At 38.0% G+C, this 122,624-nt stretch overlaps 4 protein-coding genes across 10 annotated transcripts; 3 read left to right on the forward strand and 1 right to left on the reverse strand.

Moving 5' to 3' along the window:
* Nucleotides 1-11,116: 11,116 nt before the first annotated feature.
* Nucleotides 11,117-29,493, reverse strand: ZNF790 (zinc finger protein 790). Of its 7 annotated transcripts, XM_032390245.1 has the most exons (6): nucleotides 28,808-28,888; nucleotides 27,014-27,104; nucleotides 21,994-22,075; nucleotides 20,906-21,032; nucleotides 20,514-20,609; nucleotides 11,117-16,127 (listed from the first exon to the last, which is right to left on the reverse strand). In XM_032390245.1, the coding sequence occupies exons 3-6, from the start codon at nucleotides 22,000-22,002 to the stop codon at nucleotides 14,458-14,460; spliced, it is 1,902 nt and encodes a 633-aa protein (XP_032246136.1). In that variant the 5' UTR covers nucleotides 22,003-22,075; nucleotides 27,014-27,104; nucleotides 28,808-28,888; the 3' UTR covers nucleotides 11,117-14,457. The 7 variants fall into 7 exon arrangements, with proteins under 7 accessions (XP_032246136.1, XP_032246134.1, XP_032246137.1 ...); XM_032390243.1 differs by lacking the exon at nucleotides 27,014-27,104 and having other exon boundaries at nucleotides 28,808-29,493; XM_032390246.1 differs by lacking the exon at nucleotides 27,014-27,104 and having other exon boundaries at nucleotides 20,906-21,029; nucleotides 28,808-28,896.
* A 3,334-nt stretch (nucleotides 29,494-32,827) lies between these two features.
* Nucleotides 32,828-59,636, forward strand: LOC116623271 (zinc finger protein 345). Its single transcript, XM_032390308.1, has 3 exons — nucleotides 32,828-33,171; nucleotides 34,590-34,664; nucleotides 57,905-59,636. Exon 3 carries the CDS (start codon nucleotides 57,984-57,986, stop codon nucleotides 59,421-59,423), a length of 1,440 nt encoding a protein of 479 aa, XP_032246199.1. The 5' UTR covers nucleotides 32,828-33,171; nucleotides 34,590-34,664; nucleotides 57,905-57,983; the 3' UTR covers nucleotides 59,424-59,636.
* LOC116623261 (zinc finger protein 383-like) lies at nucleotides 33,641-96,331 on the forward strand. Its single transcript, XM_032390273.1, has 5 exons — nucleotides 33,641-33,744; nucleotides 34,590-34,664; nucleotides 90,438-90,564; nucleotides 90,854-90,952; nucleotides 94,266-96,331. The coding sequence occupies exons 2-5, from the start codon at nucleotides 34,632-34,634 to the stop codon at nucleotides 95,750-95,752; spliced, it is 1,746 nt and encodes a 581-aa protein (XP_032246164.1). The 5' UTR covers nucleotides 33,641-33,744; nucleotides 34,590-34,631; the 3' UTR covers nucleotides 95,753-96,331.
* A 13,094-nt stretch (nucleotides 96,332-109,425) lies between these two features.
* Nucleotides 109,426-110,983, forward strand: LOC116623292 (zinc finger protein 345-like). The gene is given in 2 exon segments (XM_032390363.1): nucleotides 109,426-110,013; nucleotides 110,015-110,983. Coding segments are annotated over 2 exon segments (960 nt in total). The 5' UTR covers nucleotides 109,426-109,725; the 3' UTR covers nucleotides 110,687-110,983.
* The last annotated feature ends 11,641 nt before the right edge of the window (nucleotides 110,984-122,624 follow it).

Here is a 122,624-nt window from a genome sequence, read left to right on the forward strand (position 1 = left end):
AACTCAGGGATATATGGGATCCTTCCCATCAGAGTCCTGGTATATGGTGCAACACCATATGATCAGTGAGGGACACTCTGGCTACCAGCTTCATGCAGGGGAGGGAAGGGGATGGTTTACCTATCCTGTACCTCAAATTTCCTGAAGAAGCTCAAACACTGATTTTGGTCTTGCCAGCTGTGGAGTTTTGACAGGTTCAGTAAAATCTAGTCACTGGGTAGAAATGGAGATGGTGGGTTGGCTGGTAGACCTTAACTCTATTCAGCACAGAGCAAACAGATGAAAAATCCCAGCCCTCAGCATCCCCATGGGGAAGAAAAGAGTTGATCTGTGTGTCCAACAACCCAATGCTGCCATGGTTGCCCAACAAACTGGGATTTACTTAATTTTAATGGGTCTAGCACAGTCTATCCACCTGTGGGAGAACGGAGACAATGGTTTCAACTGATAAATGCCACAACCCTCCATTTGTAGGTCAGCACAGAGGGAGTGGGCAAAAATAATAGCTGCTTACTTTTTCCTGGGGAAAGAAAGAGTACATACAGGTTCCCAGATAAAGATGGAGATTGGCAGAGAATTTAAAAATATGATTCAACTATATATTGGATACAAGAGATACATTTTAGGTTCAAATATCAAATTTCCATTATGACTGGAGAATATTCTTTGTATGACATAAATCCTCTTATATTTACTAAGACTGTTTTCTAACCTAAAATATGCTTTGTCCTGGAGAAGATTCCATTTACACTTGAGAAAAATGTGTATTTTGCTGTTGCTGGTTGGAGTTTTCTATATATGTCTGTTAAGCCTGCTTGGTTTATGGTGGTGTTTAAATCTTCTGTTTCCTTCTTTGAAGATCTTCTGTTATTCTCCAGTCATAATGGAATTATATTAGAAATGAATAATAGAAGGAAATTTGGGAAATTAACAAATATGTGGAACCTAAACAACCTGCTTTTTAACCAATGGGTCAAAGGAGAATTCAAAGAATTCACAATGAAAATTCAAAAATGAAGAGGGAGATAAGATGGTGGCATAGTAGGAGGACTCTAGACTCATCTCATCCTTCGAACACAACTAGATAACTATCAAATCATTCTGAATACTGACGAAATCAACCTGAGGACTGACAGAATAAACTCCAAACGGGAGAGAAGAGGCGACATTGAGGAAGTAGGAAGTGCGGAGATCGTGGTTTGGGGGAGAAATGGATCATGGGTGCTGCAGAGGGGAGGGAGCCCTGGTCAGAGAGAAAGGTGAAAGAGAGAGGAGCACACAGGGCAATGCACAAGGAGAACACTTCCCCAAAGCCATTGGCTGGGAAAATGAGAGGAGCTGATTTTTGTGAGTTTTGAAGTGGACTTCAAACCAGCGGGGCTTGAAGACTGGAGTTTTAAAGGTCAGCGGGCTTGTCTGGGTTAGAGACCTGAGGGCGCAGCCCTACTCCTGGAGAAAAGGCAGGCAAACAACGTGGGTGCAGATGACATGATCTGAGGCATGTGTAAGGCGCCCTGGAGGGAGGAAAGGGAATTGTTTGCTCTTAGACTGCATCTGTGAGAGGTGGCATTCACAGAGACACCTCTCTGGGGACTAAAGAGCTGGAAGGTGACATTTCCTTCCCTTGCTCCTCAGCAAAAACACAGAGCCACCTGACCAGGGCAGCTTGGCCCTGTCACTGGCTGCCTAGTCTGTTTGCTCCAAGTCCCATGCCCCTGCACTCTGGTGCAACTGCCCTTCTTGGTCAAACCTGTGTCTGACCCAGTGCAGTGAGACCCTCCCCCTGAAGACCAGCACAACCCCTGCCTACACCACGTTCCTAAAGTTTGGAGTTTTAAAAGTCAGCAGGCTTGGCTGGGATAGACCCAAGGGGCACTGCTCTGCTTCTGGAGAGAAGGCAGGCAAACAACCCTGAGAGACAGTGCGATCTGAAAAATGCCTGGGATGCACAGTGGGGAGATTATTCACCCTTCTGGGAGTGCTTCTCTGAGAACAGCAAGCATGGAGACCCCTCTCCAGGGACAAAGAAGCTGCCTACCACCATTTCTCTTCCCCACTGCTCAGCATAAGCACAGAACCGCTTGTAGTAAACAGCACAGTGCCAACACTGGCTGACTAACCTGCTTACACCAAGTCCCCTCCCCCCCCACCTCCCATACTTGGCCAGTACTGCCATTCTTGGGCAAGTGTGCCTCCGTCCCAGTGCAACAGGCCCGTTCCCCAGACCACCACCCGGCCCCCCCCCCCCCCCACACACACACACACCATGTCTCCTGACCAGAGAGTTCTGCAAGGCTTCAGTTCTAGTGGAAGTAGCATCAGGTCTCATTTAACAGGTAGACCAGAGCACACCTAGGTAAAACTCGCCACAGTTTGGCCAAGGTCCAAACACTGCTCACTGCAGGCAAGCAGAGCCTCTGCAGATGGCTGGCCTGAAGAATAGAGCAGCCAAAACACAGCAGCAGAGTGCATGCAGCACATGCCAGAGACACTCCGTGAAGCACCCCACTTAACACCCCACTTACAGCAATGGACAGATCATCCAAGCAGAAAATCAACAAGGAAACAATGTTTTTGAATGACACACTAGGCCAGATGGACTTATCAGATATATTCAGAACATTTCATCCTAAAGCAACAGAATGCTCATTCTTTTTGAGTGCACATGGGACATTCTCCAGAATAGATCACATACTAGATCACAAATAAGGCCTCAACAAATACAAAAAGGTTGAGATCATACCATGCATATTTTCTGATCACATTGCTATGAAACCTGAAGTAAACCACAAGAAAAAATTAGGAAAGACCACAAATACATGGAAGTTAAAGAACATGCTACCAAACAATGAATGGGTCAACCAGGAAATCAAAGAAGAAATAAAAAATACATGGAAATAAATGAAAATGAAACACAATGGCCCAAAACCTCTGGGATACAACAAAAGCGGTCTTAAGAAGGAAGTATATAGTAATACAGGCCTGCCTCAAGAAGCAAGAAAAAAAAAATCTCAAATAAATGACCTCACCTAACACCTCAAGGAGCTAGACAAAGAACAAATAAAGCCTAAAGCCAGCAGAAGAAGGAAAATAAAGATTAGAGCAGAAATAAATGATATAGAAACTAAAAAAAAAATTTCGATAAAACCAGGAGATGACTCTGAAAAAATTAATAAAATTGATAACCCCCTACCCAGACTTTTCAAAAAAAACCAGAAAGGACCCAAATAAATAAAATCATAAATGAGAGAGGAGAAATAACAACAAACACCACAGAAATACAAACAATTCTAAGAGAATATTATGAAAAATTATAAGCCAACAAATAGGACAACCTGGAAGAAATGGATAAATTCCTAGAAACACATAAACCACCAAAACTGAAACAGGAAGAAATAGGAAACTCAAACAGACTGATAGCTAGCAAATAAATTGAATCAGTGGGGCGCCTGGGTGGCTCAGTCATTAAGCGTCTGCCTTCGGCTCAGGTCATGATCCCAGAGTCCTGGGATCGAGCCCCACATCGGGCTCCCTGCTCAGCAGGAAGCCTGCTTCTCCCTCTCCTACTCCCCCTGCTTGTGTTCCCTCTCTCACTGTGTCTCTCTCTGTCAAATAAATAAATAAAATCTTTAAAAAAAAAAATTGAATCAGTAATCAAAAAACTCCCAACAAAGTCCAGGGCCAGATGGCTTCACAGGTGAATTCTACCAAACATTTATTTATTTATTTATTTTTAGGATTTTATTTATTTATTTGAGAGAGAGAGAGCATGAGCAGGGGGGAGGAGCAGAGGGAGAGGGAGAAGCAGACTCTCCCCTGAGCAGGGAGCCTGATGCAGGACTCAATCCCAGGACCCTGGGATCATGACCTGAGCTAAAGGCAGATGCTTAACTGATTGAGCCACCCAAGTGCCCCTGATTTCAATTCTTTTAAACTCGTTAAGGTTTGACGAGAAGGTCTAGGATGTATTCTATCTTGCTGTATGTTCTGTGGGCACTTAGAATGTGTATTCTGCTGTTGTTGGGTGAAGTGTCCTAAATCAACTATAATTGTGGATTTGCCTATTTAATCCTTCTGTTCTATCAGTTTTTGCTTTACATATTTTGTAGCCGTGCTGTTTGGTATATATAAGTTTAGGATTGCTGTCTTCTGGGATTGACCCATTTATCATTATGTAATGTGCTTTTTTGGTCCATAATTTTCTTTGCTCTGAATTCTACTTTGGTATCAATATAGTCACTCTAGTTTTCTTGATTATTATTTGAATGGTATACCATTTTCCATCCCTTTACTTCAACCTATTTCTATCACATTTGAAGTGATTTTTTTTTTTTTGTCAACAGTATATAGTTGGGATATGTTATCCATTTTGCCAAACTCTTTTTAACTGATGTTTAGGTCATTTATATTTAATGTAATTAATGATGTGTTGGAATTTAAGTCTGCCATTTTATCATCTGTTTTCTGCTTATACTTTTTGGGTTTTGTGCCTTGGTTTCCCTTTCTTGCCTGCCTGTGGATTACTTGAACATTTCTGGTATCTTTTTTAGTATGTCTGTGTAATCATTTTATTGGATATATATCTGCACAGATATTATATTAGTAATATTATATTACTGTCAACATTTACCACTTCAAGTGGAATATAGAAACAGTACTACCTGTTAGATTACTTTACACTTTCCCCTTTATGATATACTTCTTTTAAACATTATCTTTACAAACTTTGAAAACTGTATCAGACCACATTTTCAGCCAACAAATATGATTTTAAAATGTTAAAAGAGGATAATCTAATATATGTACCCATATGTTTATAATTTTTGTTGCTTTTTCTTCATTCTTGAGGTACCAAGTTTTCTTGTAATCATTTTCTTTCTGAATAAAGAAATTTCTTTATGAATTCTGTTAGAGCAGAACTGCTACTGACGAATTCTTGTTTTTCCTTCATCTGAGAATGTCTTCATTTTACCTTCCTTCCTGAATGATACTTTCACTGGTCAGAATTCTGGGTTGAAAGTTCTTTTCTTTTAGCAAAAAAAAAAAAAAGTTGTATTACTTCTCTCTGACCTCCACAGTTTCTAATGAGAAATCCACTGACAATCAAATCACTGTTGTGCTATAGCAGTGGTTCTCAATTGAAAATTGTTTTGCACCTGGGGGAACATTTGTCAATGTCTGGAGACATTTTTGGCTGTCACAACTAGGAGTTGCTATTGGCTTCTATTGGGTAGAGGCTAGGGATGTTGAGAAACATCGTAGAAGACACAGCAAAGCCCCCTCCCTCCCCAATGAATTATTTGACACAAAATGTTACTAATGCCAAAGTTGGAAAGCCTTGTTATATAGGTTTCTTTTGTGTCTGGATGCTTGCAAGATTTTTTTTGTCTTTAGTTTTCAGAAATTTGAATATGATGTGTCTAGATATGGATTTTGTTAGATTTATCCTATATTTACACATCTTCTTGAATCTAGGTTTATATCTTTTGCCATATTTGAGTTTTCAGACACTTTCTTCAAATATATTTTTAGCTCTGCTTTTTCTCCTCTCCTGGGACTGATATGAATGTTAGATTTTTGTTGTCACTAAGGTCCAAGAACTTCCATTAATTTTTTTTCCTGGTTTATTTTTCTCTGTTTATTCAGAATGGATAATTTCTGTTGCTCTATCTTCAAGTTAACTATTTTCTCGGTCATCTCCATTCTGCTCTTGTGTTCATCCAGTGATTTAAAAAAAAATCAGTTATATTTTTCAGTTCTAATGTTTATATTTGGTTCTTCCTTATATCTTTTATTTCTTTACTGATATTCTCTCTCTCATTTGATATAAAAGCATTTTCCATTGCTTGTTGCATTTTTTATTATGGCTGTTTTAAACTTACTATAAGATAATTACAACATCTGTGTCATCTTGGTCTTGGCATGTATTGACTGTCTTTTCTGATTTAAGTTTTGATTTTCCTGGTTCTTTGTTTAATGAGCATTAAAACTTTTAGTTTTTGACATTTTGAGTATTAGGTTATGAGACTCTTGTTCCAACTTATATGTGTAACTTTTTTTTTAAAGATTTTTATTTATTTATTGAGAGAGAGAGAGAATGATAGAGAGAGAGCATGAGTAGGGAAGAGGGTCAGAGGGAAAAGCAGACTCCCTGCTGAGCAGGGAGCCTGATGTGGGACTCAATCCCGGGACTCCAGGATCATGACCTGAGCCGAAGGCAGTCGCTTAACCAACTGAGCCACCCAGGCGCCCCAACTTTTTTTTTTTTTTTAACATTTATTTATTTGAGAGAGAGAGCACCAGCGGGAGGGGAAGAGGGAGAAGGAGAATCTCAAGTAGACTCCGTGCTGAAGACAGAGCCTGATGCTACGCTTGATCCCGTGACCCTGAGGTCATGACCTGAACTGAAACCAAGAATAGGATGCTTAACCAACTGCACCACCCAGGTACCCCTGTAATTTTTTTTTTTTTAATGCATGTAACTTAAAAAAATAAACCTGCCAAAGTGTTTTCCAAAGCTGTTTTACCATTTAAATTCCCACTAGCAGGGTATGAAATTCAGCTCCTCCTCATCCTTGCCGACATGTGGGGTAGTCAGCTTTTTAAATGCTAACTATACTAATAGGTGTATACTATTAGCTTATTTTGCTTTAATTTGCATTTCTATAATAACTAATGATGTTGAATATCTTTTCATGTGCTTATTTGACATCTGCATATGTTCTTTAGTTATATATCTGCTCAATCTTTCGCTCATTTTAAAATTGGGGTATTTGTTTTATTATTGAGTTAAAAAATTTTTTTATATTCAAATCCTTTATCAGAGATGATTGGAAAATATTTCCCCCAGTTGGTGGTTAATCTTTTCATTTTAATGGTGTCTGTGAAGAGTTTTCAATTTTCATGAATTATTATCAACTTGTTATTTAAGTATCACACTTTCAGTAGAACATCAAAAAAAAAAAAAGTTCTGCCTAACCCTACATTCTGGAAGTTTTGTGGTTTTAGGCTTTACATTTAGGCCTATGATATATTTTTACTTATTTTTTTATATGGTGTGACATATAAATCAAAGTTATTTTTTTGCATATGCATAGCTAATTCATCCAAGCACTATTTGTTGAAAAGACTATCTTTAACCCATTAAACTGCCTTTCATCTTGGTCACAGATCAGTTGTCCATATATGTATATGTCTATTTCTGGACTGTATTCTGTTCCATTCACCTATTTGTCTATCTTGATGGCAATAACACACAGTCTTGATTACTTTTGCTTTATAATAACTCTTCAACTTAGGTAGTCCATGTCTTTCAACTTTGTTCTTTTTCAAGTTTGTTTTGTCTATTCTAGGTCCTTTGCATGTCTACATATGTTTTAGAATCAGTTTCCACAAAAAAGAAAAAAAGCTTCTTGATATTCTGATTGGTACTTTATCAAATCTACAGGTCAGTTTGGAAAGAATTGACATCATAACAATATTGACTATTCCAAACTCTAAACATGGTTTATCTCTGTTTATTTAAGTCTTTAAGTTCTCTCAGCAGTGCTTTTTAGTTTTTATGGCATAATTCTTTGCACTTCTTTTTCTAGATTTATCACTCAGTGTTTCATGCTCGTTGTGGTGTTATAAGTGGCATTTTTAAAGTTCAAGTTTCAGATTGTTCATTGCTAGGACAAAGAAAATTTGATTTGTGTATATTGATCTTTATCCTGCAACCTCACTAAACTCACTTAGTAGTACTGGTAGCTTATTAGTAGATGCCATAGACATTCATTTGTTAATAAAGATAGTTTTAGGTCTTCCTTTCCAATCTGGATTACCGCCCCCCCCCCATCCTTTCCCCCACTTTATTGCCCTGGCTAGAGCCTCCAGTACAATACTTAGTGGAAGTGTTGAGACAAAGACATCTTTTTCTTGCTACTGATCTTAGGTCTTTCACCATTAAGTATGATGTTAGCTGTAGATTTTTCAGATACTCTTTATTGGTTGAGGAAATCCTTCTCTTTTTCTTAGCTGATGTCTTCTCATTAATGGATGTTAGATACTCAATACTTCTTTACTGGATGCCAGACATAAACTTTGCCATTAGGTGCTGCATATTTTTGTATTCCTAAAAATATTCTTGGTCTTTGTTTGGAATACTGTTATTTGGAAAGTTTGATTCTTTTGGAGTTTGCTTTTAAGCTTTGTTATGTGGGATCAGAGTAGTGGTTAGTCTGTGGCAAATTTTCCCCAACTAAGGTAAAACCCTCTGAGTACTCTACTCTGTGAATTAAGGTTGTCCACTTTGGCTGTTGGGAGCAGGAATTATACCTGGACCTCTGTGAGCTCTCAGGACTTTTCCCTCCAGTTCTTTCAGGTGGTGATTTCCCCCTGGCTTCAGGAAGTTTCCTCACATAAATGTATCGATGAGTATTTAGCTGAACTTAAGGGAAATCCTCTGCTGATCTCTGGACATCTTTGGTGTTCTGTTCTGTAAACTCAGACCACATTGGCCTCATCATCTCATCTCAACAGTAAGAAACAACTGGGCTCTGCCTGGTTACCCTCCTATTCATAAGCTGGGCAATCATAGGGCTCACCTCGTTTCTTATCTCAGGGATCACTGTCCTTCATTGGAATTGGACATTTCAAGATGTTCAATGTTTTGAAAACCATGGTTTCACCTATTTTGCTCATTTTTTTAGTTATTTGGCCAATTTCTCCATCTTGGCCAGAAGCAATCAACTGTTCACTCTTTTAAAGTTGACTGTTGATTAACAGAATTAATGAAGTTAATGCAAATAGATGACACTTTTCCTTTTTAGTTAAATTTAAAATACTTTCTCTAGAAAATATACTGTACCCTGAGGTTATGAAATACTCTTAGCTGTGTTCTAAAAATATTATTCTGTCTTTTGTTGTAAAGTCATCAATCCACCTGGAACACATTTTCATGTATTATTTCATGGTTGCCCAATTGCATTCTTATATGGGTACTCAATTGTTCTAGAGCAATTTATTGAAGAGGTGTTTATTCCCCAGGGCTCTGCATAGCTACCTTTGTAATTAATCAACTTGGTTATTTGTCCTGTAGAATTTTCCACATTCTGATTTGGCCAATTGTGATCTTCACTATACCACTTAGAGGTTTTAAAATTCATTTTATTTCCTATCAACTGGTGATTAGATCAAGTGGCTAAAGTAATTAAGGTTCAATGATGGGAAATATATCTTAAGTAGTACTTTCTACTTCCTATGGCATCATATTAGGAGGCATATTAATTTCATATTGTTCCAATTTAATGTTGCTAAGATTGGCCAACTAGTTCAGGTGTCACCAACCTGATTGTTACCCTTTGAAATTCCCAATCACCCATTTATTATGGATTGTTGCTAAATCTAAGTCTGTCATTCTTTCTGAATATATTAGCTAATTCTTTTATAATAAGATCTCCTCTCACTATTTAATTACAGCTTGTACAGAAAAATCATGATAAATACTTGGCTCTGTTCCTTTACTTATTGAAATTTCAGAATGAGCTAGTATTCTGGCAAACTCCATAAAGGGCTCTATCATTTTTTTTTTTTTCATTTTGAATTTAAGAAGTTTTACCTACAATCACGGTTTCAACACTGCAATAGTTTTTGATGCTTAAATTATTCTATTTTTGGTCAGTTCCTTTTGGTTGGTGATCCTATGATCTTTTTTTTTTTTAAAGATTTTATTTATTTGACAGAGAGAGACACAGCGAGAGAGGGAACACAAGCAGGGGGAGAGGGAGAGGGAGAAGCAGGCTTCCTGCGGAGCAGGGAGCCCGATGCAGGGCTCGATCCCAGGACCCTGGGATCATGACCTGAGCTGAAGGCAGACGCTTAACAACTGAGCCACCTAGGTGCCCCGATCCTATGATCTTTGATAGCTTTATTGCTTTTAGGTACAATAAGATGTTTTATGATAATCATATATATATTTCCTACCCTTGACCTGTCTTATGTCATTTCTTCAAGGAGCCCTTGCTTCTTTTTTATAGAAAAGAATTTGAAAACTACAGTCTGGATACTTGAGGAGCTCACTGCTTCTGTGTCATGAATGCTTTTAAATCCTTTGGTAGACAGAGGTAGGAAATACATACTTTCAATTCAAATGAAAGACTATATGGTATTTTACTTCTTTATGATTTTCTTTTGAAAAAATTTAATTCCTCATGAAATTAAGTTATGTAATTAATTTTGGACTCACCTAATACCAATATTACCATTAACAATACTAGTAAAGGCAGTTTAGATTTCTATTTCTCTTTGTCCTTGAGATACAGAATATTCTTGAGATATTCTCCTAATAGTAAGTCAAAATATATATATATATATATTTTAAAAGATTTTATTTATTTATTTGACAGAGAAAGACACAGCGACAAAGGGAACACAAGCAGGGGGAGTGGGGGAGGGAGAAGCAGGCTTCCTGCGGAGCAGGGAGCCCGATGCGGGGCTCGATCCCAGGACCCCGGGATCATGACCTGAGCCGAAGGCAGACACTTAACGACTGAGCCACCCAGGCGCCCCAGTCAAAATATTTTTTAAAAAGATTTTATTTATTTACTTGAGAGAGAGAGAGAGAGAACATGAGCATGAGCGGGGGAGGAGCAGAGGGAGAGGGATAAGAAGACTCTGCTGAGCGCAGAGCCCAACATGGGGCTTGATCACACAACCCTGAGATCATGACCTTAGCTGAAATCAAGACTTGGACCCTTAACCAACTGAGCCACCCAGGCACCCCAGTAAGTCAAAATATTTTAACACCACTTGAACTTATTGTTCTTTATGTTGTCATGTTATAACATGATGTAGAGTCAAATTCATTGGTTTTGATATATAGGTTTGCTATTTTCCTTTGACTTAATTTTTTAAAAAAGATTTATTTTAGAGAGAGAGCGTGTGAATGGGGGGGAGGGGCAGAGAGAAAGAGAGAGAGAATCTCAAGCAGACTCCCCACTGAGCATGGAGCCTGACACGGGGTTTGATCTCACGACCCTGAAATTATGACCTGAGCCGAAATCGAGTCAGATGCTTAACCCAACTGAGCCAACTGCCCCTGACTTAATTTTTAAAATAAAAGATGATATGTAAAGTATCTATATGGATCCAAAGTCAAAATAGAAATCAAAGTATAACCAAAAATAACTCTTTCATCCTTGCCCTCTCCTGTTGTTTCATCTTGAGATTTCTTGTTGAAAATACAGGCATATACTATATTCTTTTCTTCTTCCACAAATATTAGCATAATATACATATCATTCTGAACTTACCTACTTTTCATTTAACATATCCTGAAGGTCACTCCCTAGGAGAACACAGGTACACAATATTCCACTGTACATTCATATAATTAATTCAGCCAGTCTATTGCTGGGCATCTGTGTTATTTCCAGTTTGCTGCATTTACAAATAGTGTTTTTAAAAAATTCCTTTGTGTATACCACATTTTGTATCTTTAGGATAGAAGGGTGCTGGTCTTATGGTAAATGCATGAGACTACACATGGACATTACCTGATTCCCCCCTACATGAACTATTTTGCATTTTCATCAGCAATTTGAGAGTCCTTGTTTTTCCAGTCTTGCCAATGGAGTTTATTAATACACTTTTTGAATTTTGCCCATTTAATTGGGATGAAGTGGCATCTCAGTGTGTGTAACTTGCATTCTCATCTCAATTTTTAGACTCTTTAAGGATATTAGTCTGTGATATAGTTGCAAATATCTCCTCCTGTCATTCTCCTTTAACATTTAGTCCTATAAAATTATTTATTTTTTCTTCTTTATTTCTCCTGGATTTTTGAGTCATGCTTATTGATATCTCCATTCCAGGGCTATAAAGGAATTTACCCATGTAGTACTTGTAAAGTTTCTTTCTTTTTATTTTTTTACATTTAGATATCTTGATTTGTTGGGAGTTCATCTTATGTTACACTGCCAGGGATGAATCTAATTTTCTTTCCTATAAATTTTATCCAACTGTGCTAACAGTAATTAAAAATTCTTTCTCAAAATGATTCTAGCAGAATGGTTCCTGCCAAGAAAGGTGGTTAGGGAAAAACTAAGGAATGTTCTGTCATCTCTAAGGTAGACTAGAGAAGACATTATCAAAATTCACAAACATACCAATGGAAAGGGGTTCAAGAAACATGTACCGTAGGCATTCAAGGAGATCCAGGAATTCACAATGAGGGAGAAAGGAGTACCTGATATGCACACTGATACTAAACTCAACACAGAAGTCAAGGCAAAAGGAAAAAGGAATGCCCCATATTTATCTGTATATGGATGTCCAGAAAGTTATTTTTCTCAGTGGATTCATCACCTTAAAAGAAATAGTCAGCATGAATGAAAATGGCTGGTTTATTACAACAAAGTAATATAACAAAAAAAATTCATTTTTCCCATGTGAGTTGAGAAATTCCACAGAAGACAGTAATTTGGGAGGGAACTACTGTTCCCTAATACTGTTTAGCTACTGTTAAAGAACCGAATTATAACTGTGCTAAATACATGTATATAAGCTCAGCATTCTTTAACTTACATAATACTAAAAGGTACCAAGAAAATACTCTTAGAATAAATTAAGTACTGAACTGATAAGGTACATCTTCATCATTGATATCTTGCAGTTATGTGTAAACTACAGAATTATCACCCATCCAGATCAGAGTTTAAACATTCTGGGTAAATATCATTTGACTACTGTGTTAGTTTTTTCTATGTATGTTCATGAGTGAAATTATTCTGGAATTTGTTGTTCAAGGGCTACTTAACATCTCATTTTATTAATCAGAATTATGTTAGTCTTTAGCATCTGCTCGCAATTTTTCCATAGGATTTTCTGTTCCTTTAGGGGGTAGCCTGTACAATTATCTGCTCCTACATGATTTTTAAAGATTATTTCTTCCAATTGTTAAATTTTTTTGGCCCCTTTCAGTTACTCTTGAAATTTAATCATTTAAAATGTTTTCCTAGAAAACAAACCATACTCTATTTAAAAAGTTGGATCTAATAAGGCTTACATCTATTTATATTACCATTAAAAATATCCTCTAAAACATATATCAGAATTCTTTCTTATAATGTGAAAGCATTGCCAAAGTTTAGTAATAATAGTTTTCTTCAAAGAAACATTTTGACCTAAAATAAAAAAAACCTTTTGTATTGTTCTTTATTCCATGATTTTTGCTTTATTTTCATTAAAACTCTCCATTAATTCAAACACCCATTGGGGCATTAGCTTGTTTAGTTCAGTAATCATTATTTAATTTGACAAATATTTGGACTCCACAACATAACAGGCACTTTCATAAGTGTGGAGATACAATGGTGACAAGAGGTAAACTGCCCTCAATTGTTTTAGTTATCTACATAGAGTAATTTCCATTGAGAACTGCCATGGTCATGTTCATAGGATTTGATATACAGGAGTTTCATTATCATTCACAACTAAATAGCCTGTAATTTTTTTGATTTGCTTATTACTTTGATAATTATTGATAAATTTCCAAGAGGTCAGGATTCATTTGGCCATTTTCTAATTTCTAAATTTTAACTGTGGTGATAAAATGGATAGGACATTTGGCCTTAGAAATTTGTTAGAGACAAATCACTTCCAAATGCCTTCAAAAACAAAACAAAAAACATTGCTGAGCACTCAACTACCCCATTTTCATTAAAACCGTAAGGCTTTCTTTCTAGTACGGATTTTCTGGTGCAGCAAATGAATACTGATTCAAAGCTTTCTTCCCTTCATTCTGTTTTACTGGTTTTTCTTCAGAATTATCCTACTGTTCAATAAGATACATATACAGATGGCATATTTGTCTATATTCATTATATTGTCAAGGTCTTTATCTCATAGAAATGATCTAATACTAATATTAATGATGGTCATGACATCATTTAAGTTGTCAAGCTCATTTAACCCTTATATTCAAATAAGTAAGGAAACAGACACAGATTTGAGTTACTTTCCAAAAAATACAGATATGTTGGAACTAAGGCATACCAAATAAGTTGTATGACATAGCTCAAGGCTTTCCAAGATTAATTACGTAACAGAAATTCACCTTTAGTGTAATTTTGTGAAAGTGTAACAAGATTTAAAAAGTGATGGAAGGTTGCCCTACACGAGTTAGATTTAAATTCTATGCAGAATAATATCAATGATGTGGAGAATGCTTTAAGAGTGATTCAAAAGAGAATCACAGTGTCATCTTATTCATAGGGTTTTACTCTGGTATTCCAAATGGAAAATTATTCAGTAAATGCTTTCCTGTATTAATACAGATTGCATTATGAATTCTCTGCTGTTGAGTGTGTTATGTGCTCTGACAGTCTTCCAATATTACTTACACTTGTGGGGTTTCTCAAAAGAAGAAATTAACAGACATCAATTAATGAGTCATGAATATTTTTATATCATAAGATTTTATAAGAGTGAAATAAAGTGAGAGCTTGGAGAAAATGTCTCAAAATTTTTATATTCATAGGATTTCTCTAAAGTGTAAATACCCTGGTGTTGAGCAAAGTCTGAGTCCTGACTAAAGGTGTTCCCATAGTCTTTCCATTGATAGAGATTCTTACCATTGTGAATTTTCTGTTCAGTAAAATATGGATGGTGACCAAAGATCTGGCTACTTTCCTTACATTCATAGGAATCTGTATCAGTATGAATTTTCTTATGTCGTGTAAGTTGTGAACCCCAGATAAAAGATTTCCCACATTCCTTACATACATAAGGTTCCTCACCAGTATGTATTCTCTGATGTCGAGTAAGTTGTGAACCCCAGAGAAAGGCTTTTCCACATTCTTCACATTCATATGGTCTCTTTCCAGTATGGATTTTCTGATGTCGATTAAGTTCTGAACCACGAAAAAAGGTCTTTCCACATTCCTTACATTCATAGTTTCTCTCACCAGTATGAATTTTTTGATGTCGATTAAACTCCGAGCCATGAAGAAAGGTCTTTCTACATTCCTTACATTCATAGACTTTCCTCTCATTATGAATTTTCTCATGTTGAGCAAGATATGAGGCCCAAATAAATGTCTTCCCACATTGCTTACATTCATAAGGTTTCCTACCAGTATGAATTCGTTGATGTCGAGCAAGGTGTGAACTCCAGATATAGGCTTTTCCGCATTTCTCACATTCATAGGGTTTCCTACCAACATGAACATTCTGATGTTGAGCAAGATTTGAACCACGAATAAAGGCTTTTCCACATTCCTTACATTCATGAGATTTCTCAGTAGTGTGAGTTCTCTGATGTTGAGTTAGGTGTGAGCCACGAGTAAAAGCTTTTCCACACTCCTTACATTCATAAGGTTTTTCACCAGTGTGAATTCTCTGATGTTTAGTAAGATGTGATCGCTGACTAAAGGCCTTCCTACATTCATTACATTCATAGGGTTTCTCACCAGTATGAATTCTCTGATGTCGTGTAAGATCTGAGCCACAACTAAAGGCCTTCCCACATTCCTTACATTCATAAGACTTCTCACCAGTATGAATACGCTTATGGACACTAAGTTGTGAATGAAATCTAAAGGCCTTCCCACATTCCTTACATTTAAAAGGTTTTTCACCAGTATGAATCCTCCTATGACCAGTAAGACTTGAACGCAAACTAAACGCCTTCCCACATTCTTTACATTCATAAGTTTTCTTAGCAGTGTGAACTGTCTGATATTGAGTAAGTTCTGAATCAGAAAGAAAGGTCTTCTCATATTCCTTATCTTCGCAAAATTTCTCCCTCGTGTGAATTACTTGATGTTGAGTACAGTCTGAGCCAGAAGGAAAGGCTTTCCCACATTCTTTAAATTCATTCAGTTTCTTTCCTGTATTCTGTTTGTGATGTACATTAAAAGCTGTGTGATGTTTAGAAGTGGACATTTTTTCACCAGCGAGTATAACCTGCTTAAAACATTCTTCCTGATTTTCATGTTGTGTTTCAAACTGACCTTTGCTTTCCCAATCACCCCTAAAACACAAATATTCAAGGCTGTGTTTTTTACAAATTTCCAATTGAGTCAATTCTCTCTCAAAAGTGACATTTTTTTGTGATAACTTCTTGCTCTGACATCTGGACTGCATGTCTGAAAGATAAGAAGATAAATTCATACTGTTTTACTGTTCAAAAAGAATCAAAATGTCCAATGTAGATATAAAAAGCAAATCCTAAATTACGTAAGGCACACAAGAAGTGAATGACTTAAAAAATTCTCAAATTCCGGGCAATATGAAAAAGGGGCAAAAAATAACTAGAAATTAAAGAGAACTAATAAAAGTTGAGGTGAGTGATTAGATATATAAAAGCTTTGTTTTCGTCAAATTCATCTGAGCAGTTCAATTTAAAAAAAAAAAAAAGGTTATTCAGGTACCACCCAGTCATGGAATGCCAATGTAAAGATAAGACTGTTTCACTCAGTATGGTAAATCAACCCTTAGCATATGTTAGGCATTAAAAACATAATTCTGTAAAAAATACATTACAAGACAAAAAAAAAAAAAAAAGGAAGAAATGGGGGGAATTTAGGGTAGAGTAAAGGATCTTACAAAAACCAAGTACCAGGAAGCACAATTGGGATCATTTAATCATATAATAAGGTAATACACCTCACTGTCTAGTTGCTTCCATCTTTACTGAAATGAGTACATAAACTGCTTCCATATTACTTTCTGTACAGATAGGAGGAAACAAAAGCATATCTAAACTAACTCAAAGACAAATATGCAGAAATGTAATCATGCCTACTTAATCATTTTCAATTTGCCTTTGCAAAGACTTCACCCTGTTCATTTCCTCCACGGTGCGTAGCCAAGCCATCTTTTTGTCACATGACTCCAACCAAGGTGCTTTTGTTTTCTTTATTCTTGAGTTTATAGTATTGCTCATCCATTCTGCTTTATGCTTTCAAGCCCTTCCCTAGGTCTCCTCTTCCTTTCCCTTCTATGCAAGGCCACTGAAAATATTACAGAAAGTATCTACAAATTTTCAAGTACTATGGAAGATACTATGATGAATGTCTTATATAATTCTGAGCTTAAAAACAGTAATGTTGGGAAATAGAGTATCAGTCTAATATGTGGGAAGTAATCTAGTCTAGAGTTAATAGACAGTAGGAACTCAGTCACACAGGTGTGTTGCACTTAGGTTAAAGGACATAATTATGGGTGATTGGGTGATAGTTCAAAAAGGAAAATAGTTTGAGAAGTTGCCAAGGGCAAAGAGCCTGGCATGAGCTAGGAATAAGTAGGACCACTCTGTGACTCATTTTTGATATGTGCCAGATTTGATGAAACTGTCATGTGGTTATGTTATAAATTTTTCTTGGGAGTAGAGCCGGGAACGGAGCAAGTACTCTAGCAGTGACAGAGTAAGTTGAAAGGCAGTTCAGTTACATGTGTAAGTAATAGTGTATTGTAGCAGAAAAAGGACAGAATACAGTTTCAGGCTCAGTTCTGTTTACTAACACCATCTTTAGGTTATGAGAAAATTACTGAGCTTGACTGAGCGCTTATTTTTCTGTATGACATTAGAGATATTAATATGTTTTTTAAAGAGATTTATCAAGAGGATTGGGAAAACATACTATGTTATAAAAACTTTTATTTTGAAATACAGTTGACCCTGGAACAACACAGGTTTAAACCGCACAGGTCCACTTAACACATGGATTTTTTTCCAGTATTGTAAATTTATGGTTTCTTTCTTATGATTTTCTTTTTTTTTTTAAGATTTTATTTATTTATTTGACAGAGAGAGAGACAGCGAGAGAGGGAACACAAGCAGGGGGAGTGGGAGACGGAGAAGCAGGCTTCCTGCGGAGTAGGGAGCCTGATGCGGGGCTCAATCCCAGGACCCCGGGATCATGACCTGAGCCGAAGGCAGATGCTTAACGACTGAGCCACCCAGGTGCCCCTCTTATGATTTTCTTAATAACATTTTCTTTTCTCTAGCTTACTTTAAGAATCCATTATATAACACATATAACATATAAAGTATATGTTAATTTATGTTATCAGTAAGGTTTCCAGTCAACAGTAAGCTACTAGTAGTTAAGTTTTTGGGAAGTTAAAATTTATACATTAATTTTTTAAACGATTTATTTATTTTACAGAGAGAGAGAGCTTTCAAGCAAGTGGGGGAGGGGCAGAGGGAGAGGGAGAGAATCTTAAGCAGACTCCCTACTGAGCACGGAGCCTGAAGCGGTGCTCGATCTCATGACCCTGAGATCATGTCCTGAGCCAAAACCGAGTCAGACACTTAACCAACTGAGCCACCCAGGTGCCCCTACATGAATTTTTGACTGTGCAAAGGTTGGCATCCCTAAACCCCTCAAGTTGTTCAAGGGTCAACTGTAATTATAGATTCACAATAAGTTGCAAAGAGTACCCTTTACCCAGTTTTGCCTGATGAACACATCTTACATAATTAAAGCACACTATCAAAATCATGTAACTGACATTGGCACAATGAATATGTATAGTTATGTCATTTATCACATATGTGGATTCTTGTAACCACCACCAACCACAATCAAGATATAGACCTAAACCATTATTACATAGATTCTACCTCTTGTGCTACATCTTTATAGCCATAACTATGACCACCACTCCCCTTTCCATCCCTAACCCCTGGCAACCACTAATATATTTTCAATCTTTATAATTTAGTGATTTCCAAAATGTTCTATAATTGGATTCATTTGGCATGTGACCTTTGGCATTTTTCATTCAGCACAATATCCTGGAGATTCATTTAAGTTGTTTTAGCTATCAATAGTTCAGAAAAAGAACGATTTTATTTTATTTTATTTTTTTAAAATATTTTATTTATTTATTTATTTGACAGAGAGAGACACAGTGAGAGAGGGAACATGAGCAGGGGGAGTGGGAGAGGGAGAAGCAGGCTTCCCGCTGAGCAGGGAGTCCGATGTGGGGCTCGATCCCAGGACTCTGGGATCATGACCTGAGCCGAAGGCAGACGCTTAACGACTTGAGCCACCCAGGCGCCCAAAAGAACGATTTTAGAACACAAATATAACCTCTGGAGTTCAAAACCATAATTCCAATAAGGAAATAAAATTTATTTTCTTTCCTTGATATTTCTTTTTTTTTTTTTTAAGATTTTATTTATTTATTTGACAGAGAGAGAGACAATGAGAGAGGGAACACAAGCAGGGGGAGTGGGAGAGCGAGAAGCAGGCTTCCTGAGGAGCAGGGAGCCTGATGAGGGGCTCAATCCCAGGACCCTGGGATCATGACCTGAGCCGAAGGCAGACGCTTAACGACTGAGCCACCCAGGCACCCTTTTTCCTTGATATTTCAAAAAAAACACACAACTCCTAAATAAACAACTAACAAATACTGTGGGGGAAAAAAAAAGCTCCAAGAATACGTTACTTCAATCTGAGTTCTGCCCATAATAGAAAATTCATCAATTAGCCTCAACTTACCAAATATGCACCTTGTTTCCTCTTGACAGCCTGGACTTGTCTTTTATGACATTGCAGTCTCTTTGTTGTCCTCCATTAGCCTTTTTTTTTTTTAAGATTTTATTTGTTTATTTGACAGAGAGAGACACAGCCAGAGAGGGAACACAAGCAGGAGGAGTGGGAGAGGGAGAAGCAGGCTTCCCGCGGAGCAGGGAGCCCTATGCGGGGCTCGATCCCAGGATCCTGGGATCATGACCTGAGCCGAAGGCAGACGCTTAATGACTGAGCCACCCAGACGCCCCTGTTGTCCTTCACTAGCCTTAAACTCTCTTCTGCCGCTTACTATTCACTGTAACCAGAAGCCATTTTCACCTATTATCCTGATTTTCAACTAAGCAGCCTATCAGGCCTTCTCTTAATGTAGAGCTTATTTTGCCAAAATTTATGGACATGTTCCAGTCACAGAAAAGAATACAAGTTTCTTAATAGGTTATATACTCTTTGTTAATCTTCTTATCCCAAAATGAAACTGGAAAATCAATAAATGTTGGTTAAAAGAACGAATTAGTGCAGGAAATGCAGAAGCAAGGAGAAATTTAGGCAAAATAAGAAAAATTCAAGATACAGTAGGCAAAATAAAAACGGGGTCAAAAGTTTTTCTAGGGAGAAATTTACAAATATCTAAATGAAGACATTTACAAATATCTAAATGAAAAAAAAGAGAGATAGAAAGAAATTGAGTCAAAGCATTGATAAACTGACTACTGGAGAAAAAGAATGACACTTACCTTTTTATAACATGAGGGAAAGAATTTGAAGAGTACTGAATTAGAGTGGTATTTGGAGGTGAAGAGAAGGGTCATTTGGAAATTCATGGTGAAAGGTTACTTTTGACTCTAGGTCTCAGACCTTTATCCATAGGTTTTTATCCCTTGAGGAGGAGACTCGAGGCCAATATTTCAGAGAGGCCGCTGCCTCACTAAACATCTGGGCTCTTATCTACAATGATGGCGTCCCTGTGCTGGCTCAGCCCTCACTCACCTGGGCAAGGTCCTCTTGTCTCATCCCGTAAAACCATCCAGGGCTCTTTCCCCTTCTCCAGTAAAGAGAACACATCTGGCTGATAAATGCAAAGTCCTGATCAGAGATAAGAAACAGGAAATGACCATGTGGTAAAGATTTCAAAATTTGCAACTAGTCCCTCGGTTATGACGGAAGAGAGACAATTATAGGAAGAGCAAGAAAAAGACATGAAGTATTTCTAAAGGATGGAGAAGATAGAGGTTCCCACTGATGATGACTATTACCAAATTTATAAAGCATAAACCATTTTCCCAGAAAGAAGTCAGGAATTCCCCTAGGCACTTAAAAGACAATTCAAAAATTCACAATGTAGAAATCAGAAACTTCTGGGGTTAGATTCTGAATCTTACCCAGTGAGATCATGTTGCTGTAGTTCTCCAACATCACATCTCTGTACAAATGTCTCTGTTCCAAGCCTAGGCATTCCCACTCCTCCTGAGAGAAGTCTACAGCCACATCCCTGAACATCATCAACTGCTGAAACAAACAACCCAAGCATCGACAGTGAAATTAAATAATCTTTTAGATAGAAGGGAGAAGAAATGAAAACGCGCATCATAGGAAGCAGTATTCTCACTGAGCAAAAAACGGAAGTTGGCTGCCTGTAGTATAGGGGGAAATGACATGGAAATTAGTGTGACTGAAGCTGAGTGCCTATATGCTCTTAAAATCTTCTGTTGTTCAGTCACAACATCCTTATGACCTTCCAGGGACAAACACCAGACAACAGGATGGCAGCCCAGAATTAAGAGTTCTTTGTTGATACCACGGGGATGCCACGCCAGGCTTACAGGACTAACTCCAGTTTTATTATGTGACAAACACTTTTTTCCCCCTTAGGCTACTTTTAGTTGAATTTTCTGTTAGCTGAAGTTGAAAGGATTCTTAGAAGACACACTTCCTAACTGAATACCATTTTCTGTGGGAGTGTATAAAATCTCTGGGCTCTCAGATAAGTAGCTGACAATCAACACATGTCTTGTTAATAATATTAATCTCTCACTGATTTCCTGGCAAGATCCCAGATCTCTCTGAACTTTGCCAACTAATAAAACGGAACACCAACCAACACCAACTCTCACCTTTACTAATTGAAACACCCCATTCTACAGAGTAAATAAAAGCTTTCATGTAGAGTATCCCTTTGACCCACTCAGTTCCAACTTGTTAAGCCACAGATTTGAAAAGAAAGTCTCTACTATTTCCTCTAAGGAAAAATATTTCTCCTCCTTCAGTGCTCTGCCAAAGTATTAGGACATGGGAGGTGCTGAATGCCGTGTTGGAGAGAAGAGGGACACCTAGGAAGGCAGTGGACTGTTTCATGGCTATCACTTACCACAATGAATAGTGACTCAAGTAAGCAGCTTAAGGATAAAAAAGTATTCATATGATGTGATATAAATGATTATAATTTTGGAGAGAGGCAATTCCAACTCACATGGGCCATGACTTAAAATTCCAAGAATCAATCAGTCTTCTAGACTCCTCTCCTGGTGAAGCAGAGTCCTGAGAAAGCAGAGCTAGAAGGAAGGAATCAGGAGAGGTCAGGTTTACCTCAGAGCTTTCAGATGGACTAAGAATTCCATTTTCTTCCCTGAAGAAAGATCAGAGGGAGTCTACAGAAATCCTGGCCCAAACCAAACCCCAAGTGACTCATTCTCCCTCCCTTTTTCCCAGTCCTAAGTAACCACTAATTCACTTTCTGTCTCTATAGATTTCCCTATTCTGGACTTTCATATGAATGGAATCATACAATATGTAAACTTACTGTGACTAGTCTATCTCATTTAGCATAATGCTTTCGAGGTTCATCCAAGTTGTAGCATGTATCAGTATTTCATTCCTTTCTATAGCCGAATAATATTCCATTGTATGACTAGACCACATTTTTGTTTACCCATTTATCCATTAATGGACATTTGGGTTGTTTCTACCTTTTGACTGTTATAAATATGCTGCTATGAACCTTTGTGTACAAGTTTTTATGTTCGAATACTTGTTTTTGGTTTTCAGAGTACAAGTTTTACACTTCACTTATTAAATTTATTCCTAAATATTTTATGCTTTTTGATGCTATTGTGAATGGAATTGTTTTCTAAATGTCATTTTTGGATTCTTCATTGCAAATGTATAAATACACATTTGATTGGGGGGGGAGGGGCAGAGGGAGAGGCAGAGAGCGAATCTTCAGCAGGCTCCATGCCCAGTGCAGAGCCTAATGCGGGGCTTGGTCTCACAACCCTGAGGTTATGACCTGAGCCAAAATCAAGAGTTGGACGCTTAACTGAGTTACCCAGGTGCCCCTACGCTTGATTTTTATCTATTCATCTTATGCCCTAAAACTTTTTTTTTTTTTAAGATTTCATTTATTTGTCAGAGAGTGAGATGAGAGTGAGAGAGAGCACACACAAGCAAGGGGAGTTGCAGGCAGAGAGAGAAGCAGGCTCCCCACTGAGCAAGGAGCCTGTTGCGGGTGGGACTCGATCCCATCAGGGCCCTAGCTGAAGGCAGATGCTTAACTGACTGAGCCACCCAGGTGTCCTCTTAAAACTTCTCTAAACTTCTTTATTAGTTCTAATAGGTTTTTTTTGTGTGTGGATTCCTTAGGATTTTCTATATTAAAAAAAATCATGTCATGTGTAGATAGAGACGGTTTAACTTCTTTTCCTAGATGTTTTTTATTTCTTCTTTCTTGCCTAACTGCTCTGTAAAATCTCCAGTACAATACTGAATAGAAGTGGCAAAAGCAGTCATTCTTGTCTTATTCCTGATCTTAGGGGGAAAACATTCAGAGATTCACTATCAAATATGTTAGCTATAGGATTTCTGTAGGTGCCCTATACCAAGTTAAAGAAATTCCCTTTCATTCCTAGTTTATAGAGTATTTTTTAAATGAAAAGGTATTGGCTTTTGTCAAATGCTTTTTCTGTATCTATGAAAATGACTATGTGATTTTTGTTTTTTATTCTATTGATATGATGTATCACATCAATTGATTTTTGGATGTTCAGACAACCTTGCATTCCTGGGATATATTCCACTTCATCATGTTGTATAATTCATTTTATACATTGCTGGACTTGGTCTGCTAATATTTTGTTGAGGATTATTGTGCTCAAATTCTTATGAGATAAGCTTTGTCTGGTTTTGGTATCTGGGTAATACCGGCTTCATCAAATAAGTTGGGATCTTAGCTGTATCCTCTCTTTTTTTTAAATTTTTTAAAAAGTGAACTCTATACCCAATGTGGGGCTCAAACTCACAACCCCAAGATCAAGAGTCACATGCTCTTCCAATTGTGCCAGCCAGGCACCCCTGGCTATATTCTTTAATTGCAGCAGAGAAGACACTGGGGAACTCAGAACTGATAGTAGGAGGCCTTCTGAACCAGGTTATGTTCTGAACAACAAAGAAAACCTGGCTGTTCAAAGGAACCATATTTTATTTTATTTACTTATTTTTAATTTAAATTTTAGGTAGTTAACATACAGTACAATATTGGTTTCTGGAATAGAATTCAATGATTCATCATTTACATACAACACCCAGTGCTCATCATAACAAGTGCCTTCCTTAATACCCATCACCCATCTAGCCTGTCCCTCCCCCACCTCCCGCTATCAACCCTTAGTTTGTTCTCTATTGTTAAGAGTCTCTTATAGCTTGTTTCACTCTCCTTTTTTTCATTTCCCCTTCCCATATATTCATCTGTTTTCTTTCTTAAATTCCACCCATGAGTGAAATCATACAGTATTTGTCTTTCTCTGACTTATTTCACATAGCATAATACACTCTAGCTCCATCCATGTTGTTGCAAAGGGCAAGATTTCATGCTTTATGATGGCTGAGTAATATTCCATTGTGTGTGTGTGTGTGTGTGTGTGTGTGTGTGTGTATAAACCACGTCTTCTTTATCCATTCATCAGTTCATGGACATTTGGGCTCCCTCCATAGTTTGGCTATTGTTGATACTGCTGCTAAAAACATCAGGGTGTGTGTATCCCTTTGAATCTGTATTTTTGTATCCTTTGGGTAAATAACTAATATTGCAATTGCTGGGTCACAGGATAGTTCTATTTTAAATTTTTTGAGGAACCTCCATACTGTTTTCCACAAAGGCTGCGCCAGTTTACATTCTCACCAACAGTGCAAGAGGGTTCATTCCCCTTTCTCCGCAGAGGAACTGTATTTTAAAGAAAATGTCTCCCATTGTAGTAACAGAGGAGAGAGAACTCCTGGGCAGAAGAACCTAAAAACTACTTTTTCACAGGAAAGCACCAGTGACAGCTATTCTGAGATAATCTATCACCTTCAAAAAAAATAAAATTAGAACCATTGTGTCCCAAGATATTGTTAGATATGTTTGAAAAGAGTGCCAAAATTCCCTATGTATAAAGAAAACTGCCTAAAAGACACTGGAGAAGATTAAAATTATTATCCAACATTCCAGTATGAGTAAAGTAATTATTTTTATTTTTATTTATTTTTAAAAAATAATTTCTGATATAATCACAGCTCTGAGGCAAGACTACGTGCACAAATATTACAATGATTTCAGGAATGGGAAGGAAGTGATGAGCAGACTACATGTGAGAGTTGAATTCAAAAGTGAAAGAGAACATAGGCAAAATCACTTTAGAAATGAAGAACAAACAAGCACAAGCTATGACAAATACCACAGAAAGTGCATGGACAAAGAATACAGAAATTAGTGAGTAGAGCAAAATAAAACAAAGAAAGAGATGACAATTATTGGAAGAAAACAGTGCAAGTCAGAGATAATCCAACTTGCAAATAAGCAGACCCCTACAGATGAAATCCAAATCAAGGAAGAGAACAAATATTAAAAACTACATTTTTAACATTAAAAATAATTTCCTGAAATAAAGCATGAATATACATAATGAAAAGACACACACCATATTGCAGGGAGAAATGATTCAGAATTGTCAGTACCAAAACATTTCCTAATAAAATTATTAACCTAAAACCCCTGGGAAATCAAGATAAAAATATCAAGTTACCTATGAGAAAAAGGAAATTCCGTTGTTAGACTTCTCCACTGCTAAATTCAGAGCCCCAAATAGTGAGTAGTCTCTCCAATATACTTGTGGGAAAATAAATGACAGAACCGAAGATTTTATATGCAGCCAAGCTGTCCTTCAAATATAAAGGATATAAAAAGTTCTATGCTCCAAGAGCTTAGGGAATATTACTCACATGGGTGCTTTCTAAACTACTAGAAGACATATTTCTGCCTTTAAAGAGAGAATAGAGAAAATTTCAGGAAATTTTTTATTGTATTATCATTTATACACTTGACTATATATATGATAAATTTCAATAAAAAGTTCATTTTACAAATTGTGGAGAAATATATACAAGGCAAATGAAAACAAACAAAAAAATAAGCAGGGGCGCCTGGGTGGTAGAGTTGGTTAAGCGTCCAACTCTTGATCTCAGCTCAGGTCTTGACCTTAGGGTTATGAGCTCAAGACCCCCATTGGGCTCTATGCTGGGTGTGGAGCCTACTTAAAAAATTAAAAAATAAATTAAAAAAAGAAAAGCAATTTGTTTATTAAAAAAATAAGCAGGGGCTATGATCTTGAGCATGCTAAAATACCAAAGCCTCCAATTCACAATAAAAATAATTATGAATATCTAGGTTCACCTGGGTGGCTCAGTTGGTTAAGCATCCAACTCTTGATTTGGGCTCAGGTCATGATCTCAGGGTCGTGAGATAGAGTCCCGCATCAGGCTCTGTACTGGGCATGGAGCTTGCTTAAGATTTTCTCTCTGTCTCTCCCCCTACCCCTCTCTCTAAAAATAATAATAATAATAATGATGATGATGATGAACATATATCAACTACCTCAGCAACTTCAATAAAGCAGAAGCTACAGGTTATGTAAGATAAAACTTCATTCACAGAGTATTTTAATACATTTTTGTCAATCAAAGACAAATCAAGTGGAAAACAAGCACTATAGACTGGCCATATATTAGATCACTAAGAAAAATTCATTAAATTCCAACGTTAAAAAATATCATAATGCAGAGTGCCTGGGTGGCTCAGATGGTTAAGCGACTGCCTTCAGCTAAGGTCATGATCCCAGGGTCCTGGGATCGAGTCCTACATCAGGCTCCCTGCTAGGCGGGGAGCCTGCTTCTCCCTCTGCCTCTCTCTCTCTCTCTGACTCTCATGAATAAATAAATAAAACATTTAAAAAATATATCATAATGCAGCAAAACTGGAAATTACAAGCAAAGAGGGGGCCTATTGTGCCTTACCTGAATTCCTCAATTTTATCAATAGGGATTGAGTTCCCTTCATTTCACAGGGCTCAAGACCCTTCCATAGCACTAAGGCTAAGACACTATACCACTATATTGGTTTTCTACTACTGAGCAACAAATTAGCATAAACACAGTGGCTTAAAATAATACAAATTTATTACCTTACACTTAGGCAGTTAGGTAAAAGTCTGAGATGGTTCTCATTGGGCTAAGATCAAGGTGTCAGCAGGGCTGTGTTCCTTTCTGTAGGCTCTAAGGGAGAATTATTTATTTCCTTATGTTTTCCAGAGTCTAGAGGCCACCAACATTGGCTCCCTTCCTTCAGCCAGCAATTTTGCATATCTCTGACCATTCTTCTTTGATTCTATCTCCCTCTGACTCTAAACCCTTGGGAAAGGTTTACTGACTTTGAGAATCCATTGGGCCTAGTTGGATAATCTAGGATAATTTCTCCATTTCAAGGTCCTTAACTTAATCTTGTTTGCAAAGTCCCCTTTGCCCTGTAAAGCAAAATATTCACAGGTTCCAGGGATTAGGACCTGGACATCTTTGCAGGGGCATTATTCTGCCTACCCCAACCACCTTTAAAGCTTCTATCCTTGGCTCCTCTCTTTCTGATGGATACTCAAAAATCCACCTCCTTCTATCCCATCACTTCCTCTCCAACAGTCTTGAATCCAACCAGGATAAGCATCAATATCCCCTGTATCCATGTTTATGTCCATCATAAGAAGCCTTAGATTCCTGATAATCTCTCCATTCAGACACTGTACTCCCAATCAGTTGAATGTACCCCCTTTCATCCCTCCCCAAATCTTGACACTTTCTAGTATGCCCTCTGGAATTCATAATTCATTAATAACAAACCCCTCTTCTATCCCCAACCACTTTTTGAATATTCCCTTCACCTTTGGGTCTAAGGGAAACCTGGCTCTCCCCAGAGGACTCTGCAGCCTTTTCAATATCTCCCTCTCCTACCCGCCACAGCTTCTTGCCACTGGGTCTGGAAGCAGGGCAGGTATCCTCCTTGCTTTTACTGCTTTCAGACTTTTCTCTCTTCCTCCTCCAAAAAAGCTCTAGCTTGGAATTTCATGCCATGAGATTATTTATAATTCACCACACCTCACTGTTGCTGACATCTACCAAATACAGGATATTTCCCCTTGTTTTTTGAAAACCTGAGCTCATGGCTCATTCTCTGCAACACTACTACCCTCTTTTATTCTTGGAGTTGCACTGCATACACACAGATGAGCCTTGCTTACTCATTCTCACCTGTATTTCTACTTTTCCCTCTCTTGTGGCTCATTATCACCAATATACTGCAACGTTGTTATTTCCCCTATTTCTCTATTTCTATTTCTCTGCTCATATTTACAGAGAAATTCTTGGGATATGTTCTCTACACTGTCTCCTATTCCTCTCCCCACATTCTACATGACCCAACTCAACCCAACTAACAGCCACCACACCACAGAAACTGCTCTCCACACATTTACGAATAACTATGATTGTTACTAAATGCAATATTCTTTGTTTCTGGCTCCACAGCTGCTGCTACCACATTTACACAAACGGTCAGGCACACAGTGGTGCAGTCACAATCATATACATGTACAGTCACACCTAAATGGTCATTACAATCACGTACAGCTCCCCTCACCATCGTGCGCATGCAAACACACACACACACACACCCCCAACCCTACAGCTCCTGAGCGATTACCCCCACATCCCGCTCCCGTAACAATTTCACACAAGCACCCACAGATCCCATCCGTGATCGCGCGGGAGCGGACACACACATACACAGCTCCCTACCACCTTCCCTCCCACACCCACCTGCTGGCAAAGCCTGAGACTCCGAAAACATCAGTCCCTCACTGCCCACTGCCCTCCCCAGTGGCCTTGGCCCCTCAGGGGTCATTCCGCTTCTGGGTCTAAGACTCTCTTACCTGACCCTGCGGTCTCTACAAGAATGTTCCGCTGGGATTCGGGCGCGATGCTTCCTACGGTCCTGGAAGCGTCAGCGCGCGGACAGGAAGCGGCTTCGGCTATGGTGGGCATCGGAAAACGCAGTCAGAGCCTGGACAGCCTTTCAGAGCCCAGAGCCGACAATCTCAATTCACAGGCCTTGGCCTCGGCCCCCATCCTTTCCCGCGACAAAGACCATTGCCCTCATAACTGCTCACATGCGTGGCAGAGGGCTTCTATTAGTTCCATTAGTTCCAGGCCGCGTTTAGAACGCAAGACTCCACTAAGGCCTCCACGCTGCTCCTCCACAAACGTGTGCCCCAGTCTGGGAACCTGGACAAATGAACAAATGCTGCCTTTACCGGAAGTAGCCTTGGACGCGATGGCCCTTGGGAAATGTAGTTCAGGGCCGTAGGCCAAAGTCCCTCAGAGGAAGGGTGTAATTCTTCGCGGCTTGAGTTCGCTGTCTGGGCATCTGACAGATATGGTGTGACAGAAAGGTCCCGTTAGGCAGTGCCTAGCATCGACCTGGGGGTAGGATGAAGGGGCCCGGCGCCAGGAGTGTCCCTTCTCTGCGAAGCCATGGGAGCTCCTTCTTTAACGGAAGTGTGGTATCTCTCACATCCTCAAATACTTACCGTAGTCTCATCTTCCAATTACCCTTAAAGAGTTTGATTTAAATTAATATTCAAGCTTACATTAGTGTTTTGTAAATGTTATTCATATCTTGGCCATTTTTTTTTTTGTGCTGAAGTTAATATTTGCCAGTTTTTAAAATTTGCTTCCTTTTCTCCGAGTTCATCATTTAGATGGACAGTATGTCTAAGTTTTCTGACAGAGTAGTTTCTTTCAGTACTTTCAAATTCAGCCTTTAAAAAGAATTTCTTTTAAAATATTTTTATTGTAAAATAGGAAATACCTGACGAAAAGTGCATAGAATGTGTACATTCAGTTTTACTCAATACTAATGAAGAGTACATTGTTGGTATTTCAAGAAGAAACGACCTATGCATGTGATATTTCTGATCCCCAGTCCCTAGCTGACCACTATCCCGCCTGACTGTTAAGGTAATAATATTGTAGAGGCCGCTTTTAGGCAATCAACCTGAACAGTGGAAACCTCAGTAAGGTTGAAGGGCCCACAGAAACCCCCTGGCTGAATACGAACAGGCCCTTTAGGAGACCCACCTCAAAAGAATCATAAGCCCTAGCTGACCAGTGGGTAGACACAGGTACCAAAAAAGAAAAATTCCATACTTCCCATACCTTCTCACCTTCCCGCCTTAACCACAGCCCCCCACCCCTGCCTCGCAGCAGTCTCTGCTTTGCTGTCAATAAACTTCTATCACCCTTGTTCTGCCTTGGGTGAATTCTTTCACTGCCTGTGTAGTAGGCTTCCACCAGCTCAGGTTACCCCACATTTGGTGGCTCCCATCGGTTTGGGGGACCCCACAAATATCTTGGTTGTCAGTTATCTATCTTTCTTTTTTTTTTTTTTTTTTAAAGATTTTATTTATTTATTTGAGAGAGAGAGAATGAGAGAGAGCGAGTACATGAGAGGGGGGAGGGTCAGAGGGAGAAGCAGACTCCCTGCCGAGCAGGGAGCCCGATGCGGGACTCGATCCAGGGACTCCAGGATCATGACCTGAGCCGAAGGCAGTCACTTAACCAACTGAGCCACCCAGGCGCCCAGTTATCTATCTTTCAAATTTATATAAATGCAAATCAAATTGCATGAATTTATCTTGCTTAGTTGTTAAAACTCCTAATTGAATTAACTTAAAACTCCACAGGAAAAGTATGCCCATTCAGGCATGAAAATTATTTTCCTCAGTTAGTACTGTGTTGTGGGACCCCAAGATCAATACTCCCTCTAAGGTTGAATGATTCTCTAGAAGAACTCACAGTGAAACAATACAAAGCAAAATTAGCAAAGAGGAAAAGTGCATGGAGTAAAGTCCAGGAAAAACCAGGTGCATAGTTCCAAGCATCCTTTCCAAGTAGAGTCACACAGGATATTAATTTCCCCTGCAATGAGTTGTGACAACACACTTGAAATGTTGCCAACCAGGGAAGAAGCTCATTAGAGACTCAGTACCTAGAGATTTTATTGTGGGCTGGCCACAAAGGCAGCTTCTGCCAGGTGCATACCAGAATTTCAGAAGGAAAGCAGGTGTTTAACATAAACTATTGATTTGTACAAACAAGCATAGTGAGCCACTCTTATTAGGATAGCAGGACCCCCCCTCAGGAAAACTAAGTTCTAGATGCAAGCCAAGCACCAACTGTGCAAGCAGGCCTTCCAAAGATAAGAATTCTCAGGTCGGCTACGTTAAGGCTTTTCTGCACACTCCTGTCCTAAACAAAATGTCTGGCTTTCAACAACAACAACAAAAATTTAAGGCATATGAAAAGGCAAGGGAAAAAAAAAAAAATCAAGATGCTCCCAAGAGACCAAAAAACCCAAACCAAAACAAAACAGAAGTAAACGCAGGTGTCCTTAGCTTGTTGCTGCATAACTTCACTCTCTACCTCTGTCTTTACATGGCCTTCTTTTGTATGTCTTTCCATCTTCTATTATAAAGACACTTGTCATTGGATTTAGGTCACACACAGATAATCCAGGATGAACTCGCTTAGAGATCCTTAACTTAATTGCATCTGCAAAGATCCTTTTACCAAGTAAGGTTGATGAGGGAGCAAAAGGCAAGCTGAGGACAAAGCACAAGCTGACACCGTCCCACCCCCAAGTCCCGGTAGGATATGTTGACATTCCTCAGGCACTTCTGGCTGTTGTCAGCTCTCTCACTGAACATCTGTATTCTGCCTTACCCCAAGCACATCTGCCTGGTTCTCACTCACTCACTTGGAGAGAACCTACTTTACATTTCCTCTCTTCACCACCCATGGCCTCTCTTCTTGTTCCAACTTAAAGATTTTATCCAGTTTGGTGATGTGATAGCCTATATATAGGAAAATGATATAAGACTGAATTTTAATTCAAGCACCATCCCCTAAATCAGACCGAGCCTGGGCCTTTAAGGAAGTTAACACATAAAGAGGAACAAAGTAAATAACCTTTTACCTTAAAGGTTGAGCATATGCAATCATATGGCAGAGGGTTTGAGAATACCTGAAACTTGTTATCTCAAAGCTGAATCTATTATGCCATGTAAAGTTTCTAAATATTTCAGAAATGGAAAAGAGACAGCACTTTATTTTCAAAAATTGGATTATACAGAGAGCTATCCATGTCTAATATGACTGTGTTGCTCTAGTTCTCCAGCATCACATCCCTTACAGCTTCCTCTGAACATCTTTTGTGGTTGATACTTCTGCTTCAATTGAACAATTACATCTCCGAACATTTACCCTACCATTGACCCCAATTTGCCCTACCAATTACTACAAAGAGTAAATGTCTGGGGGTAAGACTGTAGACAAAACAGGTACCCCTATAGCAAAATATACCCTGTTTAATATGTCATACTGATTTGTTATTCTATTCCAGAACAAATGGTTGGAAACTTAAGCGTTTATATAAAAATGCTACAAGTTATTTGTTATATAAATTAAAATGTAGCTTTTCCCTCTTAAAATCGGAGCTCCAGGAAGACATACCCTTATTATCGGCTTGAGGAGAAAATGAGGTTTGCAGGATTCAGATTCCTCCACCATCTCAGGCACCCATGCTGAGATGACCTACATTCAGGTGATCACATAAATACTCATACACAAACCCGCAGGGATCCAGACACTCTTGCCCCACTAGCTGCAGAACCACACACACACCCATGATGTGACCCTCCAGCCTCACAAAGCCACACATAATCTTGATCCCACTCTGTCACACTCATCAATTTTACCTGCATGCAGTTTCTCTTTCACTCAACTATCCTCCCTCCCCCCTCAACCAGTCCACATGTAATCTCACCACTGTCCCATGACGGGACCTTCTTTGTCCACTTTCACATACATGACTGGGCTTGAAGATTCCTCCCTTTCAAACTCCCCAGGCTGGTTTGGTCACAGATGCTCAGGTCCACATATGGGTTCGTTCTTCTGACAAGGTCCGCAGCAGCCTGACTCAAGAGCATTTTTGTATTCCCAGGGCAAAGCAGAATTCCGAGCACCCTCCAGGGCATTTAAGTGTAGCCAGGCCTCACCTCAGTGCCTAGGGGACACAGCTTACCTTGGCCTGGTCCATCTGGCTATTGGAGAAGTCCAGGACTGCATTTCCCAGGAGGCCGTAGGGCCAAGTATGTTGCAGGGTGAGTCGTCAAAGCCTGAGAGAGCCGCACTGGAGGCTTTGTCAATGAAAAACTGCACCAGGCAAGTTCAACAGGTAAGGAAGATTTTATTAGATTGTCGCAGTGGAGAAGAGAGACTGAACTCGACTCAATATATAACAGTAGCTGGGATTTATATCCAAGGGGCAGGGTGAGGGAGTCAGTGGATAGAAAATTACTAAGAGGAGCTTGGTGAAATAGCAAAAGCAGTGGGATTCTTGCTGAACTAGGGTCAGCAGGTCAAGGACGAGACCCAGTCAAGAAGAGAGCTCAGAGGAGCCTGACTACAGTTTGGTCGACGGAATCCTAGTCAGCTGACACTCGCGGAAGCCCCCGGTGCGCTGCTCAGCGGGAAGACACAGTTTTGTGTGAGTCCAGGCTCTTTGCCACCGGGGAGTCGAGATAGCCAGGAGACCGCGTTTTAGCAACCTGTCGTTACGTCTGTACTACATCTCCCAGATGCCTCTAGGCTCAGTATCCCTCCCGCGAGAACTAGCCCCTCTCCCGAGGAGTGGGCGGGATCTTCTGGCGGCTTGGGGCAAACGGCCTCCGGGCGCTGTGGGAGCTGTCGCATTCGACTTGTTCCAAGTAGAGTAGAGGGGGTGCTGACCCTACCGAAGGAGGCATAGGTGAGGTGGCCCGGAACCCGGGGTTGGGGCCGGCGTGTCTGGAACCTCTGGCCTGTGCGGGGTGTGTAGGGGAGCCAGCTGAGCAGGGGAGATTGTGAGGAGGGTGTGTGTCTAAATGTGACTGTGTCTCTGTCAGTGTGAGCCTGTGTACGGAACTGTGAGGGCGGGGAGGAGGGCTTGATTTGCTGTTATGATTGTTCATGTGTGATGAGGTTTAATTGTGTGACCGGGTTTTTGCGAGTGTAGTGTTCTTTGACCGCGATTGTAAAACTGGGTGTCTTCATGGTGCGTGTGTGTTTATGACCATTTGTTGAACTGTGGGTGTGGGATGCCTTAACTGTGAGATCTGTGATTGTGTTTACCCATGGTGTATGTATTTGTAATATTATTGGTGTAGGGTGCGTGTCAATTCGTTGTTGTCACTGTGTCCCCATGAAGTGTGGCAGTGGGAATGTGAGTGTGTGGGGTGTCTTTGCGATTGTGACTGTGTCTGTTCCCGTGGTGTGTATGCTTGTGTGACCATGTGCAGCCAGTTGTGTTTAGGTTTGGGGGTGCCTGTGTCCCCGTGGTTGAGTTTGTGGGACTGTGTGTCCGTATAGCACTGTAGTGTGGGACGCCTTTGTCTGCCTTTGTGACTCCAGCGCTCTGCTCCCGGGGGACCTCTGTGAGCTCGGGGACACATTCTGCCCAGAACTGCAGTGACCCTGCTCTTGTCTTGATGCCGGTATTGAACAGGACGCCCTAGTCTTGCATGACCTAGACCTACATTTATAGGTGGCGGGCGGTTGGTTGACCTAGGCTCGCAGAAGAACCTGATGTTTCCTGACTCGTTTCTTCTTCCTCAGCTCTGCTTTGCTTGCACAGAGGCTTCCAGAGTGGAGTAAAGAATGGCTGTTGAACATCCACAAGGCTCCTGCAAGGTAGTTTGTGGTTTCCCCTTGTTTCCTGAAATCCCCTTTTCTTTGTCAGGACTTGACTTGCTTTTCTCCTCTTGAAAATTCTTGCCCATCAGGTGATTTGATCCCTGGAATTTCCCCTTTGAGAAAATGTGATTGGCTGCAAACCCTAAGCCCTTACAGGCACCTGATTTTCTCTTACTAATTTGTCAAATGGTTTAATTTTCCTTTATGCTGTCTTTTTTAAAAAATACTATTTCTTTCTATTTATAAAAGTAAGACATGAGTATTTTAAATAATTTCAGAAGTACATCTTTTGAAGAAAATTTCAATTCCCAGCTAAAACCAATGCTAACTTTTTTGTATTTTCTTCCTGGTCTGTTTTATGTATGTATATAAAATGTGATTTTTAAAAATTGAATTCATTCAACATTTACCATTATAACCTACATTTTTACATAAAATTATATTTAAGTATTTTCCCACATGATTTAGCATTTGAAACATTTTTAGAAGTTCATATTTATTTGAATGCCTGTGGCTTTTTTTTTTTTTCTCTCAAATTAGATACAGAAATGGTATATCCTACTCATTTGTGCCATTTAATACATAATTATAAAGACTCACAATAGGGAGTACCTAAGAAATAGAATACAGCCATCTCTAAAGAACCCTCTGTTGTACCCTTCCACAATCACAAACAATTGTGTTCCTCTGGTGATGACCACTGTGATCATTTCTTTGCCTTTCATTAGAACTTTAGTGTATGAATTCCAAAATCATAGGTTTAGTTTATGTGTTTTCTTTGTATGAAAAGACATTCTTTTGTGTCTTTTTTCATAAAAAATATGAGCTTCATTCATGTTTCCTGTAACTACAGTTCATTTTTTTCCATTGCTGAATATATATTATCTTGCATGATAGCATCACAATTTACTGCTTATCCAGTCTACTTTTCATGGATATATGACTTGCTTCCAGTTTTTGACTGTTACAAGCGATGTGACTGTGAATATTTTGCACATATTTTGGTACATGTGTGCTTGCATTTCTTTAGCATATATGCTAAAATTGTGTTTAAATTGCTGAGGGATAGAGTTTGTATGTCTTCAGTTTTACTAGACAATGTCAAACTGTTCTCTAAAGATACTGTGCAAGGGGTGCCTGGGTGGCTCAGTCGGTCTGCCTTTGGCTCAGGTCATGATCCCAGGGTCCTGGGATCGAGCCCCACATCGGGCTCCCTGCTCAGTGAGGAGTCTTCTTCTCCCTCTCCTTCTGTGTGCTCTCTCTCTTTCTCTCAAATAAATAAATAAATAAGTCTTAAAAAAAAAATAAAGATACTGTGCAAGTTTTTACTTGTATCAGCAGTTTATAAAGATTTTTGCTCCACATCCATGCCAGCCCTTGGCATCATCGTACTTTTAAATTTTTGCCAATTTGGTGGATGTCTAATGTTATTAATTACACATTTAATTGATATTTCCTTGATTATCAATGAAACTGAACACAAATTCTTGCCCAACCGGATGTCCTCTTTTGTAAAATGCTTGTTGAAATGTTTTTCCAATTTTTAATTGGGTTGTTTTTCTCTGATTAAAGCAGATATGTGTGTGTGTATATATATATATGTATATGTATATATATATCTTCTGTATAATAGTGACTAAATATTTTCTTCTGCTCTGGCTTGGTTTTTCATTCTGTTGCCTTTTGATGAATAGAGGTTTGGGATTTAAATGTTACAAAATCTTTTTCAGTGGTTAGTGTTTGTTTAAGAAATTTTCTGCTACCTTGAGGTAATGAAAATTTCTTATGTTCTCTTCTAAAAGCTTTCTACTCTTTGGCTTTAACATGTAGGTCTTTACACTACCTGGAATTGATTTCTGTAGGTAGTGATGTAATTTCATTTTATCCCCCATATGGATATCCAGTTGTTCCAGTATCATTTATTGTAAAGTTCATCTTTTCTACACTGATCTGCAGTGCCATTTAGTAAAAATCAAGTGATCATATATGTCTACGTTTATTTCTGGACATTATATTCTGTTCCATTGCTCTATTTTTCTCTCCCTGCAGCAATATCATGATATTTTATTCACTGTGACTTTATAATATTTGGAGCAAGTCATCTTACCTCTTGTTCCTCAAGAGTATCTTGGCTATTTGTGTTCCTCTGCATTTCCATATAAATTTTTTGAAATAGCTTGGTTCCACTCAAGCATCTTTTGTGATTTAGATTGAATTGCATTGTATCTATAATTGTGTGAGTAGAAATTTGGTGAATCTTCTTTTTTTTTTTTTAATTTTTTTATTGTTATGTTAATCCCCATACATTACATCATTAGTTTTAGATATAGTGTTCCATGATTCATTGTTTGTGCATAACACCCAGTGCTCCATGCAGAACGTGCCCTCCTCAATACCCATCACCAGGCTAACCCATCCTCCCAACCCCCTCCCCTCTAGAACCCTCAGTTTGTTTTTCAGAGTCCATCGTCTCTCATGGTTCTTCTCCCCCTCCGATTTCCCCCCCTTCATTCTTCCCCTCCTGCTACATTCTTCTTCTTCTTTTTTTCTTTCTTAACATATATTGCATTATTTGTTTCAGAGGTACAGATCTGAGATTCAACAGTCTTGCACAATTCACAGCGCTTACCAGAACACATACCCTCCCCAGTGTCCATCACCCAGTCACCCCATCCCTCCCACCCCACCCCCCACTCCAGCAACCCTCAGTTTGTTTCCTGAGATTAAGAATTCCTCATATCAGTGAGGTCATATGATACATGTCTTTCTCTGTTTGACTTATTTCGCTCAGCATAATACCCTCCAGTTCCATCCACGTCATTGCAAATGGCAAGATCTTATTCCTTTTGATGGCTGCATAATATTCCATTGTATATATATACCACATCTTCTTTATCCATTCATCTGTTGATGGACATCTTGGCTCTTTCCACAGTTTGGCTATTGTGGACATTGCTGCTATAAACATTGGGGTGCACGTAGCCTTTCGGGTCCCTACTTTTGTATCTTTGGGGTAAATACCCAGTAGTGCAATTGCTGGATCATATGGTAGCTCTATTTTCAACTTTTTGAGGAACCTCCATACTGTTTTCCAGAGTGGCTGCACCAGCTTGCATTCCCACCAACAGTGTAGGAGGGTTCCCCTTTCTCCGCATCCCCGCCAACATCTGTCATTTCCTGACTTGTTAATTTTAGCCATTCTGACTGGTGTGAGGTGGTATCTCATTGAGGTTTTGATTTGGATTTCCCTGATGCCGAGCGATATTGAACACTTTTTCATGTGTCTGTTGGCCATTTGGATGTCTTCTTTGGAAAAATGTCTGTTCATGTCTTCTGCCCATTTCTTGATTGGATTCTTTGTTCTTTTGGTGTTGAGTTTGATGAGTTCTTTATAGATTTTGGATACTAGCCCTTTATCTCATATGTCATTTGCAAATATCTTCTCCCATTCTGTCAGTTGTCTTTTGGTTTTGTTGACTGTTTCCTTTGCTTTGCAAAAGCTTTTTATCTTGATGAAGTCCCAGTAGTTCATTTTTGCCCTTGCTTCCCTTGCCTTTGGCGATGTTTCTAGGAAGAAGTTGCTGCGGCTGAGGTCGAAGAGGTTGCTGCCTGTGTTGTCCTTTAGGATTTTGATGGACTCCTGTCTCACATTGAGGTCTTTCAACCATTTGGAGTCTATTTTTGTGTGTGGTGTTAGGAAATGGTCCAGTTTCATTCTTCTGCATGTGGCTGTCCAATTTTCCCAACAGAAATTTGGTGAATCTTCTAATAACATGAAACTCTCAGTTGTTTTAGTCTTCTTAAGGTTTTCTCAACAAGGTCTTGCTTATCTCCTGTAAATAGTCCTATGCAAATAGGAACCATATAATCCATTGTATAGTATTTCCCTTTTGCATTGACTGCCAGGAATCTGAACACTTTAAATAATGATCAGTCATAGTAATAATTTTAGCCTGTGTTTATGATATTGAGTACCTGTTACCTATGACCATTGTGTATGATTAGAAATTTTTTTTTCTTTAATTCTTAGCCTCCTCAAATACATTTTTGGAAGTAGGGATATAAAAATTAGGTAGGGGGTGCCTGACTGGCTCAGTCAGTGGAGCGTGCAACTCTTTATCTTGGGGTTGTGAGTTCAAGCCCCACGTTGGGTGTAGAAATTACTTAAAATTTAAAAAAAAGGGGGCACCTCGATGGCTCAGTTGGTTAAGCGTCTGCCTTCAGCTCAGGTCATGATCCCAGCGTACTGGGATTGAGCCCCGCATCAGGCAGGGAGCCTGCTTCTCTCTCTCCCTCTGCCTCTCCCCCAGCTTGTGCTCTCACTCTCTCTCTCAAATAAATAAATAAAATCGTTAAAAATTAAAAAAAATAGGTATAGCCTTAGGTACAGATGTAGATATCTATTGTCTAAAATTTTTATTTTAATAACATTCTGGTCCAATCAGTTCTGCTTTTTATGGTACCTTTTACTGTTCTCTCCATATTATATTTCTTTTTTAATTGTCCTTTCCTCTTCCCCCTACCTTCCGCTGTCCTTTGTCAGATAGTTTTTGCCTTTGCATCTTTGCCATCTATTCTCTTTAGTTTAAATATAGGCTTCTTCAGAATAAAAAAAAAAAAAAAGAAACATTATCTCTCAGATTATTTTACCTATGCTAGTCTCTCTGTAACATGGTGTAAAAAGCATGGGCTCTAGTATCAGATGTGGCTTCTGATCTCAGCTGCACCACCTGTGAGCTGTTGAACCTGTAAATGAGAGGTTCTTATTCTCACTTAATGTTGAGAATGAAATAAGATATGTGTAGAACACTTGGTACACATCAGAAGTTCAAGAGATGTTAGCTCCCTTTCTCCTTTACTTCTCATTCTTGGGACCTCTATATCAATTACAGTATAAAGCACTTAACTAAAGGCCTTTTGGTGGTTCCCAAAGGATTTTTTTTTAATTGAGGTACAAATGACATGTAACATTATATTAGTTTCAGAAGTACAAGATAATGATTTGATATTTGTATATATTTTGAAATGACCCCACAGTAAGTCTAGTTAATATCCATCACCATATGCAGTTTTTCTTGTGATGAGGATTTTTTAAGATTTAGTCTATTAGCAACATTGAAATATGCAGTGCAGTATTATTTACTACTCATGACTTATTTGTTTTATAACTGGAAGTTTGTACCTTTTGAACCCCTTTACCCATTTCACACTCCCACCCCCAGTCTCTGGCAACTACCAATCTGTTCTCTATGTCTACGAGCTTGGCTTTTATTTGTTTGTTTAAATTCCACTTATAAGTGAAAGTATATGGTATTTACTTTTATATGACTTACTTCACTTAGCATAATGACCTCAAGGTCCATCCATGTTGTCACAGATGGCAAGATTTCATTCTTTTTTTTTTTTTTTTTTTAAAGATTTTATTTATTTTTATTTGAGAGAGAGAGAATGAGAGAGAGTGAGTACATGAGAGGGGGGAGGGTCAGAGGGAGAAGCAGACTCCCTGCCGAGCAGGGAGCCCGATGCGGGACTCGATCCAGGGACTCCAGGATCATGACCTGAGCCGAAGGCAGTCGCTTAACCAACTGAGCCACCCAGGCACCCCAAGATTTCATTCTTTTTTATGACTGAATAATATTCCGATAATCTTTATTCATCCATTGTTGGTCACTGAGATTGTTTCCGTATCTTGGCTATTGTAAACAATGCTGCAGTGAACATGGGGGTGCATATATCTTTCTGAGTTCGTGTTTTCATTTTCTTTGGATAAATACTCAGAAGTGGAATTGCTGGATCATATGGTATTCTATTTTTAATTTTTTGAGAAACCTCCATACTGTTTTCCATAGTGACTACACCAATTTACATTCCTACCAGCAGGGCAAAAGGGTTCCCTTTTCTCAATATCCTTCTCAACAGATTATTTCTTATCTTTTTGATAATAGCCACTCTAACAGTTGTAAGATGATATCTCATTGTAGTTTTAATTTGCATTTCCCTGATGGTTAGTAATGTTGAGCATCATTTCATGTACTGTTGGTCATCTGTATGTCTTCTTTGTCCATGTTTATTCAGAACTTCTGCCCATTTTTTAAATCAGAATGTTTATTTGCTATTGAGTTGTATTACTTCTTTATATATTTTGGATATTATCATATACTCCTTTATCAGGTATATGATTTGCAAATATTTTCTCCCCTTCAGTAGGTTGCCTTTCTATTTTGTTGATGATTTACTTTGCTATTCAGAAGGTTTGTTTTTTTTTTTTAAAGATTTTATTTATTTATTTATTTGACAGAGAAAGACACAGTGAGAGAGGGAACACAAGCAGGGGTAGTGGGAGAGGGAGAAGCAGGCTTCCCGCTGAGCAGAAAGCCCAGACATGGGGCTCAATCCCAGGACCCTGGGATCATGACCTGAGCCGAAGGCAGATGCTTAACGACTGAGCCACCCAGGCGTCCTATTCAGAAGCTTTTTAGTTTGATATAGTCCACTCATTTATTTTTGCTTTTGTTGCCTTTGCTTGTGGAGGTATATCTAAAAAATCATATCCAAGACCAGTGTCAAGGAGCTAATAGCCTCTGTTTTCTTCTAGGAGTTTTATGGTTTCAGGTTTTATGTTCAAGCCTTTTTGTCCATTTTGAGTTAATTTTTGTATGGTGTAAGATAATAATCATTCTTTTGCATGTGGCTGTCTAGTTTTTCCAACACCATTTATTAAAGAGGCTGTCCTTTCCCTTTTGTATATTTTTGGCTCCTTTGTTGAAATTAATTGGCCATAGTTTATTTCTGGGTTTGTCCGTGGGTTTATTTCTGAGTCTGTATTCTATTCCACTGATCTGTGTGTCTCTTTTTATGCCAATACCATACTGTTTTGATTACTATATCAAAACAATAATTTACTTTAAAATCAGGGAGCATGATGTGTCCAGCTTTATTATCCAAAGGATCTTAGGCAAATTTTGCTCCCCAAATGCTTTGTAAATCATTGAGACCCAGGATTATACATATTAATTCTCTTATATACATAACTTTTAACCCATTTTAAATTTGTTTTGCTGTGTGTTGGGGATCTAAATCATTTTTTTCATTTACTCAGTATTGTTCCAGTGTCTTTTATCTAGTAATAACTTATTTCCTTTTCCATTACTTTGCATTGTCTACTTGGTGCTATATTACTTAAGTAGGTTGTATTATCTAGTAAATATTTAAAAAATTTATGTCTCTGTGCTTGTACCTGTGCCATGTTAAGATCATTTCCTCTTACAAATCTTTGAATACCTGATCAAATATGTCACTTTTTTTCTGAAAATAGCTGTATTCTCTGTTTCTTTCATTACAAAATAATTCTTTATTACAACAAATTTAGAAAATACAGAGAAGCAGAAATAAAAGACAAAGGCCATCTGTAGTCCTATCAATTAAAGACTGCTGTCAAATTGTTAGAGCAAATGCTTAGAATTCTTTCTTTAATGTGATCATACTATGGCCACTGACCTGTAACCCATCTTTATCATGCCAAAATACATTATGAACAACTGACATGCTTTTACGTATTTATCTTTATCATGAGTTGTAATGGTCTCATAATGTTAGCATTTTATCAAGCCCCTTTTGTTGAATATGGTTTGCTTACAAACTATTGCCTTTTTTTTTTTTTAAAGGTTTTATTTATTTATTTGACAGAGAGAGACAGAGTGAGAGAGGAAACACAAGCAGGGGGAATGGGAGAGGGAGAAGCAGGTTTCCCGCTGAGCAGGGAGCCCGATGTGGGCTCAATCCCAGGACCCTGGGATCATAACCTGAGCTGAAGGCAGACGCCCAACAACTGAGCCACCCAGGTGCCCCCAAACTGTTGCTTTTATAAACAGGTATCTCCTTAGCCTGAATGCTAGTGTTTTCCTTTTTTAATTTTATTTTTAGTTAAATCCTAATTATGTATTTTTCTTATAAAAATAATCTATATGTCATGGAGGGGCTCACATCCCATGTGACCACAGTCCCCATTCCCAGGTATCTACCTGAAGTACCCAAAGGTAGCCCCTGTTCTAAGTTAATTATTTATCCTTTTTACCTTTATTCTATGCATTTAAATATATGCACACATGTATATGGTACTGTTTTGCTACATAAAAGTATATCTATATAAAGAGAATAATAAGTATAGGCTGCAAAATGTGGAAAGTAACTACCTTATAGGGTTGGTCCAAGGTTTGAGTTGGTTCATGTAAAATCCTTAGAACAGGATTCTTAGAACGTTCACTCAGAACGTTCACTTAGTGTCAGTCATTTGGTAGTTATTCTTACTATTCTGAAACTTGGTTTTTCATTCTGTGTGAGGAATTGTACACATAAGTATAGAACTACCTCACTTTAATTGCTTCATGTAAGGCCATATTTTGTAGTACTGTGGTATGTTTAATCATTTTCTGGTTTTTAAACATTTAGTTTCATATAGTTATCACTGTGGCAATCACTGTTCCAATAAACATTTATGTATAGGCCTTCTCTAAGGTATATACTGAAAGTGAAATTATGGGGACAATAGAATACACATATTTTAAACTTCAGTTAATATTTACAAGTTAAACTTCACAATAGATTGTTCACTTCATAGTACGCCTAACTCTCTCTGACAGAACCTGTTTCTCCACTTCTAGTTAGTTTACTTATGGCTACATGAGGTGCAAAAAAGAACTTGCATTTTTTTTTTTTAATTTATGCTAGTGATTCTTAACCTTGGTTACTGATGTCTGGGTCATGCCCACAGCGATTCTGATTTAATTCATCTGGGATATGGCCTGAGCATTATCATTTTTAAAAGAGCACCAGATGATTCTAGTATGCACAGTTGTGAATTAATGACTTAAATGCTCGTACAAAGTGACAAGAAAAAACATTGAGATTTAATTGGTCTGAAGTGGGGTTCAAGCTCTAGAATTTTTTGAAAGCTACCCAGTTGATTCTAATTGCAGTCAGAGTTAGGAACCACTGACTTAGGGAAATCATGATTCATTTTCTAGAGCTGAGTACTGTAACTATCAAAAAAAACCAAAACCAAAACCATTCTGTAGCAAGTAGGTAGGGGAGGGATGAGTTTGAAGGAGGCAGGCAACAATATCTGTCATACCTGCGTTCTTGCCAGCAATTAATATTATGAAACTATCATTGTTTGGTCATTTTAGTGGTGTTTTGGGAGAAAACATAAAACATCAGTTTTCATGTTTTATCAGCAGTCTTCATGCTTTTCAAAAGCAAGTTTTGAGTTTTGTGACTTACAAATTTTAAAACTTTTGTATTCTGTTTTTATATCCTTTCCTGCCATTTTGTTACAATATTGAATTCAGATTAGTTTTATTTTATTTTTTGAAGTTTAATGTTATTAATTTTTTCTTTGTAATTTTCTTGTGTCAAGATTTTTAAGAAATATATTGGTCTCCTTTTCACTTCATTTCTAGGTATTTTATATTTCTATTTAGTTTCATATTTAACTTGAGAATTATTTCATAATATGTCTTGTTTTGGATTACTTTTAAATTTTGATTTAATCCAAACTTGCAGTAAACTTACAAGAATAGTACATAATATTCTTGTGTACTCTTTACTCAGATTCACCAACAGTTACTTTTGCCCCATCTGCATGATAATTCCTGTATGTGCTTGTAGTTCTCTCTATATATGCATGTGCCCACACACACATACGCAATGCACACGTTTTACCTGAACTATTTAAGAATAAGTTGTGGAGGGGTGCCTGGGTGGCTGTCGGTTAAGCGTCTGCCTTCAGCTCAGGTCATGATCCCAGGGTCCTGGGATCGAGCCCTGCATTGGGCTCCCTGCTCAGCAGGGAGCCTGCTTCTTCCTCTCCCTCTGGTGCTTCCCCTGCTTGTGTTCTCTCACTCTCTCTGTTAAATAAATAAATAAAATCTTAAAAAAAAATAAGTTGTGGAAATTTCCTTCTTTACTTTTAAACATGTCAGTGTATTATTTTCTCAGAACAAGAATATTCTCTTACATGACCACAGTACACTTATTAAAATAAGAAATTTAAACAATTACAGTACTCTTACTTAACAGTCTATATTCAAGATTTTTCACTGATCCTAATAATGTTTTTTTGTAGTACTCACTGTGCCCTCATCCTCTGTTACCAGGCACTGTCCAGGATACAGTCTAGGATCACACATTGAATTTAGTATCATCTCTCTTTTAGTCTTCTTTAATCTGGAAGAGTTGCAGTGCCAGGATTGTCCGATCATAAGTTTCCATATCTATGTGAGTGTATTCCTGGCTCAGTCTTCTGTGCCATAGTTCTCTAATTTTTTCTCTGTGCCAATGCCACAGTCAGTGAGTATTGTTTCCTAGTAAGTCTTTTTTAAAAAAAAAATTTTTTTTTAAGATTTTATTTATTTATTTGAGAGAGAGAGAATGAGAGACAGAGAGCACAAGAGGGAAAAGGGTCAGAGGATCAGAGGGAGAAGCAGACCCCCCGCTGAGCAGGGAGCCTGATGCTGGACTCCATCCGGGGACTCCAGGATCATGACCTGAGCCGAAGGCAGTCGCTTAACCAACTGAGCCACCCAGGCGCCCTAAAAAAATTTTTTTTTTTAAAGATTTATTTATTTGAAAGACAGAGAATGAGAGAGAGCACATGAGAGGGGGGAGGGTCAGAGGGAGAAGCAGACTCGCTGCTGAGCAGGGAGCCCGATGCGGGACTCGATCCTGGGACTGCAGGATCATGACCTGAGCCTAAGGCAGTCGCTTAACCAACTGAGCCACCTAAGCGCCCGCCTAGTAAGTTGTGACATCTGATAGAGTGAGTCCTTCCAGCTTATTTTTAAGGAGTGTCCCGTAGTCTTCTATATGTAAGTTAGAAAATCATCTTGTCAAGATCCATGAAAAACTTGTGATTTTTGTTACAATTGCAGTAAATGTATAGATTACTCAGGAGAATTGATAGCTTTACAAAATTGATGCTTCCTTTTAATAAGAAATGACATTTCCATGTATTTAGGTGTTGTTTAATATTTCAGTCCACTTTATAATTCTGTTCACATATTATACATTTCTAAGTACTTTGCATTGGTACTATTTGTAATAAAATGTATTTTCATTTTCATATTTTATTTTATTAAAGATTTTTTATTTATTTATTTGACAGAGAGAGAGATAGTGAGAGCAGGAACACAAGCAGGGGGAGTAGGAGAGGGAGAAGCAGGCTTCCCACCAAGCAGGAAGCCTGATGCGGGGCTCGATCCCAGGACCCTAGGACCATGACCTGAACCGAAGGCAGACGCTTAACGACTGAGACATCCAGGCGCCCCTATATTTTATTTTTTTAAAGTAACCTCTGTACTCAATGTGGGGCTCAAACTCATGATCCCAAGATTAAGAGTTGCCTGCCCTACTGACTGAGCCAGCCAGACACCCCTAAATAAAATGTATTTTTCTAACTTTGTTGCTGGTATGTAGAGATGCAGTTGACCTTTGTTTTCTGGTTTATTTCTGAGAGTTCTGCAAAATCTTTTACTAAATATAACAATCTGTTAGAGAATCTTTTGCATTTTTTCCTTGTAGGCAATCATAAGATCTGCAAACATCAGTTTTGTTTCTTGCTTTCCAGTGGTTTATATATTTTACTTGCTATAACTTTTAAGGACATGCACTTAACTTTTTCATCATTTAGTATGTTCTTTCCTGTATTTTGTAGGTACCATTCATCAGTATAAGGAAATTTCCTTCTACTCACAGGTTTTTAAGTTCTTTTTTTTCTGTTTAATAATTGGATGTTGAATTTCATCAAATTATTCTCTGTTTATTGGAGATAATTGTGCTTTTTCTCTTTAATCTCTTAACAAAGTTAATTATGTTAATATATTTTCTAATGTTAAAGGAATCTTCCTTGAATAAAATAAACTTAGTTATAATCTTTTCTTTTTTATTACTTACTGTATTGTTTGCTAGAATTTTGTTTTCAATATTTATATCTATATTCGTAAGTTAAATCAGCCTGAAATTATTCTCTTTTATAGTCATTTTCTTTTTATTATTATTATTTTTTTTTAATTTTATTATGTTATGTTTATAGTCATTTTCTTATTTGGCATCATGGCTATACTAGTTTTAGCAGATAAATTGGGGAATGTACTCTCTTTTTTTTTATTTGAAGTTAAAAGTTTTGTACATTCAGGCATGTATAAAATATATTCTAGGTTTGAATTTAGTAGAGTGTATTCCCCCCAGGTCTCCAAGAGATGAGAAGATAAATGTGACATATGGAGCACTGTCTTTATTGCCCATCAGTGTACCTTCAACAACACAGTGCTATGTCCAGGAGACCATGAAATATGCCCAGGAGGGTGTCCTTTATATATAACATGACTACTTCTTGCAAAAAGACAAAGGAAAGTGTAGTAAGCTCTAATAATTTTCTAAATACTCATCTTGCCTTTTTTTAAAAAAAAATAAAGGATAATTCTTTAAAGTATATTATACAAATAGACTGGGTTAAGTTGGCTGTGCTTTTCTCTGAAAAGCAAAAAAAAAAAGATCAAATACATCATAATATGATGCTAATTTAAAACTAGATCAATCTCTGTTCACTGATTATTGTATAATCAGATGGGACCTTTGGGAAGGATAAGACATTTGAGAGCCTTACTAGCTGAACCAATGAACACCAACTGATTTTTCTGAGTTCTATAGATCTAGGAGCACCTGGCTGCTCAGTCAGAAGAGCATGAGACTCTTGATCTTGGGGCTGTGAGTTTGAGTTGTTGAGTGTAGAGATTGCTTAAATAAATAAAGTTTTTTAAAAAGTTACATAGATCTAGGTCTCTGGGACAGAAGCCAACAGTAATGACCCATTACAACTTCAGGCAATGTATTTTTAACTCTAGAGATACAGCACCATTTATAGAGAATAACCTCTTTTGGCTCTTATTGGTGCAGTCAGAAAGAGGAGTTTAGAGACATCCAAGAAAGATGACTTACCTCAGGAGGAATTTGTGTCTCTGTTTCTCAAATCATATATAGATTTTGAACATAAAAGAAGAATGTCGTACTCCCTTCCCCAATATTGGTATGCTTGTCATATATTGCCACTTATGTTTATGTTAAATCATTTTATAAAGTTGTGATATCTTAAAACAATAAGATTTAAAATGAAATTCTGATACAATTATAATAGAGAATCAGGAGCAAAAAAGTAATAGGTTATCTGACAATTCACTGGATGAAATGTCCAACATAACACTTTATTTGATTTTGTGGACTTACACAAAATAACTGTATAGCATAATAAGATAGGGATAATTGATAAATGAAAATGCCATTTCTTGAGCTTTATTATGTGCAAGGTACTATATGTAGCACCTTAGAAACTGATAATTTTTTTGCCAATATTCTATAGAGGAGGAAACTGAGTTTTAGTGGGGCAAATAATTTACCCAAGGATGTAAGTGTTGGGACCTAGATTTTAGGACCTGGATTGAAAGCTGGGTTTGTCAGACTTCAGAGCCAATGATCTTAACCAAGATAGTTTGGATCTAAATCTCCAGGAAAGATAAAAAAATAAAATTAGCTAACATATATATCATGGACAAAATGGAAGTTTATTCTCACTTAGGGAAAGGCAGTTTTCTTGAATTGTCTCAAACTCTTCTTTTCAGTTGTACTAAGAAAAGCGAGATTAGTCTCGCTAAATAGTGCTGTACACGTACAATGATTCTTACTTAAACAACACACACACACATATATATGTGGATATATAATTTGTGTATATATACTTTGATGGGGGGGTTAGTTGGATTCTCCAAGGAATCAGAACCGATGGGAAATATATAAATATATAATAAGGAATTATGTCATGCAATAATGTTATTTTCACTGCTGCATGCTATTTCATTTCAATAGCTGTATGACTATATCGTACTTTACTTTATCCAATATATATTTTTTGTGGATATTGGGGTTTTCATCTATTTGCTCTTAATAGAAACTGTTGCTGCTATCAACATTCTAGTGTATGTTTTTCCTAGGAGTGTAATTGCTGAATCATAGGAATATGTATATTAACCTAAATAATACCAAACTGTTTCAGAGTGGTTCTGAGATTCTGTTTCTAACAATGTATGTTTACCTACTGCTTCACATCTTTGCCAAGATTTGGAATCCTTACACTTTTTATCCGATGTATTTATAGTGATCTGTCATTATGGTTTTAATTTACAATATCTTAATTAGTAATGAAACAGCATCTTTTCATTCCAGTTTTCTTTTGGCTTCTTTTTTTCAAAGGTTTTTCTTGTTTAGGTGAATTCACATAATAGTTAACCATTTTAAAGTATACAATTCAGTTGTAGTTAGTGTAAATTCCATGGTATTTAACCTGTCTTCACAATGTTGTGCATACATCAGATCTCTCTAGTTTCAAAATTTTCTTCACCCCATAAAACACCCTTAGCTGTTTGAAGCACAAAACCTTTAACTTTGATGAATTAAAATGTATTTTTTTATTATTTGTACTTTGAAAAGTACAAGAAATACTTACCAAGTACTTGTAATAGTATAATTACTAAGAATATATTGCCAAATCCAAGGTCATAAAGATTTATAAATCCCTGTGTTTTCTTAAAAGAGTTTGATATAGGGGCGCCTTGGTGGCTCAGTTGGTTAAGTGTCTGCCTTCAGCTCAGGTCATGATCCCGGGGTCCTGGGAGCGAGCCCCGTGTTGGGCTTCCTGCTCATCGGGGAGCTTGCTTCTCCCTCTCCCTCTGCCCCTCCACCCTGCTTGTGCTCTCTCTTTCTCTCGCACTCTCTGTCTCTCTCTCTCAAATAAATAAATAAAATCTTAAAAAAAAGTTTTATGGGTTAGCTCTTATATTTAGGCTATTGATCCATTTTGGCTTAATTTTTTTAATGTTAAGCCAATTTTTATGAAAGAGGGCTTTACATTTTTTAAAATTCTAGTACAATTAACATACAGTGTTATATTAGTTTCAGGTGTACAATATAGTGATTCAACAATTCTATACATTACTCAGTGCTCATCACAATAAGTATACTGTTAATCCCTTTCAGATATTTCATCCATCCCCCTACTGACCTCTCCCCCGATAATCACCAGTTTGTTCTGTATATTTGAGTCTTTTTTTGTTTGTCTTTTTTTCTTTCTTTGTTTTGTTTCTTAAATTCCACATATGAGTGAAATCATATGGTATTTGTTTTTGACTGACTTATTTCACCTAGCATTATACTCTCTAGATCCATCCATGTTGTTGCAAATGGCAAGATTTTATTCTTTTTTATGGCTGAGTAATATTCCATATATATATATATATATATCACATCTTTATCCATTCATCTATTTTTTTTTAAAGATTTTATTTATTTATTTGACAGAGAAGGAGAGAGAGAGCACACAAGCAGAGGCAGAGGGAGAGGGAGAAGCAGACTCCCCACCGAGCAGGGAGCCTGATGCGGGACTCGATCCCAGGACCCTGGGATCATGACCTGAGCCAAAGGCAGACGCTTAACGACTGAGCCACCCAGGCACCCCTGTCCATTCATCTATTGATGGACATTTGGGTTGCTTCTATAATTTGGCTATTGTAAATAATGCTGCAGTAAACATAGGAGTGCATAGATCTTATTTTTCCTTTTCTTTTTTATTTTTTTTAATTTAAATTCAATTAGTTAACATATAATGTATCATTGGTTTCAGAGGTAGAGGTCAGTGATTATGTATCAGTCTTATGTAATACCCAGTGCTCATTACATCATGTGCCCTCCTTAATGTCCATCACCCAGTTACCTCACCCCCCACCCTGTCCCCTCCAGCACCCCTGTTTGTTTCCTATGAATAAGAGTCTCTTTGGTTTGTCTCCCTCTCTGATTTTGTCTTGTTTTATTTTTTCCTCTCTTCCCCTATGATCCTCTGTTTTGTTTCTTAAATTCCACATACAAGTGAGGTCATATGATAATTGTCTTTCTCTGATTGACTTATTTCATTTAGCATAATACCCTCAAGTTCTATCCACGTCATTGCAAATGGCAAGATTTCAATTTTTTTCATGGCTGAGTAGTATTCCATAGTGTGTGTATATCACATCTTCTTTATCCATTCATCTTGTTGATGGACATCTGGGCTATTGTGGACATTGCTGCTATAAACATTGGGGTACAGGTGCCCCTCCGGATCATTACATTTGTATCTTTGGGGTAAATACCCAGTAGTGCAATTGCTGGGTCATAGGGTAGCTCTATTTTCAACTTTTTTTTTTTTTTAAAGATTTTATTTATTTGACAGAGAGAGATAGTGAGAGCAGGAACACAAGCAGGGGAGTGGGAGAGGGAGAAGCAGACTTCCCGCGGAGCAGGGAGCCCGATGCGGGGCTTGATCCCAGGACCCTGGGATCATGACCTGAGCCGAAGGCAGACGCTTAACAACTGAGCCACCCAGGCACCCCTATTTTCAACTTCTTGAGGAACCTCCATACTGTTTTCTGGAGTGGCTGCACCAGCTTGCATTCCCACCAACAGTGTACGAGGGTTCCCCTTTCTCTGCGTCCTTGCCAACATCTGTCCTTTCCTGACTTGTTAATTTTAGACATTCTGACTAGTGTGAGGTGATAGATCTTTTTGAATTAGTGTTTTCATATTCTTTGGTTAAATACCCAGTAGCGAAATTACTGAATCATAGGGTCATTCTACTTTTAATTTTTTTGAGGCATCTTCATACTGTTTCCCACAGTGTCTGCACAGTTTGCGTTCCCACCAACAGTGCCCGAAGGTTCCTTTTTCTCCACATCCTCGCTAACACTTGTTGTTTCTTTTTTACTGATTCTAGCTATTCTGACAGGTGTGAGATGATATCTCATTGTGGTTTTCACTTGCATTTCCCTGATGATGAGTGATGTTGAGCATCTTTTCATGTGTCTGTTGGCCATCTATAAGTCTTCTTTAGAGAAATGTCTGTTCATGGGTTCTGCCCAATTTTTAATTGGATTATTTTGTTTTGGGGTGTTGAGTTGTGTAAGTCCTTTATATATTTTGGATACTAGCCCTTTATTGGTTATGTCATTTGAACATATCTTCTTCCATTCAGTAGGTTGTCTTTTAGTTCTCTTGATTGTTTACTTTGCTGTTATTTTGATGTAGTTTATTTTTGCTTTTATTTTCCTTGCCTCAGGAGATAAGCATCATGAAAAATGTTGCTGTGGCTGATGTTGGAGAAATTATGCTTGTTCTCTCTTCTAGGATTTTTATGGTTTCTGGTCTCACATTTAGGTCCTTAATCCATGTTGAGTTTATTTTTGTGTATAGGTTAAGAAAGTGGGTCCAGTTTCATGAGTTAATTTTTTATATGAAGTGAGATTGAGGGTTTGACTTCATTCTTTTGCATATGTTTATCCAGTTGTCCTAGCACCATTTGTTAAAGAAATGTTTCTTTCCCCCTTGAATGGACTTGTCATCCTGTTGAAAATCAATTGGTCATAGGCATTTAGGTTTATTTCTAGGTTCTCAGTTCTATCCCATTGGTTTATATATCTATGCTAGTTGTGTCAGTATCACAATATTTTGATTACTATAACTTTTTGTTAGTAAGTTTTGAAATCAGGAGGTAATCTTCATACTTTGTTTTTCTTTTGCAATATTGTTTGGCTATTCAGGGCCCATTCCATGTGAATTTGAGGATCATCTTTTCATTTCTCCAAAAACGCCATTGAAATTTTGATAGAGGTTGCGGTGAATCTGCAGATTGCTTTGAGTTTTGCCATCTTTTAACACTACTAAGTTTTCCAGTCCATGCATGTAGGATATTATTCTGTTTTAACCCCAAGTGGTTACTTCAGTTGAATTCTGTCACTAACCACCCTGAGTTAGTGTCAGACTCCACAGGTTTTAACTGTTTACTCTCCCTTCTTTAGACCAGCTGGCTACAAATCTGGTTGGGAAGAAAAAGAAAGACTTCCCCCTCCCACCAAGTTTAATAAGTTTACTAGAATAACTCTTAGAATTCAGGAAAGCACTATACTCAAAATTAAAGTTTTATTATAAATAATAAGGATATAAATCAGGAGTAGATGAAGAGATACGTAAGCAAAGTTGGGAAGGAACCCAAATACAGTTTCTGTAGAATTTCCTTGTGGAATTAGAGTACATTACCTTTCTGGTTCATCAGTGTGTTCATCAGCCAGAAAGTTCTACAGAGCTTCAGTGTCCAGACTTTTTATTGGGGTTCCATTATGTGGCATGAATGATTAATCATTGGCTGCATGATTGAACTCAATCTCCAGTTTCACTCCCCTCTTCCAGAGGTTGGGTTGACCACCTCCAGTGCTCAAGCTCCCTACACAGGCACACCATGAGTTACATCATTAGCACAAACTCAGGTGTGAGCCAATAACAAAGACACTTCTATCACTTGGGAAATTCCAAGGGTTTTAGAAACTATGATCTAGAAACCTGGGACAAAGACCACACAAATTCTTTATTATATAACAGATATCTTCTTATTTATTTAGTGGTTCCTTTTCTCTTGGATCATTTAGCTTCTTATTAATGATTTGAAAAAGATCTTTATATTTTGGATACTAGGTTTTTGATAACTATTTTATAAATATCTTCTCCCATTATAAGGCTTATTTCTTTACCCTTTATCATGGATTTATTCATAACTGAGGTATGAGTCATGTGTACTTTGTTCTACAACTTTATTTTCTAAGTAATTAATATTGCCTGTTTTTTAAGGGAGGGTGATTCCTGGTTGTCCATATAACTATCTCTAATTTATACTCAAAGTCTTTCAGAAAATAAATTTTTGGTAAATCTGTCAGGTTCCTGAGTTTAGACAGCCCTCCTACAATCCTTTGTTCTTTTCTGCCAACTATTATTTTAAATTTTGCCTTTTTGAATTCTGTGTTCATCTACTGTGTTGAGTTTTTATTTCTTGGATTTCATGTCTTCTTGTTTTTTGACTGACTCCAAGAAAACTTCAATTGTCAAAATCGGTTTTGGGGTGCCTGGGTGACTCGGTTAAGCGTCTACCTTCAGCTCAGGTCATGATTCCAGGGTCCTAGGATTGAGCCCTGTGTTAAGCTCCTGGCTCAATGGGGAGTCTGCTTCTCCCTCTCCCTCTGTCCCTCCCACTACCCCTCCACTAGTGCACACACACACTCTCTCTCTCAAAGTCTTTTATAAAAATTGGTTTTTGATATAGGTGGCATATAAGAATGGATGAATGTGTTAAACTTGTGAGTTCTAGTATATCTGAAAAGGGCTTTTTCACCCAGTACATTGGTTCTTTTGCAGGATAGGAATTCTACGTGAAATTACTTTTCTTTAGAATTTTGTAGTTATGACTTCTGGCTTAGAATATTGAGAACTCCAAAGCCATTTTCATTCCTGCATTTTTATTTATGCCCTATTTTTAATCTTTGGAACCTTTTATGGTCTTTTCTTTGTTCCTCGTGTCCTGGAACCCAATGTAACATCTATGTTGGTGTGAATCATTTTTATTCTTTATTCTAGGTATCAAGTGAGTCCATTGAATGTGGAGATTCATGTCCTTCAAGTCTGGAAAATTTCTTAAATACTACTTTCTAAAACAATCTGTAATTTCTGTTTTCTTTGAAAATTATCTAATATACAGCAAAATTGAAAGAATATTCCAGTGTACCCTATATACCCTATTTAGTCATCACCTAAAATTGCCAATTGTTAACATTTTGCCACATTTGCTCTTTCTAAACACACACGCACACACATATTCCCCACCCCCCAGAATCATCTTGTATAATAAGTTGTATTATACATCTTGTATAATAAGCTGGGGACTGTGGACATTTTACCCTTAATACTTTTGGCATGCATTTCCTAGGTATAAGGACATTTTTCCAGACAATAACAATGACATAGCAAATCTGAAAATTTACATTAACTCATTAATATCACCTCAAACATTTCATGTTCAAGTATTTCCAGTGGTTCCCAAAAAAGTTTTCTTTAGCTGGTGTAATGTTTTTTGTTCATTTACTTGGTCACTTGTTTGTTTGATCTAGGATCCAATCAAGATTCATGTATTGTTTTAGATGTTGCGTCTCTTTAGTCTCTTTTAATCTAGAACAGGCTTTCATTTTTTGTTTGTTTGTTTGTTTAATATGACACTGAATGTTTTAGACAATTCAGGACAGTTGTCTTATAGATTGTCTTAACAACCTCCATTTGTCTGATGGCTTTCTCATGGAAATCGGAGGCTTAGATTCAGCTTAAGTATTTGGCAAGCATAGGATGTAGGATGGTGTACCTTTTATTGCATTACATTGGGAGACACAGGTTGTTGCACTATTGGTGATGCCCAGTTTTTTTAACTTAAGGTTAAAGGTGGTGAATACTAAATCTTCCCAGTATAAAGGTATATTTTTCCCTTTACAATTAGTAAATAGCCTGTGGAGTGATACTATGAGACCAGTGAGTATCCGTTTTCTCAACAACCATTCACTTTCTGGTTTTAGGATTTACTGAGAATCCTTGCCTGAATTAGTGTTTAGATTAGATTAGATTGGTGTTTTCAAAATGATAATTTTCAGATTTCTTGATTCCTTCTAGCACCCTGCCTGACACTTGGCAGATGCTTAGCACACTTTTAAAAATGTTCTCTTTCCATTAGATATTGAGCTGCCTTGCATGACCTTCCAATTTTCATTCGTTTTCCAATTCCATATCTTCTTGTACTTTCTAAAGAGATTTTTCATTTATCTTTTAATCTTTGTAATTATTTGTTTTTATTCCCACTTTATATTTTCATTTCCTAAGATTCTTTCTTTATCTCATTCCTTTTATGTCATCCTATTTTTCTACCATGTAAAATAACTTCTCACGTCCCTCTTAGGATATTAATAGTGGTTTCTGAAATTTTTCTTGTTTTCTTATGTAGTTTCTCTTCTACGTTCTTTGGGGTTTGTTTATTTAATCTTTTTTTACATATAGGTTTTCCTTAAATATGTGATGGTATTTGCCTCTCTGTAGTTTAGAGCAGACATTATGAACCTGACTTAACTTTTTGTATGCCAACTGGTAAATTTCCGTAAGTACATAGTGCCCCCATTTTTTAAGCCTTTCTGGGGGTTCTGCAGCATAAATCCTCCTCCTCTGGGTTTTCTTTACTTTTTGAGTTAGGTTTCATCATTCTTTGGTTTGTTAAGTTAGTCATCATTTATTTTTCGAACTTCAGAAGTTTTGTTGCTTCTATCTCCTCCTTAATTCTCTTTGCCTGAGCATTTGGTCCTTTTTTAAAAATCCATTTCATTGGTTTTAGTGAAGCTTTTAAAAGGACAGGAAAAACTGCATGTGATCCACTTGTCCTCTTTGAGAGAAAGTATTCTCTTTCTAGAGAAATCTTGTTTTTACATGTTTATTTTTAAGGATAATGATTTTTGAAACTAATTTATTATATTAGGCATTCATTAAATGTATCTTGATCTTTTTGCATGTGCCAGAATTCAAGTCGATTAAAGTAATAGACCTTGGTTATCCTTCCTTCCTGAAGGCTGGCTCTACTGTAGCAGACAAACATTAAGCAAACATTCAAATATGAAGTTTGCAATTGTAGGAGACAAATGTGTAATCAACCCTTACCAGAACAAAATACAAAGAATGGAAGGAAAAAAAGGGGGAAAAGTGCTTTGAGAGGTAATGGTGGGATGTGCATAATTAAGATTGAGTATTCAGAAAAGATCTTTATTAGGATATGCCACGTAGCAGAGACCTGAACAATGTCTAGGAACTGGTAAGGCCAAGAGTATGGACTAATATGTAGGGTAGATGAAATCATTTTGTGTATGTGTGTGGGGGGGAAGTATTACAGTTTAGTGCATTTAAAAAACTGAGAAGACCAGTGTAGCTATAACTTATTGTTGAGGGGAGAGAGGTATCAGGTTGAAGAGGCAGGCAGGAGGCAGATTACTGAGGAATTGTTAAGACCAAGTTAAGGAATACAGATCTTATCCTAAGGACAATGGGGAATCACTGAAGCATTTTTAACAGAACAGTGCCAGGCTGAATATCACTCTGGCTGCTAAGGGTGTAAAACTGGAAGGGCAGTCAGCTAAATAAAATGCTGCTTTTGTGCCCAAATAAAAGACAATCTTGGCCTGGATCATCTGTTGACAGTGGAGATGGAAAGAACAATTTCAGGACATATTTAGGCCTACCCCAAACAATCTTGCTGTGTAAGTGTTATAAGAGGAGAATGGAGCTCAGATGTTTTCACCTTTGGGGTTTGATGTATTTGCTCAAGGACTTAATTGATATTTTTAAATCCATTCTTTTTCCTAGTCTTTTTTCTGATCTTCCAAAGGTCTTCCAAAATAATAGCTACTAAACACTGTGGCAGTTACTTTATACAACTACATAAATATATTTTGTGTGATTTCAGAATCATTCAATAATCATTGGAGCTGGGGTTCAGAATACTTATCTGTTTGCATCCTTGCAGTCTGCCAATAGTATCACATTACCTCTATCTGCTCTTTCCTTCTCTCAGACTTTAAAACTAGATTCTCAATTACAGTAGCTTTTGCTGAGTCCCCTTTTTTGTTCTCCCAAGCTTAGCCTCATAGACTTCCTAGGCAAATGTGGATTTTATGAAATGGCATAAATAAGCCACATTCTAACCACCATAGATTCTTCCTTCTGCAGTGCTCATTCATCACATTAATCTTTCATCAGGATACTGCTATATCTGGAGTAACAGTCTCTTCTATTTCCTTCAGATTATATGCAATTTATGTTTGTTACTTGATTATTTATCCTAGATTTTTCCTTCTAGTTGTAGTTTCTTAATGCTCCAAACAACCCTAAGAAATGAGTTAAATGGTAATTACCCTCATTTTAAAATGTATATGACACTAGATTTATTCTATAACAAAATTGGGGTAGAGCCTAGATGTCTTTATATTTATCAAGCTCCCTGTGTTTGAAGGGGATTTTTATTTAAATCACTATTTAGGAACAACTGACTAATCTGTTTTCCTAAATATCTCCTTCACCTTCCAGTGTGACTTCTTTTTACTTTGCTTTTCAATTGATCAAATTGCCCAATCATATTTGAGAACGGTATAAGCTACTCACTTTTTATGAAAATTAGTTTCAGTTAAGTCTTTTCATTTCTATTAAAGTTTTTTTTCTCCCAGAACACAAAAAAAGTGAATGTTTGCTTTTATATTTTCTTTCAGACTGTGAATCAAGGTTGAGACCAAGAAATTATTTCTGAAAAAGGATATTTATGGAATAGAATCATCCTGATGAGAGATAATGGAAAGACTTATAAAAAACAGCATTGAGTGTTCAAGTTTCAGAGGTGATTGGGAATGTAAAAGCCAGTTTGGGAGAAAACAGGAATCTCAGGAAGGACATTTCAGTCAAATGATATTTACTTCTGAAGACATGCCCACTTTCAATACCCAGCATCAGAGAATACATACTGATGAGAAACTCCTTGAATGTAAGGAATGTGGGAAGGATTTTAGTTTTGTATCGGTCCTTATTCGACATCAGCGAATTCATACTGGTGAGAAACCTTATGAATGTAAAGAATGTGGCAAGGCCTTTGGTAGTGGTGCAAACCTTGCTTACCATCAAAGAATTCATACTGGTGAGAAGCCTTATGAATGTAGTGAATGTGGAAAGGCCTTTGGTAGTGGCTCAAACCTTACTCATCATCAGAGAATTCATACTGGTGAGAAACCATATGAATGTAAAGAATGCGGGAAAGCCTTTAGTTTTGGATCAGGCCTTATTCGACATCAGATAATTCACAGTGGTGAAAAGCCTTATGAGTGTAAGGAATGTGGGAAGTCCTTTAGTTTTGAATCAGCCCTTACTCGGCATCACAGAATTCATACAGGTGAGAAACCTTATGAATGTAAGGATTGTGGGAAGGCCTTTGGCAGTGGTTCAAACCTTACTCAACATCGAAGGATTCATACTGGTGAGAAACCTTATGAATGTAAAGCATGTGGAATGGCTTTTAGTAGTGGTTCGGCCCTTACTCGGCATCAGAGAATTCATACTGGTGAAAAACCATATATATGTAATGAATGTGGGAAGGCTTTTAGTTTTGGATCAGCCCTTACTCGACATCAAAGAATTCACACTGGTGAGAAACCTTATGTATGTAAGGAATGTGGGAAGGCTTTTAATAGTGGCTCAGATCTCACTCAACATCAGAGAATTCACACTGGTGAGAAACCCTATGAGTGTAAGGATTGTGAGAAGGCCTTTAGAAGTGGTTCAAAACTTATTCAGCATCAAAGAATGCACACTGGTGAGAAACCCTATGAGTGTAAGGAATGTGGGAAGGCCTTTAGTAGTTGTTCAGACCTTACTCAACATCAGAGAATTCATACTGGTGAGAAACCTTACGAATGTAAAGAATGTGGCAAGGCCTTTGGTAGTGGCTCAAAACTTATCCAACACCAGCTAATTCACACTGGTGAAAAACCGTATGAATGTAAAGAATGTGGAAAGTCCTTCAGTAGTGGTTCAGCTCTTAACCGGCACCAGAGAATACACACTGGTGAAAAACCCTATGAATGTAAGGAATGTGGGAAGAATTTTGGTACTGGCTCAAGCCTTACTCAACATCAGAAAATTCATAGTGGTGAGAAACTTTATGAATGTAAGGAATGTGGAAAGGCTTTTGGGAGGGGTTCAGAGATTCAGCAACATAAAAAAAATCATAGTGGTGAGTAGCTCTGTGATTTGGAAATTTATGTTAGAATTATGTGGTTAAGGAAGGACACATAAGAAAACTCTTATTAGGGAGTGTCACTACAAATGTAACTAAAGTACAAATGCCTTACTTGTGCTTTACCACTTCATCTGAGAGAATTTATACAGGAAAAGAAAAACCATTCTGAAGAACTCTATCTATATTCATTCTTTCATTATTTTTAGAAAATTCATACTTGTGAATATTAAAAATTAAAAAACTGCTTATTGTATTTTGCCTTTATTTTAAACATCAAAAAATTCATTTGGGGGCTCACCCTGCTACTTTTGTTTACTGATCCATCTCAAAATTATTTTAAATTATTTATTGAGGGTCTAAATTTGTCCCTCCCTGTTTCTCATTTGAATACCATTTATTTAATAACCATATCTATTTTTGTATTTTTTATTGCCTGTTTGATGGTGAGTTATATTTTTATACATATGAAGCATGGATATCAGGTCAGTCTTCGTTTTCTAAATTTGCATATCTGTGTATCTGTGTTCCATTTTGTTTGTGTTGTTACTGTTACTTTTAAGTATCCTTTAATATCTTGTGGATCTGTATCTTTTGTTTTGGAATACTGTTTTACTTTACTTTTATAAAGTCTATACTCTTTTTGCAAAACAGTTCTTCTCTATATTAATGTAGATATGAACAAAAATAGTTATCTGTAATCATACCAACCATAGACAATCACTGTCGAACTTTTGTAGCAAACCCTTTAAGACTATGTCATGGTTTTTGAAAGAAAGTGTGATTATGCTATACTATAATCAGCCTTTAATATTCTTTGTAAATATATTGTTACTCTTCTATTGGCTTGAAGGTATTCACCTGTCTTTTTCAAGCCCCTATTTTGTCAAATATGGAAAATTTTGCCATTATAAAGAGTTACCTTGATGACTTCTTTTAAATGTGTCTTTATTTTTTATTGTTCATTTCAGAGAAAATGTATGGGGTCTTTTCTGCTTTTAAAGATTTATACCATAATGTATAAGCTCTGCTTCCCTTGACCAACATTCATGACCCTAGTTATTTCCCCAATGTTAACCAACTTACTTATTCTTCCAGATCCTTTTATATGCATATATAATGTGCTTATGGTAATGTGGGCATAATTAGCTCATTTCAGAGGCTTGTTATGTGGATTCTACAATTGTGCCTATCACATAATAAAACTTGCTTAGTATTAGCCTTTGTCATTATTATTATCTTTTCAATTTTGTTATGGAAAAACTTTTAACTAGTATCCATGTTTTACTGAACATCAAAGACATTATAATGGAAAAAAGACATTCATGTAAATGAATATAAGAAAAGTTTGACCAACATGTATTTCTTATGACAAGAGATAATTCATCTTAAAGAAAAATATGTGATGGTAAAGTGTAAGAAGGAAAAATTCATACCAAGATGAAAATAAAAATTCTTCATAGAAATTTGAATTTTGAGGAGAAACATCAGCATCATGACAGCATAAGATACCTACCCTCATTTGGCCCCTCTGTGGTTGTTGTGGGATCCAACACCATAAGCCCTGAGAGGAGTCTCACCCACATCAAGTAATAAGCTGACAGTCCTTGAAACAGGCTGTGAAACCAGCAGGAGTCAGAACCAGCCCCAGCCCCTTTTGGCTGCATTAAGGGCAAATCTGGAGAATGCTGATTTGAGCAGCCACTCACAAATGAGAGAGCCTTTGTAGAACTCCAGATTTCCTGAGGAGAGAGTCTAGCACTGTGTTGGAGAAAAAGAAAAAAAAAAAAAAAAAAAAAAAAGGAGGGGGTAAGATGAACTTTACCAGTGCCACCCCTTCCCCAAGGTGGCTTACCATGGAGCTGAACTAGCCAGCAATGACTTCTTCTGCAGGAGAAAACAGTGGGTGATTGCCCAGCTTCCCTACCTGTATAGGATGCTGCTAAAGAAACTTGTTTCTCTCCTGCAGCACCCACAATATTGAGACAGTACCTGCATGACTGCAGGTAGAGGAGATGAGGATATAAGAATATCAGAATGTATTAAAGAAATACAATTCCTACCAGCTGCATCCAGGATGCCAGCAGGAAGCCCACCACAAGCTGCTGGGAAAACCTTGCACAAGGATCCCCCACTTGGCTTGCAGGCACCCCCAGTGCCCCAAACGTTAAACCCACAGCTCCCTCAATTCTTCAACTAGCTCTTTGTGTACGCTCCCAAGTATGGCAGTAAGGGCCAGTTTTGGTAGACAGAGAGCATGCAGAAAACAGGCCAGAGTCTGTGGTGAGGGAGAAATCACAAACGAGCTATAGTATTATTTTAGGAAAAACAAAAGAGGTTTCCAGCCGCCAACCTGGTGAGTTGTAAGGTTGAGAGAAGACAAAGAAGCTTAAGATTTCTGCCACAAGGGGGCAAGAAGCAGGGAGCACATGTATTCCTACAAGGACAGAGAAAGCCTCAGTTATAAGCAGGACCAATAAAAAGTATCTCTGACCTGAAGGCATCTAGTAATATTTGGAGGAGGTGACTACTTCAAATGAGAAAACGGCAATGCAAAACTCCAAGAAACATGAGGAATCAATGAAACATGACATTACAAAAAGATCTCAATAATCCTCTAGTAACTGAACTCAAAGACAGAATTCTGTGATTTACCTGATAATTCAAATTAGCTGTTTTAAAGAAACTCAATGAGCTACAATAAAACATAGAACTCAACAAGCAGGAAAGCAATACATGAGTAAAATGAGAAATTCAACAAGGAGAAATCATAAAAACAAACCAACAAATCTGGAGCTGAAGAATGAATGAAATGAAAAATGCAATAGAGAACATCAACAGGAGAATAGACCAAGCAAATATAAAATCAGAGAGATAGAGGATGGGGGCTTTGAAATACCCCAGTCAGAGGAGAACAAAGAAAAAAGGAATCAAAGAGAGTGAAGAAAGCCTACAAGATGTGTGGGACACCATAAAACAAACAAGAATATAAAAAATAACTACTGTTCAGAATATAAAAAGTAAAAAATGGTAAAATCAAAAACATAAAAGGGGCAGTAAAAGAGTAGAGCTTTTGTGTGTGATTAAAGTTGCTATCCATCAGCTTAAAATGGACTGTTTTAAAAGATTTTTTTAAAGATTTATTTATTTTAGAGAGAGGGCAGGGAAAGGGGCAAAGGGAGAGGGAGAGAAAGAATTCTCAAGCAGTCTCCTCACTGAGTCCAGAGCCTGAAACAGGGCTCGATCCCAGGACCCCAAGATCCTGACCTGAGCCAAAATCAAGAGCCAGCCACCTAACTGACTGAGCCACCCAGGTGCCCCTATAAGATGTTTTATGTAAGTCTCACGATAACCACAAAGCAAAAATCTATTCGATTCACAAAAGATAAGTGAGGGGAGTCAGAGCATACCACCAGGGAAAAGAGAGGGAAAAAAGAACAATGGAACTACAAAATAGCCAGAGAGTTATTAATAAGATGGCATTAGTAAGTCTACATATTAATAATTTCTCTAAATGTAAATGAATTGAATTTACCAATCAAAAGGCATAGAATGGCCAGATGCATAAGATTCAACTATATGCTACCTACCAAAAGGCACTTCAGCTTTAAGGTCATACATAGGCTCAAAGTGAAGAGATGGAAAAAGATATTCTGTGGAAGCAGAAAGTGGGATTGGCCTTACAGGGTTGGCCCATACTTATATAAGACAAAATAGACTTTAAGCCAAAAATTATTATGAGACAAAGAATGTCATTATAGAATGATAAGGAGGTCAATTCATCAAGAAGATATAACAATCATAAATGTTTATGCACCCAATATTGGAACACCTAAATATGTTAAGCAAATACTTACAGATCTGAAGGGAGAAATAGGCAATACAAGAACAGAAGGGGATTTCAATACTTCACTTTAAGTAACAGATGGATCATTCAAACAGAAAATCAATGTAGAAACATTTGACTTGAATCATACGTTAGACCAACTGGACCTAACAGAACATTCCACTCAACAGCAGCAGCAGAATACACATCTCAAATACACATCTATCCAAGATGGATCATATGATAGGTCACAAAACAATTCTTAGGAAATTTAGACTGACATCATACCAAGTATCTTTTCCAACCACAATGGTATGAAACTAAAAATCAAAAAACAAGAGAAAGCTGGAAATTTTACAAATATGTGGAAACTAGGCAACACACTCCTGAATAACCAATGGGCCAAGGAAGAAATCAAGAGGAAAAAAAAAAATCCCCAAACAAATGAAAATGGAAACTCAACAGACAAATACATAAGTGATGCTATAAAAGCATTTCTTAGAGGGAAGTTTATAGCAATAAATGCATGTGTAAGGGAAAATGAGAGATTTTAAATAAACAACTTTAAATGTCAAGGAACTAGAAAAAGAAAAACAAACTAAGGCCAAAGTTAGCAGAAGGAAATAAAGATCAGAGCTGAAAAAAATGAGACAGAGACTAGTAAACCAATAGAAAAGATTAGCAAAGCTAAAATCTGTTTTTGAAAAGACAAAATTGACAAAACTTTAGCTAGACTAAGAAAAAAGCAAAAAGGGGCACCTGGGGGGCTCAGATGGTTAAGTGTCTGCCTTTGGCTCAGGTCATGATCTCCAGGTCCTGGGATTGACATCGGGCTCCCTGCTCAGTGGGGAGTCTGCTTCTCTCTCTCCCTCTGCCTCTCCCCCACCCCCACTTGTACTCTCTCTCAAATGAATAAATAAAATCTTAAAAAATAAATAAAATTATTCTAACAACACATTATATATAAAAAAAGAAGAAAAGCAAAAGGACCGAAATAAAATCAGAAATGAAAGAGAAAACATTCCAACTGATATCACAGCAATACAAAAGATCATAAGAGACTACTATGAACACTTGTATGCTAACAAATTGGATAATCTAGAAGTGGATAAATTCCTAGAAACATATGACCTATCAAGACTGAATTACGGAGAAGTAAAAAATCTGGAGAGACCAATTTCCAATGAAGAAAAGCCCAGCACCAGATGGCTTTGCTGTTGAATTTTATCAAACATTTGAAGAATGCCAATTCTCAAACTCTTACAAAAAATTGAAGAGGAGGGAACACTCCCAAGCTCATTTCAAAAGGTTAGCCTTACCCTGATGCCAAAACCATACAAGGACACCACAAGAAAAAAATTACAGGCCAATAATCCTGATGAATATAAATGCAAAAATTCTCAAGAAAAATATTAGCTTACTGAATTCAACAGGACATTAAAAGAATCATACACCATGATCAAGTGGGATTTATCCCTGAGATACAAGGATAGCTCAACATATTCACATCAATAAATGTGATATACCACATTAATAGAATGAAGAATAAAAATCATATGATCATCTCAACAGGCACAGAAAAGCATTTGACAAAATGAAACATCCCTTAATGGTAAAAACACTCAACAAATTTGAGTATAGAGGGAACATTCCTCAAACAATAAAAGCCAAATATGACAAACCCATAGCTAACATCATACTTGACAGTGAAAGGTGGAAAGTTTTCCTTCCAGTTCAGGAATAACACCAGGATGTCTACTCTCACCACTCCGATTCAACATAGTACTGGAATTTCTAGCCAGGGCAATAATATGCGAAAATAAGTATAAGGCATCCAAATCGGAAGGGAAGAAGTAGAATTGTCTCTGTTTAGATGATATGATCTTATATAGAGAAAATCCTAAGGACTCCACCTTAAAACTGTTAAGAGCTAAGAAAATACTAAAGTTGCAGGATATAAAATCAACATACAGAAATGAGTTGTGTTTCTATACACTAGCAACAAAATACCTGAAAAAGAAATTTTAAGAAATCTTATTCACAATAGCATCAGAAATAATAAAATATGTAGAAATAAATATAACCAATGAGGTGAACAATCTGTGTGGTGAAAACTACAAGACTGATTAAAGTAATTGAAGAAGACACAAGGGCGGGGGGGAAAGATGGCGGAGGAGTAGGGGACCCTATTTCAACTGGTCCCCAGAATTGAGCTGGATATCTACCAGGCCACTGTGAGCACCCACGAAACCAGCCTGAGATGTAAGAAGATCTGGATCTCTAAAAACAGAATATCACAGGCGGTTGGTTTTGAGGTATGAAGCGGGGAGCTGTGATTCCGCGGGCAGATATCAGAGGATAAATGGCAGCGGGAGGGTGCGTGGCCGTGGGGATCCTACACAGCCGGTGAGCAACAGCCTCGTGCGCTGGGGACAGGGCACAGACTCGCAGACTGGTAGCGGCAGGGAAAGGACTTTTGGGCAGCCCCCGGGACAGAAAGCCGGAGAGGCGGGGTCGCGGGCGAGCGCGAACTGGGAGCGGCTGGCGGTTTTCTTTTTTTTTTTCTTTTTTTTTTAAAGATTTTATTTATTTGACAGAGAGAGAGATAGCGAGAGCAGGAGCACAAGCAGGGGAGTGGGAGAGGGAGAAGCAGGCTTCCCGCTGAGCAGGGAGCCCGATGTGGGACTCGATCCCAGGACCCTGGGATCATGACCTGAGCCGAAGGGAGACGCTTAACGACTGAGCCACCCAGGCGCCTGCGGCTGGCGGTTTTAGAAGCACAAAGGGCAGAGACATGCCCTGACCTGGAGGCAGGACTGGCAGTGCTGCGGAGGGGTGCACAACCCAGGACGCTGCAGTTTATAGCAGCATGGACAGAAACAGAGACGGTGTGACCTGGAGAGCTCACTGAAGAACAGACTGCGATCTCTCTGCTCTGAGGCAGAGGGTTGGAAACAGTCTCTTCTGCTCTGACTCACGGAAGAGACGCGGAAAGCCGCCAGGGAAAGCCGCCAGAGAACAAAAGCCCCAAAGACTGATTCCCACTGAGCCCATCCCCCGCCACAGGGGGGCAGGGCAATTCTGCCCAAACAGGGTTGCCTGAGTAACAGTGCCGCAGGCCCCTCCCGCAGAAGAGAGGCTGGGAAAACAAGAGGCCAGCAACCCTAAGGTCCCAAGAAAACAGGTGCATCTTGCTTGGGTTCTGGTCAATAATTTGGACTCTATACATTCCCTCAAACACCCATCAACAGAATGACTAGGAGGAGGAGCCCCCAAAACAGAAAAGACTCAGAGATTATGACTTATGCTGCAGATTTACAAATGGATGCAGATATAACCAAGATGTCGGAGATGGAATTCAGGCTAGCAATTGTGAAGACAATGGCTAGAATGGAGAAATCAATTAATGGCAACATAGAGTCTCTAAGGACAGAAATAAAAGGTGAATTGGCAGAACTTAAAAATGCTATCAATGAGATCCAATCCAATCTAGATAATCTAACAGCTAGGGTAACTGAGGCAGCAGAACGAATAAGCGACCTGGAAGACAATATAATAGATAGAAAGGGAAAAGAGGAGGCCAGGGAAAAACAACTCAGAATCCATGAAAATAGAATCAGAGAAATAAGTGACACCATGAAGCGTTCCAATGTCAGAATAATTGGAATCCCGGAGGGAGTGCAGAGAGAGAGAGGACTAGAAGATGTATTTGAGCAAATCGTAGCTGAGAACTTCCCTAATCTGGGGAATGAAATAAACATTCGCGTCCTAGAGGCAGAGAGGACCCCTCCCAAGATCAAGGAAAACAGGCCAACACCCCGGCATGTAATAGTAAAACTTGCAAATCTTAGAACCAAGGAAACCATCTTAAGGGCAGTTAGGGGGAAGAGATTCCTTATGTACAGAGGGAGGAACATCAGAATAACGTCAGACCTATCCACAGAGACCTGGCAAGCCAGAAAGGCCTGGCAAGACATACTCAGGGTACTAAATGAGAAGAACATGCAGCCAAGAATACTTTATCCGGCAAGGCTTTCATTTAGAATGGATGGAGAGATGCAGAGCTTCCATGACCGGCAGAATTTGAAAGAATATGTGACCACTAAGCCGGCCCTGCAAGAAATATTAAGGGGGGTTCTATAAAAGGAGAAAGACCCCAAGAGTGATCTACAACAGAAATTTACAGGGACGATCTATAAAAACAATGTCTTCACAGGCAACATGATGACAATTAATTCATCTTTCAATAATCACTCTCAAGGTGAATGACCTAAATGCTCCCATAAAACGGCACAGGGTTGCAGATTGGATAAAAAGATAGGACCCATCCATATGCTGCCTACAAGAGACTCATTTTGAACCTAAAGATACATCCAGACTGAAAGTGAAGGGATGGAGATCCATCTTCCATGCCAGAGGACCTCAAAAGAAAGCTGGGGTAGCAATTCTTATATCAGACAAATTAGATTCTAAACTAAAGTCTGTAATTAGAGACACAGAAGGACACTATATCATTCTTAAAGGGTCTATCCAACAAGAAGATCTAACAATTGTAAATATGTATGCCCCCAACATGGGAGCAGCCATCTACATAAGCCAACTGTTAACCAAAATAAAGAGTCATATTGATAACAATACGTTAATTGTAGGAGACCTCAATACTCCACTCTCAGCAATGGACAGATCATCTAAGCAGAAAATCAACAAGGAAACAAGAGCTTTGAATGATACATTGGACCAGATGGACCTCATAGATATTTACAGAACATTCCACCCTAAAACAACAGAATACTCACTCTTCTCGAGCGCACATGGAACTTTCTCCAGAATAGACCACATACTGGGTCACAAATCAGGTCTCAACCGATACCAAAAGATTGAGATTATTTCCTGCATATTCTCAGACCACAATGCTCTAAAACTGGAACTCAATCACAAGAAAAAATTTGGCAGAAATTCAAACACTTGGAAGCTAAAGACCACTCTGCTCAAGAATGTTTGGGTCAACCAGGAAATCAAAGAAGAACTTAAACAATTCATGGAAATCAATGAAAATGAAAACACATCGGTCCAAAACCTATGGGATACTGCAAAAGCGGTCCTAAAGGGGAAATACATAGCCATCCAAGCCTCACTCAAAAAAATAGAAAAATCCCAAATTCACCAACTAACTCTACACCTTAAAGAACTAGAGAAAAAGCAACAAACGATGCCTAAGCCACGCATTAGAAGAGAAATAATTAAAATTAGAGCAGAAATCAATGAATTAGAAACCAGAAACACAGTAGATCAGATCAACGAAACTAGAAGTTGGTTCTTTGAAACAATTAATAAGATCGATAAACCACTGGCCAGACTTATCCAAAAGAAAAGAGAAAGGACCCAAATTAATAAAATTATGAATGAAAGGGGAGAGATCACGACTAACACCAAGGAAATAGAAACAATTACTAGAAATTATTATCAACAACTATATGCCAATAAACTGAGCAATCTGGATGAAATGGAGGCCTTCCTGGAAACCTATAAGCTGCCAAGACTGAAACAGGAAGAAATTGACAACCTGAACAGGCCAATAACCAGTAACGAGATTGAAGCAGTGATCAAAAACCTCCCAAAAAACAAGAGTCCAGGGCCTGATGGATTCCCTGGGGAATTCTACCAAACATTCAAAGAAGAAATAATACTTATTCTACTGAAGCTATTTCAAAAAATAGAAACAGAAGGAAAACTTCCAAACTCATTCTATGAGGCCAGCATTACCTTAATCCCCAAACCAGGCAAAGACCCCATCAAAAAGGAGAATTTCAGACCGATATCCCTGATGAATATGGATTCCAAAATCCTCAACAAAATCCTAGCTAATAGGATCCAACAATACATTAAAAGGATCATCCACCACGACCAAGTGGGATTTATCCCCGGGATGCAAGGGTGGTTCAACATTCGCAAATCAATCAATGTGATAGAACACATTAATAAGAGGAGGGAGAAGAACCATATGGTCCTCTCAATTGATGCAGAAAAAGCATTTGACAAAATACAACATCCTTTCCTGATTAAAACTCTTCAGAGTATAGGGATAGAGGGAACATTTCTCAAGTTCATAAAATCCATCTATGAAAAACCCATAGCGAATATCATCCTCAATAGGGAAAAGCTGAGAGCCTTTCCCTTAAGATCAGGAACATGTCAAGGATGCCCACTCTCGCCACTATTGTTCAACATAGTACTAGAAGTCCTAGCAACAGCAATCAGACAACAAAAAGAAATAAAAGGTATTCAAATTGGCAAAGAAGAAGTCAAACTCTCTCTTTTCGCAGACGACATGATACTTTATGTGGAAAACCCAAAAGACTCCACCCCCAAATTACTAGAACTCATCCAGCAATTCAGTAATGTGGCAGGATACAAAATCAATGCACAGAAATCAGTTGCTTTCTTATACACTAACAACGCAACTGTAGAAAGAGAAATTAGAGAAACGATTCCATTTACAATAGCACCAAAAAACCATAAGATACCTCGGAATAAACCTAACCAAAGAGGTAAAGGATCTATACTCTAGGAACTACAAAACACTCTAAAGAAATCGAAGAAGACACAAAAAGATGGAAAAAGATTCCATGCTCATGGATCGGAATAATAAACATTGTTAAAATGTCTATGCTACCCAGAGCAATCTATACCTTCAATGCCATCCCGATCAAAATGCCAATGACATTTTTCAAAGTGCTGGAACAAACAATCCTAAAATTTGTATGGAATCAGAAAAGACCCTGAATCACCAAGGAAATGTTGAAAAACAAAAACAAAGCTGGGGGCATCACGTTGCCCAATTTCAAGCTATATTACAAAGCTGTGATCACCAAGACAGCATGGTGCTGGCACAAAAACAGACATATAGACCAATGGAACAGAACAGAGAGCCCAGATATGGACCCTCAACTCTATGGTCAAATAATCTTTGACAAAGCAAGAAAAAACAATGGAAAAAAGACAGTCTCTTCAATAAATGGTGCTGGGAAAATTGGACAGCCACATGCAGAAGAATGAAACTCGACCATTCTCTAACACCATTCACAAAGATAAACTCAAAGTGGATGAAAGACCTCAATGTGAAACAGGAATCCATCAAAATACTAGAGGAGAACATAGGCAGTAACCTCTTTGACATCGCCCACAGCAACTTCTTTCAAGATACATCTCCAAAAGCTAGTGAAACAAAAGCAAAGATGAACTTTTGGGACTTCATCAAGATAAAAAGCTTCTGCACAGCAAAGGAAACCGTCAACAAAACAAAGAGGCAACCCACAGAATGGGAGAAGATATTTGCAAATGACACTACAGATAAAGGGCTGGTATCCAAGATCTATATAAAGAACTTCTCAAACTCAACACCCAAAAAACAAATAATCAAGTCAAAAAGTGGGCAGAAGATATGAAGACACTTCTCTGAAGAAGACATACAAATGGCTAACAGACATATGAAAAAATGTTCATTATCATTAGCCATCAGGGAAATCCAAATCAAAACCACATTGAGATACCACCTTACACCAGTTAGAATGGCAAAATGGACAGGGAAAGAAACAACAAATGTTGGAGAGGTTGTGGAGAAAGGGGAACTCTCTTACACTGTTGGTAGGAATGCAAATTGGTACAGCCACTTTGGAAAACAGTGTGGAGGTTCCTCAAAAAGTTAAAAATAGAGCTACCCTATGACCCAGCAATTGCACTCCTGGGTATTTACCCCAAAGACACAGATGTAGTGAAAAGAAGGGCCATATGCACCCCAATGTTCATAGCAGCAATGTCTGCAATAGCCAAACTGTGGAAAGAGCCAAGATGCCCTTCAACAGATGAATGGATAAAGAAGATGTGGTCCATATATACAATGGAATATTACTCAGCCATCAGAAAGGATGAATACCCAACTTTTACATCAACATGGATGGGACTGGAGGAGATTATGCTAAGTGAAATAAGTCAAGCAGAGAAAGTCAATTATCATATGGTTTCACTTATTTGTGGAACGGGGGTATAGCTCAGTGGTAGAGCATTTGACTGCACTTATTTGTGGAACATAAGGAATAGCATGGAGGACATTCGGAGAAGGAAGGGAAAAATGGGGGGGAGGAATTGGAGGGAGAGATGAACCATGAGAGACTATGGACTCTGAGAAACAAACAGGGTTTTAGAGGGGAGGGGGGAGGGGGGATTGGTTAGCCCGGTGATGGGTATTAAGGAGGGCACGTACTGCATGGAGCACTGGGTGTTATACGAAAACAATGGATCGTGGATCACCACATTAAAAACCAATGATGTATTGTATGGTGACTAACATAACAATAAAATTAAAAAAAAAAAAGAAGACACAAATAAGAGATATCCCATGTTCATGGATCAGAAGAAATATTATTGTTAAAATGTCCATTCCATGGGGCGCCTGGGTCGCTCAGTCATTAAGCCTCTGCCTTCGGCTCAGGTCATGATCCCAGGGTCCTGGGATTGAGCCCCACATCAGGCTCCCTGCTCGGCGGGAAGCCTGCTTTTCCCTCTCCCACTCCCCCTGCTTGTGTTCCTTCTCTAGCTTTGTCTCTCTCTCTCAAAAATAAATAAATAAAAATAAAATAAAATGTCCATTCCACCCAAAGCCATGTATGGATTCAAGGCCATCTCTATCGAAATTCAACTGGCATTTTTCACAGAAATAGAAAAACAATCCTAAAATTTGTATAGAGCCACAAAAGACCATGAATAGCCCAGGTAATCCTGAGTAAGCAGAACAATGCTGAAGGCATCATACTGCCTAATTTCAAACTATACTATAAAGCTATAGTAACTAAGACTGGTTGGTACTGGCATAAAAATGGACATATATTCCAATGGAACAAAATTGAGAACCCAGAAATAAGCCCTTGCATATAGTCAGCTAATATTTGACAAGGGAGCCTAGAATATTCATTGGGGGAAAAGATAGTTTCCTCATTAAATAGTGTTGGGGGCGCCTGGGTGGCTCAGTCATTAAGCGTCTGCCTTCGGCTCAGGTCATGATCCCAGGGTCCTGGGATCAAGTCCCACATCGGGCTCCCTGCTCTGCGGGAAGCCTACTTCTCCCTCTCCCACTCCCCCTGCTTGTGTTCCTACTCTCGCTATGTCTCTCTCTGTCAAAAAAATAAATAAAATCTTTAAATGAATAAATAAATAAATAGTGTTGGGAAAACTGGATATTCACATGGGAAAAAAATGAAATTGGACCCATATCTGTACCACCCACAAAAATTAACTCAAAATGGATTAAAGACTTAAATATAAGAACTAAAATCCTAAACCTTCTAGAATAAAACAGGAAAAGCCTCTTTGACATTGGTCTTGGCAATGATTATTTGGGTATAGCACCAAAAGCACAAACAAAAGCAAAAATAAATATATGGTACTAAATAAGTGAAAGTTTCCTGCACAGCAAAAGAAACAGTCAACAAAATGAAAAAGCAACCCATGGAATGGAAAAAAAATTTTTGCAAATCATATTTCAAAATAAGTTAATATTCAAAATATATAAACTCGTACAGCTCAGTAGTTAAAAAAACCCAATAAATCTAACTAAAAAATGGGCAGAATCGAGGAGACACTTTCCCAAGGAATACATAAAATAGGTAACAGGTACATGAAAAGATGCTCAACGCTACTAATCATCAGGGAAATGCAAATCAAAACCACAATGAGATATTCCCTCACACCTGTTAGAATGGCTATTATCAAGAAGTCCAGAGTTAGGGGCGCCTGGGTGGTTCAGTCGTTAAGCGTCTGCCTTCGGCTCAGGTCATGATCCCGGGGTCCTGGGATCGAGCCCCACATTGGGTTCCCTGCTCTGCAAGAAACCTGCTTCTCCCTCTCCTACTCCCCCTGCTTGTGTTCTGTCTCTCGCTATGTCTCTCTCTGTCAAATAAATAAATAAAATCTTAAAAAAAAAAAAAAAAAAGTCCAGAGTTAACAAGTGTTGGTGAGGATGTAGAGAAAACTAAATCCTTGTGCACTGTTGGTAGGAATGTAAATTTGTACAGCTACTATGGGAAAGAGTATAGAGGTTCCTTAAAAAATTAAAAATAAAACTTCCGTATGATCCTGCAATCCCACTTCTGGGTATATCAAAGGAAATAAAAACAGATATCATTGAAATATCTATACTTCCATATTCTTTTTTTTTTAATGCTATATATATTTTTTAATGCTGTATTTCTTTTCTGTTTCAAGTTTTTATTTAAATCCTAAGTTAGTTAACATATAGTGTAACATTAGTTTCAGGAGTAGAATTTAGTGATTCATCACTTACATGTAACACCCAGTGCTCATCACAGTAAGTGCCTTCCTTAATACCCATCACCCATTTAGCCCGTTTCCCTGCCCACCTCCCCTCTAGCAACCCTCGGTTTGTTCTCTATACTTAAAGAGTCTACTTTATGGGGGTGCCTGGGTGGCTCAGTCGTTAAGCATCTGCCTTCAGCTCAGGTCATGGTCCCAGGGTCCTGGGATGGAGTCCCTCATCGGGCTCCCTGCTCAGCGGGAAGCCTGCTTCTCCCTCCCCCGCTCCCCCTGCTTGTGTTCCCTCTCTCTCTTTGTCTCTCTCTGTCAAATAAATAAATAAAATCTTAAAAAAAAAAGAGTCTACTTTATGGTTTGCCTCTCTCTCTTTTTTTTCTTTCTCCTATGTTCATCTGTTTGATTTCTTAAATTCCATATATGTACACGTCCATATCCTTGCAGCATTATTTACAATAGCCAAGATATGGAAACAACCTGAGTCAGTCAATGGATGAATGGATAAAGAAGTGGTATATATACAGTAGAGTATCATTCATCCGTGAGAAAGAAGGAAATCTTGCTATTTGTGACAACTGCATCAACTCTGAGGGCATTATGCTAAGTGAAATAAGCCAGAGAAAGAAAATTACTATAGAATATCACTCATATGTGGAATCTGAAATAGGTGAACTCATAGAAACAGTATAGTGGTTGTTACCACAGAGTGGTGGGGGATATGGGGAGATGTTGGTCAAAGGGTACACACTTTCTGTAATAAGATGAATAAGTTCTAGGGATCTAATGTACAGCTTGGCGACTAAATACTGTATTATATACTTGAAAGATGCTAAGTGAGTAGATAGTAAATTTCTCACTGCAAAAAAGAAATGGTAATTATGTTACATGATGGAGGTGTTAGCTAACCCTGATGCTAATCATTTCATAATATATGTGTATCATATCAATGTGTTGTACACCTTAAACAGTATTGTAGTCAATTATATTAATACAATTGGAATTAAGTTTAAAAATTTACAATCTATACAAAAATAAAATCACGTATCTTGAATTAATAGGGAGAAATTATATTTTATGTATATGTGTATGGCCTTTATTATGTTGAGGTATTTCTTCACTATACCCCCCTCATTAAGAATTTTTATCATAAATGGATGTTGAATTCTGTCAAATGCTTTTTCTGCACCTCTTGGGATGATTATATGATTTTTATCCTTTATTTTCTTGAGATGGTGTTTCTCATTGGTTTTTGGATGTTGAGGTTGGGGGTGTAGCTCAGTGGTAGAGCGCGTGCTTCGCATGATTTTTGGATGTTGAGCTATTCTTGTATCCATGGAGTAAATCCCACTTGATAATATTTGTGAATTTTCCAGTTTTCTTCTTGTAATTGATTTCTAGTTTCGTAACATTGTGGTGAGAAAAGATGCTTGATATGATTTCAGTCTTCTTAAATTTATTAAGACTTGTATTGTGGTCTACCATATGATCTAGGGAATGTTTCATGTGTGCTTGAGAAGAATGTGCATTCTGTTTCTTTTGAATGGAATGTTTTGTATGTCTGTTAAGTCCATCTGGTTTATGTTTAAATCTTTAATCCTTTTTCAGTTATTTTTTGTATATGGTGTAAAACAAAGGTCCAGTTTCATTGTTTTGCATGTGGATATCCAATTTTTCCAACACCACTTATTGAAGGAGACTATCCTTTCCCCATGTTATATTTGTGGTGCCCTCGTCAGAGATTACTTGACCATATATGTGAGGGTTTATTTCTGGGCTATTCTATTCCATTGGTTTATGCACATGTTTTTGTGCCAGTACCATACTGTTTTGATTACTGTAACTTTGTAATATGTTGTGAAGTCAGGGAGCTTAATATCTCCTGCTTTGTTGTTCTTGCTCAAAAATGCTTTCACTATTCAGTGTTTTTTTGTGGCTCCAAATGAATTTTATAATTGTTTTTTTCCTATTTTTGTAAAAAATGCCATTGGTATTTTGATAGAGATTGTACTGGCTGTAATTTCTATGTATTTATAAATTTTCCCATTTTCTTTCTATTACTGATATATGGTTTTATTCCATTGTAATAGGGAAAGATGCTTGGAATAATTTCCAACCTTCATAAATTTATTAAGACTTGTTTTATGACTGCATGTGATATATCCTGAATAATGTTGCATATATGCTTAAGAAGAATGAGTAATCTGCTGATGTTGGGTGGCATGCTCTGTATACGTGTGTTAGATTCATTTAGTCTATTTTGTTGTTCAGTTCTGCGTTTTTTTATTGGCTTTCTGTCTGTATGATCTATCCATTAATGACAGTGGGATGTTGAAGCCTCCAATGATTATTATATTGCTATTTTTCCTTATAGATCTGTCAATATTAGCTTTATATGTTTAGATGCTTTGATATTAGGTGCATATATATTTATAATTGTTATATATTCTTGTGTATTGTCCCTTTTATCTACTGTGAACATTTGTATCTTAGTCTATTTTGTTGATATAAGTATAGCCTCCCCTGCTTTCTTTTGTTACCCTGTGCATGAAATATCTTTCTTCACCTCACACTTTCAGCCTATGTGTGTCCTTAATTCTGAAGTGAGTCTTTTATAGACAGCATTTATTTGGGTCTTGTTTTTCTTTTTCTTTTTTTCAGTCTATGTTTTTTCAGCCACTCTATGTCTTTTGGTTGGGAAGTTTAGTCCATCTACATTTAAAGTAATTATTATTTTTAAATTATTTTATTATTATCATTGAACACTACATCAAAAACTAATACTATATGCTGGCTAACTGAACATAATATTTAAAGTAATTATTAATAGGTAAGGACTTCTTTTAATTTTGTTAATATTTTGTCTGTTTTGTAGTTCTCTTGTTCCTCTCTTGTTTTCTTCATTGTAGTTTGATGATTTTTTGTGCTGATATGCTATGATTCTTTTCTCTCTAAGTTTTGTTTATCTACTATAAGTTTTTTCTCTGTGGTTACCATGAGGCTTAAATCAAATAATTTATAGTTATAACAGTTATTTTAAGCTACTAACAACTTAACTCCAATTGCATACATAAACTCTACACTTTATTTCTCTCCATACACACTTTATGTAATTGATGTTAGATTTTGCTTTTTTTATATTGTATTTCCATTAGCAAATTTTTGTGGTTATGGTTATTCTAATACTTATTATATCTTTTAACTATTTTACTGGTGTTAAAATATACATGGCACCATTACAGTATTGCAATATTTTGTCTTTGTCTTTTCCAGTGAGATTTACATTTTCATATGCTTTTTAAAATTAGTTTCAGAGGTAGAATTTAGTGATTCATCAGTTGCATATAATACCCAGTGCTCCTTACATCAAGTGCCCTCCTTAATGGCCATCACCCAATTATCCCTTCCCCCCACACACATCCTCTCCCCTCCAGCAACCCTCAGGTTGTTTCCTAGAGTCTAGTATTTCTTATGGTGTGCCTCCCTCTCAATTTTCATCTTATTTTATTTTTCCCTCCCTTCCTCTATGTTTATCTGTTTTGTTTCTTAAATTCCACATATGAGTGAAATCATATGGTATTTGTCTTTCTCTGCCTGACTTATTTTGCTTAGCATTATACCCTCTAGTTCCATCCATGTCATTGCAAGTGGCAAGATTTCATTTTTTGATGGCTGCATAATATTCATACACACACACACACACACACACACACACACACACACACACCACATCTTCTTTATCCATTCATCTGTTGATGGACATCTGGGGTCTTTCCATAGTTTGGCTGTTGTGGACATTGCTGCTATAAACATTGGGGTCCCTGTGCCCCTTCGAGTCATTATGTTTATATCATGTTGCTTTTTAATATCATTTCATTAAAACTGTAAAACTTCCTTTAGCATTTCTTGTAAGACAGGTCTTATGATGACAAAATTTGAGTTGTTATTTCTTGGCACATGGCTTCTTCATAGATTCACACCCACCTATTGCTGTTGGTGTGTGTGTGTGTATGTGTGTGTGTGTGTGTAAGACTATTTTTTTAGAGCAGTCTTAGATTCACAGCAAAATTGAGAAGAAAGTACAGATGTTTCCCATATATTCTCCTGCCGTACATGCATAGCCGCCCCCCATTATCAACATCCCTCACCAGAGTAGAACATTCATTATAATTAGTGAGCCTACATTGCCATATCACTATCACCCAAAGTCCACAGTTTATATGAGGGTTAGCTCTTGGTGTTGTACATTCTGTGGTTTAAGACAAATATATAATGACACATATCCATTGTTACAGCATCCTATGGAGTATTTTCACTGCCCTAAAAATCTGTGTTCTGCCTATTCATCTCTCTCCCATTGCCACAACTCCTGGTAATCACTGATATTTTTACTGTCTCTATAGTTTTGCCTTTTCTAGAATGTCATATAATTGGAATTATACAGAATAAAGTCTTTTCATTTTGGCTAAGTCTTTCACTTAGTAATATTCACTTAGAGTTCCTACATGTGTGTTCCTGTCTTGATAGTTCATTCCTTTTTAGTACTGAATAATATTATATTGTCTCAATGTACTATAATTTATTTACCCATTCATCTACTGAAGGACATCTTGGTTGTTTCCAAGTTTTGGCAGTTGTGAATAAAGCTGCTATAAACATCCATTTGCAGGTTTTTGTGTGGACATAAATTTTCAACTCCTTTGGGTAAATACCCAGGAGCCCAATTTCTTTCTTTCTTTCTTTCTTTTTCTTTCTTTCTTTCTTTTTCTTTCTTTCTTTCTTTTTCTTTCTTTCTTTCTTTTTCTTTCTTTCTTTCTTTCTCTTTCTTTCTTTCTTTCTTTCTTTCTTTCTTTCTTTCTTTCTTTCTAAGATTTTATTTATTTATTTGACACAGAGAGAGAGAGCACAAGCAGGCAGAGCAGCAGGCAGAGGGAGAGGGACAAGCAGGCTCTCCGCTGAGCAGCGAGCCCGATGCGGGGCTCAATCCAGGACTCTGGGATCATGACCTGAGCTGAAGGCAGCCACTTAACCGACTGAGCCACCCAGGCACCCCCAAGAGCCCAATTTCTTTATCATATATTAAAAGTATGTTTGATTTTATAAGAAACCACTGAAGTGTGTGAACCATTTTGCATTTCCGTTAGTAATGAATGAAAGTTCCTGTCACTTTCCATCCTCACCAGCATTTGGTGTTGTCAGTGTTCAAGATTTTGTCCATTGTAATAAGTGTGTAGTAGTATCTGATTGTTATTTTAATTTGCATTTCCCTGTTGACTTATGATGTGGAGCATTATTTTATGGGCTTATTTTCTATCTGCCTATCTTTTTTGATGAGATTTCTATTAAGGTTTGGCCCACATTTTTAAATGTGGTTGTTTATTTTCCTATTGAATTTAGTGTTTTAAAAAATATTTTGGACAATAGTCTTTTATCAGATGTATCTTTTGCAAATATTTTCTCCCACTCTGTGGCTTGTGTTCTCATTCTTTTGAAATCATCTTTCAACAGAACAGTTTTTAATTTTAATGAAGTCCAGCTTATCAGTTATTTCTTTCATGGGCCACATCTTTGGTGTTGTATCTAGAAGGTAATCACGAAACCCAGAGTCTTCTAGATTTTCTACTATGTTAACTTCTAGGAGTCTGATAGTTTTACATTTTACATGTAGATCTATTGCCCATTTTTAGTTAATTTTTGTGCAAGATGCTCTATCTAGATTCATTTTTGCACGTGGATGTGTAGTTTTTCCAGCACCATTTGTTTAAAAGTCTGTCTTTGTTCCATTATATTTCCTTTGCCCCTTTCTCAAAGATTGGCAATTATATTTATGTGCAACTGTTTCTGGACTGTATTGTTCCATTGATTTTTTTTTATTGAATAAATTTGACATGTAATATTGCCTAAGTTTAAGGTGTACAGTGTATTACTTTCATACATTTATATATTGTAATATGATGGCTAATGTAGCAATATCTATCACATAATTATAGTATAATATTGTCTATATTCATTATTCTATGCATTGGATTTCTTTTTCTTTTAATATTTTATTTATTTATTTGAGAGAGAGAGAATGAGAGAGAGAGCACATGAGAGGGGGAAGGGTCAGAGGGAGAAGCAGACTCCCTGCCAAGCAGGGAGCCCGATGCGGGACTCGATCCAGGGACTCCAGGATCATGACCTGAGCCGAAGGCAGTCGCTTAACCAACTGAGCCACCCAGGCGCCCTATGCATTGGATTTCTGTGGCTTATTTACTACTGCCTGAAAGTTTGTACCCTTAAACATCATTGTTCTTATCCACCCCCACCATTCCCTTGTACCCATTTTACTCTGTTTTTTACACATTTAGTTTTTTTAGATTCCACATATAAGTGATATCATACAGTACTTGTCTTTGACTTACCTCACTTAGAATAATGTGCCCAAGGTCCATCAATGTTGTTGCAAATAGAAGGATATCCTGGGGCGCCTGGGTGGCTCAGTCGGTTAAGCATCTGCCTTCAGCTTGGGTCATGATCCCGGGGTCCTGGGATCGAGCCCCGCATCGGGCTCCCTGCTCAGCAGGAAGCCTGCTTCTCCCTCTCCCACTCCCCCTGCTTGTGTTCCCTCTGTCGCTGTCTCTCTCTCTCTCTCTGTCAAATAAATAAATAAAATCTTTAAAAAAAAAATAGAAGGATATCCTTTCTCGTGACTGAATAATATTCCATTGTGTATATGTACCACATCTTTTCTATCTGTTTATTTATTGAGGGGTATTTGGGTTAGTTCCATATCTTGGCTATTGCAAATAATGCTGCAGTAATCATGGGATTGTGTATATACAGTCAAAATCCTGTTTTCATTTCCTTTGACTGTATACCCAGAAGTGGAATTGCTGGATCATATAGTAAATCTATATTTAATTTTTTGAGGAACCTCCTTATTGTTTTCCATAGTAGTTGGATCAATTTACACTTCCACCAACAATGTATAAGGGTTTACTTTTCAGCGCATTCTCACCAGCACTTGTGATCTGTTCTGGAGAATGTTCCATGTGCACTTTAAAAGAATGTGTATTCTGTTGTTTTGGGGACGGAATGTTCTATATATATCCATTATGTCCATCTGTTCCAATGTACTGTTAAAGACATTGTTTCCTTATTGATTTTCTGTCTGGATGATCTGTCCATTGATGTAAGTGGGGTGTTATAGTTCTTTACTATTACTGTATTACTATCAATTTCTCCCTTTATGTCCATTAATACTTGCTTTATATATTTAGGTGCACCAATGTTGGGTGCATATTTAGAATATTATATCCTCTTGTTGGATTGATTCCTTTATCATCACATAATGCCCTTCCTTTGTCTCTTGTTACAGTCTTTTTTTTAAAGTCTATTTTGTTTAATATAAGTATTGCTACACTGTTGTTGTTTTTTCCACTTCCGTTGAAGTGCAACAGATTTGTCGATATTAATTTTCAATCCTGGGACTTTACCGAATTCATTTATCAGTTCTACCAGTTTTATGGTGGAGTCTTTAGGGTTTTCTATATATAGTATCATGTCATCTGCAAAGAATAAAAGTTTTATTTCTTCCTTAACAATTGGATGCTTTTATTTCTTTTTGTTGTCTGATTGCTGTGGCTGGGATTTCCAGTACTATCTTGAATAAAAGTAGCAAGAGTGGACATCCTGATCTTAAAGGAAAAGCTCAGTTTTTCCCCATTGATGTTAGCTGTGAGTTTTTCATATATGGCCTTTATTATGTTGAGGTATGTTCCCTCTAACCCTAGTTTGTGAGGGTTTTTTTTATCATAAATGGACATTGTACTTTGTCAAATGCTTTTTCTACATCTAATGAAATGATCATATAGTATCTATCCTTTCTCTTATTGATGTGATGTATCATGTTGATTGGTTTGTGAATATTGAACCACCCTTGCATCCTGGGAATAAATCCCTCTTGATCGTAGTAAATGATTTTTTTAATGTATTGTTGGATCAAATTTGCTAGTATTGGTTGAGAATTTTTGCATCTATGTTCATCAGGGATATTGGCCTGTAGTTCTCTTTTTTAGTGGTTTCTTTATCTGGTTTTGGTATCAGGGTAATGCTGGCCTCATAGAATGAATTCGTAAGCTTTCCTTCCTCTTCCATTATTTGGAGTAGTTTGAGAAGAGTAGGTTTTAACTCTTCTTTAAATGTTTGGTATAATTCACCCGTGAAGCCATCTGGTCCTAGACTTCTCTTTGTTGGGAGAGTTTTGATTACTGATTCAATTTCTTTGCTGGTAATCAGTCTATTCAGATTTTCTATTTATTCCTGATTCAGTTTTGAGAGGTTCCCCTCCCTTTCTCCTCCTTCCTTCCTTCCTTCCTTCCTTCCTCCCTCCCTCCCTCTCTCCCTCCTTTCTTTCTTTCTTTCTTTCTTTCTTTCTTTCTTTCTTTCTTTCTTTCTTTCTTTCTTTCTTTCTTTCTTCTTTCTTTCTTGGAGGTTATATGTTTCTAAGAATTTATCCATTTCTACTAGGTTGCCCAATTTGTTGGTATGTAATTTTTCATAATATTCTCTTACAATCCTTTGTATTTCTGTGGTATTGATTGTTATTTCTCCTCTTTCATTTCTGATTGTTTAAGTTCTCTTTCTCTCTCTCTCTCTATCTCTCCCTCTGTCTCTCTCTCTTCCCCTGGCCCTCCCTCCCTCCCTTTGATGAGTCTGGCTAAAGGTTTATCAATTTTGTTGATCTTTTCAAAGAATCAGCTCCTGGTTTTATTGATCTGTTCTACTGGGTTTTTTTGGTTTCTATTTCATTTATTTCTTCTCTAATCTTTATTATTTCCTTCCTTCTGTTGGTTTTGGGTCTTGTTTTTCTACCTCCTTTAGGTGTAAGGTTAGGTTGTTTATTTGATATTTTTCTTGCTTCTTAAGGTAGGCCTGTATTGCTATATACTTCCCTCTTAGGACCATTTTTTCCTGCATCCCAAAGGTTTTGGGCTGTGGTTTTCATTTTAATTTGTTTCCATGTATTTTTTATTTCTTCTTTGGTTTCCTGGTTGACCCATTCATTATTTAGTAGCATGTTGTTTAACCTCCATGTATTTGTGGTCCTTCCAATTTTTTTCTTGTGGTTGACTTCAAGCTTCATAGCATTGTGGTCAGAAAGTATGCATGGTATGATCTCAATCTTTTTGTACTTGTTGAGGCCTGATTTGAGACCTAGTATGTGATCTATTCTGGAGAAGTCCCATGTGCAGGTGGAAAAAATATGTATTCTGCTGCTTTAGGATGAAATGTTCTGAATATATCTGTTAAGTCCATCTGGTCCAGTGTGTCATTCAAAGCCATTGTTTCCTTGTTGATTTTCTGCTTAGATGATCTGTCCATTGCTGTAAGTGTGGTGTTAAAGTCCCCTATTATTATTGTATTGTTATCAATGAGTTCCTTTATGTTTGTTATAAATTATTTTATATATTTGGGGGCTCCCATGTTGGTGCATAAATATTTGTAATTGTTAGTTCTTCTTGTTGAATTGTCCCCTTTATTATGATATAGTGCCCTTCTTCATCTCTTGTTACAGTCTTTGTTTTATTTTAATTTTTTAAAAAGATTTTATTTATTTATTTGAGAGAGAGAGAATGAGAGAGAGAGCATGAGATGGGGCGGGCGGTCAGAGGGAGAAGCAGACTCCCTGCTGAGCAGGGAGCCTGATGAGGGACTTGATCCAGGGACTCCAGGATCATGACCTGAGCCGAAGGCCCCCACTTAACCAACTGAGCCACCCAGGTGCCCCACAGTCTTTGTTTTAAAGTCTTTTTGTGGGGCTCCTGGGTGGCTCAGTCAGTTAAGCATCCACCTTCGGCTCAGGTCATGATCCCTGAGTCCTGGGATCAAGCCCTGCATTGGGATCCCTGCTCAGTGGGGAGTCTGCTCCTCCCTCTCCTTCTGCCCCTCTCCCTGCTCATGCTCTTTCTCTCCAATAAATAAATAAAATCTTTAAAAAAATAAATAATGTCTTGTTTATCTGATATAAATATTGTTATACTGGCTTTCTTTGGACAGCCATTTGCATGATAAATGGTTCTCCATCCCTCATTTTCAATATGCACGTGTCTTTAGGTCTAAAGTGAGCCCCTTGGGGGCACCTGGGTGGCTCAGTTGGTTAAGTATCTGACTTTGGCTCAGGTCATGGTCTTGGGGTCCTGGGATCAAGCCCCGTGGTAGGCTCCCTGCTCATTGGGAAGTCTGCTTGTTTCTCTCCCTCTGCCTACAGCCCTCCCTCTACTTGTGCTCTCTCTGTTTCTCTCTCAATTAAATAAATAAAATCTTTAAAAATAAATAAAATGAGTCCCTTGTAGGCAGCATATAGATAGGTCTTATTTTTTTTATCCATCTTGACACCCTATGTCTTTTGATTGGAGCATTTTAGTCCATTTACATTCATAGTAATTATTGATATGTATTTAGTGCCATTTTATTACTGGTTTTGTCATTGTTTCTGGAGATTTTCTCTGTTCCTTTCTTGGTTTTGTCACTTTTGGTCTTTCCTTTCCACTCAAAGAGTCCCTGTTAACACTTCTTGCAGGACTGGTTTAGTGGTCATGAACTCTTTTAGTTTTTGTTTGTCTGGAGAACTCCTCCTATTCCGAGTGGTAGCCTTGCTGGATACAGTATTCTTGGCTGCAGATTTTTCCCATTCAGCATGTTGAATATATCATGCCATTTGCTTCAGCTTGCTAAGTTTCTGTTGAGAGATCTTCAACTAGCCTTATAGGTCTTCCCTTATAAATTAAGGACTTCTTTTGTCTTGCAGCTTTTAGGATTTTTTCTTTATCACTATATTTTGCAAATTTAATTATAACATGTCTTTGTGTTGGCTTGCTTTTGTTGATTTTGATGTTAGTTCTCTGTGCCTCTTGAATCTAGATGTCTGTTTCCTTCGCCAGATTAGGGAAGTTTTCAGCTTTTTTTCTTCAAATAACTTTTCTGCCCCCTTTTCTTTCTCTTCTTCTTCTGGGACTCCTATAATACAAATGTGATTACATTTGATGGACTCACTGAGTTCCCCAGGTCTATTCTTGTGTTGCATAATTCTTCCTTCTCTCTTTTGTTCAGCTTCATTACTTTCCATTACTTTGTCTTCTATATCACTAATTCATTCCTCTGCTTCTCTCAGCCCACTGTTCATTACATCAAGCATGTTTCTAATCTCATTTATTGCACTCTTCATCTGTGATCAATTCCCTTTTAACTCTTTATCTCTGTGGTAAGGGTCTCATTGATGTCTTCTATTCATTTCTCATGCCTAGTAGTATCCTTATGATTGTTGCTTTAAATTCTCCATCAGGCATATTATTTATATCTGTTTCATTTACATCCCTTTCCCTGGCCTTATCTTGTTCTTTCATTTGGGATAAATTCCTCTATCTTTGTGCTTTGTCTAGGTCTCTGCCTTCTTGTCCATGTTAGAAAGCCAGTTATATCTCCTTCTCCTGAAAGTAATGACTTTCTGAAAGAGATCATGTAGTGCCTAGGGCCTGGTGCTTCAGGGAGGTCTCTGGTGTGTGCTGAGTATGCTCTGCTGTTGTGTTTTGGCTGCTTTATCCTTCAGGCCAGTCATCTGCAGAGGCTCTCCTTGCCTGCTGTGAGCAGTGTTTGGCCCCTGGCCTCAATGTAATGAGTTTTAATTAGGTGTCCTCTGGTGTGCTTGTGAAATCAGACCTGGCACTACTTCCAGAGCTGATGTCTTACAGAACTCTCTGGTTGGGAGACATGGTGTGGTCAGGGGTCTGTGCTGGTCTTCTGGGGGAGGGACCTGCTGCACTAGGACTGAGGCAGACATGACTGAGAAGGGCAATCTCTCCCGAGCACAGGGGGTAGGACTTGGTGTTTTCAAGTTAGGCAGCCAGTAGTAGAGCTGTGGTGCTTCCCACGGTTGGCTCTGTGTTTATGCTGAGGGGCAGGGGAGGGAAATGGTACCGGCCATTTGTTTACAGAGAGGTGTCTCTGTGAATGCTGTGTCTTATTGATGCACTCTGAGAAGAATGAATAATCTCCCCATTCTGTGCCCCAGGTGTTCTTCAAATCACTGTTTCCATGCTGTCTGTCCCTGCGTTGTTTGCCTGCCTTCTCTCCAGGAGCAGTATGGTGCCCTCCAGGCTCTATCCCAACCAAGCCTGCTGACTTTTAAAACTGCAGGCTTTAAGCCCCACTGATTGCAAGAACTCCTGAAATTCAGCCCCTCTTGTTTTCCAAGCCAATGGCTTTGGGGAAACTTTCTCCTTATGTGTTCCCTTGTGTGCTCCTCTCTCTCACCCTTCTTTATAATCATGGCTCCCTCCCCTCTGCAGCACCAGTGATCTGTTTCTCCCATGAAGCATGTCTCCACACTTCTACCTTGTTCAATATGGCCTCGTTTCTCCCTTTAGTTGTGGAGTTTGTTCTGTCAGTCTCCAGGTTGATTTCTGGAGTATTTAGGATGATTTGATAGTTATCTACTGTGTTCATGGGACCAGGTGAGCCTAGGATCCTCCTACAGTGCCACCATCTTCCTCTGTCTGTGATTCTATTGAGAGTTTTTTTTTTTAAAGATTTTATTTATTTGAGAGAGAGAGAGAGAGAGAGAGCACATGAGAGGGGGGAGGGTCAGAGGGAGAAGCAGACTCCCTGCTGAGCAAGAAGCCCGACGTGGGACTCGATCCCGGGACTCCAGGATCATGACCTGAGCCGAAGGCAGTCGCTCAACCAACTGAGCCACCCAGGCACCCTCTATTGAGAGTTTTATCACAAATGTTGGATTTTGTTGAAAGCTTTCTCTACATCTATTGATATGATCATGTGATTTTTCTTTTTTTTTTTTTTTGTCTGTTCATGTGATGGATCACATTAATTTATTTTCAAAGTTTGAACCAGCCTTTTGTACGGATAAATCCCATTTTGTTATGGTGAATAATTCTTTTTATATATTCTTGGATTCAATTGCTATTATTTTGTGAGGATTTTTACATCTGTGTTCATGAGAGATACTGGTCTGCAGTTTTCTTTTTTTGTAATGTCTTGTCTGGTTTTGGTGTTAGGGTAATATTGACCTCAGAATGATTTAGGAAGTAATCCTTCTGCATTTATCTTCTGAAAGATATTATAGAGAATGGGAACAATTTCTTCCTCAACTGTTTGATAGAATTCACCAGTGAATCCATTTGGGCCTGGTGCTTTCTGTTTTTGAAGGTTATGAATTATTGACTCAATTTGATTTATACATTTATACCTATTCAGATTGTCTACTTCATCTTGTATGAGTTTTGGCATATTGTATCTTTCAAAGAATTATTCCATTTCATCTAGTTATCAGATCTGTGGGCATAGTTGTTCATAGTATTATTTTATTATCTTTTAATATTTATGCAATATGTAGTGCTGTCCCCTCTTTCATTTCTGATATTAGTAATTTATGTCTTCTGTATTTTTTCTTAGTTAGCCTAACTAGAGGGCTTATTTATATTATTGATATTTAAAAAATATCTTTTGGTTTTGTTGATTTTCTTTATTGATTCCCTGTTTTCAATTTCATTGAGTTCTGCTCTCTTATTATTTTTCTTTTTCTGCTTCCTTTGGATTTAATTTGTTCTTCTAGTTTCTTAAGGTGAAACTTAGATTTTTGGTTTCAGATCTTTCTTATTTTCTAATATATACATTAATTGCTATAAATTTCTGTCTGAGCACTGCTTTTGCTGCATCCCATAAATTTTTATAGTCTGTGTTTTCATTTTCATCTAGTTAAAATATTTTTAAATTTCTCTTGAAAGTTCTTCTTTGACCTATCTATTAGAAGTGTGTTGTTTAATCTTCATATATTTTGGGATTTTCTAATTACCTTTCTGTTAATCAATTTCTAGTTTAACACCTTTGTTATTTGAGAGTAGACATTGTATGATTTCTATTCTTTTAAGTGTTAGGGTATATTTTATGGCCCAGAATGTGGTCTATCTTGGTGAATGTTCCATGTGAGCTTGAATAGAAGGTAATATATTTTTTTAAGATTTTATTTATTTATTTATTTATTTGAGAGAGAGAATGAGATAGAAAGAGAGAGCATGAGAGGGGGGAGGGTCAGAGGGAGAAGCAGACTCCCCGCTGAGCAGGGAGCCCAATGTGGGACTCGATCCTGGGACTCCAGGATCATGACCTGAGCCGAAGACAGTCTCTTAACCAACTGAGCCACCTAGGCGCCCAGAAGGTAATATTTTTTAATAATGCAAGTCCAGGAGTCCCTTGTGGAAAAGATTGACAAGTATCACTTTTTACCTGTCCTACAAGTGACAAACTATGATACATTTGTAGCAAATTATAACTTACTACTAATCTCAATAAGAGAAAAACATTAACCTCATTAAGAATTGGCCAGAATAGTAAAAAAATAATTCATACTATAAGAACTGCAGTAAGAACTAGGCAGAAGTAATCAACCTTATAATATAAAAATAATTATCAGTATAATTTGAAATATAAATGAGAACTTCCATTTTTACTACTCATATTGGCAAAGATATAGAAATTAGGTATTAACTATACCAGCCATAGTGTGGGGAAGAATATTCTCACACCCTCCTGGTGGGCAGGGTGAATTGGTAGGTACTGCCTCAATAGGGGTCAATTTGAAATTTCTTTCCAACTTTAAAATTCAGGTAGGACTACATCAAACTAAAAAGCTTCTGCATAGTAATGGAAACAGTTGATAAAATGAAAGGGCAATGTATGGAATGAGAAAAAATATTTGCAAACCATATATCTGATAAGCCATTAATATCCAAAATATATAAGGATTTCTATAACTCAATAGCAAAAAAACCCCAAATACGCTGATTTATAAATGGGAAAAGGACCTGAGTAGACATTTTTCCAGGAAAGATATACTAATGGCCAGCTGGCATATAAAAGGTGCTTAACCTCACTAATCACTAGGGGAAGTTGAAGATTGCAATGAGATATCATCTCATACCTGTTAAGATGGCTTTTACCGAAAAGATAACAGATAAGTGTTGGTGAGGAAGTGGAGAAAAAGGAACATTTGTACACTGTTGGTTGAAATATAAAGTGGTACAGCCACTATGGAATACAGTGTGGAGATTTCTCAAGAAATTAAAAATTGAACTACTATATGATTCAGCAGTCCTACCTCTGGGTATATATCCTAAGAAATCAAAATCAGTATACTGAAGAGATATCTGCACTACCATGTTCATTTTCACTGCAACATCATTTACAATAGCCAAGTTATGGAAACAACCTAAGTGTCCACTCACCAGTGATGAGTGATGAATGGATAAAATAGATGTGAGATATCTTTATAGACATCTAAATAGATAGATAGATAGATAGATAGATAGATAGATAGATAGGCAGACAGTGAAATATTATTCAGCCATGAGAAGGAAGGAAATCCTGCCATTTGCAAACACATGGATGGTATCTAGAAGACATTATGCTAAGTGAAATTAGCCAGAGGAAAGCAAATACTGTAATGATCTCACTTATATGTGAGATTAAAAAAAAAAAGTCCAATTCACCAAAACAGAATAAAGTGGAGGTTACTAAGGACTGGGTTGGAGGAGATAGGGATATGCTGGTCAAAGAGTACAGGCTGTGTTATGTACTTGAAATTTGCTGAAAGAGTAGACCTAGGGGTGTCTGGGTGGCTCAGTTGGTTAAGCATCTGCCTTTGGCTCAGGTCATGATCCCAGTGTCCTGGGATCAAGCCTTGCCTTGGGCTCCCTGCTCAGCAGGGAGTGTGCTTCTCCCTCTCCCTCTGCCCCTCCCTTCTGCTTGTGCTTTCTCTCTCTCTCTCTCTTTCTCTCAAGTAAATAAATAAAATCTTAAAAAAAAAGTAGACCTTAAGTGTTCTCACCACACACACACACACACACACACACACACACACACACACAAGGTAACCATGTGAGGTGATGGATGTGTTAATTAACCCAATTGTGGTAATCATTTCACAAAGTATACATATGTCAAATCATCACGTTGTATACCTTAAACATATAGGATCCATTTGTCAATTATACCTCAATAAGCTGAAAAATCTGTTTTAAATAAAAGAATAATGTACTACATGTTGGCTAATTGAATTTAAATAAAATAAATAAATAAATAAAGAATAAAAGAATAAAAAACAACAAAAGAGAAAAGGTACATAGGAGATACATATTTGATTCTTTGCTTCTCTAGAAATGTATTACACAGCCGTACATTTGTGTGAATTTTGGCTGGATAAATGACTCTAGTCAAGGGTTCATTCTCAGTATTGCAAAATTTCTTACATTTTTAATTTTGTTTTGTTTCTTCATTTCAGGGCACTGTTGAGCAGGGCAATGTGTTTCTATTTTCTGGTACCTTTCACATGACCTGCTTTCTGATTGTTGAAAATGTCAAGATCTTCTTTATATTCTTATTATTCTAAAATTTTATCCTCTGATACACTTCCAAGAGTTTACCAATTATTTATAACTTGATTTTTCAGGGGGGAAAGGGAAGCATAAGTGTACTTCTCTTTACTGAGAATATACTATATACCAGTTAGCTGTTTAATTGGATATTCCTCTTAATTAGATTTAGTATGTTTTTAAACGAGAATGGATCTTGGAATTCCCTCATTGTGCACAGGAGTTTTTATCTGCAGGAGTTGGGTTGTGTGAGGCCTGCTCATTGATTAACACTAACTCTAGTTTTCACCCACATCACCGGTATTGAGCCCAACCTGTTTGTGATCCATTTCTCTCCTTTCCTGTAAAACTCTCCTTTACTTCTTCTTTTATGTTTCTCATCTCTCCTTCTACCTTGAAGTCATTTATTTTCATTACACGAGTATAACTCAGGATTTTTGTTTCAGGGATTTGTGCTATTCAGGGATGTGTCTATAGACTTTTCTCAGGAACAGTGGGAATGCCTGGACTCAACTCAAAGGAATTTGTACAAATATGTAATGTTGGAGAATTATAGCAACCTGGTCTCAGTTGGTAAGTATACCTTTCTCCAAAAACTCTAGAGCCCTTTGGAATATTTGCTTCCCCTGAGAAGATTTTCTCAACTCCTTTCATACATCCTATGCGTTTCTTCTCCCTATTCCTAAAGACATGGCTTGAGCTTTGTAGAGTTGGGACTGTGTAGCTTCATTGGGCCTAAGGCCAAAACTCCACCTTCTCTCCTTTTTTGTGGCCCTGCCAATTTATTTGCTGATCATAGGATAGGATTTGTGTCCTGGGACACCTACAACATAAAAAGTCTCCTTTCTTCTCTTATGAGTAGGTCTTTGCATTCCCAAGCCAGATGTGATCTCTTTATTGGAGCAAGGGAAGGAGCCTTGGAGTGTTTTTGACAGTGAGCTGACAAGAGGCCTGTACCTAGGTAAGTGATTGATGATTATACAAAGGAAGAGGAATGTAGGATATAAACCAGCTGCTCAGTAAGGAGATCACATCTTTGAGATGTTTGGAGGAATCTCCCCTCAAAGGCCTACAACTATTAAGAAAAGTAAACTCATCATGAACTTCCAAATGCCCACACCTTCACCTTCAACCTTTTTCATGTATGCATGAGTCTTTAATGACCTTCTTGTTTTCTGGCACAAAAATATGTTTCAGTCTCATCTTGTATTTTTCTTTCCCCAACTTGGAATTAGCCAGCTCATTAAGAAGCCTTATTTTCTCTTAATAGGGAATGGTGTTCATTGACCAATATCAGTGTTCAGTGCACTCATTGCTACTGGATTTTCATTGCTTTTATATTTATTAAGTACAAAGAGACAGGGAACATATATTTTATAAGTGAATCATACTAATAACTGTAATTGAAGTCCAAAAGACAAGATTCTGTCTCACTTTTCTACATCTCAGTTTTGTAACTTTTTTTTGAACAGTGGAAAACCCTATTTCCCACAACACGAGTATATTTGTTCAAGCCTTCTGTTCCAAATGCCACAGAATACTTTCAAAATTAGAATACCAGCGGGGCACCTGGGTGGCTCAGTCGTTAAGCGTCTGCCTTCGGCTCAGGTCATGATCCCAGGGTCCTGGGATCGAGCCCCGCATCGGGCTCCCTGCTCCGCGGGAAGCCTGCTTCTCCCTCTCCCACTCCCCCTGCTTGTGTTCCCTCTCTCGCCGTGTCTCTCTCTGTCAAATAAATAAATAAAATCTTTAAAAAAAAAAAAAACACATTTAAAAAAAAAAAAAAAATTAGAATACCAGCACAACTACTGACTGAAAAACCTACCTGAAGTCATGTTCAAGATTTATTACAGTTTCCTTTTCCTTTTTCCCTTAGAATAGGTTACACCAAGGATTTCCAGAGTACAGTTCGTAAAGTTGCTAGATTAATTCTTTTTTGTGCATTTTCAACTTAATATACCTATCTTTTTTTAAAGTCATATTAAGTTTTATGACCTATTTTTTTAAAGATTTTATTTTATTTATTTGACAGAGAGATAGAGAGAGAGCACAAGTAGGCAAAGTGGCAGGCAGAGGGAGAAGGGGAAGCAGGCTCTCTGCTGAGCAGGGAGCCCAATGTGGGGTTAGATCCCAGGACCCTGGGATCATGACCTGAGCCGAAGCTAGCTGCTTAACCAACTGAGCCACCCAGGTGCCCTTAATACACCATTTATCTTAACTGTTAAGTTTAGATTATTTTTAGTTTAGAATTGGAATATATAAAACACTTATATGCTTTAAAAGTCAATATAAAAATATACTTAGAGAAGTTATGTTTGCAACTCTATCTGCTTCATTCATTGCCATCCTCACTCTAGGTATTTGGTGGTGGGGGGGGGTTGGTTGAGGTAGTCTGATTAATCCTTTCTGCCTTTATTTTTTCAGAAATAGAGCATGTTCACATTTATATTCCCAATTCTCCTTCCCTCTTGTACGTGGGATAGTATTCTCTCTGCACTCTTTTTTTTTTTTTTTTTTTTTTTTGTTTTTTTTTCTTTTTTTTCTGAGAGAGAGAGAGCGCATGCGCGCGTACACATGCAAGTGGGGGGAGGGGCAGAGGGAGAGAGAAAATCTTAAGCAGGCTCCACTCAATGTGGAGCCTGGCACTGGGCTCCCTTTCATGACCCTGAGATTGTGACCTAAGCCGAAATCGAGTCGGATGCTCAACTGAGCCACCCAGGCACCCCGTTCTGGTTTTCTTTTAATAATTATTAACAAGTTGTTGTGGAAATCATTCCATATAGATATGTTGGCAAAAATAAAAAAGATGCATAAAATTGACTTATCTTTCTTGGTGTTATATGTTGATTTTTGCCATAACTCATTAATTATTGGAATTGTTAATAGTAAAGTTTCCAAGCAGACAGTCACAAAATTTGTAAATATTTTCAGTTTTGTTTCTTGCTTTTCTATGCTTGCAATTTTGATACTCCTTTTAGTCTTATCGCTGTGGCTGCACTGTTCAGGAAGTGTTCAATAGAAATAGCACTACTATGTGTTTTCATCTTTTTTCATGATTTTTATGGGCATGACTTTTTCTTCTTTTTAAAAAATTTTTTTAGTTTTGGAATAATTTTATATTTACCAAAAAAGTTGCAAAAATAGTATAGAGAGTTCCTATATTCCTCACCTAATATCAATTTCCCCTACATTTTTGTGGCATATTTGAATTTACCTCATCCCCATTGTTTTAATTCCCTCCAACATAGTATATCTTTCATAAACTTCATGATTTATCCTTTCTTTGTTTTGTTTAATGTGAGCCCTTATGTATATATCTTCATATATCCCCTTTCTTTTATAAATGGTGGCAGCATATACATACAGTTTACTCCTACCTTGTTCTTCTACTTTAAAAAGTCATGAAGGGGGCACCTGGGTGGCTCAGTTGGTTAAGCGACTGCCTTCGGCTCAGGTCGTGATCCTGGAGTCCCCGGTTCGAGTCCCACATCGGGCTCCCTCCTCAGCGGGAGTCTGCTTCTCCCTCTGACCCTCCCCCTCTCATGCTCTCTCTCTCTCTCAAATAAATAAATAAAATCTTTAAAAAAAAAAAAACCTGCAGGAGAAAATTATTTAAAAAAAAAAAAAAGTCATGAAGATCATTCAATAGAAATATATAGATACTTCTCATTTCTTTATACAGTTACTTAGAACTCTATTGTGTGCATTTACGATACTGAGTTCAAGTAGTAGTAAGTTGGTGGCTATTTGGGTTTGTTTTAGTCATTTGCTCTTACACAAATAGTTCTGTAGTGGATAACCTTCTGCATAAATCTCTTCAGATTCTTTCCAGAAAGTATAGTTTGGGTTCCTAGAATTGGGATTGCTTGCTCAAGGGATAAATACTTATATAATTTTGCTAGAAACTGGCAAATAGCCCCATATGGTAGTTGTACCATTTTTATTTGCTACACTGAATGTGTGAAAGAGGTTACTTGCCTATAGCCTTCTAACAGATTAGGTTACCAGATTTTTGGGTTTTTGCCAAAGTATACTTTGAATTTATTCCAAAATTTAAGAATCATTGACTTCATCTTTTTCTGATCCCCTTCCCCCATGTCTTTCTATGTCTCTTTTCAATTTCTATACTTTATCTCTTAAATTGCACCACCATATAAGAACTGTAAATCCTATTTACATTATAAACATTGATGTCAATGTAATTCTGCCTTTTCTAAGTTTTGTGTCTTCTCCCTCCCAAAAAAGTGAATGTTTTTATTTGTGTTTTCTTTCAGAATATAAATCTAGGTGTGAGAACAAGAAATTATCTCTGAAAAAGGGTAACTATAAAATAGATTCATCCCAGTGGGTTATAATGGAAGGATTTACAAAGCATGGACTTAAACAGGGATCTCAGGAAAGACATTTTAGCCAAATCTCATGTACCTCTGAAGACATGTCCCCTTTCATTCAGCAAACATCTCTCCCTCTACATCAAACATTTAATACCAAAGAGAAATCTTATGAATGCCAAAAACATAAAAATGCCTATGGACAGGACTCAAAACTTACTACACGTCAAGAAGGTCATAATGGCAAGAAATTCTATGACTATAAGGAATATGGGAACGCCCTTAGTAGAACTTCAAAACTTAGTTCATATCATTCAGTGCATACTGGTATGAGACCCTACGAATGTGAGGAATGTAGGAGGTCTTTGAATAGTGACTCGGACTTTATGCAACATCAGATCATTTTTACTAGGGAGAAATCTAATGAATTTAGGAAAAGTGGGAAGGCCTTTACTAATGCCTCACAGTTTTTTCTACATCATAGCATTCATACAAGTGAGAAACACTTTAAATGTAAGGAGTGTGTTAGAGAATTTAGTAATGGTACAGCCCTTATTCGTCATCAGAGGATTCATACTGGTGAAAAACCTTATGAGTGTAATGAGTGTGGAAAAGCTTTTAGTACTAGTTCAATATTTAGAGTACATCAGAGGATTCACACAGGTGAGAAACCCAATGAATGTAAAGAATGTGGAAAAGCCTTTCGTCATTCCTCATACCTTATTCAACACCAAAGAATTCATACTGGTGAGAAACCTTATAAATGTAAGTATTGTGTTAGAGCATTTAGTAATGTTTCGGCCTTTATTCGGCATCAGAGGATTCATACTGGTGAGAAACCCTACAAATGTAAGGAATGTGGAAGAGCCTTTAGTACTGGCTCAATACTTACAGCACATCAGAGAATTCACTCAGGTGAGAAACCCTATTTATGTAAGGAATGTGGGAAGGCCTTTCGTCAGTCTTCAGACCTTACTCAACATCACAGAATTCATACTGGTGAGAAACCCTATGAGTGTAAGGAATGTGGAAGGGCCTTTCGTCGTTCATCAGAACTTTCTCGACACAAGTTAATTCATGCTGATGAGAAATTGTATGAATGTAAGGAATGTGGAAAGATATTGAGTAGAGATTCAATACTTATACAACATCAGAAAATTCACACTGGTGAGAAAGCCTGGGAATGTAATGAATGTGGAAGAGTTTTTACTTGTGCAACATACCTGACCCGGCATCAGCGAATTCATACTGGTAATAAACCATATACTTGTAACAAATGTGGAAAAGCCTTTCTTCGTTCTTCAGACCTTATTCTGCATCAAAGAATTCATACTGGTGAGAAACCCTATGAGTGTAAGGAATGTGGGAAGGCTTTTGCAAGAGGCTCAAATCTTAATCGCCATCAAAAAGTTCATAATGGTAAGAAATAGTATGAAAGGAAGCTTTGTAAGACCTTTAAGCATGTCTTTCAGGTAACATGACATGAAAGAGAAATCTTAGAAATGTAATAGGAGAAATCCTAAAATTTATTGGTAAGAAAATATAGAAATATAATTAATATGAGAATGCCTTATGTGTTTCACAGTTTAACTACCATAAGAATAAAATGAATATTGGAAGGCCTCTATCAATAGCTCATTCCTTTCTAAATTTTAAAAACTTTCTAATCATGAGTGGAGAAAAGTGAAAAATCTTTTTTGTTGCATTTTTCATATTTTAAAATACTTTAAATCCACTTTATTTTTTATATAGCTGTAAGTAGTTTGGTTTATGCATAGCTAAAATACTATATTATTATGTTGTACATTAAATTTTTGAATTTATTTTGTTCTCACCAAAACTCTTATTACAGCACAACTTATTCAGTAACTATTTTCTGAAGCTATTTATGCACAGTTTTGTGACATTTTATATTTTTAATGTTATAAGCTTGGATATAATGAGTCTTTTTATACCCCAACATCCAATTTGGAAACTCTTTACTTGATCTTTTTATAATAAATTTATACCTGCATATCTTTGCATCTGTACCATTTTATTTATTTATTTATTTATTTTTAAAGATTTTATTTATTTATTTGACAGAGAGAGAGACAGTGAGAGAGGGAACACAAGCAGGGGGAGCGTGAGAGGGAGAAGCAGGCTTCCCGCGGAGCGGGGAGCCCGATGGCGGGGCTCGATCCCAGGACCCTGAGATCACGACCTGAGCCAAAGGCAGACGCTTAATGACTGAGCCACCCAGGCGCCCCTGTACTATTTTATTTAAAATATCATTACTTTAGGGGCGCCTGGGTGGCTCAGTCGTTAAGCGTCTGCCTTTGGCTCAGGTCGTGATCCCAGCGTCCTGGGATCGAGCCCCGCATCGGGCTCCCTGCTCCGCGGGAAGCCTGCTTCTCCCTCTCCCACTCCCCTTGCTTGTGTTCCTTCTCTCGCTGTGTCTCTCTCTGTCAAATAAATAAATAAAATCTTTAAAAAAAAATAAAAAATAAAAAATAAAATAAAATAAAATATCATTACTTTAAGGGGTGCCTGACTGGCTCAGTCAGAGGAGCATGCAACTCTTGATCTCGGGGTTGTGAGTTTGAGGCCCCATGTTGGGTGAAGATATAACTTAAAAATAAAATCTTTTAAAAATAAAATATCATTACTTTAAGATATATATTTTAATATTGATAAAGTGATTATTTGTATATATAAATTAATATTTTTATTTCATAAATGTGATATTTTATTGTAATAATTTTCTCTAAATTTTTAAATTCTACAAAGAAGCCAATAAAGTTAGCTTTTATCCCCCAAAGGGGCTATAACTATGGTCAAATTGTTGGAACAAATCCTTTTATAATTTTTTAAAGCAAATGTAATCATATTATTCAAATTGTCTCCTAAATTGTCTTCTTAATGACAAGATATGTCATATAGGACATTCCATGTGATTAAGTGCACTAATAATGTTAATATATATGACTGTACCATTATTTTTACCAAACATCTATGGTCAAATAATGTGACTGACTCCACTTTTTTTGTTTATAAGGAATGCCATGTTTAGTAGCATCCTACTTGGCACACTGTACTTGGTTGTCTTCTCTTCATTGTTTTTGAAATCTCTGCATACCTTTTGATATGTACATATTTTAAACATGACAGATTAAACTGGCTTCCTTTTTGACCATACTGTACTATGCCATTTTTCTCTCCTTCCCTCCATGTTACTTATCCTTGTGGAGTTTTTCCTAATGATTTTGCCCAAATATAATGTAGGGACATTTAATTTTTTTAAAAATAATTCATTTCCATTTCAACATATTTATATTAAAAACACATTCCTATATGTTACTATAGTTTATGTGAAATGGGCATGGCTATATTCACTAGTATATGTGGGTTTGGTAAGGATCAAATGAGTTAATTTACACAAATGCTTATAATTAAGACTTTAACATGCTCAGTAAATATAATCCATTATCAAAATTATTTTTTTCCTTTGGCTATTTTATTATTTATGGAACGGCTCTTAACTATGGTGTATATTTTATTTAATATCAGAAATTTAATATTGGAGAAGAATGTTAAGCCTCTAGTGAATATAGCGAAGTCATCATCATTCATTCCTTCTTGGTCATGAGATGATCCATCCTGAAGAAAAAAAACATAAGAATATAATGAATAAGGCCTTTATTCATATCTAACCTTATATGTTGAATCCTAAAATTTATGTCAGCATGCAACATTATTGAGAATATTATTGCCCACATTATCTGACTGATTAAAAAATAATATTGGATTGTAGGAACATCTGACTCTTGATCCAATGCATGTTTAAGCCAACATTTGGCTAAGGATGAAATATGAACAAACTGCAATTTTTTTGAACATAAAAGTTGCTGAGTATCCTACACAGCAAAACCTGTGGGAGGTGGGCAGAATTACTCACAGAACTTATAACTCTAAATCCAGACATGTAAAAAAATAAAAATAAAAAAATAAATCCAGACATGTATTACAATAATTAATACTTGAAATCTGGCACTGGTGCTACGGGGATGTAGAGGAAGCTTCCATGTATCTGGGACTCAGACGGCCTCTAGAGCGGGGTTTAACTTGGCTGGTGCTGGTGTCTCTGTGGAGGTATGATACAGGTGGATCTGAGAAGTTTGGAACAACTGCGAACTAGAATCAACAGCTTCTACTGGGAACTATGGCCACTAATAGGGCTTATCACTTTTCTATTGCTGCATAACAAATTGCCACAATTTTGGCAGCTTAAAGCAATACACAATTATTATCTCAAAGTTTTCATGGGTACATGTGAGGGCCTGGCTTAGCTGGGTCCTTTGCTCAGGGTCTTACAAGGTGGCAATTGAGGTGTCTGTTGGGGATGGTGTCTCACCGAAGGCCCAGGGTCATCCTCCAAATTTACATGTTTGTTGGCAAAATTAATTTCCTTGAAGCGGTAGTAATGTTGGCTTGTTTCTTCAAGGGCGGCAGAAGATATTTTTACTTCTCTCTGACCTATAGATCTTTTAAAAGGCACATCTCTCAGAATCTGCCCATTCAGGATAATCTCCCTTTTGACCCACTTAAACTGTTTAGGGACCTTGATTATATCTGCCAAAATCCTTCACCTTTGCCATATAACTTAACATAATTATGGAAATGATATACCATCATACCATCATTTTTGCAACATTTTATTCATTAGAAGCAGCGTATGGAGGTGTTAGGGTTGAAGTACGGAGATAAGATACTACTTCAGTGGCCTCATTGCTTGTTTTTGAGGCAAGGGGAAAGCAACCATCTTTCCCTTCGTGAAAGTGGGAATACACCACACAAAACAACAATTTTTGTTACTGGGTCCCTTGGTTCTTGTCCCAGATGCACCAAAGAATTGGGAAACCTGAGACCAGAATGGGGAGATAGAGTTTATTGAGTAGATAAGTGTAGTACACTCAAGAGAGAAAGCGGGCTAGTGCCGGAGCAAGAGTGGCAATGGCCCCGAGAAGCTCTAGCTGCATCCTTTTAAGCCTGTTTTCTGCATAGGTAAATTTGGCTTTGATTGACAGCTGGTGGTTATAGAACCTTTTGGCTTCTGTGCATGTGCCTACCCATGATGCAGTCTGTCATAATTGTATTTATTTATAATTGTATTTATTTACAAATGTATGAGTTTCTAGTGAGCTTTTGCTGTGAACTTAAAGTTACTTAACGGAAAGTTGCACCTTTTGTGCTCATGCTCAGTTCTTGGACGTCCCCTTGTGGCTTTTGAGCCAGCTCTGTGGCTAGGCCTTTCCTGTTTTGTTAGCCCTTGGTGGTGGCTCTGAAGGTGTGGCTGTTAACTCTTGGGGGTGGCTCCGAGGGTGTGCCCAGCATCTGCTTTATCCCTCCTTGCTCATGCCTAACCAACTGCCTAACACTTTTAAGTAATTCTTATCTCAAAGACAGTCCCACTTTTCATCATCTTTGACATCTTTACTCTTCAGTGTCCAATACATTAACCAGTAGACACATGTAGTTATTTAAATTTAGATTTAAAGTAATAAAATTTAAAATTCATTTTCTCTGTCTCATAGGCACATTTCAAGTGCTCAACAGCTGCATGCAGCCAGGGGCCATTGTATTGGGCAGCATATTATAGAACATTTCTGTCGTTGCAAGAAATTATACCGCACAGTCCTATGACATAAATGACCTTTCAGTTATTGAATTATAGGAGAAAACTTGGTGTTCAGTGGCTCTGTTGCATACCCTGCAGTGATATCCACAGACAGAGTTGGCACCAGTTATTTTGTGGCTTCATCTAGATCCAGGAGAAAAAAAGTTGTATTTTATCACCCTTTTGCACATTAAACTATGATGAGAGACCAATCTGAAGTTGCCTTGGTAGAAAATTAACATAGAGAAGTCAATAAACCCATGTACAAATATTCTTTTTTTTAATTTTTAAAAATATTTTATTTTTGCGAGAGAGAGAGCATGAGGGAGGGGTTGGAGGGCAGAGGAAGAATCAGACTCCCCACCGAGTGGATGTGAACTCTGGGATCATGACCTGAGCGGAAGGCAGACGCTTAACCGACTGAGCCACCTAGGTGCCCTCACGTACAAATATTCTTAAAAAATAGAAGATCCAATAGAAAAAAAAAAAACTGCTTTTATGGTAGTCACAAAGAAAAAAAAGAGCTATCAAGAAATAAAATTAAATAGAAATGTCCATAATCATTATGGAAAAATAAATAAAAATTTTCCAAAGCAATCAGGAAATGAAAAAATAAAAGGATATAACATTTGGGATTGCAGTACTGACATCGTTAAAAAATCATAATTCCTTAGGTTATAAATGTGATGCAATCTCAATTAAAAATACCCAGGAATTTTTTTAGACATATGAGCTAATTCTAAAGTCTATATGGAAAAATAAAGAAATCAGAATAACCAGTACAATTCTGCAAGAGGAGAAGAATTGGATAATTGGAACCATCAGATATTAAGACATACTATAACTCTATAATAATTAGGAGTATAGCTCTAGCAAAAATATAATAGAACACTAGAACTACTTAAAAGTCCAGCTATAGATCCAAACACATAGGAAAGATAGTATATGATAATGAAGGCATTTTGGATCATTTAATACCCTTTGAATCTTGAGGAGTTGGATGTATTATATGTATATGTTACATATAGGTTTTTCAACAAATGTTTTTAGTAGCCACATGGCAAAGATAGGACAAATTTGTATCCATATTTATTCAAACAGTCTGAAAGCGCCACTCCATAGTTTACTCAAAAACAAAAAGAGAAGATACAGCTTTAAATAGGACTGTTGACTACAGCCTTAAGGAAATAAATTAACATCAGGAATGGGAAAAAGTGACATCAAGTGGCCTCTGATATGATACATTAAGAAGGACACAATATCACCCATGGAGTATTCTTGTCAAAATATTAGGCTAGGGGCCCCTGGGTGGCTCAGTCGGTTAAGCGGCTGCCTTCGGCTCAGGCCATGATCCCAGGGTCCTGGGATCGAGCCCCGCGTCGGGCTCCTTGCTCAGCAGAGAGCCTGCTTCTCCCTCTCCCTCCGCCTGCCTGCCGCTCCCCCTGCTTATGCTCTCTCTCACCATCTCTGTCTCTGTGTCAAATAAATAAAAATAAATTTTTAAAAATATTTAGCCTGAAGTTCAACAAGACTTATATAATTTATCTTTTATTTAGCCTATGCAAAAATTAATCAACCATGGACAAAAATTTTAAATCATTAAAAAAATCAGTCTTGGGTCGTAATCCGTTTCTAGTCTCTGGTTGTCACTCAACTTTTTTGACTCTGGTTTTCAAAGTCTATAGAACAGAGTAATGATTCCCCAGATGGGATCGAGTGAGCCAAGGGCATTGGCAGCCTTCTGCCACTCAGGCAGTGGTCACTAAATAACATTAACTTCTGATTAGCAACAGTACTCTGGAGAACGCCGACCCATCCCACAGCGCTGGTTCACCACGGAGGGCAGTTGGCCCTAGGCACAGGCAGCAAGAGCCGCCGTGGTGCTGTCACGGGTAGAGCGCGCTCAAAGGATTCTGGAGATTGTAGTTCAGGCCTCGCGAACGCCTCCAAGTCGCGCAGGCGCAGATGCAATTTGGTGAAGTGGAATCAGTTTTGTCTTTGGCCTTGTTGATACCATTGCTTGTGGGGTCTGCTGAGCTCCAATCCCTTCTTCGCACCGGGGCGCCGGACTTCTTGGGGCTGAAAGGCTCACTGGTCCGAATGGGCATAAGCATAACCTTGCGATTGAGGGCCTTATATCCGGTAAGCTTGTGCATTTTTCGCCGCGGAGTTAGCAAGTTGGGCTCAGTTATCAGCGAGCTGCACCTTTAACATCTGGAGGTTGATTGACGTGTGGGGGCGACCGGGATTGACCAGCTGTGCTTCCGGGAGCCACCGCCTTCTTGAGGACAGAGGCGCCCTCGGGTCTTTGATATGGGACCTGAATTGGGGCACGTCTCTGGCTCAGGGTCTTGTCTGAGGCGGGCTTTTCTGCTGGAAGTCTAGTCTCCGGAGTCCTGCTCCTGGAGGGACAGAGGAATGCTCAGAGCAAGGTGGTGCGGGGTAGGGGGCATTCGCGCCCGCTTCTCCAGACACTGCCAGCTTCCCAGAGGCCATTCTGCTGCAGCCGGAGCCTTGGTCTCGGGCGGAATTAGTCCATTCTCTCTCCCATCCCTGTCAGTGTATCTGTGTGAAGTGGAGAGAGTTGACAATGGGGAAGCAGGGTAAAGGACTGCCCTTTGAACCGGGTTGTTCTGGGAACCGCGGCCAGCGTTGGTCTGCTAGCTCTGCAGCGTCAGGACTCTGCCCTTTTCCAGAAGGGGAGCCCTGAGGACGACTGCGCTTCGGGCAAGACTGAAAGCCATGACCCGAGGTGATGCTTCCTGAAACACAATGAGCATTTGCCTTCCTTATCCTGCCCTTTATTGGGTAGGAACATCTCTTTCAGGACTTCCTGACCATTTCCTTCCATCCCGTCTACTCAGCTGTGTTGCCTAGGGGCCCCTTCCGAATGGCAACAAGTGTTCACGACTTTTTTTCTATAAATCGTTATCTTTTTCCACGTGGGGTCAGGAATGTTGATTGAGCAGAAGTGCACAGGGAGGAAAATGAGGATATTATTTGCTAAATGAATCTGTTTTACCTGGACTATGATGTGTTGAGGTCAAGTTGAGCACTTGAGTGGGAGCTCATATCTGGAAAATCATGATCATCACAGACTGTAAGACAAAATGAGAGTTGGTGTTGTTCAGTCTTCATTTGACCTCAGCCGCTTTGTGAATCTTCATCAATTTTCATCAGATTTTTGGCAACTCAGGAACCAGGAACATTTATTACAGTTTAGTGATGCCTGGTTACAGGTTGAATTCTACCAGAGCCTAAGTAGTTTGAGAACCTTATTGTTAGAGCCCAGACCGCCAGACCTTAAAGGTCTTATTAGTGCCAAATACCAAAATGAGAAGAAAGATTAAGTCAACTAACTGCCTTCAATATTTATACTGGTATTTCCAATTATTCTCATTTTACTATTTGTGGAGGAATCAAGTGTAGTCATTATTCCTTGGCTTGCGTGTGTGTTGGAGTGGTAAATTAGCTTTTCCCCACCAGGATTATAACATGATTTTTACTTAACTCTATAGTATATATATGTAGTTATTACTATGTAAGTATTAGAGCTGAGCCAAGTAGTATACTAAGCAGACATATTATTTCTAGACCTGGAGCTAGTTATCTTTTTGTTTTTTTAAGATTTTATTTATTTATCTGACAGAGAGAGACACAACGAGAGAGGGAACACAAGCAGGGGGAGTGGGAGAGGGAGAAGCAGGCTTCCCGCAGAGCAGGGAGCCCGATGCGGGGCTCGATCCCAGGACCCTGGGATCATGACCTGAGCCGAAGGCAGACACTTAATGACTGAGCCACCCAGGCGCCCCTGGAGCTAGTTATCTTTTAAAGTTATTTGCTCAGTTTTCCACATTTGTGTTGCTAACCCATCAAAATGTGTAAACATCACTGTCACATGACTATCAATAATATTTTCCATGCTGTCACAATCATCAGTCATTTAGTTCTTCAGTACTTTCTTCTGGTTTCCTTTGTGTTACTGCTCCTGTCTCCATTGGTTATGCTGCAGACTTGCTACACAGCTGTCATCCTGGGACTTTTCTTTCACAGTAACACTGACTCTTTTGTTCTCTTTCTCCTGTGACTCTTATTTCCCATCATGCCTAATATACCTCTTGATGGTTTATTCTATAGATTTTATGGAGCACAATCAGTTACTTCCAAGCAAAGATGCATAGAAGCAGGAGGGGAATCTTTTGAACCTTTGCTTGTCTGGACTCTAAACTGGTTCTCAACCAGGAACAATTTTGCTCCTACCCTCACCCCTCCAGGGATATTTGGCAACATCTACAGATACTTTTGGTTGTCAAAGTTGGGAGGAGAGTGCTACCAGCATCTAGTGGAGGTCAGAATTGTTGCTAAACATCCAACAAACAGTGCACTTGACAGCACCCCCCATGACAAAGAATTATTCACCCCCAAATGTCAACATTGCTAAGGCTGGGAAACTCTCCTCTAAACGTGTCTTTATACCATTTTCTTCATTCTAACAGTGATATTTAGAAGTACATTACATTTCTGATACTTTATATATAACCTCTTTTTTTCTCTTAATTTTTTAAAGGATATTCTCTTAATTTCTTTTATTCTCAAATTTTATTCTAAGATATTTTGTAGAGGTGGGTCAACAGTAGGCGGAGGGAATTACCTATTACTGACAATTATATACCAGACGTTATTAGACTAGATGATGGCTTATACTATTTCACATAATAGAGAAACTCTACTTAGCTGGCCTTTGTACATCCCAAACCTGCTTGGATACTGGAAATGTCCCTACTGTGATTGGGCGGTTTGATCTATCTTCAGGAACTGGAATGTTTGAGAACATAAATTAAATCATACTGACATCCAGACCTCCAGACCCAGCTTGTTTGTTCTATCTGTCCTTTCCTATAAACACTCTCTTTATCACCTGTATTTTCACCTTTTTCTTTTCTCCTCCCATTTAAAAGCTTTTGTTTTTATTATAACCTTAATACACAGATTTATTTTTTCAGGGACTGGGGTGATCAAGGATGTGTCTATAGACTTTTCTCAGGAGGAGTGGGGATGCCTGGATTCTGATCAGAGGGATTTGTACAGAAATGTGATTTTGGAAAACTGTAACAACCTGATCTCAGTTGCTAAGCATACCTGTCTCTAAAAATTGAGTCTTCCCTCTGGAATATTTGCTCCTCCCCTTGTGAATTTCTCAGCTCCTTTGGAATATCCTGTATATTCCATTTCCCTGTTGCCAAAGAGAAAGCTTGAGCTCTGTAGAGTTGAAAATGTGCAGCTCTACCGGGGCTGAGGCTGAAGCTCCATCTTCCCTAAATAATGACCTTTCGTCTTTGAAACTATTCATAGCTTGTTGAGAGTTGATTTTTATGATTAGATGTTCAATTTTGTCAAATTATTTTCCGTATCTTTAGAAATAATCTTTTTTTCTCTTTAATTGGTTTAGTATATAGTAAATTTTATAATGGCAACCTTGTGTTCCTAGAATAAAATTAACACGGTCATATTGGTTTATTTTATGTGACATTGTAGGATAGAGTTTGTTAACATTTTATTCAGCTTTTGCATATCTATTTGGTAACTTAGATTGGCCTATAATATTCTTTCCTCATACAATTTTTGGTTCATTTTGTTTAAAGACTTTATTAGCTTCATTAAATGAGTGTAGGAGTGTTTCTTCATGTGTATATACATATACATACACATATATATGTATATACATAGTTGTAGAAAATAATTTCAATGAAAAGTTGCAAGAATCAGAGAACTCCTTTATATCCTTTATCTAGACTCAGCAGTTTTCCAATTTTAATATTTTAACACATTTACTTTATCATTCTTTCTCTCCCCCTCCCCCATCCCTGTCTCTTTCTTGCTCCACACCCACATACACTCATACATATCGTTTTTTTCCTGAACCATTTAATAATAGATTGTAAACATCATGGCCTTTTAGTCCTTAATACTTCTTTGTGTACTTCCAAAGAACAAGAATATTCTCTTACATTATTAAAACATCACTAGTAACATTTAAGAAATGTAACATTGGTAAAATATTTTTATTTAATTGACCATTCATATTCCAGTTGTGTCAGCTGTCCCAATAATGTCTTTAGGGCATTTTCTCTCCCCATTTAGTACAGGATTCAGTCTGTTTTGGCTTTGCATTTTACTGTCTCTTTACTTTTAAGTTGCAGAAGTTTATTAGACTTTCATTGTTTATAATTACATGATCATTTTTTGAAGAATAAAGTCCACTTTTTTTTTTTTTAAGATTTTATTTATTTGACAGAGAGAGACACAGTGAGAGAGGGAACACAAGCAGGGGGAGTGGGAGAGGGAGAAGCAGGCTTCCCGCAGAGCAGGGAGCCCGATGCGGGGCTCGATCCCAGGACCCTGGGATCATGACCTGAGCCGAAGGCAGACATTTAACGACTGAGCCACCCAGGCGCCCCTCCACTTTCTTTTTTTAATAGAATGCTCTTCATTTAGCTTTTCTGTATTATCTCATGATTAAGTTCAAGTTATTCTTCTCCTGCCAGGATACCAAATATGTGATATTTTGTCCTCCTCAGGACATCATATCTGAAAGTATATGATTTGCTTCTGCCCCTCATTGATTATGTTAATTTTGATTACCTGTCCCAAATATTGTCCACTTTCTCTATTTTATAGTTTTTATTTTTTCTGCAACTAATCGGTCATCTGTGTGGAGGCACCATGGTAATATTGTATTCCTCATCAAAAGATGAGGCCTCATGGATTTGTATTCTTTGCAAAGGTTTACAATTAATTAATTATTTTAGTGCCTAAACCATCCCAGGTTTGGCAAGTCAGAGCCCCTTCCAGGTAGCTCTAGGTCTTTCCAACATGCTGACATAATTTTTTAAGTGCTCACTTACTTTTTGGTACAAAAAGATGTTCAAAAGTCTTTTTCCTTTTAAAAACCCTTTTCAAATATTTTTGGGAAATATGTTGTATTTGTTTGCCAGAGTTGTGAAAGAGAATCTTTTCTATGCTTCTCTCCTGGCTTCCATTGACTTGCTGGCAATCTTTGGCATTCTTTGTCTTTTCCTGCATCACGCTGATCTTTGTCTTCATCTTCACATGTTCTCTGCATGTATGTGTTTCCAGATTCACTTTACAAGAACACTAGTCATATTATATTAGGGGCTCATCCTACTCCAGTATGATCTCATCTTAATTTAACTAATTTCCACATAAGGTCACCTTCTGAAGTAGGGGCATGGTAGTGGTGGTGGTAAGGACATCAACATATGGACACAATTCAACCCATAACATTTTCGTGCGTATAAAAATTTTGAAACCAAATTGCACAGTCTGAGTAATAATACAGTGAAGACCCATCTTGTTACTCTGTTAGTTTAAGAAATAGAACATTGCAAGTACCTTCTAGGCCCCTTCTGTGCTCAATTACAGTTACTGTTTTTTCTTCACTATGGGGTTTGAAATAAAATTGACTGTGGTAAACAGCTTGGCATCTAGTCATGCAAGTTCTCACATCCTTGCTTCTTTGTTGGAACTATGGGTTATGATCCACTGGTGCTATACAGGTAGATTTCTGAATTTTGAAATGATCACCAATAGTTCTACTTGGAGTGTACCAAATTGATTATAAAACTAAAATCATGGTTAATTTGTTTTTGGTAGTTTGAGGTTTCTTTTGATTTTGTTTTATAATTATATGGAATATTTCCAAGATTCCAATGGCAAATCCATAAAATAGTGTATATTCAGGGAAGTCTAGCTTTTATCCCAGTCTATTGTACATTGTTCTCCATCTCTCTCTCCAATGAGTTTACCCTTCCATTTTTTTTCTAAATAAAAGCAATTGTATATATCTTCTTAACCTCCCTTTCTTATTTTCTATATACAATTTAGTCCACCTTCCTTTTCTCACTTAACAGTATGTCCAGGAGATAACTTCAGGGAGGTATAAGGATTTTCATCATTCAGGGGTGCCTGGGTGGCTCAGTTGGTTAAACAGCTGCCTTCCGCTTGGGTCATGATCTCAGGGTCCTGGGATAGAGCCCCACATCAGGCTTTCTGCTCAGTGGGGAGTCTGCTTCTCCCACTCCCTCTGCTGCTCCCCCTGCTTGTGCTCTCTAACTTGCGCTCCTGCTTGTGCTAACTCCTGCTCTCTTTCTCTCTCAAATAAATGAATAAAATCTTTAAAAAAAGGGTTTTCCTCATTCCTTTTTATAGTTGGAAAATATATTCCACTTAGTAGATGCACCATAGTTTTTCAGCCAGTTATCTGAGAATGGACATTTGGGTTGGTTCCAGTAATTGTTATTATAAACTGTGCTTCACTGAATGGCATTGTATGTAAATCTTTTAAAATTTATGTCAGTATATCTTGAGAGTTGAGTCATGTCACTCAGATTGCTAGTTTATAAAAGGGTAAGTAAATATGTAATTTGGTTAGGGAATGCTGAAGCCTCCTCCACAGTGGGTATACCATATTGTCATCCAACTAGTAATGAATGAGAGAACCTGTTTCTCCTTAGCTTCCTGAAAGAATATGTTGTCAAACATTTAGATTTTTGCCATTCTGATGGTTGAAAAATGTTACCTCCTTGTAGTTTTAATTTGTTTCAAAATTTGGAAATTATCCATTTAAAATTTCCTAATCACCTCATCATCCAGTATGACTTCCCATCAATTCATATGCTTTGTGCATTTATCAAATTCCACCAGTATATTTGATCACTGTATAAATCATTTACATCTCATATACATTAATTTCAATTTAATTCCCCTATTTATACCATAAAAGTTTCATTTCTTCCAGGGGGAAAAAAGTGAATGTTTTCTATTATGCTTTCTTTCAGAACATGAATCTTGGTGTAAAACCAAGGAATTATCTCTGAAGAAGGAAGTTTATGAAATAGAATCACCCCAGTGGTTTATATTGGGAAGTCTTAAAAAACATGGACTTGAGTGTTCCTGTTACAGGATGACTGGGAATGTAAAAGAAAGACTGACAAAAAACAAGGATCTCATGAGAAAAATTTTAATCAAGTTATTTTCAACTATGAAAATATATACATATTCAGTCATAACACATCTCCATATCAAAAATCATATATGGAAGAGAAAGACTATGAATGCAAGAACTGTGAGAAAGCTTTTGTACATGACTTACAACTAACTACACGTCAGAGAATTGATACTGGCAAGAAGTTCAGGAACCATAAGGAATATGGGAGGGTTATTAGTAGAGGTTCAAAATATACTCAGCATCGGGCGCCTGGGTGGCTCAGTTGGTTAAGCGACTGCCTTCGGCTCAGGTCATGACCTGGAGTCCCGGGATCGAGTCCCACATCGGGCTCCCTGCTCAGCAGGGAGTCTGCTTCTCCCTCTGACCCTCCTCCCTCTCATGCTCTCTGTCTCTCATTCTCTCTCGCAAATAAATAAAATCTAAAAAAAAAAAAAAAAATACTCAGCATCAGATCATGTTCACTGGTGAAAACTGAACATAAGGAATGTGATAGGGCCTTATACTGTGCACATACTGTATTCATACTGAGGAGAAAATCTATGAAGGTAAAGAATGTGGAAAAGCCTTTCGTACTGGCTCAGTATTTCTATCACATCAGGGAATTTACACGTGTGAGAAACCCTGTCTAGTTAAGGAAGGTGGGATTTTTTTTTTTTTATCATTCCTCAGACCTTACTTATCATCGGAGACTTCATGCGAGTGAGAAACCTTATCAATGTATGTTATGTGGAAAAGCCTATAGTAGTAAATCAGCCATTACTCTGCATCAGAGAATTCACACTGGTGAGAAACCATATATGTGTAAGGAGAGTGGAAAAGCCTTTCATAGCAGTTCAATACTTACAGAACATCAGAGAATTCACACTGGTGAGAAAGCTTTTATGTGTAAAGAATGTGACAAAGTCTTTCATTATTCCTCAGATCTTAAAAGGCATCAGAGAACGCATACTGGTGAAAAACCCTATGAATGTAAGGAATGTGGCAAGGCCTTTAAGAGTGCATTGTATTTTTTTTTTACATCATAGAATTCATACTGGGGAGAAACCCTATGAATGTAAAAATTGTGCTAAGGCATTTGGAAGTTGCTCAGCCCTTAACCGACATCAGAGAGTTCATACTGGTGAAAAACCCTATATATGTAAAGATTGTGGAAAGGCCTTTTGTAGCAGCTCCAAACTTACAGAACATCAGAGAATTCACACAGGTGAGAAACCATATGTGTGTAAAGAATGTGGAAAGACTTTTTGTAATAGTTCTATACTTACAGAACATCAGAGAATTCACACTGGTGAGAAACCACATGTGTATAAAGAATGTGGAAAGGCCTTTTATCACCCTTCACGCCTTAGTCAACATTGGGGAATTCATATGGGTAAGAAACCCTATGAATGTAAGGAATGTGGGAAAACCTTTTGTAGTAGCCCTGCCATTACCCGGCATCAGAGGATTCATACTGGTGAGAAATGCTTTGAATGTAAGGAGTGTAAAAAGGCCTTTCAGTGTTCCTCAGACCTTTCTCAACATCAGAGAATTCAAAATGGTGAAAAACTTTACGAATGCAAAGAATGTGGGAAGGTTTTTTACGTAGTTCAAATCTTAATCAATATCGAAAAGATCATGCTGGTAAGACGCTCTGAAAATAATCTATGGGAAAGGCATTTAATTATGAATTTCATCTAATTTGAGATAGGACTTCATGCTGGTTAGATCCTATAATTAGTATGAAGAGCCTTTTATTTGCTTTTTACAGCCTAAATTGCCTAAGAATATAGTAAATATCAGAAGATCATCAGAAGTTCACTCCTGAATATCAGGAATTTATGACTGTGAAGGAAGAAAACGAAAACTTTGGTGCATGTCAACCTTAAATATCAGAGGATTTATCAAGGAATAATCCTAGAATTTCATTTTACTTTTCCTAATTTAACTCTAGGTATTTTTGCCTTACTTATATTTACTGGTCATTAAAATTGTTAATTGCGCTTGAGGCACCTGGGTGGCTCAGTCGTTAAGCGTTAAGCGTCTGCCTTCAGCTCAGGTCATGATCCCAGGGTCCTGCTCCGCGGGAAGCCTGCTTCTCCCTCTCCCACTCCCCCTGCTTGTGTTCCCTCTCTCGTTGTGTCTCTCTCTGTCAAATAAATAAATAAAATCTTTTTTAAAAAAATAAAAAAATAAAATTGTTAATTGTGCTTACAGTTCTGGATTGACTTCTTTTTCGCCAGGATTTTGAACCTATCACTACTTATCCTTTCCAGTTGCTTTTCCTGCCATTTTGGTGATATATTCTAATTTATATAAGTTTTTTTTATAAAGTTAAGTTTCAGGGCAACAATTTAAATATCATTCATATGTATATGTTTATATATGTATATACATATTTATATATCTGTAATTATACCTGTACCTTCTTTGTTATTTTTACTTTTTTTGTATCTTAATACAAATAAAACTGTACTGCCTTTTTTTAAAAATATTATATTTATTTATTTGAGAGAGAGAGAGCACAAGCAGGGGGAGCTGCAGGCTGAGGGAGAGGGAGAAGCAGGCTTCCCGCTGAGCAGGGAGCCCGATGCGGGGCTCGATCCCAGGACCCTGGGATCATGACCTGAGCTGAAGGCAGACGCTTAACTGACTGAGCCACCCAGGCGCCCCTATACTGCCTTTTTGAAGAGAATTCCTTTTAATATTAACATTTTATTGTAAATTTTTCAGATTATTTCAAAAAGCACAAAGAAACCTTTACTTCTGTCAACTGTTAGAATACCCACTCTCAAAATTATCAACACAAATCCTTTCAGTAATGTTTAAAAGAAACTCCATTTCATAAATTACCTTTTCTATGGTAAAATGTATCATGAACAGTTTTCCAAGTTATTAAATATTATAACACTGTCCTTATTGGAATAGAGTTAGTGTTTATCTCTGTGGCTCTACTATTATTTTGATAAAATGTTTGCCTTCTAAATTTTGCCTTATAAACAATGCTTCTTTCAACATCCTGTTTGCATTTTGTATACTTGTCTCCTTTTTCTATTTTTTATTTCTGAAATAATCTATGGATGTCTTATACTTACAAAATTTTAAACATTGCAGATAAACTAAACTCCCGTTTGCCTATTTCCCTTTCCCTAGTTTCTCCCCTAAATTTACCACTGTTGGCAGCTGTGTTGATTTCATCCTTAATAAAAGGGTAACTTAGATGAGAATCGAATCAGTATTCAGATATTTTGGCTACCCAATGTGTTCTCTTATCAGTCAGATAATGTGTTCTATATTATACTTTTTGTAATAAACCTCATTATGCTGTGACAGTTGTGATCTCAACCATCCCATAGAACTTTATATACACTTTCTCTCTGGTATAAATGTTATGATCAGCATAAAGATTGAATTCTGTAGGAAGAGCTTGCTACATCTTAACATCTTTATTTTGGTTTTAAGTTTTTTCTTTTCCAATATGGAGTGTCTCTTATGGTTAAACACCATTCCATAAATAAAATAGATGAAGAAAATACTAACATTTACGAAACAATTCACTAGTTACATTCACGCATTCATAACTCATTTACTCCTCATTACACACCAATGACAGTTATCTTAGTCATCCCATTTTGCCATACTTGAAGTGAAATACATAAGATTGAGAGCAGTATTATGTTTCTACTGAATATGTATATTAATCTTCATATCTATATATAGATATATACATTGTATGTATAGTGTTTGTGTGTGTGTGTTTAATTGCATTTAAAAAGGCTCTTGAAAGAAGGGGTGGGGCAGAGTCCCAAACAGACTCCAACAAAGGGCTCGATAACACAACCCTGAAATCGGAACCTGAGCTGAAACCAAGAGTTGGATGCTTAACTGTCTGCGTCAACCAGGCACCCCACAAATGGTGTTTCTTAAAAGATTAACAATGTAGCAATTTTGGCAAAAAAAAGATAAGCATTAGGACTGAGAAATTGATGTTACTACAAATTATAGATTTTATGGGTAAGAGATACACTCTTTTTGCTAATAATTTCAAAAAAGTAAAATGCATGATATTCTTCAAAAACAAATCTCCAGAACTCAGTCAAGAGAAATATAAACATCCACTAGTCCAATAAAAACTAAATAAATTGCCCATAGCTAAAGAAACCACCTGATCTTTTTTTTAAGTTTTTATTTAAACTCCAGTTAGTGGGGCGCCTGGGTGGCTCAGTCGTTAAGCGTCTGCCTTCGGCTCAGGTCATGATCCCGGGGTCCTGGGATCGAGCCCCGCGTTGGGCTCCCTGCTCCGAGGGAAGCCTGCTTCTCCCTCTCCCACTCCCCCTGCTTGTGTTCCCTCTCTTGCTGTCTCTCTCTCTGTCAAATAAATAAAAATCTTAAAAGAAAATAAATTCCAGTTAGTTACGTACAGTGTAATATTAGCTTCAGGCGTACAATTTAGTGATTCATCACTTATATACAATACCCAGTGCTCCTCACAAGTGCCCTCTTTAATCCCCATCACCTATTTAACACATCCCCCCACCCACCTCTCCTCTGGTAACCATCTGTTTATTCTCTATGGTTGAGAGTCTGTTTCTTGGTTTTCCTCTCTCCTTTTTTCCCTATGCTTCTTTGGTTTCTTAAATTCCACGTATGAGTGAAATCATATGGTATTTGTCTTTCTCTGACATTTCACTTAGCATACTACTCTCTAGTTCCAACCACATCATTGCAAATGGCAAGGTTTCATTCTTTTTCATGGCTGAGTAATATTCCATTATTTATATTTATATATATATTAATATATAAGTGATATACATATATCACTTCTTTATCCATTCATCAGTCGATTTGGGCTCTTTCCATAATTTGGCTATTTCGATAATGCTGCTATAAACGTAGGGGTGCATGTATCCTTTCAATTTATATTCTTTGGGTAAATACCTACTAGTGCAATTGCTAGATCATAGGGTAGCTCTATTTTTAACTTTTAAAAAAGATTTTGTTTATTTATTTGAGAGATAGGGAGAGAGCATGAGTGGGGAGGGAGGGGCAGAGGGAGAAGGAGAAGTAGACTCCCTGTTGAGCAGAAAGCCCAATGCGGAGCTCGATCTCAGGACCCTGAGATCATGACCTGAGCTGGAGGCAGATGCTTAACCAACTGAGCTACCCAGGTGCCCCTCTTTTTAACTTTTTGAGGAACCTCCATACTGTTTTCCAGAGGGGCTGCACTAGTCTGCATTCCCACCAACAGTGTAAAAGGGTTCCCCTTTCTCCACATCCTCACCAACACCTGTTGTTTCTGTGTTGTTGATTTTAGCCATTCTGATAGGTGTGAGGTGATATTTCATCGTAGTTTTGATTTGTATTTCCCTGATGATGAGTGTTGTTGAGCATCTTTTCATGTGTCTGTTGGCCATCTGTATGGCTTCTTTGGAAAAATGTCTATTCATGTCTTCTGCCCATTTTTTAAATTGGATAATTCGGTTTTTTGGCTGTTGAGTTGTTTAAGTTCTTTATATATTTTGGAAACTAACCCTTTATTGGGTATGTCATTTGCAAATATCTTCTCCCATTCCATAGGTTGCCTTTTAGTTTTCTTGATTGTTTCCTTCGCTGTGCAGAAGCTTTTTACGTTGATGAAGTTCTAATCGTTTATTTTTACTTTTGTTTCCCTTGCCTCAGGAGACATATCTAGTACCTGATTTTTTTTTTTAAGATTTATTTTTTTATTTTAGAGAGAGATAGAGAGCACACACAAGCAGGGGTAGGGGCAGAGGGAGAGAGAAAAGCAGACTCCCCACTGAGTAGGGAGCCTGACACAGGGTTCACTCTCAGGACTCTGAGATCATGACCTGAGCCAAAATCAAGAGTCCGATGCTTAACCAAGTGAGCCACCCAGGTGCCCTGTACCTGATCTTTTTTATAGGTAAAATTCCCAAAATTTTGAGGAGCTCCTCCTAGTTTATCTAAACGTCAAGCTTGACATTTAATTTTATGATTCTTGCGTAACCTTGATTTTACATTTAAAGGGCAAGATAAAACTTCCGGTAACAAATATGAATATTTGTGTAACATCCTGAATAAATCGGTCGTTTCAATTCACAAATCTATTCAGGAAAATCTAGGTGATTGTTCTTCCAAAAAAGTTGAACAATATTTCTATACTTTAACAAAGTCCAAAAGGTTCTTTTTAAAAGTGTTGATCCAGGGGCGCCTGGGTGGCTCAGTCATTGAACGTCTGCCTTCGGCTCAGGTCATGGTCCCAGGGTCCTGGGATCAAGCCCCACATCGGGCTCCCTACTCAGCAGGAAGCCTGCTTCTCCCTCTCCCACTCCCTCTGCTAGTGTTTCCTCTGTCACTGTGTCTCTCTCTGTCAAATAAATAAAATCTTAAAAAAAAAAAGTGTTGACCCATTTGGTATAATTTTGTTTTTACATCATACATTTTCTTTGGGGCACTTGGCTGGCTCAGTTGGTGGAGCATGTGGCTCTTGATCTTGGGGTGATGAGTTTGCACCCCATGTTGGGTATAGGGATTGTAAAGTTTCATTTAGCATTTATTTAGTTCAGGTTTCCTGCTAGTCAATTATCTCAGCTTTTCTTTGTCAAAATAAGTACTTAATCTTAATTTTTGGAAGATATTTTTGGGGCATAAAATTCTCAGTTGACAGAATATATATATGGTCTCTAGTGGTTCTGTTTTACTGGAGAACCCTATTTTACATCCAAGCTGTAAACATCTTTGTGGGGACATTATCTTGCCTTCCACATGCTGCCAGTTTTGCAAAGTGGCTGTACCATGTTGCATTCCCACTAGCAATGTATGAGAATTCTATTTGGTTCATATCCTCATCAACAATTGATAATGTCTTTTCAATTTTATTTATTTTTCTTTTTTAAATATTGTATTTATTTATTTGGTTGGGGGGGAACTGCTGAGCAGGGAGCCTGCACGGGGCTCAATCCCAGGACCTGATCATGACCTGAGCTGAAGGCAGATGCTTAACTGACTGAGCCACCCAGGTGCCCCTGTCTTTTCAATTTTAACTATTTTACTAGGTATGTAGTAGATTAAATTGCAGTTTTAATTTGCATTTCTCTGAAAAGTACTGACCTTTAGCATCCTTTCCTATGCCATTTAAATATACTCTTTAGTGAAGTGTCTGTGCAAGCCTGTTGCCCACTTTTATTGGGTTGTTTGTCACCTTTTTCTCATTGATTTGTAGGAGAGTTGTTTTTATATTTATTTATTTTTTAATTTTTTTTTTATTTTTTTAAAGATTTTATTTATTTATTTGACAGAGAGAGACACAGCAAGAGAGCGAACACAAGCAGGGGGAGTGGGAGAGGGAGAAGCAGGCTTCCCGCCAAGCGGAGAGCCCGATGCGGAGCTCGATCCCAGGACCCTGGGATCATGACCTGAGCCGAAGGCAGACGCTCAACGACTGAGCCACCCAGGCGCCCCATGTTTTTATATTTATAATACAAGTCTATAATGTATTACAAAGGCCTTTTTCAAGTCTGTGGTTTATCTTTTCACTCTCTTCATTGTGTCTTTTGATGAATGATATTTCTTAATTTTAATGAAGTCCTACTTACTTTTTCTTTTATGGATTTGTAAACCATAATAGGACATACTTATTATGTTCTGTTTAATAAATCTTTCCTTTTCCCAACAACATGAAGATTTTTTCTACATATGTATTCTTTTAAAGTTATATTATCTTAATTTTACAGCTAAAAGAAAATCTTGCATTAATTTTGTGTACTATGTAAGGTAAGGATAAAGATTCTTTTTTTCCCTTGTGGATGTCTAATTGTTCCAGCACCGTTTACTGAAAAGACTATCCTTTCTCCCCTGAGTTAATGTGGTATTTTTCTAAAAAGTGACTATCTTTTAATTTTTTTTATTTCATTCCCTTTGTCCATGTTTTATCCTTGTACAAATACAACACTGTTCTGATTACCATAGCTGCAGTAGGTAGAATTCTAAGAAGGACCCCATGATATACACTCCCTGCTGTTACTTCTTTGATAATGTTATAATACAAGGCAAAAGAGATTTTGTGAATGTATTTAAAGTGATTAATCAGAGGCCTTAAGATAGTTTATTTGGGTTGGCCTCACCTAATCTAACATGAGCCCTTTAAAAACAGTGTTTTCTCTACTAGCAAAAAAGGAAGTCAGAGAGATGTGTTCTAGCTGGCCTGAAAGAAAGCAAACATACATGTTGTGAATTGCCTGTGGGGGCCATTTGGAAAATATCTGAGAGTGGTCTCCAGCTCACAGCCTAAGGAAATAGGGACTTCAGTCGTGCAACACAAGGAACTGAAATCTGCCAGAAAGAATGAGCTTGGAAGTAGATTTTTCTCCAGATCCACTAAGTGAGAACTAAGGCCAGCTAACACCTGGATTAAGCCAAAGGGGCTAGGTGACTGAATGAGGTATCCCCAGTTGCTGAGGAGTCAGTCCTAGACTGCAGCTAAGCAGTTCAATATTTTTTTTTCAATATTTTTATAATAACTTTTGTTTTGTTTTGTTTTGTTTTGTTTCAGCTCTATTCTGAGGGGTGGAGGTTGGGAAGAAAGCCCCATACTTCACCAGAACCTGAATAGTGATGAGAAACTATCACAAAACAGTCTCCCAATGTCTGACATATAGAGGCATATGGGAGATGATCTTGTAGCAGCTCCTTAATGGCCTCCCTTTCTCTCATGTTTGGGGAGAATCATAAGACATTCTGCCAAGACTCAAATAAGCTATATTTCTAGCCTTTGCCTGCATGGGTACATGCAAGGTGGCCATGTTGCCATTGTGGGGCTGTTCCCTACAACACCACCCTCTGACCTTTCAGTATCCAGCTAAGCATTCTCAGGATTGCAGGCTACCCCATGGGCTACTCTAATTAATTTTACAGATAGGGGCTTGGACCAAATATGTTCCGTTGTCTTAAGCAACATAGTGACCACAACTACAACTTCCAATTTGGGGCCAAGTCAGCTAAATATGCCCCAGCTGCTATCAGGATCAACCTTAGGGAGCCGCATTACTTTCTAAGGTGAAAATGGGTTGCTCTGTTTTTCCTTATTCATTGATCAACTGTAGCAAGAAATGTTAGAAATTGCCCACGTATCGGCTGTACTGGCCGGCAGGAAGTCCAGGGCAATACAATCGTCATTACCACTCATCTTAGAGCGTTTAGAACCATCAATAGTCTGAAAAACAAGAAAAGAGTCTGAGAACAGGTTAAAGAAAATCATATCAGTGTCCAGAATGATAGCCTTGTTCTGTCATCTCAAGCAGAGGCTCTTACTTTCTGAAGTCAGTAGTTGCGTTTATCACTTATTGGTCAACAGTTAAGTTGAGGTGATGGTGGCAGTTTGAGATAAATTGGCCAAATGCCAGGCAGGGATAAGAGCTGAGAAGGATCACTGGTCCTTACCTCTACTCAGACCTCAAAGGGTCTAAAGTGCTCTCTCCCCAAAAAGAGTTGTTCCTTTTTTTCTACAACTATATGATTGGTCCCCCACCAGTCTCTGCAGCAATCACTTCATTCTTTTTCCAACCTTCCCCATGTCTTACACCACACAACTGGTCCCTAAGTGCCTCTGTGGTTTCTTTCTATACCTTGGACCATCCTAGAATGGCGTCCCCCCCCGATGTGTATGCCAGCCAACATTACCTTAGCAGTCATCACCTCATATTCATGATCATTGTCATCAATATCCATAATTGCCAAATCCAATAAGGACAGCCAGTAGACAAAAGAAGTACTAGGTTAGAGTTTCCCAACCCCCTGTTCTCCAGGGGTAAGTGTGGGAGGAAAAAACGTAGAGCGAGAAGTTGATTATGTGGATTGAGTTCTTAGAGCCAACTCGACCTCTTCCCTCCTCTTCCTTATAATCAAACATTTTATTATTTATTTATTTAAAATTCAATTAGCCAACATATAGTACGTCATTAGTTTCAGGTGTAGAGTTCATACACATTCTATTTAAATGAAAATTACCATTTTGGGGGAATTGCCACATTTAGAGCCCAAATTGCCTGTCTAAAGCGTGTGCTCCACGGGGAGTGGGGCTTGGTTGTCCGATTATCTTTTCCAATTTCTCTTTTAAGAGTCCATTTCGTCTTTCAATGGCACTTGCTGCCTAGGTATGACACGGCCGTGAAAGTTCCAATGAATATCCCCCGTTGCTGCCTACTGCTGCATATTTGTTGTTGTTGTTGTAAGGTGGCACTGTGGTCTGACTGGATATGTTTAGGGAATACAAATAGGTAACAACATAACACTGTCCATCTAAAACCCCTGAATAGTATGGCTGCCCATCTGCTCTGTGGACAGGGATGGAAGTATTGGACTCTGAAAAGGTGTCTATTGTCATCAACACTCAGCAGTACCCTTAGGTGGAGGGTAGAGAGCCCATATGGTCTATTTTCCAGCACCGGCCAGGTTTGGTATCCTTGGCTATTGGTCCCAGAGTTCTCTCTGCTACTCAACTGCATAGCTGACAGCCTGGGCATATTTGCTGGGCTTTCTTGACCTCATGTGCTGGAATCACTGTGTCTTATTTTTAGGCTTAGTCACGAATGATAAATTCTCATGCCCTGTGTGATGGTGTGTCCAGGTGGCTATGGTCCTTACCTGGGTCCTTATCTGATCATCTTGTGGATTCCGTTGATGTTCATCTTTGGAAGGTCCTTTACCATGGGCATCCACATGGTCACAACCAGGATGTGGGTCTTGTGCAGTCTGCTATCATAATGCTTCATCCCCAAAGAGGCTAAAATTTGATCATTCAGTTGTCCCACCGCCAGGCACCACACCACATTGCCAGTCCATTGGCTACTGCCCATGAATCAGTGAAAATGTCACAAGGTGCATTTGGGGGAATATTTTCCAGGGGAAGCACAACAGCCTACAGCTCCTCCCATTATGCAGAATTCTTTTTGCCACACACAGTTTTAAGCAGTTTTCTTTGAGGCTGCCCAGTGGCAGTGGTCTACTACATCCCACCTCCCTTTACCTTAGCTGGTAAGTGCATGAACCAGGCCCAGGAATACTCAGGAATGTTAGTGTTCCAAAGCTCCCAAGAAGTCCAAAGTGCTGGGCCAGACACCGCATCTGACATGGCTGCATCTACAGTGTGAGAGGGCCTCTTTTGATACGATGAATTCAGCAAGATTCTCATCCTCGTGTGAGGTATGGAGAGCCTCCAACACCGGAACAAGCCAGCAGATGTTGTGCCTCATTTTTGTTTGCTAGAGGTATTAAGATCAACAGTTTTTCTTTAACAAGGTCAGGGCTTTTTCTCTGAGCATCAGCCCACACGGTTCCCAAGTGGCTTACTTGCGTGGTTAGCCCCAGTATCTTGTTGGGATGTTAATCTTCCAGCTCTGGTTCATATATTGACTCATCTCATGAAAGGCAGTCTACACGCTGTCTTTAGCCCTTTCATTCAGAATAATGCCATCGATGTAAGGGTACCAAGACATATCTGGTGATATTTCAGCTTTTTTTTAGGGCTAAGCCTATCCACTAGTGATAAATTATAGAGAGTTTAGGATAGCCTATGGCAACATGATAAAATAAAGGTAATTAGAACCTGTGAAGGCAAATTGGCTCTAATCTTCAGGAGGCAATGGGATGCTGAGAAAGCATTAGCAATGTCTACAACTGCAAAACAAGACCTTCGGTCTGCATTATGGATTCTATGATTGTTAAATCTGGAACTGCATGTGCCAGTATATTACTGCCACATTGAGCTTGTGGGAGTCCATGGTGACGTGCCAAATAATATCGGCTTTTCCCCTGGTCACTGAAGGCTGTTATGTGATATAGTTTCTTTAAACACCTCTGCCTCCATTAGCTATTTGATCATTATAGTGACCTCTGACCCCTTCTACTCCCCTGATCCCCTTCCCTGGTTTCCTGTACGGCTTCACAGTAACTATGTGACTACACTGGAGAGGTCTCATAGGCTCTGGGTTGTGTCCTTGTGCCACAACCATTATTCTAATTGTGGCATTTCCCCATTGGGAACATCCCTTACGATCAAGAGAATTATTACCTATAATTAACACATCTATTTCCACAATACATTCAGCAATATCAGTCACAACCACCTGAGTTGATACTGGCCCAAAAGAACCCACCTATAAGTTTATACTGTCAATTGGAAAATTATTTCTAAATCCAGTTCAAGTAATTTTTCTGACCATGACCAAGGGCATTTCCTGGCATCATAGTAACTTAGGTTCCAAGTCCATAAGTGCTTAAAATGTTTGGCAAACTTGGTCACTGTCAAGTCCCCAACATACTTTGACTAGTGCATGTGGTTTGGGTCCCTCCTCAGGAAGGACAGACCTTTGCCTTTTTGTTACTCCTTTTTGTTACTCCTTTCCTTTTTGTTCTTTTTTCTTTTTCTTTTTAGAGATAGACAGTGTGTGTGCGTGCATGTGCACAAGCATGCACACAAGCAAGCAGTGGAGGGGCAGAGGGAGAGGGAGAGAAAGAATCTTAAGCAGGCTCCACACTCAGCACAGAGCCAAAGCAGAACTCCATCTCTTAACCCCGAGATCATGACCTGAGCTGAAATCAAGAGTTGGAGGCTTAACCAAATGAGCCACCCAGGCACCCCTCCTATTTGTTCTTAAAGGGTACGGTAAGGTTTGGAGAGGCAATATTGAAGGCGTTGTATCAACATCAATATGTACAACACAGACCTCTGCAAGGGGATCCTCTTGGTCCTTCTCTTATTTGTCCACAATAAATGCTAAAGCTGGTTGGGTATCTTTGTCTGTTACAGAAGATATACAAATGTATACATCAGGGGAATTCAAATTAAAACAACCATACACCCACAGAAAGTTTAAAAAAGAAAAGGCATACAATATTACGTGTAGAAGGGCTAAAGACAGGATGCAGAACAATTGGAACTATCATACAGAGCTGGTGGAACTGCAATTGGGAAACCACTTCAGAACACAGTTTGGCAGTATCTACTAAAGCTAAATATATGTGTATCCTATGACCCAGCAACGCCCCTCCTAGATATATATGTAACCAAGACGACACGTATACAAAGCAAAAGACTACAAACAAGAATGTTCATGGAGCACTATTCCTAGTAGCCCCAAGCTGAAAACAAGCCAAGTACCGTCAACAATGAGAATAAACAAACTTTATAGATTAATCTCACAAACAAAATATTTGGCAAAAGAAGTCAGACTAAAGGGGGGAAAAGTGTTACACAATATGATAACATTTATGTAAGGTTCAAAATCAGGCAAAACTAATCTATGTTGTTGTAAATCAGATGGAGACTTTACAGGAGGCAGGTAGGGGACGTCTGGGATGCTACACGAGTACACAAGTCTGAGCAATCTATGGAAATGTATCCAGCTTTACTCTAATGATTTGGGCACTTTTTTGTGTGTTACATTCAAAAACTGTACTTTAAACACCCAACTTATTTTTTATTATTTAAAAAGAAATCGTGAAACAGTCTCAGGCATAGCAACACAACCACACCCGAGGTGATAAACCGAAGCAAACGCACTCAGACCAGCACTAAAGCGTCACTCTCCCTCTCCTTCCCCACAAGCCTGGCTGCAGTTAGGGCCCAGGCATTCCTCTTCTC

This window comes from Phoca vitulina, unplaced genomic scaffold (assembly GCF_004348235.1).
Source record: "Phoca vitulina isolate PV1807 unplaced genomic scaffold, GSC_HSeal_1.0 scaffold58, whole genome shotgun sequence".
NCBI lineage: Eukaryota > Metazoa > Chordata > Mammalia > Carnivora > Phocidae > Phoca > Phoca vitulina.

Coding starts and splice junctions, on each gene's coding strand:
- LOC116623271 (XM_032390308.1), top strand. CDS start 57,984: ATGGAAAGACTTATAAAAAACAGCATTGAGTGTTCAAGTTTCAGAGGT.
- ZNF790 (XM_032390243.1), bottom strand. Junction 20,610..20,905: donor CAGCAACATGATCTCACTGG/GTAAGATTCAGA, acceptor ATCTCTGATCAG/GACTTTGCATTTATCAGCCA. Junction 16,128..20,513: donor GACAAGAGGACCTTGCCCAG/GTGAGTGAGGGC, acceptor CTTATCTTTCAG/ACATGCAGTCCAGATGTCAG.
- LOC116623261 (XM_032390273.1), top strand. CDS start 34,632: ATGGCTGTTGAACATCCACAAGGCTCCTGCAAG. Junction 34,665..90,437: donor ATCCACAAGGCTCCTGCAAG/GTAGTTTGTGGT, acceptor TTTTTGTTTCAG/GGATTTGTGCTATTCAGGGA. Junction 90,953..94,265: donor GACAAGAGGCCTGTACCTAG/GTAAGTGATTGA, acceptor GTTTTCTTTCAG/AATATAAATCTAGGTGTGAG.